Raw genomic sequence first — 135439 nt, 5'->3', positions numbered from 1 at the left:
AGGAGATCGATGTAAAACTAGGATCTTCCACTTCTAGCTTAGCCATGCTATTGTGAAAATAATCCTGACAGCTTTTGCGTTAAACAGCTCCAGGCTTTGGACAGATACAAAAGGCTTATTAAACCCAAGCAAGAACCTATAGCTGGGGCCGCTTTTGCTAGGGGTGGTCAAATGTGGATTATGGATTTATTTTATTTTTTTTCCTGGCAGAGGTAGCATATGATTACTTCCATAAAGCCCAGTGAAAAATGATCTGGGTGCCAGAGCGTATCTTGTTCGCTTTTGTAAGCAGAAAACCAGCTTGGGACTTGGGAACAACGTCCTCTGATAGGGACCTCACAACCTTCCTCAGGATCCCTCCTTAGCAGGAAATGTAGATTATATACCAAAATAAATCAAAAGGCCACAGTTTTCACCGAAATTAGGCTGGATTAGAATACTATACCAGAATACCAATGGGAAAGATCAGATTTGATTTTGGCATCCAGAACCAGACTCTGCAGCAGTAACAAATTTTTGGCTCTCTTTTAGCTTATTTAGCCAGTAGCACTGACTCTGCAGTTGCATTTTTCACTACTGAAAAGTAGTAATTATCCCTTCTTCTTTTATTCGCGTTTGTCACAGCAAATTCCAATCAAGTGCAGAAACTTTTTGCAAGATAAATGTGACGGAGCAAATCTGAAATTCAACATCACTTCTTCCTCCCTTTCAAGGAAGCAGACAAAAAAGAAAAAAAAACTGAAAGAGTAACTTCATTAATAAAAACATCTGTAAGCCCCAAACTCCTCCCCTCTTTATCCTTTACTAAGAAACTTACTCATATAGACTGATAAATATGCCATTTTCCTAACAAAATAACATGAATGAAACAGCTGAGATGTATATTGTTATGTATGTAGAGAGGATAGAAAACAGATAAGCTAGAAATGTAGTATCACATTAAAGAGGAACTATAACTGACATGAGGCCCATTTTTTTTTCTTTTTGGTCAACTTTATAAAACTGTAAACACCAAATAATGCTGATACTACAATAGCTATAGAAGAAATTCAATATTGGCCCTGTCCAAGCCAATTCAAAAACTCATCTAATTACACTAATACCCAAAAAGATCAAACAAGAATCAAATCAAACAAATCAGGGATTTCCAGCAAATAGCTTACCTAACTGTAAATTACAAAAGGTAGCAAAAACCCATGGCTGTCAGACTGCACTACCAGATTTCTGTAAATACAGAGAAAGGTCAAATGGGTTTCATATATCAGGTGTTAAAAGCTATGTTCAAGGAATAATGCAGTTAATGCCTGAGGCCTAATTGTCTGAATACTCTTCAGCTGTCCTATCATAGGTTGCCAGAAAAGCATCTGATAGTATTGAATGGCCCTTATAACAAATCGTAGCAGTTCTCAAAAATATTCTGCTTGGGACTGATATCATTCAAAAGGCTTGCAATACTATATAAAGTGCACTGATATATGAGACGGACACAAATCCTGTCCATTTCAGCTAAAATCATGAGTACTTCAAGGGTGCCTACTTCCTCTCTTTAAAATTTCTCCTTGGAGACATGCACTACCTACACATATTACATCCATGTTACCTTTTACGCTACAAGTAAAATATTGCTATTTGCCCTTCAGGCAAACAGAAGAGCTACAATCAATGTCATAGCCAATACAAGGCGACTGAGAGGAAACAAAATACACTTTCAGATCTCTTCTTTCCAGTTCACCTAGGTGGTCTTCCCCCAACAACATCCTTTACTGATATATTGTACAGATTACACCAATATTTTTCAACCATGTAACATGCTGTTTAAGCATGCTGCGGAATAAATTGCAATGAGATGGATCACAACTAGGATATAATGACAACAGAATATTGAAATTAAGAATACCTGTAGATAAATAACAAATCAAAGAGTAACTGTCATCTGCTTATACGACTTACGTTCTCAGCATATGTTCTATACTCGTTTTCCTTTTTTGCTCCCTTTTTGCCCAGCAACAAAGACTGTCAAGCTCTTAGTCAATGCACACCAATGACTATATTTCTCAGTGAAGTATTCAGGCACACGTTTTCTTCACAGCTACTGCCAGGCGGCCTGCACACTGTGTGTTCCATTTCAACTATTCTACCTGCTGTCTGCAAAATTATGTCTGATGAGATTTTTTTTTTTTTTAAAGAATGATTATTATTGTCCTTTCTCAACTTGTATCGCACCCAGGAGAGTCTTCCTAATGTCTGTAATAGGTACAGGCTTTGGCCAGCAGAGCATTTCTGAAAATCCCCTCCTCGAAGACAGGAGGGCAGCAAAAGCCACCATAACCACATGAAGAAATATCAAAAACATGTAAGCTGTCTGTTACCCAGCTCTTTTCAAAATTAATACCCCACCCAGCAAAATGATCGACAGATGGACCTCTGCCCCCATGTGGAGACGATCACAGAAGCGAGGGCTGCATTTCTAAATAAATCCTTATGCACTATCCACAAAAGCTGTGTAAGGCAAGGCAGAGAACAAAAACAAAGGGGGCCAGAACAGTGATTGCATATTCTTCAAGCAACATATTCTCATTTGTTTTAAAACATTCAAGTCTTCTTTACCTTTGCATTACTAGCTCCAAGATCACTATGGGGAAAAAAAAAAGACAAAAGAATTCAGCTTCCTGATGAACTGGTATTATAAAAATATAAGGTTATGACAGGAAGACAAACATTCCTGCTATTACTTGTTATTCTGCTAACTGTCCCTATTCCATTTTTCTGCCCAAATTAGAATTCACAAATAGTGGAAACTATGCTCCAAACATCATGTTATAGCATTGTAACGCAAGGCTTCCTAAGTGGCAATAATTCACAGGAGTCACCAATGTAAGCTGAGGCTGCTATGAAACTGGTTAGAAAATGTTTCTTTCCCTTCTGACAGGGTGCATGTGCAGAGCGAGCTGAACCATCAAGTCTTCACTGGGAATTCTGCCCACAGAAAAGGCATATATCGCACAAAGGAATAAATAAAACCCCAATTTTCTGTCAAAAAAATGTCAGCAGGAAACTTTCTCTCAACCTTTTTGCACAGACTGCAGCGTTCCACTGTGGGTGAGATTTGGTTGTGTAAACATAGGCGTCTGGTGGCATTTTGGCTGCTTTAGGGCATGTGAAAATGTCTCCAGGAGGCTGACAAACAAGACAGGACCTCCAGGAAATAACGTGCCCTTCTGGGCAAATGCAGGCCAAGTGGGCTGCCCTGGGGCATCCTCAAGAGCACAATATAGGCAACTGGATCCCACCCACAGCGTATGCCTCACCAGCATTAGAGGCTGCATGTTCAGATCCGTTACAATAAATTCAGGGATTTATTTTTTTTTAATGGAAACAATTTGAAAGCAAGGGAGCAAAAAGCATTAGTGAGGCACCAAGAGACCAGAAAAGTCATAAAGAGACGAAGCAGGAAAATAAACAGAGGGAAAGCACGCATCAGAAGGAGACCGTGGAAGCTGGACTGAAGCGTAGAGTCCCAAGATGTCCAGACAGTGATCCTGAGGCAGGAAAACCTACCTGTGAAGCTCTCTTTTGCAGCCATCCACTCTTGCAATTGTCATTCACTTTCTATGTCACCTCGCAAAGTGGAATAGCATCTGAGCGTTACACAGTGGTAACAGGTGGTGATAATCCCATGGATTTCCTTGAAGATATTATGAGAAATGAAGTTTTCACTGCCTGGCCCAAGCTTCTAATGTAAGAATGTGAACAAGAGTACAGGGGACAGCTGGGAAGGGAGTATCTGCTTCTGATTAGAGGGGGGAATGCTGCGCACTCTGCACGAAGGCTCCAGGACCAGCAATCACCCTATACCAGCATCTGCATCTCACTCTAACTCTTAATGATACTGGGCATATACATACTGGGCCCTAATTCCAGTGGGCTTCCCAAGCAGTGGATAGATTTAGAGACAGCTGATAGGTGAAAAGCTCTGCTTTCCAAACATACATTTTGCACACTGTAATGTATGTGTGTTTTAGAGGTGCTGTGCTATTCCTGCACCTGTGAACAAAACAAAACAAACAAAAAAAAGGAAAGAGTTCTGTGTTTACAAAGTCCAAAACACAGTTCTCTTAGGTATTCCTCATAATTTAAAACTGCATCTCTTAATACCAAATTTTCATGCACCAAACCTGCTAGATCAAAATGGTATCTTTAGCTAGACAGCAAACATTCCTCTTCAGATAGTCAGGCACATTAGCACAGTTTTGAGACATGCCTTAAATGCAAGCTTACTGTCATTACTATCCAGTACTTAAACACAAAACAGAAACAGATCAGTAATGACAATTTTTTTTCCCCTTAGCAATATGACTAGTTAGTAAGTCCTGGAAAGAATACATAATGATTCCAACTAGGGAATCAGATTAACTCCATGTTCCTATTTTTTCTGTCCCCTTCTCACTGTTCTTTAATTCACTAAACATAGGTAATTTCTTAACTGACATAGCATCTTTTAATCATTTGTTCAATATTAAACACAGTGCAAAACCTCAAAAAAGGAGTCTGAACTCCAGAACCCTCTTCTTCACTTATTATTTTTATACTGCTGCTCCAACAAAAAAGCAGTGACAAGATTGGGTCCCACTATGCCATGAGATTATATTTGAAAGGATTACAAAATGATTTGTGACTGAAGCTGTGATTAGCTTAGCTCCTAAAAGTATTGTAGTTGTTTAGCTATCATAATTCCCTAAGCTTCTTTGAGTATTTGACCAGTATCTTTCTTCTCCCTTATTCCACAACACATATAAAAAAACTGTTTTATAAAAAAGATATTTCATATTTTGTCAACTGGTATTTAATACATTGGACTTCATTAAATGGTATCACCATATCCACAAATGTAATATATTTGGTCATGGAGGTAAACAAACTAACAAGCAAAATACACCCAACTCTTTGCAACTGTGCCATTAATGGTAATCCTTCTGAAGCCTGAACTAGGAGGTACAAGCTCAGACTGTTGCAACACAATGTGCATTTATGTACAATGCTGCAGCCAGAAAACTAGAGACATTACCAGCTCCGTGTCCTCGTCTCTAGTGCCTTCCATGTGGATACAGAACGCATGTCACTCAGTCCCATTTCAATGTTCCAGTTTACTTTGCTTCTTGCTTTACATATAACATATGTTCAGTTTTTAGAGGTTTTCTGCATATTACATCACTTTTACAAGTGACCTCATGAACTTGCACCACTAATTCAAAAGGATTAGCAACACTTGCTTGACATTGCTTTGATCTTATGTCTATTAAAGGATGGGCTGTTGAACAGAAGTTCATCCTCCTGCAAAAATAATAGAAAATAGTCTATGGTATCTGTTAAAAACATGTGTATCAGCAGGCAATCTCCTGTTACAACAGGGAATTACTTTTGATAACACACAAAACTTTGATCAAACCCTTATACTCTGTTGAAATACATTCACCCCTATTGTCTTATTCAGTTCCAGTGGCTAAGCTAGTTCAGCTTCAGTTACTGCAGCCTGACTCTGATAGATCACAGAATAAAGTAGCTACAGTAAATTATTCAAAGTTCTAGATTATACATGCTTCCAGAGCACTCCCACTGAACTTGAGGATATAAGACACCCAGTAGCTGACAGTTCTCAAACAATATTTTGCACTGAAAATACCTTTGTTTTCTTTAAAAATAAAAATAAAAAATGGATTTTTTGTACTTTTGAAAAGATCACATTTTAATTAAGAGGAAATACAAACAATGCAGCCATTTTTAATTTTTGTATTTCTAATCTGTTACTTTCTAGTGTGGCAAACATTTGTGTTTTTTTTTTTTTTATATATTTTATTTTCTTGTTTAGCTTTGCAAATAGAGAAACATGAGAATGATCAGAGGAGTAGACATGAAAAACAAATAGAAGGGAGTGAGTGCAATCCAAAAACAATGCAAGGTTTTTTTTTTACTGAAAATTGTCTCTGACCTGTCTGACTGTTAAGACACATCTTTGCTGGAGTGCCAGAAGCACAAGGTTCATAAACAAACTGCGGTCATTCCTTTGCTACTCCAGGCTTCAGAGCCATGGGTTATAAAACCAGCTTTTCCAGGGATAAGGACAGCCACTTCAAAATGGTGATGCATCTGCTTCCCTGCTTTCCCAGAAGGACACGTCCCAGATTGTAACAAACTCCTCTATTGCAGGCCACTGCTCTGCAAAGTAGAAATATCAGAGGACAAAATTTAACCCAACTTTCCCAAATTTAGTGTGTGAGCTCCACTCTCTGAAATCCTGAATACAAGGAATAGGTGTGAATTCCTTGTACCTGTTCTAAGTGAAAGTGGCAGTCACTGCAGTGCTGAATGTGGAACTTTTTTCTACCAGTTGTACTGTGGCATACAAATCAGCCTGCAAGAGGCCTGGGAAGTTACAAGACAAACACATGGACCCTGAAGGCTGCAAGCACAAGACAAAAGATCAGTCTTGTCAAGAGTAAGGTGCTATCAGCAATGAAAGAGTTACAAAACGCTACTCATCTCTGGAATTGTGTTACTAACATCCTTCCAGGTTTATGAAGCAATCACAGTAAATCTAATACAGTTCCCTTTAAACAAAAGAAAACAAAAATAAAACAAAAACACCCAACCTACATGGAATTAAAAAAAAAATCCACATTTTCTGCCTTTATTAGTCTTTTTATTTTTCTTTAAACTTTCCCTTCTATTTACCACTTTTATTTCATGGAACTGAACCCACATTTTAAATAACCTTTGTTCACTAGACCCACCCATAAATATGTAGGGTATACATTCTGCACACATGCAATCAAACAATATCCAAGATAATTAGTACCCAAATCATTTTTGCCACACACACATTCAATTATGACTTGCCCAGACTCATACAACCACACTTGAGCAAGAAGTAATGTTGAAACTTGCTTCTCCAAAACATGGGTATAATCAGGTTATGTCTGAGATTATGGTGTAAACTCTGACAGGTATTTATCAAAAAAAGTACCCTTATGATATTACTTTTACAAAAAAGCAGAAATACTGTTTTTTCATTGTTAACAAAATCTTAATTTCTTCATATTCCACAAAAATTTCACCTCAGATTATACTGGAAATCTGAATGAATTCAGAAATAGCTCATTATGGTGGGACCTTTCTTTGAAAAAAAAAGCTTACTTTGTATTGGTAGATGGGTACAGAAAGAATAAAATTTAAAGGCATATATTTATCTCTTGGCATACTTGAAATATATTTAATTTAGAAATCTTCCCAGCCACATCATGGTAAAAGAAATGGCAGAAAACAAGCCTTTGGCCTGAACTGGGACAGATTTTCACAAAGGTTCCATAGTTGTCCTGCCTGGTTTCCCACATAAGTTTATGAAACCTTTAATTCATTACACCTTGTTTACTTGATATAGACAGAAGCATTAATGTCACAAGGAGTGAACTGTAACCCTACAGAGACATAAGCAACAAAGCAACAAGAACATGAAAGTTTGTTTTCACAAGTATGTTGAAAAGGTAAAAAAAAAAAATCATCAACAACAACAAAAATATTACAAAGCACCCACTATGCTTTCCCCAATTGTTCTGTATATCCAGCTCCAGTTTCTTCCTTTTTACCTGGCTGCAGGGAAGCTGGGGTAAAGACCACTTTTTTTCTCATGCGTATACACCTATCGCAACAGACGAGGTCCTCAAGACTTCACTGAAATACAAAAGACAAATATGGTAGTAGAAGGCACACAATTAGAATATTTTCCCTTAAACAATCAGCTCTTTAAAAAGCATGCATCTTTCAGCTACTTGCTGTATTTCATAAAATTTTATAGATAGAAATATAGGTAGGGGTCTGTATGTGTGTGTTAAAATTAACTAAGTGTCACATCAGTCCAAGAATTTGGCACAAAACAATACAACATACTGTTATCCTATAAATCTAACCCAGCTTGGAAATTGGCCAGTGTTGCACCATTTGAAATACAGTTTACATATTGTCACATTTTAAATACATGGGTAACAATATATATCAAAAGCAGATTTTTTTCACATGGGGAAAATAAAATAAAGGAAAAAATAATTATAAAAACATAGCCCAATTTTAAGTTAACGCCAAATCCAAAGAATAATCCCCAGGCAGCCATAAATTCTGTGGTGTCCTCACTCAATTGAAAAGCCACTGCTCCATCTGTGGCTTGGGGAGCAGGGACGGGGGAGGTGGGAGAGTTCTGTTGATCAAATAAACCACAATACTTAATGCATACTTAGTATTACAGAGTTTGAACAGATAATGTGGGCTGCGAATGTTACTTCAGCCCCATGGAATATGGCAATTATATCCATTGTGAAGTGCTTTCTCATCCATTACCCTTAGATCCTGGTGGCAGAAAATATCCAATGCCAAGTAACGCCTGAGAAAATGCAGATCCTTCGTGCCTCTCACTTATCCACTGAAAGCTGACCAAACTAAAGAACATCATTTTTTATATTGAAGCTGATGCTCACCAGATGGCTATTAATTTTAATAATAACAAAGGAAACTATAATGAGAGTATGCCTTGCAATTCTGTTGAGTTCAGTACATAGAAGAAATTTAAAAGTTCACAGCTCCGTGCTATTTACAAAAATAAGCCAGCACAGCACCCTCTCCTACTCTCCTCTCCCACTAATAAAAGACAAAATGCAATTTACAGTGTGGCTGTCCTATCTATTATTAATTCACAAGTGAGTCAATCTCAATTTACTTGTCAGTGCTGAACAACCATTTTTTGGTCAGTAATATCTGTGTCCCTTCAGCTGGGTCAGAGAAACAGATCTTCAGCTAATGAGAAGTCAATATAATTCTCTTGAACTCTGTGCATATGTTTGTTTATACATCACCCACAACAAAAGCTGACAGTTTCATTTTGGAGTTCATTTTCCTGATTTTTCCATCTTTGCATTCGATTTTTACCCTTTTTGCCTGGATGCAATTTCCTTGAAAAACTCTGTAGCAAAAAACTTCCATAGGCTGTACTATACTTCCACTCATCCTAAAGAAACCTCTGATCTGGGAAGTTTGAATATCAGGGAAAGTCTTTTAATGCTGTTAACAAACTTTTTTTTGATGTCAAAAACTAGATTCAGATTATTTACATACTTGATCCTCATAGGAAATTTTCATTTTTGAAAATGGCAGACCTTGTAAGAAATAGTTGAAGAGTTTCTTGATTGACTGTCACCTCCTGAAATTTTTCTGAGTTCTGCAACTTTGCCTTTCTACAGTGAGATGTACCTGTATAATACTATCTGAGAGAAATGTTTGTCTGGAAGATACATGCATCGGAATGTATTGAACTATACCTAGATAAATAATGCCAAGCAAGTTCTATAAATTATCATGCTTCCATGAATTTATTGGAACACAGGTTCACCTATGACAGCACATGATTTACTGCATTTATCTTTCAGGAGGCTAATTGGTAAATTTCAAAGTTACATGCCTGACTAAGCAAGGAAGATGAATTTTGAATTACCTACAAATCCTGGCTGCAGAGCACTCATACCCTTACCCAACAGGAAACAGAAACAGTGCCATGTGATGTATCTGAAATTCTATGCTATTTGAATTTCATACGTTAGATTAACACACTGAAAAATGCCACCACAAATAGCAGCATTGAACAGGCGAGGAAGAATTTATTCAGCCTCATACATATACCTTCAGAGGATACAAAAGTTAAATTACTCAAAAAGTTATTCAATGTAGACTTTTCATTCAGCTCTAGTTAAAATGCAAACAGCCCTTGAAAATTTAGTTTGTTTTTCCACTTCCTGCGTTATGCAACGTACTCAAGTTACACAAGGCTGTTTTTTCAGCTGGATCACAACGTGGTAGCATTTGCAGACCACTGCTGATGTTTCATTAATGATCTCCATAACAAGAAGATCATTGTTTTCTTTTATGTAAATGCTGGCTAAGTTACAATCACATTAAAATTTACTACATTCTTTTTTGGTGGCCCAGTATCAGAGAGGAGGTCATGCTTCCTACCAGTAAGGACACTCGAACAATGTGTAGGCTATTTTGGGTGAGTGCCTGGTGATTAAAAAAGCCACATAGTTAATGAAGTCTGTGGGCAAAAGAGGAAATCTCAGTTGTTCATGTCAAAACAAGAGGAGAACTTGGTTTGTTAGGTGACATTCAAACTACTCGGTATATAAAAAAAGGTTTTGTACATCTGAACACCCAGGCAAGGAGTTGTATCTAATAGCTGAGTCAGAACACACAATTTCAAATTTTAGCTTTGCCACAGACTTCAGAGTATGGCCAGGACAATTCATTATTTCATTCCTCACTTATCAGCCATAGATACTAGAAATAGTATTTTTCATCCTGTTCTGAACTACTGATCTAAACTGTAGCTCACCAGCTAGGTGTAACCTGTAGGTGCAAAACAGTAAAAATCAAACTATGAGCCCAGGCTGTGACTTAAGGACAAGCAGAAGATCACAGTAAATGTAGTAATAACCTCAAATAAAATTGTAATTCATAGAGTAACATTTCTAATTGGAATTCAATGTGTTTTAAGTTCACAGATCACTCAGGAATTATTATTTTTTCCCAAATCAAAGTATTTTATCATAGTAATGACTGCTATATTAAGAAAAGTCCCATTCTACATAGGGTCATACATCAAGTAGAAACGGACAGGAAAACGCTGACTATTCATGTAACACCCAACCACTATCCCAAGTTGAAAACAAGGTTTTCAGAATGAATTTACAGGCTAAGTGTTAACTTTACTGAACAGGAAAATATGCACAAAAATCCACCCATTGCCCTCACATGCAGACCAATACTTAGAAAAGCAGCATTTATGCAAACTGGAAAAACAACCAGCAGATATAATCAATAAAGAATCTGCAATAAGCAAGTAGGATCTTTTTTTTCAAGTAAACCATGATGTTACTAACAAATACTTCCAATAGATATGCCACATTTAATCTTGCTATTGCCTTTGCTAGTTTCCTGAGGCATTAACCATATTAAGAAAGCATTGCCACTGGCTGCAGCCTACACAGGGTCTGCCATGCAAATGGCTCTTTTTAGTTCCTCAAGGTAGGTGGTAGAGAGACATGATGCCTAATCCTCTGCCAGAACATCTCCCTCTGTCATCAATACTTGTGGGTCTACCCCAGCTGTTACTGAAATACAGAAACATTAGACAACTAAAAACAAAGTAATGAACTACGGATCTCAGTACTTGTATTCCAAGTCCCATCGCTTGGCAGAGTCACAAGCAGGCAGACTCAAGTGCTCTTCTGAGCAAACCTAACTATGCTGATTGTCTCTATTCATGCAGCTCTGAAAATGTTAGAAAAACTCAATTTAAAAAGAACAGTTCTTTAGCTGCTCAGCCATTTCATGCTATAGCATTCATGAAATTGTACCAGCCACATTGTGTCAAAGCTTGAAATACGTTATAAGGTATGTCAAAGATAACAGAAAATAGTTTTCTAAGAACCTTGAACCATGTATGGTTACTCGTAACAAACCAAGATGCAAAAGAAGTGTTAACTTTTTTCTACAGAAAAACATCCTGGCTTTTCCCACTTGCAGTCACATTTTCCAAGGTCACTTCTTATCCCAGTAATCCACAGCAGTGCATAGCCACAGCAGTGAGGCTTCGAGCAGGGATCAAGATCTGGCAGGTGTCTCTGGAGGAAGGCTTCCATAAACACTGTGAAAAATATTGGTTCAAGTTGTGAAATCAGCAGGGAATACACCACTCATTTTGCGCTTTTGTTCTTCTGCTTGGAAGGAAAATAGATGAGTGCATCTTTCCAGATTTCTTGGAGAAAGATCTAAACACAAAGAAAGACAGCCAGGAAAGGAAGGGTTGAGAAGTTGATGCGGAACAGCAGCAATAACCTGAAGGGAAAAGGCAAAGAGGGGAAAAAACTAGGGAAACAAATTCTGCATCATACCTAGACCTCTCTAAGAATTTTACTAAAACACTAAAAGGCTCAGTGAAACTGAGAACGCAATAGCAAAATCTTCTAGTGAAACACTGCTGGTATTTGCAAGGACTTTTGCAACAGCAAAAATTCCAATTCCCTCTATTTCACATGCAAAACCACCCCAACTGAGATGAAATGATGAGTTCCTTCTGAGTCTCATTTCCCTTACTCCCCATCTCTGAGATATTCTCGCACCAGTTTACACACAAAACTATGGAAATCTACCTGAAGTTCCACAAAAATTGCTTTTCCATAGTGTTTCTTCTCATAGCCTAGGCTTACTTCAGACTTCTTCACACACAAAGGTGTACATACTTTTACTAAGAGAGCAAGTCACATGTCCCACAGAAATTGTGAATTGCTGCTGCTCTCCCTCCAGGTACAACCACACAAACACTTGAGGCATTTCTGCTACCAGACAGCAAAAGCTATTTAAAAAAATTTAGCAATTTTGGGCAGGTAACACAGCAAGCAGTGGGAAATGGTGCAAATTACCTGAGCCACAAGGAGAGGAAAAGACACTCTTTTACTGTACATCTTTACTTCTACTAACTCCAAAATCAAACACGGAGACAAAAGAATCTTGTCAATAGGTGGCAGACTGGATTAAACTTCATTAAGATGAGTTGGAATGATTGGATGGGTCTTTCACTTAAAATAGTTGTATAAAATCATTAAAGCTGCATTAGAGAGTCAAACAGATTTTCATCTGTTCATCAATAAAGATAGCTGAGCTATGCAGGTTCAGGTGTTTCACTGGATATTTTTGTGGCAAAACTGTGTATGCATACATCTGACATGAGGAGACACCACAGTAGGGACAAGAGAGGGAAAGAAAAAAGAAAAAAAGCAAAGCCAATAAGAAGTCAGAGCAAGCATTTGGTGTGTATACCTGAAAAGAAAGCTTCCACAGAAGGATAGAATGAGAGCTTTTTATACAAACACTACTGAGAAATTCTTGGAATTACACTCAATACTTTTTTTTTTTTTTAATCCTTATTTTTCTGCATTCAGAGAAAAAGAGTTTTGTACCTAACTGATAAACAAGCAAGATCCCATTGAAGATTTCCTTTACATTGTCATCAGTTTCCTCTCTTAAGGAAAATTATTTGTAAAACCCCACACATTTCATCTATTTCTGCTAGAGAGGAATAAAATTCTCTAGCAGTCTGCTGCTTGCACATTCTAGCTAGCTATTCTAGTAACAGCACTGCAGTATCAGAACAATAACACTGATGTGAGGAAAAAGTTCAGCCTCTAATGAGGTGAATTTGTGTTACAGAAAACAAATATGGCCAAATTGGAGTAAAAAGAAAAAAAAAATCTGCTGCTCAGTCACCAGTGCCTAGAGCACTTAGAAACTCAGAAGATGGGGAAAAAAAAAAAAAAGCAAGAGAGAAGCTTAAAAAATAAAGAGGGGAAAAAAAGAACAGCGTGACCTGGCAAAAAAAAAAAAAAAAGCCAAACAAATCAGGAGATGGAAATTTCACAAAAGGAAGTAAAGAGTCATTTAGAGTGTTTCCAGAAGGAAAGGCTGGACAATTAGTTGCACGGAAAAATAGCATGGTTCACTCAGTTTTGTGCCTAGATGATATGATGCATGCAAAAAGGGCTTGATAAGACCTGATATCTTTATAATGCTCTCTGGCAAACTGAAGCTAAATCCAGAAAAGTCTGGAATATGTCCAAAAGAGACCATCTACTTTTCATACATCAACGAGGTGGGAATTACAATTGACCAACCCCCACAATGTTGCTTTGAACAAGCCATCTCCATAGGCACTCCCAGATGTGAAACTCTGTACATCTCTGCTTTAGCTACAGGTTTATTTTTGGGTATGCCAATACTGTAAGCCCACTACTCAGTAGAATGATTTAAGGTTTTCAACGCTGAATAAAGCCCCTGTGACTACCCCTTTCTTGGCATACCTATGTTTTGAAAACCTTCAGACTAGACACAGATGGTACTGCTTATGGATTGATGGCAATGTCAGCACAAAATCATGAATTATTTTCAGGAATGGACATTTATTACTGAAGTCCATGTTCCACAAAAGGAGAATGATACATCACCTGAAAAGAACTTGTTGGAGTGCACGAGTCCATAGAACATTTTCACAGATGTTGCCAACTTGCCAAGGGTCCAGCAGTGTTTCTGTGCTGTGATTTCAGTAGCTCTGTGGCTTGGCCACAAGCCTGGTGACAGGCACAAAAACGATCAGGACAGTATAGGCAGCCTTTCAGTACATATTCATTTACCCCCATGTGAAATATGCATTATCCTCTGATGCACTGTGGGACTACAAAGAATTAGACAACAGGTAGATGCAGTCCCTCTGACAATGTGTGAGCTGCCTCTCCTCCCAGGTCATTTCACATGCAGGTGAGTACATCCACGTTTCTCAGCACCGTGCAGCATTTCCAGTTCTCTGCAGCTCTCTACATCAGTCATTGAGGAACTGCAGTGCTGAGCAAGGAAGATCTAAAAAACCAGTGCCACTGCCAGGGAGTCTAGTGTAAAGAAACACATGAGTCCTTAGTGTCTTTTCTCTGTTTCCCTCCTTACATCGATACCTAGACTTCCATCCTGTTCTGTTGCAGAATCACTACAGAGGCTGGGCAAATCAGATGCAGCCAGCTTGGTTCATGGAGGTCGTAAGTATCTGCAGCTCCTGTTCCATTTGACAGCAGATGGAAGTGTTTGGATTATCAGCAAGTAGGGCAATTAATTGAACCACCTTGTGGTTCAGTTCTCACAGTCATAAAATGGGAGGAATTACTCCTTAAAATGCCAGCAGAATCCTACAACAAAACTGCTGTTATAGTATGATAATTCCTATAGACTACGGTGGTCTGTCATTAAACCAGTTGCTTTATCCCACGTTGTCACCTGATTGACTGCACTTCTGCTTAATGAAACAGAGCAAGGAGCTGGACATCCTCAACACTCTTCCTATTCACACTTCTTCCCATACAGTTGTTTATGCCACCCCTCTGGCTACCTCTTCCTTTTCTCAGAGCTGGGGACACTTGTTCTGCTACACTCGAAAAGAGGTAAGAAAATGAAAAAGGAAGCCATCAGAGAGTATGTGCAATAATAAAGGGGATTTGAATACTATCTTCCCCTGCCTGATAATTACAAGGAAATGGCAGCAGATCTAAATCATGATGGAGGTGGCCCTGCCAGCAAATATGATAGCCCTAGCAGGCCCCATTCAGCAGCTCTTTTGCTGTAAAAATATTATTGCGTTGAAGTGAAATTCCCTGGCCTCACTCCAGTAATAACCAAGGCAGGCTATTGTCGCTCTAGAAGGAAATTTTGTTCAATGTGATGGAAGCAACCACTGCCTACTGGAGAGAAAATTCGGCAGAAATATCTCTTTGTTCTAATATTATGGTCTCAGCCCCCATTTCTCTCCCTGCTGACAAAAAAAAAAAAAAAAAAACAGCAGACAGTGGTTTGAATATATGTTGCCTTGGTCTGGCATACTGCCTATTAAAACAGCTAAACATTTTCTTACAGCCATAAGACCTTCTGGCTTTACTCTGAGTCAGACAAGTTCACCTAAAACAAAGCACGGTGTGCAAGTTAGATCTTCGTCAGAGTACATTTTACTGTTGGAATCTGCTGGGCATTGTAGAAATCCTGACACTAACAGTGTGAGATGAATATAAGTAACTAAAACATTTTGATAATTAAACAGATGAGCTGAAACCTGTACAAATCTGACAAGCAGAAAACCTAACACAACACATTCAGATATTCAAACGCATTTTACACTTATGTACGTCAGCCCTTTGGTGGCCAATACACCGAATAGAAAACATCAATAGTTTGCAGAAACAGAACGCAGACAAAATCTAGCTAGATAGTGCTAACTGCTAGACTCTTACTTCCTGGCTTGTCAGTGACACTGTTACCTTATAAAGCAACACTGGGCAGCAATTAAATAGGGTTGTTATTCACCACTAACTCAGCAAAGGAAAAGAAATGAATGAGCTTTCCCAGGCTGCAGTAGTTCCAGATTGCCTCTCAAAGGGCTGCATCAATTACTGTCACTTATTTGTCAGCAGTATGCCATGATTAATTGGTGAGATCCACATTTTTGCGTGCCTTACGTCACACACGGCTCTGCTCCTCCATCTGTTTTTATTGGTGTTACAGACCAAAACGTTCCACACCATGTACCTTGTCAAAAATATATTAATGTCTCACAATGGACCCAAGCTAAAACAACTTAAAACCCTACAGATTACCTAAATGTGCTGAAAATAAAGATGTAAAGAGAAATGACTGAAAGATTTAGTAGAATTGCAAGTTGAGAAGCAAAAAAGAGCAACAGACTTTAAGCTTTCTTCAGCAAAATGAGAATGTTATGTTGGCAGAATAAGGGAATTTGTTGTCAGGACTAAAATATGTGGAAAAGTTTTTCTCACTAATTCAAAGTAGCACTTTATAAAAACTCCAAGGTATTTACAAAGTAAAATGTTACTTAGCAAGAACAAGTATGTCAAAAAAAAAAGCCTTCAGTTTCAGTTCCTCACATCCTTACTTACCTTGTCAGGATGGTGTTTGAACACCTCTTCTTTATTTTCTAAATGCATCCGAGCTCTCTGGACCCTCACAGAAGTCAGACATGCACTTAAATGCTTGCTTAGAGTCTTGCTGAACACATACCCCTGTATATGTTAGGTAGTAAGTACAAAATCCCCATACATATACTAAAGAGCAGCAGAGCAGGATAAAACAATAAAAAACAAACTTACCATTGTAACTAAGTCTTAATTATCAAAACAATGTTCAACTCTTATGCGGTTGTTTTATGTGTAGAGATGAATGTATTTGAATGTATTTTAAAAACAAAGAACAAAATAAAACCACCACCAACACAACATAATTAAACAAATATTTTCAGTCAAGCCTTGACAGCCTTCAGGATTTTTTACACATCTTATGATACCTGTTATCCTTCTGAGAGCTTCTACTCAGAATTTGTGAACCCGCAACTTCAGGTTTTTTAAAACACTATTTTCTCTCTCCTACCCAGATAAATGGTACAATATCTGAAATCATGTTCAGCCTCTAGACAGCTGGTTTTAGAATCCATCTGCTTAAAACCACAGGACCCATTTCAGAAGATGCCATGAGGAACACTATCACACTTACATGAGAGTTATGCTTGCCCTTACACACTTCCTGCCTTTCTGATCATCTGAAGCACTCAGCAAATACTTACACTACGATCTTCTTACTTTTTTGTTGTTTTGGCTACCAAGACCAGAATCATGAAAATAGTATAGTGGGTAATTAGAAGTGTCTCATAATTACTGGACCAACCACTAGTAATTCTGCATGGATAGCACTTGTCCATGATACAATTAAAAAAGGAAGCTGCTAAGTGCCCACACATTCACATATTTTTACTCTTATATTGACAATGTCAATTGAAAAGCATTATTTTTATTGCAGAGAAACTACATTTTAACATACTTTCTTTTCTCACCCTTAAGTCTCTGCTGTCATCTGTGGACATAAAAATGACCACAGACAAAAAAAAAAAGAAAATAAAAAATAAAATAAAATAAGACAAAAGCCATTTTTGACCAGAGAAAATACAGACAATAGGAACCATATCTACATCAGGCAACAACACTGCATGATAAAATCTTAGTTACCCACAAGACGTAAATTTCCAGAGGCTTTCAATATTTTTGCTACTTTCTCAAAAATAGAAAAAATATTCTGCAACATCATGCAAATGATGCAAATGGAAGCACAGAAGAATAATGTTAAAATAATGGGTATACTCACACCTAAATGCAAATAGTTGTACTTTTGTGATGGCTATACGCCACCTCTGAATAGAGATTATTACAATATTGGTACTGTTGGTTAGAAAGCATGATAGGCCCTGACAATTTCTTACCCGTGCTGTTGTGCAGAACAAAAAAGAAAGGTCTTACTGAGGTCTCACTGCTCCCAGAAGGCAGGTCCCCGATTCTGCGGTGCAGAGGCTGTCCGATGTCTCCCAGGTGCCATCAGCACCTTGGACAGTGTGAGCCAGGGAGAACCAGTGGCAAGTGCCGCTACCCAAAAGCAAAACGCAGACAAAGCAACCCCTGTGGTCTCCCACTCTGACCCCATGGTGGCCTAGGGACATCTCTAATGTTCCCTTTTGCTCAAATTTTCATGGCTCCTACTAGAAACACATTGAAGTTTTCCAGTAGGCCAGAAGTCTGTGCATCCTGAAGACAACAGGATTCCAACAAAATAGTGCAATTGATGCAAGCTGTTTTCAGTGACATCTTGCTAGTATCACTAGCTGCTGTGCTAGTTGCACTGCTGACAGCAACAGTGGTAGAACACTGAAGAGGAAAAACACAGGTCTAGACCAGGCTTTTGTCCTTACCTCCGTTTTATTATAAAATTTTTATGTTCTCCTCCAGAATGCTCTTCAGTACTACACTACCACCTCCTTCTAGGAAACCTATTTCACATATCTAGCTGAAAATTCACTTTCCACAATTAGTGGAAACTTTAGTTCTCCACTTTGACCCCATGTTATTTATTTTCCCTTTCTTATCATTCAACTGTTGTATTTCACAAGATATATGAAGAGGCTATCTAAATTATTTTGTGTTGACCATTATATATTGCCACAATGATACTGATAGGATATTTTTCATTAGCTGAGTTTTTCAGTTTCCAGCTAAACCCTATGAACATACCATATATCTTTATCTTAGTTCTGTATCAAAATTCAAAACTACCCTGGCTTAAAACCCAAAACCACAATGAAAGTGACAGATAATTTGAGTAACTTAGGAAAAACACCAACTGTATGCATAGTGTTTTGAGTATCTGGTCTTGGATTTCCATCTTCATGCACTATTTACTATAGGTTTACATACACTAATGCTCCTGGATGTATTCAGCACAGGAAGTGAACCCTGGCCTCAAGCTTTGAAGCAATTTACTAGTTCTGTATACACAGCAACATTTTGGATAGAACAACATTTTGGATAGAAATTATAGGTAGTATTGGCAAAACGTTATGCTGTAGAAGGCTCTGATCCATTCACTTTATGACCTTAGAAAAAGTTCCCAAAGGTTTGAATAAATCAGTGGTATTTCATATGCCTTGTCATTATCTTTCATTTCATGGTTTCCTGAGACAGTCACATTTGAAGACCAATTGTGTGACAGTAGGGGGATAAGAAATGAGAAAAAAATGTAGAAGATATGGTAGCTATGCCAGTTTGTACAAAAAAAAAAAGGTTTAAAACCAGAACTAAAAAAATCCTGAAATCAGAGGGTATGCAGAACAGTTCTTTCAGGCAAATGCACTAAGAAGACACAGCAAATTGTAGAACATGCATGCCTATTTTTTCCTAGATGATGCAAATCAGTCATAAGATCATTACAAAGATCTGTAGCTTTAAAACCTACATAATATAAATCTATAGTATTTAATACATTTAAAATCCACAAGAGGGCAGAAGAATAGGTGAAGTGGTGAATGTAAAAAAAATATACACAGACAAAAAAAAGAGAAGAGAAGCTAGACAATATCATATCTTGCACAAGACCTTGATGTTCTGAAATACATGTGTTTTTTGTGTGTTTTGTTGTTGTTTGGTTGGGTTTTTGTTGCTGTTGTTTTTGTTTTTCAAAAGAGGAATTGACCGCTTACTAAAGGAAATTAAATTCATAATTGCATTTAGATTCCTGATTGCATTTACTTAGACATATAACCTTGCCATATGGTGAAAATATGAATCCTATTAACCAGGTTCAAACAATTCTTCATTTGTTCTGAAACTGGCCTGCATTGGTTCCACAGATAATCAAAATGACCACAATTCAGTCATTCATATTTGTTCACTGATTTCAGCTGGAAGGTCATTAATTGCTGCCAATGATATAATGACTTTAAAAACACACAGAGGAAGCCAGAATCCTCAACTTGGCGGTGATATGATCAGTTTGTACAACAGCTAGCTCAACTCAAATAAAGCTGCAACAGGAGAGTTTTGTTTCTCACATACAGTATCTCATACCCTTTGCTGACAGGACAGGACAAAATTGTCCTGACTTGGAAACCTAAAACTAATCTTCAAAAGACATTCAAGTATTTGGGGCTACAGCCATAAACAGACTTACTCATAGACATTCTTTTACCCAGCAGAACCTACAGTGCCAAATTAGATGCCAAGATCCATCTTGTAGAACACATGGAAAGTATAAGATAAAATGCAGGAGGGAAGTTGGCTCATGTAGTCGGTATAAAGTCAGTATAAAAATCAGTATAAAGAATGATGAGGCCCTTCATTTCAAAGCAGGTAAACACCTACTTGATTAGGGATTCTCTACTTTAAATCCTCCTCTCCACACTACCCAAGCAACAAAATTATACATGAGAGAAACCTACCCACTGCAACCCCTCTGCTAATGTTAGTATTATCTAGGAGACGAACAATTTATTTTCACTTCTCACCCTTCTCCATTAGTACACAGCTACTTTGGGAATCCTGGCCACAGGGTCAATACAAATTAGATGCATAACTATCCAGGTTGCAAAGGGCACATGCTAAGTTGCCACCCAACTTATAAATTACCTCTACATCATATTTGCACTGGAAAGTACCTTTAATTTTTTGCCACCGATCTTGTACATAGTCTTGTACTGAAAATTGTGATGCAAGGAAATATTAGTAAAATCAGTGTAAGCTGGGCAGGTAAGTACTTTTAAGCATAAAGGTTTCTCACTCTCTGAAGAAGTCTACTCGTACAGAGGGATGCTTCTGTTAGTTCATGGACATGGAAGCCATATCCTGTTCATTATCAGGTTGTTCAATGAACCTTATCAATGAAAGGTCTCCTTAGTACTGTCAGTTTTTTTCTCACAGACAGAAAGCAGAGAAATACAGTTCTCTCTAATATACAGACCAGGTTTTCATCCTTTCACATATAAAGGTAGACCCGATTTGTCTGGTTTTGTCATCATGTAAAGCTTTAGTTGTATTTATAACATCCCCTTCTTACAGTGTGCACATTTTGTTCTGTTTATGCACATTCATGCATACATATAAGAACGTCTTAATTTAAACATGTTGTTTGTGCCTACTTTAAACAGTGAACTCCAAAAAAATATACTTGTGTATGTATTAGCTATAGCCATTTCTTTTTTTTTTTTTTAAATCAGTATAAATCAAATCCCCCCCCAAAAATTAAGAAAGTATGAGATGAGAACAAGAAAACATTTTCAGTTTCTTCAGACTAAAGCTCTCCATGTGTCTGTGAACAGGTTGCCAAAATCTACAGCAATTGTGGATTCACATATGGTAAATCTGAAAAGGAATAAAGACCCAAGGATTCATTTGTAATCTACTTTGCTTGGTTTCTAGAAAATGTTGTTCTTTATGCCCGAGTCTTCTCAAAATGTGTCATGAGGGATTTACCGAGTAGTAAAAGAGGTGGCAAAAAGTCACTTTATCCAGCCCAGATTTGCTTTAGAAAAAGCAAAGACAAATGCCAAAGCCATTTTCAGTGCACTGCATATACACAACTCTAAATTCTTTTAGAGTGAACATCTTCTTAAGTTGCATTTATCCTTCTGAAAATATCTTTTGAACCAAACATCTAAGTATTTATCCTTTATTGATGCAGAACTACAGCTAAAAAGAACCATTTCCTGTGGACTTTAGAGCAGGGCCATATCCTGAGCAGACCTCACTGGACTTTAATTTAGGAAACAGCAAAATTAGCCATAGGAAACTCACAATTACAAAGTTGACTACTGACTGGGCTTTTTTATTTACAGAGGAAGCTACCCACAATTACAAAAGAAGTCTGCTAGGGAAGACATGCTAAGTTTTCTAACGTTTAATGCATTTATTCACCTTACTAGGAACTTACAATGATTAGTACTATGCTCAGGAGTAACAATTTACAGTCTTGACTAATGAATCTTCAATCTGATTATTAATTTTCTATTTCTAGAAAAATATTGTTTTGTAGCATTTAACTGGAAACTAGGTGTTTATTGGCTAAGAGCTGTATTTTGGCTAACTGATGACATTTTAATTTGGATGAAAAGCTATGTGCTTGGGAAAATACTGGCTTATATTTTTAGACTTCTATAAAAAACAAAACCAAAGGCAAAAAACAATGAGCTAACCCTAAAGGATGAAGAAATTACACTAATAAATGAGTCAGAAAGTAGAACCTTGTTCACAATACATTGCAAGCATGCACGTAGCTGGTAGCTACTAGCCTGAAATGTAAGTAGGATGATTCTTTGTAAGACAACTGTAGCTGAAAGTTTAGATAACTTCTACTGTCAGTGAAATAGACAGCAGCAAGCTACCATTTTGGTACAAAAAACAAATGCACTAATTTATATGGGGGAAAGAAACAGCAATTTTCTTTCTGAAACAATGGGCTGTTAACTCTTTAAGTTTAAAAATAAACCATTAGGCCTGCATACCAATCACAGTGACTTCTCCAACTGAGAACAGCTAACTCTTAACCAGCAGGCAGCCCCTTTGCCACCTCTCCAGTGATAAGGTGAATGGCCTGCAGAGTTCTGCAGTGACACAGAAATCCTGCTTTCCACCAACTTATTTGTAGAATCAGGAAAACAAAAAATAAAGTCCAAATAATGAATTTCATAGCTTTTTTCTATTCTAATCCTCATTTGAATTCTGAGGCCATATTCAAATCTTATTTATTTTACTGTTATTACTAACCTGATGAAAAGGTTCAAAGCAAAGAGAAGAAATAAAGAAATCACTGCTTTCCAGCCAGCCTTGCTGCACTGTAAGGGGCTGGACAGAAGAATTAACAGCAGCTTTGTTTTGTAGGTTAGTATAGCTGACCTCCTTTACAGCTCCAAGAAAGAGCTTGTTAATCTTCCTCTGTACTGAAGAGCTAAACTTAGCTTGTCAAACTACACAAATATCCTGGACTTGTGCGAGGAGATGTTTTAGAAAGGGATAACCTCACCTGCTTGGCATAACCCACAACTACCCTCCAGGCAGAAGAAACTATATTGGACCTATTTGAGAAAGACTCTTAGATCACATCACTAAAAGCAACCACAGGTTGCAACCTCAGACATGCAGAGTGAGTTTGGAAAACAAAAATATGGGAAGAGATTTCACAGAAGGGGTTCTTGCATGATTCAAGGCTGCTCAAACTGCACACAGGGGTATGAAAGCACAGGTCTTGGGACTCTTTATCCAAAACATCTGAGCAATTCAACAACTTTTTCTTTAATGTAAAATCAAAACTATAGCAGATTTCCTCTACATAAACTGCTAGTGTCATCTAACAAGACTTAGTTTCTACAAACTAAACTCTGTCTTCAAAACTAGAAGGAAAGCAAGTAGCCCTGGCTAGTAACAGCAAGCTCCAAAAAACAAACAAACAAAAGATGTGTCTCGTCTTTTTGCAAAGATTAGTGAAGTTTTACTTGAATTAATATTTCATCCTCCTTTTACATTTGCTAAATTGAATTTAAATATAAGTTTTCAAACTTAGTTTTATTATTCAAAGGACCTTTTAGAATTTTGTTCTAAGTGATGGAGAAAAAGGAAGAAAAAGTAATAATGCAATCTCTAATCACAATTTTATTCCTCTGCTCAAAGGGTGCCTTTTCTGAATTCCTATTTAATCCCAAATGTTTACTGTTTTTCCAGTTTTGAATTCATCACTTTTATTATTTCATCTCAACAGACTCAATCCCCAGTCCACTTACTATGAAACTGAACAAAGTGCATACAGATGTAGATGATGTAGAGAATAATCCTTCTGAGTTTTATTGAAGTATAAATGACCTGTTACAAAAGACATCATATATATACACATAAAAGCAAATGGACTGCCAAGTTTTGAAATGTCTGTGAAACAAAGATGAGATTTTTTTTAAATAACTTCGATGCTAAATGGATTTATGACCTACCTTGAATTTGGCACATATAATTTGTTAAAGAATATTTTGAAGTGCAAGACATGACACAGATAGAAAATGACCAAAATATTGGTACTAAAGAGTTAATTTGGATAATGCTGCAGTGAAGGTCTCTAATCCAGCAGCAAAACATTACCTGCTGTAGCATACACTTCCAGTTTTGTTTGAACAGCTGTCAAACTGGAAATGAACTTGTGGATTTAAGAGTTTACAGTCTTTTCCTTATAGAAGGATTAAAAAAAAAAAACTTTTATTAATGGTCCCTTTTTTTTTCAGAACGTCCTTCTCAAAGAAAAGCAGAAATGAAATCAAATTTGCTTCAATTATTGTTCAGCAAACAACATGGATGCTTTACCGTATGCTACAAATGGAAGCAGAAAAACGTGAAACAATCATTCAGTTTATTGCCTGCTACATCTACCTGATACTAGTTGCTGCACAAACACACCGAGAGACACTTTTATTTTATGATGTAGTTTACAGCTAAAGTTTATGAATAAAATGATCAATGACGTCCTTAAGTTTAGCGTATTGCTCAACAGCTGAACCATCAGAACTAGACATGTATTTGCTCATACCACAGCCCAATTGTGATAGTGTATTTCTCATGGGATACTAATCTTACATAGAACTGATATCACGTATTACATACTAGTCCTCAGATCTCAAATCAGTTTTGTCTGTTTGCTTTTTTGATATATTTTTTTTCTTAAACTGAAGGAATGGCAAATTAAAAGTAGGAGGTTTTCTGGTTATTTGTAGCCACTGTAAACTCACAGCCCTCAAACACCCGTTTCCTCAGGAGGTTTCTACTACCCTGTCAGTAATTTTCAAGAAGTGTTCCTTTTATTACTATTTTCAGTACAGTAGCTAATCAAAGGGAACTGCAAATGCCTATGTAAACAGAAGAGAGATATATTCGTGTTGGAGAGCTTAGAGCCAAATTAGGAAGAAAGCCATGATGAGAGAGAAAGAGGAAAAGTGAGAAACACATCAGTTTGTCCAAGTGGCAGACAGTCAACAAGCAGATCCTGAAATATAATAGCCATACTCTTTGGAGTTCCTCAGACACCCACTATTCTGGGCCTCATGCTTGTTCCAGAAAGTGAAAAGATCTCAGAATCCATAGCTATATTTACATATCTTCTCAGCTAAACGTAATCTGTTTTATTTTGAAAGACAGATTTCAACTCGTTTCTCGCATGCGCTCAAATGTCTCTGTTGACTCAAAGAGCAACTGCTTTCCATCTATGCTCGTATTTTACAGAACTGAGTTGTTGCTTACCAGGACGTCCTGTTAAGATAATCATTAAGACTGCAATTAAATTCCAGGACTTAAACTTCACTGACTTCAAGGAGCACACACAGAATCAGGCTTCAAAGCACTAGATCTGTGCTCTCCTGTGATCTCACCTTTTCATGCTAGACTGTCTTTTATATATCTGCCCTATATAACAGGTTATGTGTATGTATGCATACCTGTCTGTGACAAACAGTTGTGAAATAACACTGTTTCAAAAACGTAGGTGGCAACTCTTACTAGTTTTCTCTTTATTAAAATTGAAGAATAATGTCCAATTTATTTGGGTTAATTGTTGGAAGGACCTCACAATCTAGTGGACTAACATCAAGATGTTGTTTTTCCTTCAAAAACATTGCATCTGAAATTTCAGTTGTATATAGCAGAAGAGTGGTAGGAATCTGAATTATTTACTTTAATTCCAACAGTTTCAGTTTGTATGTACAGCATATCCCAAGTACATTTCTAAAATATACTGCATAAGCCATTTCTCAAAATCCAGCTCCACTTAGGACACACAAAGACTGATAGCAATGATAACCCTCTCAGCACTAAGTTGACTCTAATTACAACAGATCATTGTACAGTCAGGGCAGGATGAATGACTCCATTAACCAAAATTCAATAGAAATGGTGAAAGTTACACTTTAAAATGAACATACTTCTTGATAATGCACTTCTTGCCCACTCCCGCCACACAATCAGATCAGAGGTTTTTTGTTTAAACTACAAAGCACTTGCCATCACTTTCAAAAGGAGCATCAAAACATATCATCACATACAGTTCCACCAGTAAGTGAAACACGTTATATTTTTGTCCCTGTTCCTCTATCTTTCTGTCTAGATTTTCCTGAGGTGACCAAGTCCAGAACACAAGCAGTGATGGAGATCCGAGATATTTTTTTTGCCTACCTCAGTTGGAGATCAGAGACACAAATGGGTCCTCAACTCTCCCCCCTTCCCCGCACTTGCGACATCGGTGGTCATTTCCTCATGGTTTCTTTCATCACCAGAGGGTGACGACAATTTTTGTGCCATGCACAGCATCTGATCACACTCCTGGTGTAACACAAGACGCAGCTGAAGTTAGAAAGCTCAGAGACGCACGCTACTTGATCATAACAAATAGGGCATGCTGAAAGTGATGCAGTTTATCAGCAAAAGCTCTGCAAATATTAAGACTGCTAGTATAGTCTCTGCTCTTGTTCACATGATATTACAAATCCAGTACCAGCTTACAACAGAATGAGGATGGATGAGTGTGTGATAAAACACACTCAAAGAAAACCAGTTAATAAAATTAAGACTGGCAGTCTGAGATTGAATTTTTAGCAAATAATTTTCCAAGTCAAGTAAACTGTTTATCAGTGACAACTTTTCAGCTGTTACTGTGTATCCTTAAATTACTCCATCTTCTTGATGTGCCACAGTATGCACTAAAGACAAAAAGAAGTTGACAGAATTCATACATGTTCTATGAATACAGCTCTACAACCAAAACTGCCATCATATTCTGAGTTAGTGCAAGCCTAACAGCACTGGCTTCATAGCAAACCATTATCAATATTACACAGCCAAAAGTTCATAGTCTATTAGAGAGAATTACACCTATCCACAGCACTACCAATCACTGTTGGACAGTGGAAGTTAGGATTTGTATTGTATATGTCTCAGATACGGAGCTATTGCAATGCTTCCTGCCTCTTCAGGATGTGAACGGAGAAGAGTCAGCACACCTTTGTCCATTGTGAAAGGTATCTAAACCAGGCACAAGAGATCAATAATCTCAGATTACACTTGCTCAGAAGCCATGGTTTATAAACCAAAATTTAAACCCCAGGCTGGACTACTGGATTTCAACTAGACAGAGTTGAAATCATTCAACACAGTGAACGATCTGTAAGCAGTTGTTACAAGAGACACTTCTGCCCTCTTTTAACTCAAAAGAAAGAAGTAAATAAATAAATAAATTTCAGGTATGGACTCAGAGTTCCTTTACTTTTCCCAGCCCTCATAAAGGAAAAATGTCTTCTCAGTAGATCAAAATGATTTTCCTCAGTTGGAATACTCCTGTAATTTCTTCCCTTAATATTGTGCACATGCTGAAACCACTGGTGAGAGGCAGGAAAGGAGGCAGAGGAAATAGGGTGATGGTGGTGATGGTTTTGGTTTTGTTTTTTTTTTTTTTGAAATAGAGCTTCAGTTGGTGAATCTAACAGCCATAAACAACTTGCAGCACAATAGTTTTATGAGGTAATTTCTTCAGATCGTGAGAATAATTTACATAATTGCAAGTTACAGCATCAGCTCTGCAAAATGTGACTAATAAATTAAAATGTGACTTATAAGTTAAAATAAACTCCAGTTGGAGGTCTTTGAAGAATAATGATATTGGTACATATTTACCCAAATGCAGAACGTTAAACATTGCAATTTAAAACACACACCAGAAACTTATATTCTTATATCATCACAAAATTACTTGCAGAACATACAAAATGCTTTGATTGCCCTATGTCATTACGTTCAAACATAGAAACATTAAATGCCTAGTACACCTTTGTTAACTTATCCTATTTCCTCCTTTTTCTGATTTGTAATTAGAGCTTGCTAGTGTAAACCAAAGGATCTATCAAATCCTTGAAAATCATGCTGACAAAAATAATTATAAATTATAAACATCCTTTGTGTTTGCTAATAATATCATATTAACAATTTGTATCAGCTTTTGGCTGTACATCTGATCAGCATGGAAAGCAAAAGGAACATGAGTTTCCTGCTGTTCCTAACACTAGAGATAGAGTTTTCTCCAAGAAGAGTTAACTGCAATGGAAAAATAAAGAGAACAAATTGAATGCCGTGATCTGCAGAAAATTATACAATATCAGGAAAAAAATCACAGCCTTCTAAAATTGCAGTGACTACATGTTCTTTCACAAATATCTCTAGCTCTTCACGTCAGTCTGCATTGTGCAACTTAACATGGAAAAGTCAGTATTTTAACTAATGGTGGTTATTTTGCCATTGTGGACAATAAAGCAAAACAAACATACAAACACACACACGCACACACACTAAAAGCAAGAATTTCCTTTAGACCAAGGTTTCAGTTTCTCATTTCTCCAAATCACCTGAAAGGAACGTTCTCTATCTTTTCCAAGTGGAAGCTACCAATGGAAATTTTTACTCGAAGGAAAAAGGGTTGTGCTTTTCGTTGTTGTTGTTGTTGTTTATTTGTTTAAGAAAGGTATGGCCAAATAGAAATATATTGTATAATGGTAAGTCTGCATTACATGTAAACTCAATTATATAGTTCACCACTATGAATTCAGATCATATTACCTCCAACTGCATGAAACACAAGATCATGCCTCTGCCTGCAGAAACCTTGCTGGTGGCTCATTAAAACCTAACTGGTCATATATAACTTGAGCCAAGGACTCCTGAAATAAATAGAAAGACATAATTTTGAAGGTTTTTCTCCTGTTGAATACAGTGACAGTTTCCCGATCAATTTTATTATAACTGCTACAAGTGACCTGTTTTCCCTAAGAAAAGGAACCTGTAAACTTGAGTTTACAATTTCCTTGTAAATGGAAAAGACACTTGTAAACCTGTTAGATGTCATGGGGTGTCACAGACTTCCAAAATGAAAGAAAGGAGGTTGAATATGAACAGTCTCATAATAAAACATAATAATTACATTATAAATCCTGTATTTACAGTTGTCCCTATTAGTTGTGGGTCTCCTTTGGGTTCTGAAACACAACGCATGTTCTGCTTATTTTCTATAGAAAAGTTATGAGCTTGGAACACTCTACTATTGGGACCCAGTGTTGGGTCTCAAAACTGAACATGAAGATAGAGATGTCCATGCAGAAGGATGGAATGAAAACTATTAGCAGGGAACGAATGAAGTGTTAATGACTAAATAAAGCAACATTTTCTATTGTAAGCTTCTGCTCTTCTGAGTAGAATATTTATTGTGATACACAGATTTGAGAAGTGAAATAAAGGGTCATGCTGTTTCTTTCAATTGTCCCCACTGCAGTTCAGAAAGGTTGAACTCTTTTCCCGTAAAAACTAGTACTAAGATATCCCAATACAAATTTATTTTATAAAGCACTGGCTAGTCCAAAATGAATATGAATTGTTTACTAATTACACAGCCTTAATATTATATATTAACTTAGCCTTAATATTAATATAACTGCTGATATCTCAGGAATTTCACACGTACTCACCTTCTGAAGTTACATTTTTACTGTCCTTGTAGATAACAATTTCTTAGTTATCTAGCTGTGCTACAAAGACAGCCTTGTGGAAGCTCTTTTTGAGAGTTTTACTATAGTAAACAATTCAATCTGATATCTGGAAGAATTTGATTGTTACTTAGGTATAAAGCAGTATTATTCCCAGTGGTCATTAACAGGATTAAGAAAACGTTAAGTAAGATGAAGAAAACTAGCGCATCTGATTTTGCAGAAAGAAAGACTGGCAACCAGGTGTTCACTGAGAAATCAAATACATGATAACTAGACAACTGTCGCTGCTCAAGACAGTCTGTCAGAATGTCTTTCAGAAACACTTGCCTTCCCAGTCACAATGATGAATACAAACATAGTAGTTACACTAAATTGCTCAAAGTTTTTACTTCTGTTGTGTTTCATGCAACCAGAAGTAGTAAATTTTCCTGAACGCTCACACAGAAATACCTAAGCTGACAGATTTCCAGATTTCCAGTTTCTATACCTATACATTCCAGCATCTCAAGAACCAATTCGAGTTAATCAGTTTCATCTAACGAGAAAGCTATAAAGAAAATGAGACAAAGTCATGTTACAATAAAATGCAGCATTAAGATCTGAATAAAATATGCCGGATACAATCAGAAATCAAACACAATGACAAATTCTGCATGATTTCCAGTTGAAGATTTTTAATGGAGTGTTGAGGCTTACATACAGAAATAAGAGCTGGAGACAAAGTGATTCAGTTTCAGATGTCCAGGATTTCCAGGTAATGCCACCAATATCTCAATTACAACCTTGGAAACTTAGAAAATAAAGTTGATTTAAATCTTTTACTTTTTAATTAGGATAAAATCTTCGTAAAGTTCTCGCATCTTCAAATTTTTATTTTCAAAACTATGTTTTACTGCATGCGAATATATCTTTTTTAGTAAGCTAGTAGGATAAAAACAAAACGTGAGAAAAACAGCATGTGAACACATTAAAGTTGTTTCTCCTGACTATGCTTAGTAGTCAGGTGAGAGGTCTGGAGTTTGTACATGTGCAAGTGGAACACTTTGGAACATGAGATCCATTCTTCTTACACATGCCATAATTAGCTGTCAGTTTCACCATGAACATTTTCCATGTGCACTTTGAGGTAGTCATTTCTTGTAAACTTCTTGTGGCAAAGCTGGCATTCTGCCATCGGTCGATTGGGGTTGTGAGTCAGCTTATGTCGGATCAGCATTTTCTTCAGGCTGAAGGACAGATCACAAACCTAGGCCAGAGAAGACAAGACAAAGACAACAGTGTTCTTAAAACTTACAAGAATGTATAATGCTCTGTATTTTACATCACTGAACCTACAGCCACACGTACCTGCAAGAATAAATTAGCTAGTCTTCAGAAGAATACTCCCTCATAGAACATTTTAAAGACTATTACTCTGCCTGGCATTTTCAATGTTGTATGTTAACAGTGGTACCACAGACACAGGAAAAAGAAATAAAAAAGACCTGATATTCAAAACACTGAGGTGTTCCAGTAACATTTTTTCAAAACCTATTATTCTATCTGGGATGCAACTAAAATTATGACAAAAAACTCACAAGCCTCTATCAACTCAACCTCAAAAGAAAGGCTTCCTTCCTGACCTGCAGAATGAAATCTGCAGGTTCCTAAAAATCATTTCTAAATTGCTCTGTTACGAGGAGGGAGGAGTGAGAAAGAAGGGGTTCTGAAGACTACAACAAATGTTAGAAATGGTTATAGAGGAATACTGATGGTTGCAGTCTTTTCTTGCCTGTCCAAGAAAAAAAGACGTTATTTTTTTAAATGAAGGTTCAATTCCTTTGCTATAACTGGTGTGTGTCCTCCCTTCCTCCTCTGCACTTCAAGCTGTTCAGTCCACTCTACCATATGAATAAACAGATAGGGGGATGAGGGCCTCTGTCATGCTAAAGAAATAATTTATTAAACACATTTCTGTACAGAAGTCAAAATGAAAAGTTAAGAACACGTTCAGTTAGAAGTTAGAATGAAAAGTTAAGAATCTGTAGGCAAGGCATTAAGATCTGTATGTAAGACATCAAGTCATTTGAAATTGTGTAGTTATACTGCTACGTTCAACTTCCATCTAGGTACATATTTTAGGCATGAATTTCCCAGAAAAGTTGTGTTTTTTTTTTTTTTAAAAAAAAAAGACATGCTCCTGATTCAAATGAAATAGCAGCCGTATAATTAGATAAAAGTGAACAGCTACAGGCTTGCAGTCTTAGAATTTCACACTCATTCCAAACAAAAATGTCTCCCATGCAGAGGAAACTTGAGAGAATCCAGCAGAACCTCTCTACTGGAAAATGAAGTTTTAAAGTCACATTGGTATTAAAATGGTAGTGAAATTGCTGGGCGACTACCAACTCCTTTTAAAAGCAAGACAGACAAATAGAACAACTGACTATACAAACTGATAGTCTTGATCTGCAGCATATGTATTTTATGCCAACTAAGGCAAAACCATACAATGACCATAAAAAGGGCAACAGCCACAGGCAAGTTTTGTACCCCAACTAATTTTTCCCCAGACAAGAACACTGTATGTGCCGTTGCAATGGAACATTTTGAATTTATGACATGATGTAACACTGAGAACTTTTGTACAGCTACTGTAACTCTCTACGTTTTTTCCCTAAACATATAATTACCTCTTTCAGCCCCAAGCAACAGTCACTCTTTTGTTATGTGATGGTGAATGTTACTTGCAGCATTCACTGGCTGGGTCTTAATACTGCTTTTGTCAAGCACCATTTTCTATTTCTCTTCTACAAATACACAAAGTGAACTCATATACCTAATCATTATCATCACATTTGCCCACAAGTTTAAACATGTTAAAAGTGTCGTGTATTTGTAAACATACATTTCCTGGAAGTCAGGAAGTCAATCATGGATATACACACGTGCAAGTTGTATGTGTCCCATGCATCTTATACACACCTCAAAATTATAAAAAGCTATGTGATTACTATTACAAATAGAATTCAAGATGTCAAATCCAGCTTCCACTTAGGTAACTTACAATAAATTTAAAACTTACATCAATGACTGCATATTATTTTTAATAAAAAGAGAGGACAGGCTGCTTACAGAAACACTCCATAGCAGAAAGAGAATTTAAACATTGAATAGGATGGAAATGTCACAACATAAGACTGTAAAACAAAAAGAATCAATCTAGGAGCCAGTCAGACTAATATTAACCTTCCTCCAGCTGTTTTCAATATCAAAAGGGACTGAGGAACAGGGCAAACATTACCTAAAACTTTTTCTGATGCATTAGGCCAATCAGCTTTAGAGATTTTTGACCTCATCAATGTCTATAAATATCTGAGGGGAGGGTGTCAAGAGGATGGAGCCAGTCCTTGTGCTGTACTCTTGCAATCTTGTTTTTTGGAGTTTGCTTTGCATTTCAGTTTTACAAGCAAGACCAACATTTTATAGATTTACAGCCATTCCTGCTTATTTGCACTGGAACTCTAATCAATCTGGTCAAAATGATCAGTTTTAACTGAGCAGGGGGGATGATTGACATTTGAAAGTAAGTGTAGGGTCAACTAAAGGCAGTGTGTTGGGAAATACTGTACTGGAAATAAACCAGGATAGGCAGTACCTGACCCTTCTGCCCCCGAAGAATAATCTCTTGTCTCTGAGGCAACTGAAGTTCAACCAGCCTTCCACTAAAAATCAGGCTGGTTTTCAGAGGACAGAAATCAAACATACTAGGAAATACACATTTTATATTTCCACATTTCAGTTATTTCATTTTCCTATGCAAAATATACTAGAAGTTTCACATTAAAATGGGAATATTAAATTATCACTACTATCAGTGGGATGTGAGGGCTTTGATTCATTAAATGTAAGCTCTAAAAATGCTTTTGATGACTGATAATATAAGAAATGGCCACAGAAATAAAGTGTAGCACTTTCATTGAACAGGCTATATGGATTACTTTTACATGTATCATAATTCTGTTTTGTAATGTCTGTTACATATGGCTGAGAGAGGGGAGGGAGGTGAGAGAGGAAGATAAGGTATGAGTTATTTCTCACTCTGGAATAAATTTCTATTTAAAGCAAAAATGTACTCTAAAACAAACTGGTATGTAAGTTTTTATTGGGTGGGGAGAGGTGGGGTGTCAAGTGAAGCCTATTCTTGAGCCCATTAAATATACGTATTTTTTCAATAGCCAAAGCCTTTCTTTCTTCAGTTCTTTGGCACTGAAGGAAGTTCCTGTTTGTAAATGTTAATGGTACTAGTACTAAACACATAAAATTCTGACAGCAGATATCGATACATTATTTAAAAGAAAGAGCTGAATACTTCCTACGACTGCTGCTAATGCCAGGTGGGAAACAAGACCAAAAAAAGCTCAGTTCTCTCAAAGACTTCTGTTTTTCAGTGTGGTTACATATATGATTACATATAGGAATATGCTAATCACTGAATAAAACAGCCTGTTTTTCACCTTCGAAGGATTCTGAGTAGGTGTGAGCATTAGACTTACAGAATTTTGCATTACTTTAATGAGTAAGGATACGCCAGTATTATGCCTTTACCCCTTAAAATATGAAATGGAAATAAGGGGGGAAAATCCAGAAAATACTACCAAATACAATTATAGACATGGCAAGTTGTCATGCAAAGAACTTGGACAGAATTAACCCATCTGCCTCAGAGCAGTTGACTAAGAAGGGACATGGTAGGTGTACAAAAAATAATGTACGGAATAGCTATTAAATCTTTCTGTTAAAGAACCAAAGAGACAGTCATTGAAATTCCATTGCAGTAACCTGACATGCTCTCCCTCCCCAAAACCTCTCTACACAGTTAAGAATTTGTAGAACTTGTTGCCATAAATTACCACTCAAGTCATGATAGATAAAATAATGTGAACAACTATATTTAGCAAGATAAAAAAAGTCTTGTTAAGAAGAATATTTTAGTGTAAAGAGTAATCTTTAGTGCTAGGAAGCCAGGAATAAATGTCTCCCATTGGTAATTTTTTTTTTTTTTTTTTTTTTTTGGAACTGTCCCCTGCTGGTTTTCCTGTAGCTTCTGTAGAAACATCTGGCAACATGCATTGTGCAAGACAGCTCTGGAGGAACAGGCTGCTCTGGGTGATATTTACTATGTCCCTAGCATCATCAGAATTAGAGTCCAGATGAAATGGGAGTAACTATTGAAGAAAAAAAAACCTTTTTCCAATGTTCTCCAAGTACGCATTAAGCAGAAGAGCACTGTAGAGTTTTGGGCAACTTATTATTGTATAAATAGTAAAGGCATCTGCCGTGTATGCTAGAGCCCTGAAAAGTCAATCTCTGTGGTGTGCAACTGCCCAAAGTTTAGTGCTGAAGAGTAATTTCAGCAAAAAACGACAGTAATTTAAAGTATAAAAAAAATCTCCAATAAGTGCAGGTACATAAAAATTCTCAGAGGAGGACTAGGACTAAGCACAGATTACAGCTTTTTCAAGATACGCTGTGATTTGGGAAAACAAAAGTTCTATCCAGTTAGTTGGAACACGAAAGTGCATTTTCGTGCAGTTCCTATATTAAATTAAAAAAAGAAAAAGAAGAAAATATAGCACACACACACACACACACCCTCTGACTGGTCTCAAAAAGTATACTGTGAATCCAAGAACAGTCTTGGATCCTCCATGTGGGAAAAGTTGCTTTTACACTGCAAGCTAACTAACAGTTGATAAACATTACAGCGATCTGAAAGCTGAAAATATCACTGACAATGATTTGTAATTACAGAAATCCTCAAGGTACTATCTATAGCCAGGATGAGATTATCCCAAAAGAATATAACAAATCTCCTGTCTTGCAGACATTAGCAAAACTGCTACTATTGTCTCTGAAATTTTTCATTAAGTGAATTTTATTCTCAATGAAATGTTGCCAGAGTACTTCATTGAAAGCCAGATCAATAAATAGAACCTTGTGACTTTCATGACAAGTGGTTATTCTAATTTTATATTTCATTTCAAAAATTTGTGAACAAATTTACAACTCTTTAGACTGAGCCACCTACTATATAACTGAAAACTAGTGGTTCCCTTGTGACTAATTCAGTAAGAGCTAGAATCACAAAATGAAGCACCTATAATATTCTATGCCCTGTGCTAGTGCCCTCGCTAAATCCTTGAGCAAATACTACAATCCTGTAATTTGATAATTCTGAATGAGATTCTGTCACAATGATTTCTGTGCATTCCACCTCCCCATATACCCTCTCTAAAAGCTGTAAGATACACTACATACAGGATGGGGCATACCAATCAAAAGGTACTTGATGGTGATCTATGAACTGTAATACGATATTCTGCATTTCAGCATTGCAAGCATACACAGCATTCAGGATTTCTTCGTTGTAACAAAAACATACGAACAGATGTTGAAAATATCACATCAGATTTCATTAGACAAAACCCAGAAATTCTGAATTCATATTTGTGCTGTTGAACAACATCAAAAGTATCCAGATTCCATGTAATGAATTTAATAACTTTTCCTATATAAACTAATCTCCAACTATTAACCTGTCATACAATTAAAGGGGAACCAAATAGCATTAATTTGTTACTTGCAACATCCAAATTGCATTAAGAATGGTGAAAATAACTCTTACGGGATCCAAAACCATAAAATAGAAGTGTACACAATACTCTTGGTAACTGCAGAGGGTACATAAAATTGCCTGAATGGTCTCTCATTAGCTAGGCAACCAAAGGTGTAACTTTATGCCACAGCCAACGTGTACAAGGCCATTTCTCATTGAAATTAAGTCTTGCTCCTGCATTTAAGTCAAGAAGACAAAGCGATGGGTCAACTCACATCACACTGAAACGGCTTCTCTCCGGTGTGGGTTCTCATGTGCTCATCTAGGCCTCGTTTTTGACTGAAAGCCTTGTTACACTCAGAACATTGGTACGGCTTTTCCTGTATGAAATGACAACAGCGAGTGAAAGTGAGTGAAAGTGAGTCAACACAGAGCCCAAGTCATTAAAGGAATGGAATTCCATGCTGGATGGTGCAAGTTTTATATTCTCTCTACGGGATTACAGTCAGTGAAAACAACACAAAACGACTTTCAAATGATTAAGTGAAAGCTGGGAAAGCTGTGGCCTGACAGTTTCCACTTCAACACCCACTTATGAATTAATTATCTGTTCCAGTCTTTCAAACCCAGCCATTTTGGAAGTCTGTTTTTCATAACATGAAAGGTACAAAAACATAAAATTCCAATGTATTTTCCTTCATCCTCCACAAAAGCTTAAAGCATAAAGACAAGTAAGATGTCTATAAAAACCTCATGTTTGTTACCAGGTTTCCAAACATGGGAAGAGGGGAGGGGAGGGAGTGGGGGTAAAAGAAAAGCTTGTTGTGGAGAAGAAAAAAATATTTTGAAAAGTGGTGACAGAAGGTTAATCACATATTCATTGTAGAATCTCAAAAGAAGTGCAGATGGCAACTAAGCCATCTGTATTTTTATTAGAACTATTGGTTAGCAGCTACTGTAACACATGATGTTATAGAAGTTACAAGCTCACTGACCTCATATAAATAATTAGAATTATGTACAAAATACCACCTATATAAAGATTTTCTTCTTCAAAGTTCTTCCTTAATAATAGAAACCTACATATAAGGCGTAATTCCTCCTTTATTCCACTAAAGTTACATAAGAACTGCATGGAAAACAACATTTAAATCAATTAATTAAATGTAAACTTTATCATTATGATACTACACATTGTCTCACTAAAGATTTTGAAGCTCCAGAGGCACCTTTTTTCCAGTCAAACAATTACACTACTTTCACTTTCCTAATACTTTTTTTCTGTGCTCCCTAATTATATATTGCTTGCATTCTAAAGATGGGTGTTTTAGACTACAAAGTAAACACTAAGAAATTTTTACTAGGTTAAATTGAAAACAAAGACTAAAAAATCAATAGGCAATAAAAATGCTAACTACATGAATTAACAAATAATAGGCATTAATCTTATAGAGTCTTTTGGGAGATACTGTGTTTTCCAAGGGTAAGTGGGAAGGAGTTACTCAGGTTAGATTTTGAACCTACAAAGTGAAGAAATTCTCTTGTTATTGAATTCCTATTCTGAGTATGGAGGGGACAATCAGGTCTCCATACATTGCTTAATCTTGCCAGGTACTCAGCATCAACTGTACAAGTACTATAACAGACTATCAATCAGTGCTGTTCTGAGTATGTCCCAAGCTCTCTCTTTAGGGCAGCTCTTCACAGAGATCTCAGCTCTTCCTGTTGCAAGTCGTGATAAAGTGCCTTCCCGTGAAGTTTCCTAGAAAAGGCACTATCACTGAAATGACTCAACTTGCTGTGGCTGGAATTCTCTAGCTCACCAAAACCACATCATAAGCCATGCACACAGGGAAAAGTACTTCTTTAGCAATTTCAATTTTAGATATATCATGTAAAGTACATTTCAGCATGATGGAAGACAAATATATCTGCTGACACAACCTGAGTACATGATGCCCAGCTGAGTATCATCAAAAGAGTCAACAGAGGCCACTAATAAACTTTTCTTTCTAAGTCTCTCCTCACATGCTAATCCTCTTTGTGTTTTTTCATCATTATCTTAATTTTGTAATTTCCATAACTCTTCATTATAGACTAAAACATAATAAATTACTTTAAAAAGAACTGAGCTGATCTTGAAGAAGAAAGGAGAAGAAAGAAAAAAGATCATCTACACAAAAAACTTTGTCTTGGGAAATTTTGCTGGACTGACAAAAGACTTCATGAAGCAGGCCCATAATTTTTAAGGAAATGTATGGACAAATCATACGAAAAGCAGGTTTCTGCAACACACCCTTAATTGGTTTTACACTGTGGTCAACATAAACCACATTTTCTGCAAGTTCTCTGAAAACAGCCTTTCTCTGTTTAGGTTGTTCCACAGAAAATGTAAAGTATATGACGTATACATTTTTAAACACCTATGAAAACATCCACTATTGCAGACGGTACCAGGTATATTTGCTTCCTTTTTATCATGTTGTTCTAAAAGTAAATGAAGACTTAACTTGATTATGATTATCTTACTCATTTCAGAGTTAAACAAACTTCAGGAATCCTTAGGTTCCTTTCTGGAAAGAAGGCCATTATGAACTCTGGGAAGCTAAATTCACAAACCTGGGCTGGAATATCTTCCCTGAGGTTATATTCATCTATTAGTATGATTTGTATTATTCTCTACTGCAAAAAAGGGCTTATCTAACTATTCCCTTGACATTTACATTCAAATTCACATATGCAGTGCATGAAACATATCCAAAGCAGTCTTTGATCTAATTTTAGATCGCTTACATCTGTATATTCCACTGATATCAGCAGACACAATTCTGATCTGCATCAGCCCTCCTCTTCATTAAGCTGCCCTTCATTCCCTTTTGTGTCCATTTCAGTTAAAAACTGAAACAAAACAAAAACAAAAAACCAGTGCTGTCCAGAGAAAAACTTGGCCTTAAGTTTCTCTCCAGAGAACATTTTACTGGTTTCAAGGAAGACATCATTCTCATAGACTGGCTTATTCAAAATAAAACATTCTGTACTTCTTCCCCCCCCCCCCCCCCCCCCCCCCCCCCCCTTACCTCACACCAAATTTCCAATGCACAATACTATAATGCTTGGAAAAGGCAGCATTTGTAACATGGAAAAGATGATGCTGGCTTAGCATAAGCACTTTGCTCTACATCTACACAGAAAAAAATAGTTAAATGTAGCAACAAGCCCAAAGGAATGAAAATGCCACCACATAAGGACAATAGGGACAATGATGAGATTAGAAGAAAGTTGGACAAATTTAAAACCTCAAGCAAAGGGAAAAACCTGCTAACTGTCAACAAAACAGGAGGTCATTGGGAAGATCATATGAAGTTTGACTTCAGAGGAGTTAGCAACTGCCAGTACTATAAATCTACCCTCTGTTCAAAAAGCATCTGCCAGACCATGGTTATGGTGGCAGCAAAGCCAAAGGATTACATGTGTTTTCTTTTATTGATGATATAAATGAGAAAGGGAGCAGGAAGAGCGAGAAAGCCAGGATGTAGCTGATACTGAAGTGATTTAGTATTAAATTTTTAAGCATACCAGGTATAAATAGAAATATGTAGATCAGGATTTATAACCTTTCTGCCTCTTAACAAACAAAGGAAAGAATGGCTAAGGACAGCCTCAATGAGACTTGCCATTCCGTAAGGTGGTTCACTATAAAACTGGTACACTAATGTGGACGTCCACATCTCTGATGATTTTCACTTTATGAAATTAAAAAGAGAAATTCAACATTTTAACAACTGTGGAAAGAGTGCCTTCTCTCCAGTGCACACCTTCTCTGCCTTCAGCTACATGAATCATAAATGACTATCTTGGATTCTATGTAAATAGTGCTTTGCATTAGAAAGAAATCAGCACAAGACCAATTCTCAAGGCCATTCAATGCCACCTTTAACAGATTGAAAGAACATGTGCACAGAGTATCCTTCAACCACAGCAGATGGAAATACTTAAATGCAGAATTTTTGAACTGCTAACTGCTGCCGTAGTTGACTGTATCTCCCTTTAAAACAATATAAATATGTTATGTATATTAATTTAGCATTAGCACATGTGGTTGTGTAAATCTGGTAAAACTGATTGCAAGGTAAAAACATGAATGACTTCAGTATGAGCATCTCCAAGTAACCTTCTAAATTTCAATCTGGAACTATCACTCTTGAGTTCATCAGCAGAGACAAGAAAAAACACCATCTATACAGTTTATTTCCAAATAAAATATAGCTCAAGATCAAATAAATGAGAGTTAAGAACAGTTCTGATAACTCTTTCCAAGGTGACAGGAGCAAGTTAAAACTGAACCCATACTGAGGAAACCTCATCCTTTACTTTTTTGATTAATTTGCTACAGCGAACACAGATTTATACTACTCATAGTGAACTTGTTGACTACAGAAATGTTACTCAATAATCCTTTTTAGCACTTAGATTTTAATTGACGTAGAGAGCACACTTAAAATACCAGAGCTATCTAAAGCTATGTCCACTTTTTTAATATCCTCCTGAATTCAGCAGATTTACTTCTGACTTCCATCAGAATTTCACATATTGCTCATTTCTTTTTGTAGATCATGTTCATATATCTAAGCATCCATTGAATTACAAGTATCTTAGGGTAAGATAAACTGACAATGCTAAGTGTCAGATGACTATCAACTTAGTCAATCTAAATTTTCTACGTGCTGAAAACTAAACATTCACAGGGAAGTTCAGAGAAACAAAGAAAAGCATGTTAGATCTCATATTACTTTAACTAATAGCAATACATACAAAATTCAGATCTGTAAAACAGAGAAGTCTAGAGACATACATGACGTATTTAGGAAAAATGAACACTAAGACTGATGGTATTTCATGGTCCTCATACACACAAGAAGCTTCTTGGTAAAACCGGAATAAGATTGAAAAGATCTCAACCTAAGTTCCTTAACAAATAGTGCGTATGGAACTTTTTTGGGTGAGATTTATTCTAAGTAGAGGAAACACAATAACTAAAGAAAAACTATCAGCTTGTATTTTTGATAGCAAAATATTTAAAAATACATACTTGAACAGATTAGCCTTTAGTTAATCCCATTTTTTCTTTTTTTTTTTTTAATTGCTTTAATTGTTATGAAACAAAGAGCTTTCCTTTGCTACAAAAGAGAAAGCCTTATAGCCTTATAAGGCCTATACATGAGGTGTAGATACAGTAACACTACCTGCTTTCAAGACTTCTGTGAAGAATTTGAAAATGTTTGTATTAATCTTTATAAATACTATTTGTTGCTACATGTATTTTCATGATCACCTGAACACAGGGTTAGTTAAAAAAAAAGATTTTTAAAAGTTCAAAAAATTAGCAAGAGTGGAAAAATGTAGCCTAGAATAAACAAACATCATCACCCAGAAAATACTGATGTATAACAGCCACGCTTGCTGACCTCTCAAACAGAATCCCTGGAAATCCAGTAGTTTTGCGACCCTGAACAACACAGAAAAGACATTGGTGTAATCTGCTGTATAAAACAACAGGACAGAGACAGATACTGACCTCAGGGAGCATTTCCTAAAGGGCATCCTAGGCATTGAGGAAAGTTTGACAGCTGTATATTTCACATAAACCCATTTCTTTTCATGTTTTAAACCTTTTGCTAACACTAGTAACGCCTTGTTTTATTCATTACTAATTATTAATGTTGATGTGTCCCTCAAACTACACTCAGGAGCTCTTTGGACAGTTGGACATGCCATTTATCAAAGATGGTGACAAGAACTGGTACCATCCAGTTGATTGTCCCACCTGAAAGTGAACTGAAGACATAGGAAAACAATAACCTGAAAAGCATGGTGTCAGAGGCCTGGAAGGAGAGTCCAACCTGCGACAGCCCACACACTGTAGCCTACACATGCATTGTAGCCAACCCTCAGCCTACCTTGCAGCCTTGGTAACTGCAAACTTCTACCAAAAGTAAAGCATAACAGCAATGTGAATAAGCAGCAGAAGTCCCGAAGAACCTGATGGATCCTTCTGCTTGGTCTGGAACTCCCCCAAGAGATAGTATCAGATCATGCTGAGGGCCAGGCCGAGTGGGTAGTTCTTTATAAGAAGACCTGTTAGACAGCAGCTGTGTTAACAGACCTTTGAGCCTCTGCAAATTCCAGCGTCAATATACACTTTTTTCCACTATTGAACAAGAGTGATGGGTAATTTTGCTATCAATGAAGTGGTGACATGTAATATATCACTCAATTTTATAAAGACCAGCTTTCATCTTAATTGAAGGGCAGGGAATTAAGAAATAGCACAGTACAAAAGACAGTAAAGTGCCTACTGAAGCAAGGGTGGCTTATGTAGCTGACATTTAGTTACATTTCAGCCCTAAAACAAGCATTAAGCTGATTAATGTCAGGAAAAAAACATCACTGACGCTTTCTGCTAGGTCATCGCTACTGGCAACACAACCCCCATTGAGAAGAGAGGTTAAGTCACTTAAGATCACAGATGGTGCGAGTTAATGGAGTCCAGTTTTGTATTTAAGTGTGAAAAATGTGAAAGAACTAACAAGACATTCTCTTAGTAATTGGAGGGGTTTTGGAACTTAAAGCAAGTGGCTCTCCCACAGACAGAGGCCTACTTAAACTATCAGAATTGCATTGAATTACTGAAGTAATGTTGACACAGGAAGACAAAGGCTGATGAAAATTTATAACTCTATAGAATTAGTAGGGCTTTGAATCTGATAATGTTTAAAGCCCAATAAGTAAGAGAAAGTTAGACTGTTAATAAATCACTTTGGAAATACACACTTCCTCAGCTGAAAAGTAAAATCCTTTCAAAAATATTTCCAATGGCTACAGAAGGTACAGAAATCTTCCTGTTGAAACAATAGTGAAATGATTTTGGCAAATTTAAATGGAAAAAGTTACTTTTATTAAAAGTGTTTTTGTTAGAAAAATTCTCTATTACTTCAGTTTTGGGGTTTTCAAAAAAAATCTGATATTCTTGTAAGAACATCTGTAGTGAACATAAAAACATGCATCTTCATTGAAATGTCTGTCAGAAGTAAAAAGGTGCATTTCTTCAAAAGCCCTAGTCATGTGCACTTAGTAGAACTCTACTACACCATTAACTTCTTGCTTTCCAAAGCAGTTCTGCCTATTTGCTACCTTCAATCAATTGTAAAGTTTTCCTTTGTTTGTTTTGTTTTAAACTGCAGAAGTAATTTTTGCCCTAAGATTTAGTGAAGGAAGGTCTATTTAATCAGCCATGATGAGAACTGAACAGATGTTGATCTGCTCTTAGAAGAAGAACAATATCAATACAAATGATATGTTTTTCCTCTACCAGGAAAAGAAGATCATCAGTCAACATCACATAAAAAAGAAGTGTGAAAATATATGTGCAGTGGGATTCAAACCTATATTCTGTATACAAGCAGAGATTTCACATGCGAAGGAAACCACAGCACTGGCAAAGTCATCATCCTCAGGCAGACAGATGTTTGGGAACTCACTCATGTCTCACCAATGGGGAAATATAGAGAAAATCTAATATAGAAAAAAATTCAAAATGCAATCAACACCTCATATATTATTTCATTAGACAGTCTTGTTCACAGAAGACTATTTAGTACCCAAGGCTTTTTTTTTTTTTTTTGGCAATAGCATGGTATGCTGTGTCTAGAACACATGACTTTTTTAAACCTCCTTAAGCCCAAGTATTTCCTAAGAAATACAAAACAAGTGAAATTAACAATCATGAATATTCTTCTTGCATTTTTTTAAATTTTATTTTTACAGTCTTCTGTTTTAAGAGAAGAATAGAGGAGGTTGTGTAAAGTTAAAAATAAGTGCCTTGGAGAGACCATTTAACTCAGGACCAGTACGAGGAGGCTCTGCTTCTTGTACTATCACAGCAGCAAGCACAAACACTGACTCGAAGAGTTGAACTCAACAGGATGCTGTCTAACTTCCTTGCTCATCTTGACTTATACCAATTCCCATAGAATTCATTAGTAAAACTCAAAATTAACTCAAGGTTAGCTAACTGGTGTACATACTGTATTCAAACCTTGAGGGCTTGGTTTAAAAGGATATTTTTACACTGAAGCCACTCACATGACTGCAACTTATGCAGACACATTTATACAAGCTTCAGTCAGATTAATTATCTCGGTCACCACTGACATTAACTATGGGATTTAGGAATTCAAGAGTTGACTTCAGAATCATAGAATCATATATAGAGAATGATTGAGTGAGGTGCTGGACTTGATGATCCTTGTGGGTCACTTCCAACTCAGGATATTCCTTGATTCTAAGTCTTCAGAAGCTACACAGCATGAATTGCAATCTATTGATCAGTTCCATCTAGTGTGTGTGTGTTTGTGTGAGTGAGAGAGAGTACTGGCTAAGCATTACAAGTATACACAAGTAAAGTTAGTTGCAGAATTACAAAACGATATGTTTATCACCTGACTTGCTCTATTATAATCTCCGAACAGTAGGAGCTTTTTTAAATGTAGTTCAGTATCAATGCACTTTTTAAACAGCAGGTACCTATGCATCAAAGAAATGTACAATACATTGTAGTTTCTCTAATTTTGAAGTATTAACCTAGAAATGTATTATTTGAGCTTTACAGCTAGTAGACTTCCACCCATCAGAAATCAGTTTTTTAAACAAGCTATAAAAGTGACATACAACACTTACACCTTCGAAGTATAAATATGAAATATCCTATCCAAGTGATGAAAAAGCATTTGGGAATGGCCTCTACTTTTTCTCTTTTCCATCACTGCCATGTATTCAATTGAAACAATGTAATAAAGCTACATTTTCAGAGTTACTGAAAAAATCAATTTGACATAACAGTAATTCTGGGCACCTATTATTTCCAAACATTAACATGGAGAAAATACTGCAATGCAATTGTTAGCGCTCGAACTATAAAATATTGTATCAAGCACTGAATAAAGCCTTAGGGAATGTATAAATTTTACTTAGGGCACAGGTTGGAAGCATATTTTCTCAAAGCTGATATGGCCTGTAAATTCATTTAATTAATAAGTTCAATGAGTTCCTCATTTACATTTTCTTAGGCTGTAATATTTCTTCTTCTTAAGAATACAGCTAAACAAAACAAACACATCTACTTCTATAAAAGTAAATCAGCACTCAGGTGAAATTTTAATATTAAGTGGTTGGTATTTTCTTCTCCTTCCATTGTCAATAGGGGTTTTGGCTTACCTCCTCTGTTTACTCCAGAGTTTGAGCTGACACCTGTGGCCACCCAGGCTGTACTAAGTTTAGCAGCTGTCAGACCTTAATCAACTTTCTACAATGATTTTTCCAGCAGCCTTCCCTGACCCACAGGATCAGGTTTGGCATTTAATCCCACTGGTAAAATAAATCTAGATTTAATCTCTACAATGACATTTTCCTTGTTGAATGTCATATTATTACGTTTAAGCTACTTTACAATTTTTCTGACCAAAAGACTTTTTTTTCAAGATATCTACAAGAATAGCTCTTGAAGAAGAATGCTATGGATCATGCTAATTTCACATTGCTAGGTTTAGCTGATACAAAAATACCTTCAGAATGTATAAAACTTATTTTTTATTTAGATAATTATTTTTCAGAAGGTATGCAAGAATAAATTTCAAAATAAAAGGATTAAAAAAGGAATAGCCATTATCTGTACAATCTTTTGTCTTGAAAAAAAAAAAAACAACAAAAACTCCCCTAGAGAGAAATTTCAAGTCTGACTTTCCGGTGTTTCTTGCTCTTAAAACTGATAGAAGTAAACATTGGCAAACACGGTCCATTTTTAATTACCTAATCTTTAGTTTAGCCTGTGTTTAAATGGCTTAGGATCACGGAACAAGTTATAGTGAATCAATACCATACTGAGGAGTTTCAAGCTATTACTGCACAAGTATAATCCTTCACTGTAAAAGTTCTTACACAGTACAGTTAGAAAAAAAATCTACTTCAGTCTTCACATGCAAATCAGGTGTTTGCTTTTGAAGCACATCTCCCAGATGTCCTCTCTTACTGCCCTTTGGTGCACGTTTCCAAAACGTTTTGGACTGCATGACCTGGATTCATTTTGGAAAAAAATAAACCAGAAGATGCATACCAGGGAGTGCTATTGTACATTCAGTCCACAGGACCAGACTACACATAACCCACAGTAAAATCCTTGAAACACATACAACACAAACATGAGGTCTTCAGCCACAGCTGTTTCACTGTACGCATCTAGTACTGCACTGTATGACTTATTACCATAGACGTAGCCTCTGATTTCCAAAATGAAGAACTATACCACAACCATTCTGAGAACCTGAGAGATGTTACAGGATGACTGGGTGCACTCCAAAAAAGACTTATATGTCAGTAGCTCAGAATTTTCACTTCAGCTATTTCTCTTAGTTAAAGATCTAAAATGCTCAAAACTGGCAATCCAGGTTATCGTTACAAGGTTGATAGCCTAACATATTTTTATGTAATAAAGTAAGCCATCTTAATCTCTGCAAGCCTTGATGATCACATACACAAAACTTGAGTGAAGGAAGAATATGACTGAATAGGCAAGACTACAGGAGAATTCCCACCTCTTCTCTAGCAGGTATCATATACTCCACAGAGAAAAATGAAAAGGAATGAAAGGAGAAAAAAAAAAGAGAGAGAACACAGGCAGTACATAGCAGAGCTCTGCATTTCAGACTGCACAGTTTTGAACTTTGAACACATCCCTGCATATAGAGAAACCTCAAGGCAGGTATCTTGATATTACAAAACTACTACGTAATGTACATATAAAACAGCTTTTTACTTAAGGGGATTGCTTGTTTGTTTTTTTGTGCTTTGTATATAACATTTTCCTGGATTCTATTTTTTTCCCTTCTCAATACATTACAAATCTCAAAAATCATGCATAAACAACACCAAGCACACGAGAATCGATTATTTAAGTTTTTCAGCATCTCTTATTGAGATCTTGAACGCCAACAGCTGCAGTCCTGACAACCATCAACATACTACAAACATTAAATGAATCTTCATCTTTTTGCCATAACAAGAGTGCTCTTGTAAGTACTGGTCTCTTTACAATTTACCTTTCAGTAATATCTCTTCCTTCTTATTCCTTCCAAGTACCCAACCTCCTTTCACCACACTCTGTTCTCTTTGATTTGTCTGAATCACACCACCTAAAACGCATATTTATTCCTTTGTACCTGTACTAATATTTACTTATCTGAGCAATTAAAGCACAGCTTATTATCCTACAGTACTGTATGGACAACATTTTGCAGAACAGACTCAGCATAGCCATTCCTTCTGACTTTAAAATCTGTGAAAGTTCCTAATAAGCTTTGCTTTTTTCTTATATCGCTTTTGTTAATACTACTAATTAACTTTTTTTCCTCCTACTAGGATTTTAATCTTTTTAGCTATCCGGTTCTATTTACATATTCAATGTGGTGTTGAAGGGTGAAGAAGAGGAAAATTTGGGACAAGCAAGATTATAGCAACAGGCTTAGGTTATCAAAATGAGCTAGTAATATTAACGTTCTCAGTATTAGGCCTTATTACCGCAAAGTGAAAAACATTTATTTGGGGATAAATTAATATAAAATGTCATTTATATGTAAATGAGCTTCTCTGTGAAGCTCATTTAGGAGTAGGAGTAGCATACTCATGTAGGAGTAGCATATAAGCAGCATGACAGCAAAAAGAAGCAAAACCACAGACCAAGGTCTAAAAAAATCATGTTGTGCCTGCATATTTTAAATCACGCAGCACAACTGTAAAGATGTACAGTGCTTAGAAGAACAAAAAGAAAATTGAAATATGAACTGTTCATACCTAGATGATCACTATAGTTCTAGTACATGGAAACACTTATATCACGTTTGTCATGAACTGAGCTGTACAGAAAATACTTTTTTTTCTGTACAGATATTTTTACTAAATACTGTTACAGTAAACTCTGATACATTTTAACTCAGATTTTATTACCATTGTGTAATAAAATGTCTGTCCCTGATTATAAAATCTGCATAAATTAACAACAAATATCCACTCCATAAAAGCTGGTTTCTTGACTCTTCCCTTTTCCCGCTACCTAAATAATAAGCATCAGTTCAATTGTTTTTCTATCATTCATAAGTAGTGCTTTAATAATTTTATTTTTCCTCCTATTCTCATATCAGTAAGTCCTCAATTTGCCTTCCAGTCCAATTTGATGAAAGCATTTTGGAACCAGGTAGCAAATTTCAAAGATTTTTATTTTTTCTGCTTACATATAAGGGTGGCAAAAGTTGATCACATATGGGAATATATGTAAGCAACAAATTATATAAAAGAGGTAGAAATGAGCAGCCAAAAGCAGACAAGAAAAAAGCAATTCATTAAACACAATTAAAATATCTCTACTTTGAAATACTCCTTCCCCCTCCCCCTTTATTTTTGATTGTAAACGTAATACATCTGAGTGCTTTATATTTGCACCATGTGGGTAACTAAGACTGATATATATCAGGGAAAATATAGAATTATCAAGAAATACTGCACAACTTTCCTTCACTGAAGAAGCACTGTATTTCCTAAGACAGTAGGATTTGCACTTCTGCACTAAGTAAGCTCTCTCAGTTAATTTACCATTTTTAAGCACTGAAGATAATGTTTGTAAAGTTCTCTAGCCACACTCACAATCATGCATTTTGGAAGAAATCATCATCAGTTGTAAACCACTATACTCAACGGAGATGCATCATTAAGGGCTCTAACGGCCTATTCTTACGCTTTTTTCCCCTCTATTTTCTTTCTACACAGGATTTTTTGTTGTTTTTACTCAAACTATAAGACAAATCAGGAAAAAATTAAGCTTTGTATTACTACAGAGCAGGTTTTGTTTACTATTCCTCCCATTCACAGCCACATAGAACATAAATAGCAATGAAATTTCTCCTGGTGAAGAAACAGTAATATGGGACAGCAGCAACAGAAAAAATTTTATAGCACTTCTTAAAGTGATTTAGCAGCTGGAAAGAGGCAGAAACAACTAACAACATGGGACTAAGCTGTTCCCAATACAACATCAGGAAGCTTTGCACAAAGTAATGATTACTTCTGAACTAAAGATTGTAGTACATGAGCTACCACTTCATATAGGACCTCCAGCTAATGCCCTCAAGGCCTGGGTAAAATGGCTAGAAAACTAAACAAACAGCTTTGATCTTATCTTTATTTGCTCAAAAAGCTATTCTGTGTGCAGGTTTGCCTATGGGGACCACTAACTTCACATTCACCCTCCCCATATCCTAACGAAGAACTTGCTCGGTTTGGCCTCCAGGATGCCTTAACCTCCATAGGCAGTAACATCTCCCAAGGAATTACCAGCAAAGGCTAGGATTTACTTCTTAACTTTTTGTTTGTTTTCTTATGGCGGAAGGGGTGTTCAAAGGCAGTTAGCATACAGAATGCTAGACCTGTCCAACTTCACCTGGAGATCACCCTTTACTAAGGGAATTCACAGTTGGCTGTTTGAAGGCAGCTCTCCATCTCTTTGCTAGAAAGGAAAGAAAGGCTGAGTGGGGCTGAGATTTCGCCTTTGTCCTCTAGTAAATGTCAATGAAGTGACAAGCCTCGTCCCTAAAACAGGAAACCTTTATGATAAATTAGGCTTGAGGTTAAAGAATAATCTCAGAAACATCTGCAATTTGTCTTTTATTTTTCCTTCAGTTAAATCACCAAGTTCTTTCCAGTTTAATGTTTGTCATGCATGAGTAAAGTACAGCCTCTAAAAGCTCACAGTGACTGAATTTTAAGGAGACAGTAAGAATCAAAACACTGAATATTGAAGTTCAAAGCATGGTGAAGCCTCGTTACTATTGTTTTCTCAGGAAACAAATCACAAATATTCATTTGTACCTATAAACTATCACAGGTTACAGGAAGAAAATTCATACTACTATTATTTTAGCATAAAACACAGAATACAGAAAATAGAAGGTCACTAAGGGAGTCAGAATTTAACAGTTAATGACTTAATTCTTTGCTTTTTATTTGGATAAGTATAAAATATCTCAGTTGGTATACCCTAATCTCTGTGTAAACAGGAGGTATTCACATTTCCCCACATGTGATTCATTTGACAATTCAAAAGTATCCATTAAAGCAACTAAGCTACACTTACCCTTGTGTGGGTGCGAATATGCATCTTCAATCCATCGTTCTTGCTGAAAGCTTTATCACAGTAAGGACACTGGTAAGGACGCTCACCTGAAAACAAGAAAAGCATAAGAATCCAGAAATATGTCCTCAGTTCACGATGGTCTTGCAGCATGGTTATTTGACAAAATGAGGTACTTTTTTTCTGTTGTCTTCACACTCAATTCAAACAAAAAGAGATCTAAGAATCTGGAAAATTACCAAAAAAAAAAAAGGTCCATGAGGGCACATTGCAGGACTAGTTCAAAGAATGACTTTTCACTGCTCAGTTTTGTCCTAGCAAGACACGAATATTCAGGGAGAGCCTTAAAACAAAACAAAAAATGACACATACAAAAAAAAAAGAAATAAACAGAAATAGAAGAAAAAACCTACTGCCTTTGCCCAAACAACATTCTGCACAAGGTCACTTTTATGGTTGGGCATTGACTGCTTCCAAATAATACTTTTATTTCATATCTGGTCATTACTGAATAGGCTTGAGAGGTGGGTGCATACAAACCTCATGAAGTTCAACAAGGCCAAGTGCAAGGTCCTGCATGTGGGCTGGGGCAATCCCACACAAACACAGGCTGGGCGCAGAATGGATTGAGAGCAGCTCTGAGGAAAAGACCTGGTTGGTCAATGCCAAGAAACTCAACATGAGCTGGCAATGCGCACTTGCAGCCCAAAAAGCCAACCGTATCCTGGGCTGCATCAAAAGAACCATGGCCAACAGTTCAAGGGAGATGATTCTCTCCCTCTGCTCTCATGAAACCCTACCTAGAGCACTGCAGTCAGCTCTGGGGCCCACAGCATGAGAAAGACGTGGACCTGTTGGGGCAAGCCCAGACCACAATGATGATCAAAGGTCTGGAATACCTCTCCTGTGAAGACAGGCTGAAGGAGTTGGGGTTGTTCATCCTGGAGAAGAGAAGGGTCCAGGGAGACCTTACAGTGACCTTCCAGTACCCAAAGGGGGCATACAAGAAAGATGGGGAGAGACTCTTCATCAGGGAGTGTAGTGGTAGGACAAGGGGAAATGGTTTTAAACTAAAAGAGGATAGGTTTAGATTAGATATTCAGAAGAAATTATTGACTCTAAGGGTGGTGAGGCATTGGAACAGGTTGCCCAGAAAAGTTGTGGATGCCCTCATCCTTGGGGTTGTTCAAGGTCAGATTAGATGGGGCTTCGATCAACCTGGTGTAGCGGAATGCTCATGTCAGAAGGGGTGGAATTAGATGACCTTTAATGTCCCTTCCAACCCAACCCAATCTATGATTCCATTACAGTCCTCTGGGGGTTAGAATCCAGTTTAAACATAGAACTCACTCTTTTTTAATGCTACATCTGAACTGCATTAAAAGCTACTTAATATTTTTCTATGACAGTTTCAAACATTTTTCTGTCACAATTTGTAATTGAAATGAAAACAGAAGGCTCTTAGCATCTCCCTTGCAGCATCCCATATCTTAAATGTATTTAGTTTAACACTTCATTAAACTGGTGTCATTTAGCATTGATTTCACTGATTTTACCAAGCCCAATGTAATATAAATAAAAAACTATTCGGATTCACACAATTAAAACTAGTTTGATAATTTGCAATAAGTGCTCAGGCTTTGTAATTCCCCAAGGGTGTTTCAATTTTGAACTCTTTAGGTTATGTACTGGTATCTCCCTCTATCATCCCCTCTTCTCTATATACAAAGCTTTAAGGGCAAATAGCAGGATGTTTCAAATACAAAAACACAATTTAACAAATCAAGTTACCATAACTATTTTTCTACTAACAAATTAAAATTTGTTATCCAAAAATCATAATGCTGAAGGTATAACAAGCCTGTATAAAACACAGATGAAATAAAGCTCCATCTGACATGTCGATGCACAGAGAACCTTTGCATATACAGAGAGAATTGGCATAGTTCAAGTATCTTATGAACACTTATAAACACACACACTCAATCCCAGAAAAAAAAAAAAGGTAAGATCAACTACATTTCACAATTAAAAAATAATAGTCTTTCACTGATAAGCCAACAATCTTAGTTTAAGAGAGTGGCAGCAACAGAGATTAACATTTAAAGCTCCACAGTCCCTTCTGACAGGGATATTAATCTTGACTTGGAGAATTTTATTGTTTTTCTTCATCTTTTCTCTGCATGAAGTGTTCCTACATGATTACTCAGAGTGAAGATACAGGATGTTTTCCTTCTTGTGAACAAGGTGTCAAAGGTTCACAAAAGGTATGTAATGAAGAGAGCTTACAGAAATAGCTCTTCCAAAGGTTCAGTTGCAAATACAGTAAGGCTGATCAACTGATAGCCAATGTTGTACATAAAATCTCCATATAGTCACAGGGTGTGCAGAGGTTTGAGGACAGTTGAGATTAGAAGATGAAGTAAGGGGATACAAAATCTCTTCAGTAGAATATTCTATTCTTTTCTCTTTTCTTACTGTTTAGACAACTCAATGACAGCAACTCAGTAGTAAAGTATTTGCAAAATTTAAATATTTTTCCCTTTGTACTCTGCCATCTCTCAGTAAGCACAATTATGTGAATTTGTCTTTTTTCTTTTTCTTTCTTCCCACCCCCCCCCCCCCCCCCCCTTTTATGGTAACAATTACCATGTCATAGCTGTGTTTTCACTGAATAGTTTGAAATACGACACTCTCTCTCATGACCCTTTATGTCTTTAATCCACACATTTGTCCTTCAAGCACTCCAGCAGTTGTCAGTGCTCAAATATTTAATTAATTCAGCAGACATTTTTATGTTTTAAGGCTTTTGAATGATGTAGAAGTTAAAGCTTTCAGCAGCTTGTAAGCAGATGAGTGTTGACAGGCAGGAGTTGTACCTTTCCTCCCTCTCTCTGCCCATACCCAAGTCTCTCTAAAAAGAAAGTATTTTGCTTCCAAGGGATGGTTTTGAGTTTGTCTGAAACTCAGTAAACAGATAAACAGAGTTCTTCAGAAATTAACCATGGAGATCATGATACCTGATGAGTACAGTCTTAAGAGCTTTCGGTAGATGCCAGTAGATGGCAACAGTATGACTTCATACCAATATGTTATACCTGAAAAAGACCAGCTTCAAGCAGCTCCACAGATGAAATCATCTAAGAAGGGGGTGCACCTAAGGTGAAGTTACTGCTGCTAAAAGGTATTGATTAACAGTTATACTATTTGCACTAGTATATACTATATTTTACTATTCTTACTATATTTTTGTAATATACACATATATATTTTTACCTGTAAATATGTATAAAATATAGAAACATCTTCATGTTTGGAAGCAATAATAAATCCTTACCAGGGATATCATACTGAAGTATACCATTGCACCACTTTTTGAATATTATGTCTTTTTACTGGAGTCAATAGGAAGGACATTTTCAAGATTAGTGTTATTTCAACAAGATTTTATTTTACTTATTAAAAAATATGGGTAATGTGGAGAAAGAAGTCTTAACTCACAAATACAGGACTAAGCCTTGTTTCTGACTCTTCATATTTGGAAAATATCTGAAAAAAAGGTTTACCTTCTATGCTATTGTTCACAACTCTGCCATAAAACCTCAGCTGAGACTATGATCTGCAGTCTTCACTAAGACATTTAACCACTACTTTACTACAACATCAAAATCCAGTAGACGTATTAAATGCAGCTTGTCCGATCAACATGTCCTAATAAACGTTTTTATTACCCTCAAGTTACAGCTGACTGTCACGTCCCTGCTGTCCAAGAACAAACTGCTCAACACATTAATGGCACTTCTGCACAAATAACCCCAAATAAATAATCCTTAGATAAATTGCAATGGATTTAATGTAATTCAAAGTCTAGACATTCTACTTCCAGATTTTGTATGACTAAAAACAAAGCTTTTAACATAATAAAAATAAATGTAACCCTAATGCAAGGATTATGAAAAACAATTCCATGATGGAAAACCATATGGGATTTTGATCTGAAAAGATGTCATGATAGAATTGGTATCCTTTTTTTTCTCAAGTGTATACATCTCTAGCTTGAGATCTAATACTTACTGGACCTTAATAGAGCATAAAATGCTAATTTTAAAGACCAGATTCTTCCATTCCAATTCAACCTGAGATGGACACTTTCCTAAGAGACATTTGTAATCAAAGATGCTATAAGGCAATACTTACAGTGAGTTGAGCACCCAGATTTCCCAAACTCAGACACCTCTGGGAGCAAAGCAATTAAGAAACAAAACCAAACACTCATTATTAGTTTTCAGTAGCTAAAGCTATACATTTATTAAAGACTTTAAGACACAATAGTTCAAATTAGTCCTATATGTTGCCATTTCCACAATATAGTTTGCATTCCCCGTAGTTAATTTAGCCACAAAAAAGCTAATTATAAAATCAGGTGGAAACGTGATGGAAGAAAAAAAAGTTATTACTTTGAAACAATAACCTTGACTAAGACCAACAAATACGTATTTTACAGGTGATAAACACCTTCTTATCAAATGAGAAAAGGTTACTGTATTTCACAGAGATGCAATGGAGAAGTAGCCCTAATTTGAAGAGAGTTTAACAAAGGTCAGAAGAGACCAATGAATGAGACAGAGGCACAGAGAAGGTAGTCAACAGCATGCAAAAGTATGCATTTAATGAACCGTTACATTCAGTTCTGGAAGCAGTCTCATAGAGCTCTTTCAAATCTTATATGGCCATTCTATTTCATTCTGTTTAATTTTGAGTCATATTTATTGTCCCCATGCCGATATGGCTTGCTTGGTCACTTGTATGAAATTCTCAATTGTTTACACTTCCCTTCCTGTACACACTTTCTCGCTTTCTGGCTTTATTGGAACTGTTGTATTGAGGGATAAAGAATTTGCATTAGACAGTGAAATTATCAAATTTTTTTTTTTTTTTTTTTTAAAAACACTAATACTTCTTTGCTGGATTAGTTGGGGTATTCAGCACCACTGGTCTAGGTCAACATTCACTAACATTAGAAAAAGACTGCACTGAACATCAGACCATGTGTACTGTATGAAACTTAAAAGCAATTGTTTTCTTTAAAAAGTTAACAGATAATTATGGCAATATCATTGTCCCTCAGAATCTTTCCCAGGTCATTTATAAACTTCTAAATATTGCTTTTTTTTTCAGACGTTGAACTGTAAGGATTAGAAGACAATTTATAAAAAATAATCTCTGTATAATTTTAAAAAGTCTGTGTTTAGAACACTTATGCTAAAGTATAACCCTGTTTAAACACCTAACTTAAGATTGGGGCAGGGAAGAGAGGAAGAAGGGTGAATCCACCATCACACAGCTCTGGTGGAATGAAGACAGCTCACCTGGGGAGGAATTTGGAGGCAAAGGGGCCATCTGGATCACACATGCAACACTCCATGCCAGGTGATCAACAGGGCAGCCCCAAAAAGGAATTGCAAGAGTGCTTTTTTAGTCAGGGATAATCTAGGGTGATGACAGCATTCAACAGCAAGTAAGGATGGGCAAAAGGTTAACGGATATAACAAAATTATAATCTGTGACATATGCTTTGGAACATTATCTGTTCACATAGAGCACTTGACAACTTTACACATCTATCCTCAGCCGCTGGTGCTCTGTATATGGAGTTCCCATCAAAGAAAAGGAATTTTGTGTCCTTAACTGTATAGAGGTTCAGTTAAATGTATTATACAAATATGTACATGCACAGAGACAAAGAAACCTAAAATACACAGAACTGAATGTCTTCCAAATGAAATTAACTTCTTTAGGAATTAAGACTAAGTTATATACCAACTCAAGGAACCAAGTGACTTTGACAGAACTTGAAGCAGAAAATGCCAGAAAACTAGTTATTGAAAGAAGATTAAATATCTACACTTTAAGAAAATATTCAGTAAATTTAATCGCCTTTGTGCTGCACAGCATGTCAAATTGACCTCTGAGAATACAAACACTTCCTCAGAGTAATAAATTTCCTCTTGTAGAGAGGTGGCTGTTTTCTAGATACAGAGCAGAATTTTCAAAAGTATTTAATACCCTTAAGCATTAAGGTCTTTTAATGCTTAAGTTCTCTTAAGAAATTTTTATAATTTTAACCAGAGATACTAGGAATGGAAAATAACAGTGCAGTAATGAAGAAGTTTGGCTGACTGCAGCAGCTAGCTGTTTTCTTTACAAGCCAAACCACTAATCTGGACTATACAATAAACACAGTGATCCAGCCTACACAAAACTCTGGCCTGCCTGACTTTCAGCCATTAAACTTAGCACTCAGAATAAGCCTTTTAGAAGTACGAAAGCACCTACACAGGCATAGCTTTCTCATGCCAAGAACTAAATAACTTCACGATTTGAAAGATAAAATACTTGCGGATGTCAGCTGAGACGAGACCCAGAAACGCCAAATACACCTGTAATTCTACACTCAAAGTCAACCAGATAAAGAAGGGGATAGGATTCTCTGATTGGTATGAGAATAGTCCTGTGCAAACTACAGTTATTGCCTGAGAGAAACAGAAATCAGTATTCAGGTATGGGTCAGTTAGAGATATTTCTTCACATTCTTCATTTTAAATGACATTCAAACTTGGCAGACTCTGAAGACAAGATCAAATATTTCTGTATTTTTCTTCTCTGATGATTAATAACACTAAAGCCTGTGTACTTCTGAATGCTTCCTAACCAAGATCCAATACTTGTGCACTTCGTAGACACAAGGGAGAACTAGAATTTCTTTTATGTGATTCAACCAAATGCATTTTCCAGTCACTAGCTATGGTCACGTTTAATAAGGAGAAAACAACAACAAACTTAATGCTATTCTTTTTCAAATAAAACCACATTGCTTTAACAAATGTTGTCTTTCAATACTCTAAGTACTTTTTATTCTTTGAGACAGAGAAGCAATGTTTTCAAAGTCGGGAAAATTTCTTTAGAAGTTTTGGTTTTACTCAGAATTCAGATTAGCAGTAGTTAGACCTACAGTCAAAATATTTGTCTGGCCTATCGTGATTATCATATAATTGAGGTTTTAGCTATTCGTAACGGAACAAATCATAAAGACTAGTAAAGAACCCTACCAAATACAAAGGTTATTATCTTTACTCCTAACTATACCTATATTACCTGCAGAGGTAATACAGTCTTACCAGTTGCATATTGGTATTAAGAATTTTAGTCACAAATAAAAACTCCACAGGCTTAATTTAAAAAATAAAGCAATTTGATTCTTTGCATCTGTCAGTGGAATTAAGCAATTTGCCTTCCCTATGAATGGAGCATTAACATCTATGACTTAAGGTCAACCAAATCTTTTAAAGTATGTATATTAATCAGTTATGTGGTGTAATTTATCTAAAGATGTCAATAGCATTCAAATAATCTATCCATTATAAGAACATTTCTCCATTCATGGGAGCAGACAACAAGAAGCTGACAGTTGCATGAAACTTTACAGGTACTTTTAAAGATTTAACTGTTGTCTGGAGATAAATACGACAATGATGTATAAACTGAAAGGCTTAAAAATGCAGAATCCTCACCTTTGAGGTCTTCTGCAAGCTCCTTTTTAAATTCAGTAGATAAAAGAGTGATCATCTATAAGTTATCAAATAGAAACAACCTATCTGTAGACATTTGCAAGCTGTTCTCTGACTAAATACAGATACATTTTTTCATACTTCAGTGTGATATGAGAGGAAATTCCTCAAAGCTTCCCTTTTATCTCTTTTTATGTAATATAAATTACTTAGAGGCAATAAGTATATAGAGAGGTTATATATATATATATATAATATGAAGGAAAAGATAATTTCCTAGAATGATTATTTGTCTACATATCTTATGTACACTAATGAACAGTCATCTGCATAGCTACTACAATTTTGGAGGCATACATCACACGCCAATACGCAGGAATCACTTGAATTCATTACTTCCTTTGACTATTTTGAAGTATTTTAGTTTCGTAGATGATTGAGCTATTGTTAATAAGCAAAGATTTTGATTTTTAACTTCATGATTAATATTTGGTTTGGTTAGGAATTTCGACATGAGTGCAAAATTTGGAACTAGGTTTTTATACAGTTGTACTTTAAATATGGTTTTAAATATGCTCAAATGCCTAATTAATCAAATTGCAGAAGTGTGACTACAATGGCAAAGTCAGGACTATTATATCAAGCTCTCAATGCAGAGGAAGAGACACATCTCAAGAAGGCAATCAGCACCTAAAATTATAGGGGACAAGTATGATAAAATGTTTTCATGAGCTTATAAAACAGTATTATTTGTTGAAATAGAAACTGAAAAACGTAAGCCTAGCTATGTTGACACAAATGATATGGAAGCTGATGGTTTGAATGATTTTTGTTTGTTTGTTTAATGTAATTTCACAGTGTCATCCTTAGTTCATGGTTATGGAAGTAAATTTCTAAAGAACATTCTCAACTCTTCCTTAAAAAAGAAAGCTTCTTTTTCACATAACAGAGAACATAACATGAAAGAATGTCACATGAATAACGGCTGTAAAATGGCGTAGAATAAAAACATGAATCCTTTCAGAAAATATTTAAGACGTGAAGTTATAGTTATTTTACTGTCTTTTTATCAGGAGATTGACTAAATGTGACAGACACAAAACAAAGTTACATGTCCTTGAGTTTTAATCTATGTCTGTATGCACAAGCATTTTCTGAAAGACATGTATGAGCATCAGTGGTACCTCACCAATCCCTGTGTAATGGAGTAGGAAAAAGATCGCATGGAAAGGACAGAGTTACATTTAAAACAGACTCAATTTTTGCAAAAATAAATGAATGTGCAAATATGAACTACTTCACCCCAACATTCATTGTTCCACAACTTGATGTGCTACATACCGAAGATGGAAGGATTAGGATACAACTAATTGGGAAAGAAACAAGACCAGTATCAGGCAGATAAAAAACATGTATACATATTACATAGGCACAAATAATTATATATGTACACACATACAAATGTACACACAAGACATCAATTAACAGTTTTAAATACCTATGCATAAGGCAACTGCAAAGCTGCACAAACCACAGCCAGTAACTGTTAACACTGAAAGCTGCTTGAAACTTTAGGCAAGTAATTAACCTCTTGGCCCACAGTCTTCAATCCCAAGGAGCAGTCCACTGAACTTCTTTTACAATTTATGAACAAGCCAAGGAATTTATATCGCAGTCAGAGGATTCTTTTGCTGAATTAACCCCAGCTCCCTCTGACCTTAAGAAGTCATAAACCAACAGGATACAGCAGAGGGAGAATGTGCTATAGTGTTTCAGCTGACCTACAGAGAGCTGTCTCTGTCATTCTAAGGCTAGAACCCCAGATGATGAATTACAGAGCAATATACTAGGTTCAGATGCAAACATCAACCCCTTCCCTCTTATACATGCACATGCAGACATGTTCACTCACCCCAAACCAGATCAGTTTCTGCAAAAGGCCAAGTATTGTTAGGGCTCATTTACAGAGTCTTATTCTAAGATAAAAGAGGGAATAAAACTGCTTATTGAAGAAGCATGCATACATCTGTGAGTAGCAGTATTTAAGAACATGTGCTGCATATTGAATAAAAGCTTCTCTTTTTGTATACGAATTATTAAGCATATGAAAATTACAGTCCAAAGCAGAATGAATAGGACACACAAGAATCTTAGCTTTTATAAAGGACATAAAAAAAAGGAAGATAAAAATCAATGCACAATTCTTTGCAAAAGTACACTGCCTGGCCTTATTTTGTAAACACAGAGCAAATCCTCTTATACAAAGTAGCTAATAAAGGCTAGCCAACCACATGCACAGCAAATACACTAACACAAACATCTGCACCGGGACCTGAAACCTAATCTCTTAAAACATGAAGTTCCTTTTAATATTTATGCTTATGGTGTACCATTTAGATGCACTGAAAATTTGGTCGCAGCTGAAGGCTTATTCAAAAGATGAATCATCTCTTGCAAATGGGCAGTTGGTTGGTTGGTTCACTTCTAGCTCAGAATTAAAAGTGATACTTTAAAGTCTGACCAAAAAAAAAAAAGAGGCCACATTTTTTTAACTGATTAATTCAAAACCACTGAATTTATTTGATATCAAGAGCACAAAGTATTCAACACTGCAACATTTCAAAACCAAACATCCATCACTAAATAAAGCAAGTTTGTGGCTCCACTCTCTTTGATGAACTCAAGATTTCTCAGAAAACGCTTGAAAAGTTTTCAAGGATTTTCACAATACAGTGAACTTTAAAAGGCATCAAATGAGCACTCAGCTTTTTTGTACTGTTTCCAAATAACATGGATTCCCTTCATCAACTACCCTTACTTTCTCTTGAAATGATGCAAGCTAACCCTCAGAAAGCTGTGCTTCACTCAGGCCCATTCTTAATCAGGCCCACTGAACACTGCACAGCTTTTCCACACTGAACAGCAGTTTCCTCTGGTGGTTGGTCTGCACGTGTTATGATCTTGGACAACTTAGCTGAAGTCTGTAGTCACAGCACAAGTCAAAACCATCCCTCCTGAAGTGCAACGTAAATCTAACTAGGCATTTTCTCACTAAACCTAGTATAAGGTATTGCACCATGTAACTTAGCAATTTTTTTTAACCACCAAGAAGTCAAAACACATGAAAATGTGTATCGGTTGATTCTGAGTGGTGAAGGATGCAAATCACAAATCCCTCCATCAAAAATGTCATTGACATCACCATAGCAACTGGAAGGATCAGAGTTTATCACAGACCATTATAAATGAATTTAACAAGACATTCTTCCTGAATTTGTAACTCTCTTTAAAAGGAGTACTTCAAGATTTTTTTGATAACGAAGCCTTGAAAATTTCCTTCTACAGTGAGATTCTTTCATAAGCTGTTTTCACAGTGCACATTCTGTTACCTCCAACCTGTACCATCTCCTGGCCAGGCACCTTCTCCAGCCCTATTTAATTTACAAATGTACTGGAAAACTTCCGTGCCTTTCTACTTGAAGTAAATTCAAAATGCCATTGTACTGTTTCTTGCATAATAATGGCTAAAAATGTTGTAAGTCTCTGCCCTCAAGGTTAGAGGTCTCTCTGGTGTGTGGTTTCACAAAACTCACCTCATTCGCCTTTCCTAATTTGGGGAAAACCAGCTTGAGAGAGCTGAAACATTAAATGCAACTGGTAGCAGCACATGTGTGAAAAGCATTTTCACTCAGACAGCTATAAAACCTTGTCCCAAAAGCCATCTGCACTATCAGCTTGAAAAACTAAGGCCTCTCTACACTGTGCAAATTGATGTAGTTTCAGAAAAAGGCCCGTGAAATAAAAAAAAAAAGCACCCCACTACTAAAGGCAATAAAGCAGAATTGCCTGCAAAACACATTGGAATGTGAATCCAGAGATTTTACTGAAGAAGTAGAGTAACATTTTGATGTTCCCTTAAGCATTGGATAATCTATAACAATCTTAGTTTTCATCGGAGTCTCATATGCAAAAATAGAAGATTGAAGAATAACATAGTATCTTCACGGGATGGTAAGGTGAAGGTAAAGAAATATCCATAAACAAAATAATCTTCTGAAAAAAGTTACCACATTAGAAATTTAGGCAGTCATAGACCCAGAAGTCTGTACTGATGTGCTGAGTGACTAACAACACTATCAAATTGCTTCCTTTGTACTCCCATCTATGCGTTTCTTTAAAGTACAGCCCAGGTCAGAAATAGGTTGGTCCTTCCAACAGGCACACTTCCCCAAGGGTTCTCTCAGTCTTCATACCACATGCTCCATGAGTGGGATTTTTGTTTGTTTTTTCCCTTCCTCTGCATCTTGAGGAAGTGACAAAAGAAGAGCAAATTTCATCTTAGGGGACAGAAGACTGAAGAGAAAGACATAGCACGTGAGATTGTGCAGGAAGGACTTTGAAAGGGTTGAGAAGATAGAGATGTAGGTGGAGAAAGAACAAGAATAAAGAGGAGGAATGGACAGAAGAGAACCGTTGTATTGTGATTCTGTGTCTTAGCAGGTTGGACCTTCAGTGTCTTTTGTGCCTATGATCACGGTATATGCTAACTACGTGTGCAGAACACTTATTCACAAGCTTATATGCACAATTTAAACATCTGCTATGAGAAGAAAAGATTCCAAACATGGAATTTAGCAAAGAAGAAGAGCTAAAGTTTAGCCATTTATCCTGACAATAGGACTGTGAAATTTGCTATTAGCTGGGGCAGTCAAATCTAAAATTGTAAAATATATCAAACTAGTTAAGACCCGTAATCTCAACAGGCGGTTCTAATAGACTGAAGTGATGGAACACTTGCCAAACATAGTGGAAAACCAAATGATTAGAAACCCCAATTCTGTCATCTCCCTACAAACCAAATTCGCTTATGTGGAGTGAATGGAACATCACAGGAAGACTATTTGTAAACCGATGCTTTGGCTGCCAAAAGCAAATCGATACCGTTTTATGTTGGAAACAAATCATCACAAAGAAACCCCCTTCAGTTACCTGCCATTTATTTGAAAAGAAAACACAAGCTCAGAAAACGAAACCTATATAAATGACAACATGACTAACTTATTCTCAATGTTTTTACAGAAGCACATCGGTAACGAAAGGTAAGGAAAAAGTAGTGCAATCAGGGTGGCAATATAAAGTCAGTTACATAACTCAGACCTAGAAGTACTATGAGAACAGCAGAATGATTTGGATGTTGCAACAGAAAATACATTTTGAATTAAAATGTACCCAAGGTAGAACATTCTAATTAGGGTAATGTGTAGGCCATGATAAGGTCAGAAGTTACAATGACATGAGATTAGAGTTTAAAAACACCTCAGAAACCAGACTTGAATGAACTCACAGTGTATGTTCATGTAAATACTCATATATACTGTATATACATATATACATATATATATTCATACATAATTACAGTTCAAAATAGAATCTGGTTTTATACATTAAGCAGGTAAAACATCTGAAAAGTGTGTTAGGCCTACCTGTAAATTCATACTTCTTTTTGTAGCTAGACAGAGCATTTGTACACAAATTTACAGATACCTTGACATACAATTAGATTTTTTTTCCTGATGATTATAATAAATATAACTGTACCTGTATGGCTTCGAATATGAACTCTCAGTGTTCCATTGCTTGCAAACTTCTGTCCACAATATGGGCAAATTTTCTCCTTTTCTCCTGTGTGAGTCTGCAAGGGACAAGGAAAGACAAGAATGAAAGTTATAAAGAAATGTTATAACTATTCCTTATAACTTATAACTTCCTTATAACTGTGAATACTCTTGTAGTGGAGTATTTTGGATTACTTCATTTACAATTGTTAATTTAAATGGGATAGGAAAAAAAATAAGTTAAATGATATGTCCAGCTAACAATCTGGATTTCTAGATTTGCACACGACTCTTTTCAGATAGGGAAATTATTTTATTTATTTATTTTTTTTTTAATAAAAGACATTGAATGTTCTTCATTCTGTAAAGTTCTTCATTAGATTATAAAAACCTTATCTCACATGATACATATCTTGCAGCAGCTGAAGGAAGAATAAATATCATTTCAATACTGGATGGACTTACATAATTTTCATTCCCCTACATCAGCGATATGAATGTTAAATCCATCTTGATTAGGATAGGGTTCTTTAGAAAACACATATATCTAACAGCAGTATTGGGGGATACCAGACAGACAGCTGGTATTCATTCCTAACTGCTAATGCTTTCCTGCATATTTTGGATACCACCAATAACACTAGAATCACGGAATCATCTAGGTTGGAAGAGACCTCCAAGATCACCTAGTCCAACCTCTGACCTAACACTAACAAGTCCTCCACTAAACCATATCACTAAGCTCTACATCTAAATGTCTTTTAAAGACCCCCAGGGAAGGTGACTCAACCACCTCCCTGGGCAGCCCATTCCAGTGCCTAACAACCCTTTCGGTAAAGAAGTTCTTCCTAATATCCAACCTAAACCTCCCCTGGCGCAACTACTGTATTAAGCACTTTAGGGTATTAAGCATCAACACAGCTTTATATTGAAAAGTCAGCAATGCAGAAGAATCTAGGCATTTTGTGTTTAGCCATAATCTTAAGGATACACAAGGAGTAAATATGAAATAATTTATTCTACTCACTTTTTTATGACTTTTCAGGACTGAGGGTGTCACAAAAGCTTTGTCACAGAGATCACACTTGTATTTCTTATGTCCATCATGTACAACTTGAATATGAACATTTAAGGTGTCCTTTCTTTTGAAAGTAGCATCACAGTGATCACACTTGAAGGTCCTCTCACCTTATAAAGAAGAAAACAAGATTTAAAGATACCAGCTTTTTAGGGATATACACTAATTTTTATTGTTTCATAAAAATGAATAAAAGCAGCAAATATAATTGAAGAGCTGGGTTCTGAGAACAGAAAGAGAAGGAATACCATATCAGATAAAAATGTCATTGGGAAATTAAGAAAGCAGAAGGTAGTTGTGGCAATAACATAGTCAGAAATGTAAGATTAAACTCTATAGCCAAAGGCAAAATGGCTACCTGTGAAAAGAAGCACAGGTTTTATCAGTACCTCCAGTGACAGACTCTCCTTATGGTAACAAACAAGATGTAATAGGCTTCATCTTTTGAAACTTAAATGGTAAGAGATCTTCCTGAATTTAAAAGACTTCTCTAAAAAAGACATACATGCTTCGAGTAAGCTCTCATTCACATCAATAAAAAGAAACTCATATGACAAAGATGAAATAAATTTTAAGTGCTGTAGCTACTGTTCAAACTATAGTAATATGGTTAAAGGTTATGACAGAGACATAATTAATATTACTAATAGTTTCAAAATTCAACTAAAGATCTCAGAGAGAGGAAGAAACATATTGTGAAAATTCACATTTGTGTTTTTAGAAAAGAAACAAGATAAGTGATCCTGCAGAGAAATCATTACAAGAACCTTCTTTTTATTGCTACTGTAAATGCAGAAGAGAATGTTCTCTTTTTATTTGTTAACTTCTTGATTAAGATTATATCTTAATAAATATCTGCAACATAGCACTCATTCAGAAATCAGTGGTGCTTAAGGTTACCTCCAGAACCACAGTCTAAACTGGAAATCAGGTGCCTATACCTGAAAAAAAGTTTTCCTAGCAACAAGTGCATTACAAAAGAAGACCAACATAATTTCACAACTATCATCCACTTCTTATTTTTCAGGACAAAGGGCTAAGCTGCAACCTCCTGTTACATTTGAGTAAGACACAGTCTTTACATGCAAAAGCTAGTTTTTCCAGTAGCAATGATATACATATAGAGGTAACATATTTCCTTGATATGGCTCAACAAAAGGTTAAAATAATCCCAGTCTTGGTGCAAGTCCAAAGGCCAATATGAATGGAAATTGATTTCAGTATGCTGCATATTAAAGCCCATTTGATGCTACATGCCAAGGCATTGGAAAATGTTTTTTCTTGATAAGTGAGTGCACATTAGTATTACACATATAAGTAACATATATGTAATACATATACAGGGCTCCATTTTAGAACCATTTCTCTTCAGTGTTTTCATAAACTATTTGGATGAAGGAATTGAAGGTTTTTTGAGCAAGTTCATGGACGATACCAAATTGGGTGGAGCTGTTGACTCCATCGAGGGTGGTAGGGCCTTGCAGAAAGATCTGAACAAATTAGAGAGCTGGGAAATCACCAACAATACGAAGTTTAACCAGAGCAAGTGCCAGGTCCTGTACCTGGGAAGGGGCAACCCTCATTATACATACAGACTGGGGGACAAGAGGATGGAGAACAGCCCTGCAGAAAGGGATCTGGGGGTTTTGATCGACAGCAAGCTGGACATGAGCCAGCAGTGTGCCTTGTGGACAGGAGGGCCAAACATATCCTGAGGTGCATCAAGAATGGCATTGCTAGTCGGTAAAGGGAAGTGCTTGTCCTGCTCTACTCTGCATTGGTGCAGCCTCACCTTGAGTACTGTGCGCAGTTCTGGGCACCACAGTATAAGAGAGACACAAAACTGTTAGAGAGTGTCCAAAGGAGGGCAACAAAGATGGTGAAGGGCCTAGTGGGGAATACATACGAGGAGCAGCTGAAGTCACTTGGATTGTTCAGCCTGGAGGAGACTGAGGGGAGACCTCATTGCGGTCTAAAACTTCCTCATAAGGGGGAGCTGAGATTCAGGCACTGAGCTCTGCTCTCTGGTGACCATCGATAGGACCTGAGGGAACAGCTTGAAGGTGTGACAGAGGAGGGTCAGGCTGGATATCAGGAAAAGGTTTTTAAACAAGAGGGTGGTTGGGCACTAGGACAGGCTCCCCAAGGAAGCAGTCATGGCACCAAGCCTGCCGGAGTTCAAGAAGCATTTAGACAATTGTCTCAGACACATGATCCATTTTATTTTATTTTTTTTTTTTGGTGGTCTTCTGGGACCCAGGAGTTGAAGTCAATGATCCTCACGGGTCCCTTCCAACTCGGATATTCTATGATTCTATGACAAGTGAAGCTTATAAACAGTGGTGCCACAAGTACCCACAGACATTTCAAAGCCCAGATAAGCTGCTTCCCTCCTCCATAAATCAACCACAGTTGTCTTCTTCCCAAACCCCAAACTGCTCATTCTTTTTTCAGTTTGGAAACAAAGGCAGTTTTGTCTTGGATAACGCAAGAAATGCTAAAAGGTACAAGAGTATATGTTGTCTTACCCTAAAAATACTTCCAGTCTAGCTATTCAGAAAAAATGTCAAGATCAACAAGGATATATGCCTTTATGTGGAGGATTAACACTTGTACTGCTTCTAACTGCCTCGTGAATCTCTTCTGTTCTCATCTTGGGAACATGAGACCACACTGCTAACAAAGCGAGTCATCTTGGGAACACAGGACTGCCCTGCTAACCAAGTGAAGTCATTGCTATTTTTACTAAGTAGCATGCAATTTTCTATCATTTCAACAAAGGGAAAATATTTAAGTAACTTCTGTTGAAATTTACTTCTCATAAGAACTTATACGCTTATTGAATTTATTTAGTTGCCTATATGTTTCCTTGTCTCTCTTTTAATAACTTAGCTCCTGAAAAAAAATTGGAAAAAAAGGAAGCAATACCAAACCATTTGAACAAATTACCATGTCTTCTAAAGTAAAAAATATTTGTATGATGTCCATACACTTATATGATATCATCATGATTTATGACAAGATTTGATATTTGTTGAGTCTCAGGAGGATTCATCATTTTTATTTTACAGTTCTGTTTGTAAACTTTCCTGTAATTTTCAGTACTGCACTTCTATTATGATCCGAGAAGATGACTTTCAAACAACAAAAAAAGATACAGTATTAAAAGATCAACCATTTTTCAAATAAAAGTCCTCCAAAGCCAGGCAGTCAGAACTAACTCATCTCTCCTGTGTACACACTATAATAATCTTCCACTATACACAGCTCTAATGTCAGCCAAGTCCTGGTGTCAGTTTGGCAAAATTTTTCAACAAACAAAATGATGGGAAGCCTAAAAATAGTGGTTTTTTTGTTGGTGGTGTTTTTTTTTTTTTTTTTCAAACGTTATACTAGATAAAGGCAAATAATCATTGTTTCTCCTCAACTTCCTTTTTTAATCACAAACTGTATACCTCACTACAGAAGAGCCATCAGAACGCTATCCCCACTCACAGTTGGCTCGCTGAGCAGTCTTTGGCCATTTTTCTTCTCTTTTTCAAACCATAAACAAAGATACATGAAAACTTCATAAAGAACACTAGCTGCAAAGAGTTTCAAAAGGTTCCTAAGTGGCATAAAGTAAAAGTATAAATCACTCGCAACAAGACATGAGCATCAAAATTCCCTGAGCAGCTTTGAAAATCATCTCATGGAAAACTGCAGCAAAAAACAGAGCTACACAATTTATTTCATGATATCTCATGTTGTGATAAACAGAGAGATTTCATACAGTAAATGTAAGAGCATGCTCGTTGCTAAAGAATTGTCACTGCCAAAAACCAAACTCTTTCCACTGCCTTTGGTAGATAAAAGTATTATTAAAGATAGAAAATAATTTTGAATATCTATGTATAAGAAATGAACAAAGTTATTTTCTTTCTGCATTTTCAGTCAATAGGTTTGCACTATGCTAGATTAAGATGTTACAAAATAAAACATGAACAAAAAATACACATATTCTCTTCAGACTTAGGCACTCTAGAAAGTGGAAACAAACAACAAAGTACATCATTGACTTCTTGAAACCACTGAAGGAAGAAAACTTTTAAGGAGTGCTTAACATGAAACTATGGTATCAGTACCTGTAAATGCCTCCAAATATGGAAGCAGAGTCCTGAGGGTACTGAAAGAACTGGCGGAGGAGCTGGCCGAGCCGCTTACCATCATTTATTGGCAGTCCTGGCTATCGGGGGAGGTCCCAGTTGACTGGCGGCTAGCCAATGTGACGCCCATCTATAAGAAGGGCCGCAGGGCAGACCCGGGGAACTATAGGCCTGTCAGTTTGACCTCAGTGCCAGGAAAGCTCATGGAGCAGATTATCTTGAGGGTCATCACGCGGCACTTGCAGGGCAAGCAGGCGATCAGGCCCAGTCAGCATGGGTTTATGAAAGGCAGGTCCTGCTTGACGAACCTGATCTCCTTCTATGACCAAGTGACACTCTTGGTGGATGAGGGAAAGGCTGTGGATGTGGTTTACCTTGACCTCAGTAAGGCTTTTGACACAGTTCCCCACAACATTCTCCTCAAGAAACTGGCTGTTCGGGGCTTGGACTGGCGTACGCTTCGCTGGGTTAGAAACTGGCTGGATAGCCGGGCTCAGAGAGTTGTGGTGAATGGAGTCAAATCTGGTTGGAGGCCGGTCACTAGTGGTGTCCCCCAGGGCTCGGTACTGGGGCCGGTCCTCTTTAATATCTTTATCGATGATCTGGATGAGGGCGTCCAGTGCACCCTCAGTAAGTTTGCAGATGACACCAAGCTAAGTGCGTGTGTCGATCTGCTCGAGGGCAGGAAGGCTCTGCAGGAGGATCTGGATAGGCTGGAGCGATGGGCTGAGGTCAACTGTATGAAGTTCAACAAGGCCAAGTGCCGGGTCCTGCACCTGGGGCGCAACAACCCCAAGCAGAGCTACAGGCTGGGAGATGAGTGGCTGGAAAGCTGCCTGGCCGAGAGGGACCTGGGAGTATTGGTTGATAGTCGGCTGAATATGAGCCAGCAGTGTGCCCAGGTGGCCAAGAAGGCCAACAGCATCCTGGCCTGCATAAGAAGCAGTGTGGCCAGCAGGTCTAGGGAAGTGATTGTGCCCCTGTACTCGGCTCTGGTGAGGCCGCACCTCGAGTACTGTGTTCAGTTTTGGGCCCCTCGCTACAGAAAGGACATGGACGTGCTCGAGCGAGTCCAGAGAAGGGCGACCAAGCTGGTGAGGGGTCTGGAGAACAAGTCTTACGAGGAGCGGCTGAGGGAGCTGGGCTTGTTCAGCCTGGAGAAGAGGAGGCTCAGGGGCGACCTTATCGCTCTCTACAGTTACCTTAAAGGAGGCTGTAAAGAGGTGGGGGTTGGTCTGTTCTCCCACGTGCCTGGTGACAGGACGAGGGGGAATGGGCGAAAGTTGCGACAGGGGAGTTTTAGGTTGGATGTTAGGAAGTACTTCTTTACCGAAAGGGTTATTAAGCATTGAATGGGCTGCCCAGGGAGGTGGTGGAGTCACCATCCCTGGAGGTCTTTAAAAGACGTTTAGATGTAGAGCTTAGCGATATGGTTTAGTGGAGTACTTAGTGTTAGGTCGGAGGTTGGACTCGATGATCTTGAGGTCTCTTCCAACCTAGAAATCTGTGATACTGTGTGATACTGTGACATAATATATCCTACAGCGTTTTCCCTCAGAAGTACACATCATAATGTGAATGTCTTTCCTTGGACTGTTCTTTTCTACTTCACTAATGCGCCCTCTTTATGACAAAAAAAAAAAGAAAAAAGAAAAACAGGGCTACTTGTGCTTTACTTGAGAAGTGCAATCTTCAATATCCACTTCCACCAAGCCCTGTAAAATGAACTAATTATTATTTCTCTTACTATCAAATGTTCTGCACATAGATTTTTACACTAGAAAACAAATACATAAAAAGGATGATGTCTTTCTCAACAGATAAGCTCCCCTTCATGGGTGCCTCCACAGTTCCAGAAAACCAAATGACCCAATAAACTGCTTTGAGTTACTCGTTCCTGTCAGCCAGATCTCTTATGGCCTCATGAACCAGTATATTTGATCTTGAGTTTGGAAAATTATATGCGTGATGTCTTGCATGTCTCACAAATTTCAAGACAGGTATGCCTGAAAAATGAGCTTTATGAAATACGCTTTTTTTTCTAGTAAATTAAGTTTGTAAAATAACTTTTAAGGCCTTCCATATCATTCTTCAGCATGCCTCCTTCTAAAACAATGGGATACTGAATTTAAAAGGAATGTATCGTGCAGGCTCAACTTCGTTTTTTCCTAGAGATTTCAAGCTTCACAAACAATTTTTTCTTTCCTACAGCACAGATCAGTAAAGCCAGCCAAACACATCTAGAGATGGTTTTGTTTCTCTCCTTTCTAAAGAAAGGTATGTTTCAGTGCTACGAGAGGCACTATTATCCAAATGTACCTGGACAATGCCTATAAATCTGCTTTATTTCACACCAACATAACCTGTCAATTTCAGAGTTATGTCATCAGGGGAAGAGTTCTATATTTCTTCACCTGGAACACAAACTCTTAGACTAGCTGACCTATTTGTTTTAATCACAGCCTTGAACTGAACTGCTTATTCTTCAGTTCATCCTAGTAATAACTTCCACTTTTTATTTTGCTTATTGGTCTATCAACATTTCTTTTATAAAAGGATGATAGAGATGCAGTATGACCATAAAGGTTTTGGCCCATGTTCTGCTGCATTAAGGACTACTTGTTAAGAAGGTCTGTTGTTTTTTGTTGTTGTTTTCATTTTTTTCCCCAAAAAACAAGAAGAGACAATCTTCCCTGTGATAAATAAAAATACCAAACATTACTATTTTAATGTTTTGACTTATTTTGGAGACAGTTTTACCTAATAAGGCAGAAGAAGTTACTAACTTTAAAAACCTTTGCCCCTCAACAAGACTGCTGTTGCACCAAGGAGGACTGACTAGTTCACAGGCTGAAATACTTGTATTTGCTTAAATGGTGGTGGTTCAGGAACACCTAAAGCCACAAATCATGTCCGATTCAAAGACCTCAAATTTCCTGAGCTCCCACACTCCTGGGGGTGGGGGTAGTGACGGGTGAAACGTGTTTTTATAGGGACTTTTACCTTTTACCAGTGCGGAAAATTCTGGACACTGTAAAATACTGCTTTTGGATATCCTGCAAACCTATCCACCTAGTCCACCTATCACTGCACAGAACATTGGAATACATATTTTACTGAACATTTTTGAACTCTCTCCTCCCCCCACAACATTTTTAATGTTTTACATTGGATAAAGATTTTACAAAATTCAGTGCTTTGTGAAATTGTGGTAGATTTAGAAGATAATTGTAAAAGAAGAAGCCAAACACTTCAGCCTAATAATTCATCTACCATAAACACTGTTATACTGGATTAAGAAAGGAAAGTCTACCTTTTAAATTATACCAATCTAAATACTCCTCATACCAAAGCACTGCCACCTAAGCTACGATAATTTTAGATTATGAATATTTTTCTAAAATCTAAACTGCTGACAATCACATGGTTGAGTGGCAGCTTAGGGCTCTGTAAACATTAGATGGAGAAAACTCCATAGAAAATAAATCTTTACATAGTCATTTAAAAAACAGTACAGACTGCCAAGAACACATTACTCATGAGGGAAAACAGCCATGGAATTCTTCTGGGCTGCTAGTTATATGCTACTGGCAGGAAACATTACCTTATAGTGAAGCCTGGACTGGCACAGAAGAGACAATCTCAGTCTCAAACTCTGAAATGGATTACCTACAAAAGCTGAGCAAGCCACCTACTTATCTTTGCTTCCATTTCTCCTTTCTTAAAATGTAAGTACTGCTATCACATTTAGCGCAGAAAGAAATCTCATCATCAGATCTCAAAGCATGGACAAATTTTCTACAGTGCATTTGGATTTGCATATAAGTGCATTCAAAGGCAAGGTTTGAATTTGGCCCTGTATTTTCGAACTCCCAGGGGACAGAGTTCAATTTTAAGACTAATTTAACATAGCAAGCTGTATATTAGAGGAAGGTGCATACATCTGTTTTTCTCAGTCAAATATGAGAAGTGAGGAAGTTCTTTTTCCTCTCTGAATTAGTACTTACTGTTATGGATTAGCAGATGCCTTTGTAGAGAGAATGGGGTTCGGAACAAAGCTTTGCATTCCTCACATTGGAATGGTCTCTCTTCAGAATGGGTCTGCAGATGAAAGACATGTTAGAGGCTCAGGGAAATCAATTAGCTGTCATTACAGTAATTATAGCTAATTTTCCAGACTGGATTCAGGAGGGGATATAATAACAATTTGAAGTATCAGGGGACAAGGAATTAAAACAATCATTCTGCCATCATCTTGAATCCTAAAAGTCAGCATAGCAGCTACTGAATTAATGTACCAACCCGGTCCTCAGAAGTGTTATATGAGGCAAGCATGTAAATAGAAACAAAAATACAGAATAACCAGGAGGAAAACTACAAGATCAGTTTCATTTCTTCATCAGCACTAACACTGGCCTTACATACTCACTAATACAAATAAAAACCTTAAAATTAAAGAGGTGTGCACAAAATCCTGTATTTTTTTTCAGTTAATGTTAACATTAAAACAAATCTGATTATCCCAAGATAGCAGTCTAAAATTTGGCAAAGAAAATTTCTCAAATCATGAGACTACTCTTGCATATCCTTGTTTGAACTTCATATTCTAAAAGAAACAAAAAGCACACAGAAGCATCAGAACTAAGATTTTTGTTTGTTGTAATAAAAATTCACCATAGCTGAGAAACGGTCTCAATAGCCTTCAAAAGGAGAAAAATAGAAACAGCCCTCAAAGCCACAAATAAAATAAAAGGCTAAGTTTGGATGAATCTCACAAACTGCAGAGTTGCAGAAGCATGTTTCTTTTCTTGAGCTTGGGAAACATCCAGCTTCATCCTACTGTTGTAAATTTCTCTTTTCCTCTCCACATTTCCTAGCGATATTGAGTGCTATCCCACTATAGATAGTAAACTAATCTATACAATTTTTCTACCCAATTTCCTACTATTTTTTGTAAAGGAAAGTACATTTTTAAAGCATCAGTGTCTGAAAATGGTATTAGCTTGCAAAAACCTTAAATGGAAGCTGGAGTGCCAAGGGGAAAAAGGGATGGACAGTAAATGTTCAGTAGTATGTACAAAAATAGGAGAATTAATTAATTTTGTAGGGTAAGGGTAAATACTAGCATGGTACATGTGCATCTGATCCATTTCTGCTTTTGGCAGAAAAATTCCTAATACCATATGACATTTATAGCTATCCCTTAAAATGGGGAGGGAAAGAAGGACTATGGGGAGCCAGTGTAGTAACTTACATGTAAATTCACAGCCTCAAAACAAGACTGATTTTTAACACAAATGTCCTCTCACATAAATAACAGTGCCGAAACATTAGAGTACTTGCAATGTTATAAAGAGGTTTTGGACTCAAAGTGAATTCTTGGACCCCAAGCCTACGTCACTTAAAGCAAAAATGCAAGTGGAGCACTATCAAACACATGGAATATATTACAAGTTATATAAAATCTGCTGAATCCAGCTGCTAGAGGTTTACATCACAGTTTGCATTAGCTGACACCCTGCTTGGCAGTCTCAGCAGTTAGGCCAAGGATTGACAGGACATGAAGAGACTGAACTACCCTCTCACCTCAATAGGTGGTTCCTCCAGAACAGGGTTGAGACATATTGACGAGACACTGTGGGGAAGCTCGCAGTGCTGCTGTCTGTGCTGTACCTGTTCTGTGGATAAATAGAAGGGTTCAGTCTCTAAGGCTGTCAATCTGGCACCTTTCACGAGCGCAAATTTCATGTCATTTACTTTAAAAATGCCCTGTTTTAGAACACTTGAGTGATAGTTCTGAAGAGCACAGTCACTTGCATATAATTCCTTCTTAGCATCCTCTTGCCACTTCTAGGCTTTGACCAAAATACAAGAATTCACCTACATTTCTGAATTTCACTACAAATGTCTAACTAGTCATACCCACATGCAAGGGTACATAGATATCCCATCTCATCTGCCCCATCTGTGAAAAGCCCAGAAACAAGCTATGTGTGTTACAAAAAGCCATGAAAATCTTAATGAGCAAAGGTATCCCTGCAAACAAGCACATTAGTTCTAATACTGTCCTCCTATGATCTACTAATAGGTTCCAGAAAAGAGAGAGCTTCCATTCAGTCAGAGAAGGGGCAGAAAATGTCAGCTGTCAAGGCACATGCTCTTTGAGATGCATGTGTCAACACCACTGTCAAACCTCTTCACTTAGTTATGCAAGCTTGGGATCAACTATGAGCAGCACATTTATACTACAGGAACTCCAAATCCCGAAAGTAGGCCAGTATATTTGTCAAGCTTACATTAAATATTAAAAAATAGCTAACAAGTTTACTAAAAGCTGCTAGAAGAGACGGTATATACTAAATAGCCATACAATCTGCTATATAATAGGATACATGTACATATCTGGTAGCAGGTACACAGTGCACACATAAATAAGGCTTTGTTGTTTAGCTATATATAAGTACACGGCAGTACAAAGCAATAGACTACGCTCATACAATTAAATAACTGATTTTATTTTTGGATAGGGGTCCCAGCAGCATCTTGCAAAATGCACTAGACTGCTCTGGATTTACATACGGAAAAATGGACTGCAGTTGCTCTCATGAGAGAGATTTCTATAATTGCCTTCCATTCAAATAAGATGAAACATCCAGTATGGAAGTCTGCAGCATTAGAATTCAAAAAAAAGAAGGCAGTCAAACTAAACAATGTGAGTTGCAGTCTCATTTTACAACCTGAATTAGAGCAGAATATAAGCAGTACATATTGCTAACATTGCAATTAGTTTCAGTGACCTGATGTTCTACCACTAAATAGAAGCTTTAGACAGTTTTCTAAACTATCCATAGCTTTTTCTGTCATTCAGTAGCAAGCTAAGCCTTGAAATGCATTAAATGTTTGGATGCAGTACTGCAATGCTTTATAATCACAGTCCAATGAGAAAGAGTCTGTCTAGACTAAAAAAATACCATTACTTTATTTTGTGCTACTTCTTCAGCAGACATTCCCAGCAGGCTGGAGAACGGAAAATAAAGCACAAACCCAAAACGGATGTTTTTACTGTTGTCTCCTCTAGAGGAGATCCAAATTGCTGAATGAACCTTTCCACTGTTAAAATGCCAGTAGGACCATAAACAACAGTACAAAACCAAAAACTCCTACTATATTATATACATTTCCCTCTACTTGCATATTCACTATGTAGAAAAACACAATTTATGATTCTATTTGATTACAAAAATTAAACACATTTCTTTAAATTGTTTTCCATGTTTATATCCCCTTAAATACTTTAAAATAGAGTAAACAATTCCTTTCTAACTTCCTTATTTTCTGTTGGATACCACTGATTACAGTATTTTGAAAGGTACAGAAATTATAGATGCTGGATTAGGCTCATTTGGATACAGTGTGGACACTGGCATCTGTCATCAGAAACTGTACAAAATGAAGTCATCATTCCACAAAAAGCCTGCACCTCCAACCCTTTAAGGTTTGCAGATGGCCATTTTCAGAAGAATTCAGTGCACTTTTTGGACAGTCATATAATCAAAGCAACTAAGGATAGGCTTTTAAGGAATATCTCATGGCAGCCTTTCCTACAACAGCATCTGTGGAAGTTCAAACCCAGCCCAAGGCTACCCATTCCCAGCAGAGAAGATGAGGGAATACAATTGTTTTAAATCATTATGCTCCCCAGGACCAAATATCCCTGGATTAACCATAAACCCTTTAAAATCCCATGTCTGGTGACCTACTTCTGCTCACTGTCATTTCCTCATATTTTATTCTCTGAACTCATCCTCTATACATAGCAAAGTAGCAGATGGAGCGAAAACTTTGCATTGTCCTGTATAGAAGTAACCTGCATTACATGGCACAGAATATTCACGTTCATCCAGTCTGTCCTGAATGAAAAGTGACTACTTTTATCTGTAACACAATACTGTGCTCGTCTCTTAATTTCAGGTATTATTCTGTTCCTCTTATCTGCTTATCTTAACATACCTTCCCACTGTTATGCCTGCACAACTACTTTTGAATATGCAATGTTAGTGGCATTTTCCACTGCAATAACACAACTTTAATCCTTACACTTTGTCACAAAAAATGGAACCATATTCTTCCCATGACCACTCAGTGATTTAGTCTGAGCTTTTTCAAGACATTTGAGCTCTTTCCACGCTGCATAACACTATCTCCAAGCAAGTGACAAAGCAAGCTTGCACATGCACCTACGCAGAGTAGCGTAGTGCTTGTGTGCAGCAGCAGTACATCAGAGTGATACCACAAAAAGACTAATGGTTCCTGCCTCTCAGATCTGTACCTACAAGGGTGTAACGAGTGCTAAGTTAGGGTTCACATCCCAGTGCTCCACTAAGCAGAGTAGATGTGCTCATAGCAAAACCACTGTGTATCTTCCAGTGAAATGTGAGGAACTAATCTCCTTCTGTACCTTTGAAATGACCATTCACTTACATCCGAGAAATATTTTAAAGCATCTGTTGTGAGAGCCAAATGTCATTTTTATTCTGATACTTCCAAAAAAAAAAACAAAAAAAAAACCACAGATCAAGTAGCCTCCATAAAGGAGTAATTCAAAAAAGCACTTATAATTTCAATTATAACTGAGGTCAATTTTTCTTGCTTCAGAAGAAAATGAAACCTAGAGTATGGTCTTAAGGGAGTACACACCTGAAGACTCATTAAAAACCTGAGAAGAACAAATACACAGAAGTATGAGAAATAAAAGTTTACATTTCCACTCTTACTGGTTCATCATTTCTGTGACCAAGCAACAGAACTCTCGTTCTCTTCCCTCTGTAGTAGTACAACCCTGCCTAAATAATGGCACTTAAAACTATTTTGTCATCACAAACTAACGTATACTTGGTTTACACTTTACAATTTGTTTTGTGTATACATATTCATATTTCCCTCTATTATCTACTACCTCTCCTTGTTTACCTTTGTTAAAGATATGTTACTTACTGGACTGAAGATTTTAGGGACAGCTAAGGCCAAATCTAGGCACCTTGTTCTGCTAATCAGTATCTTTAAAACTTCTATACTCAGTAGAAACATAGGTGTCTCAGAAAAGCAGCTCAGGAAATCTACATCAAGTCCTGTCCCTCAGTCTTATCCCTTCATTTAGCAAGTGAAATTAGAAACCTAAATGTAGGTGGGTGAATATGCACAAGTGTTTGGGTAAACTTTATGTAAAGACACAAATAAGTTTTTCTCATTATAGGACAGGATCAATTTACAGCCAGTACTATGTGCAAACAGGTTCAGAAAATAAGTATTCCAACACGCTTTAAAGAATTCTGTCAAAATTAGGTACTTGCTAACACTAAATTTTAATGTTTCTCCTATTATGTGGAGTCTCTAATCCCTGACAGACACAAGAACCAATTCTGTGACATTCTTTTATGCAATCCTTGCTTATGTTAGTGGTGCTGCTGTTTTGAACACTGAAAGTGGGTCAAAGTGTTTGCTCATTATTCATACTTAACCCAAAGTCCACTCACAGCCAAAATTCCCTATCAGGAATCAGCTGCAAATTAACCTAGGGAAACACATAAAAACTATTCATTTAAGATACAGAAGTATCTGTCCAGACAGTTTTCCATATGTTTTCTTAGAATATATCCAATTTGTGAGATTCTGCCCCATTAAAGTCTAAAACACAAGATGTAACCACAACATATATGGGAGTGAATCTTGTCTTTCAGCAGATTTCTGCTTGTTTTCTGTTTTAGACAGTCATCACCATTTTACCCTATGAGAAGCATTATTATTACTCTAATATGATTTATTGCTGAAAGTGCAAGAGATAGTGCAAAGATCCTGTGCCAAATTCCCAGATGGCATATAACATGAGCCAAACTGCAAAAGACTTGTAAGTGTGGGTGTATCAGCTTCATCAAAAGGGGGAAAGAAAAGGGGAAAGTAGAAAAATAAAATAAAATAGTGCCAAATATTGGGCACAAAAATAGAGATTTTCTTCTGTCTTGTAATTCTGATACAGCCATTGTGGATACAGCTTTGCCATTAAAAATGTAAACCCAGGTTAAAATTAATGTCAGGCATTATGAAAATTAGGTCAAGCAGATTTGAGCTTAAATCAACGGAAGCAGAGCATCCCTTCAGGAGCCTATTTCTCAGGTAATGTTTCTTCTGATGTTGTTTTAATGTGGGAACACTACTCACTGCAAATCCAGTATAGCTTGGAAAGCATCTACTGCTAAGTCTAACAACTAGGAATGACTGCAACAGGACTACAGTTTTATTCAAATGTGGTATTTTAAAAAATAAAATTGAAGACATTTTAGAGCAGTTTAAAATTTAACTTGTTAAAAAAATAATAAAACAAAAACAGAACAAAAAAACAAAAGTCAAAATGGGAATTTATTTGATGCTTTTATTCAAGCGTGATTTCCTTCTTATTTCACTTATTTTGTTCTAATTACAATTATTATCTTGAGATTTTGCTTATAACAACAATCACTAAAAAATACATTTTCCAATACTTTAATCCCATGTTTATAAGCATGCCAGAGCTTAATGTTCAACCATTTAAAGAAAAAAATATCTGTAAATCTGAGGCTGGCAGACCTGTAAACAACAACAGCAGAGTGCTTTACCTTCTTGTGATTCTTGTAAACATTTCTGTGGGCAAATCCCTTTCCACAAAGCTTGCATTTATAAGGTTTATCTTCACTGTGTATTATTTTGTGTGCAGTCACTTGATCAAGTCGTTTGAAGGACTTATTGCAAACCTCGCAGGTGTAGGGGCGTTTTTCTGTAGAAAATGAGTGGGGGACATTTAATCTCCTGTTTTATACAGGGGGAGAAGATGAAAGGCAGAGACAGTCATCTCCTCAGAGAGATTTTTGCAATTAAGTCAACCCAATTAAGATTAAACCAATTAGAAAGACAACTAATGCCCTTTATGTTAGACAGTTATGTCACTTCACAAAAGATGAGCCATGGTGTATCTCAAGAAATTGGCACATTCTTTGCAATAATCATTGCTAACACTAAATTCTGATTAATTAGCTTAAATCAAAAGAGAATGACTTCAAAGAGGAAAACCCTGTTTCCAGATTACAAATGTGAAAGAGGGCATGACAGTTTAAATGTTTTAAAACTTAATTAACAATATACATATTAGCTTTCAAAACCAAAAATTTCTATGAAAAAGGCCTTTATGCTTTGACTGGTGACTGCAACATTAATGCTCATCCAAAAATGTCAAAAGCAAGCTAAGAGCCTCTGAGATATAGATTATGTTACAAGAAATGAGCTTTTGGTGTGGACTGATACCAAGAAAATAGTTCAATTACAAGCCTGTGCAGCTGTAAAAACCTGCATTTTTAAAATGTTAACGTGTTTGACAGAACAACATTTGTGTTTCCATTGTGTTGGTTGATGTTTCTAATCACTGGTGAAAGATAAAATCATTAGATTGCAGTGATCAGAAATCCTGGCAGAGCCAATTTGCGTTCTACTGCAAAGCCTATGGACAGGCAACTCCCTGCTCACAGCGACCTGTTCTGGCAGAAAACAGGCACAATGAAACTTTTGTGTGTGGGCTACAAAATGGTGTGGGGTATGAGCTGTTTTCCTCTGACTGAGAACCCTGTGCATATATGAGCCCACTAAATATATATAAATAAATATACATGAATGTTTCCCCTTTTATCACAGATCTCTGCCTGACGGCATACCTCAGCTCCCATCCTCTTCTTTTCAACATAAAATGCCACTCCCTAGTTCTTCACCTCCTCTATAAGCCAAGCAACAATCTTTTGCCCTATCCCAGCTAACTGACATCATCTAGCCAACTAGCATGAGAAAATAGCTTGACAAAGCAGCAACAGGTGTAAGAATACTGCATTACACTTGGATTTTTGAAAGGCTTAGAAACGATAACTTAGATGGTTTCCTTGCAATCTAAGACCTGCTTGAACAGCCAAGAGCAACACAGAATTAATTTGTTAAGCCTTCTATAAGAAAGCAATTCAGGTAAAACTGAATATAAACTAAATATGTAACACATTATATATAGGTTTGTGTCATTTTGTATGTTACCTGAATGAGTTATCATATGGCGTTTTAGCTGGTTAGCTGAAATAAATTTCTTGTCACATTCCTGACACTCAAAGGTCTCATGAACCTGCAAAATGAGCATTTAATGATAATTAAATACCTGACTCAAACAAGATCATACATCTTACATATACAGAAATTCTCTAACAGACCATAACTATTTCTTAGCCATCAACTACACTAATACCTACAGATATTGTGATATCCCCTTTGCTAGTCCCCCAATGAACAACAGTATCTCTCATAAATAGTATTCATACTCATGTTTAAAAAATCACTAGAACTTTATTCAGAAACAAAGGCTATGCAAAATCATAATAACCAATCCATTTAAAATATGATTACTATGAAAGCTTAAAAATCAGATGCAGAATATCTTTTGAGAACATTTCCTTCTAGTAAAACAGCCATAAGTAAAAATAACAACACAAAAACTACTTCATAACTACTGTAATAATTTCAAAATACAAATACCATCAAACTCTATTAGGATTTATCTCTACTCGTAGAAAGAGAATCTGATTAACTACAGGTGTGGTTTTAAAATAATTGTGCTCCAACAAACCACTTAGGGACACATTTATTTAGAATTTAGCAGGTCTTAGTTTCATTCAGTTCAGTACATTTCCACTTCCAGACATAGCACCTACACATAAGGCATGCATGAAGGATATATGAATACATGGCTAACAACCAGGTACCCTTTTTGTTGGCAATATCTACCATCAGCTAAAGAACATGGGAAAAAACAAATTTTTTAAAAAAAGTCAAAGTCAGAGTAATTATATTGGTAATTATACTGATAAAAGAAATGATTTCACCATTTTTGTTATTTAATCTGGTGAACAGAGGCAACTCATGCAGCACAAGTACTTTTTACAATGGCACACCCTGTCCAGGTTACCATTCACCTTCCCCTGTGTTACACTTGCTTTCAGCAGCCTCACCTTAACGTGGTCACAGCACAACTAAACATACTTTTTAGCCTTTTGGAACTACAGCCTTCGACAGCAGAACTTCCTCACAGAGATCACATTTCATGAAACATTTTTGGGGAGCTCTACAAACTTTCTGTAGGAGAATCTAGCAGCTAAAAATAACAAATATTAAAGGTTCAGTGCAACACTCTAATGAAAAACATTTGTGGACAGCACAGTAAAAAAGATCAACTAAGACCTACACTTAAGACAAAAGAAAAAAAATAAAAAGAGATTCTCTGTAAGAATACTGCTTCACCATGTTTTTATTCTGCTGCTTTTCATTCTGCTACTCCCAAACTAACTTTAGTTTACTAAAGCATTTACCTTGCTCTAAAGAGTGATTATGTCATTTCCTGCACTCTCTATAAGTTTGCATACTCTGGACAGTGATGCTTAACCAAATACTTAGCCAGAACCAGGTGTTAAGCACAAAGATCATTCATTTGAAATATCCTGTTTACCCAGCTGCATTTCAGGTTAATTTCTCTTATACACACAAACAATCTACTACTCTACCCTTTCCAAAGTGATCTGGATTTTGACTTAGATTGCTAAATGAAGTTTATGTGTAAGCTCTGCAATCAAGTAATATCAGAATCCCCCTGCCACAGTTCTTTGAAATAACTTGAAAGGTATTCTTAAGTCTAATATTTAACACATCAGAATCCAAGGTTGTGCTTTACCTCTATACAACTGTCTGATTTCAATTTATGGTCATTGTTTATTAAACAGTCTCACTGAGTACATTTGTGTTCAGACAGACTTGAGTGTGCACACTTTAAAAAGCTATTGAGATCAAATGCATACTCTATAGCTGGTAAGCTGGTACTCTAATCAATTCTTCAGAAAAGAATCAGACAGACTTGTGTGTATGTGCATTAAACAGCCGTAGCTATCAAACATTAATCCATTGCTGGCACTCTTCAATCAGTTAGAAAACTACAAAATCACATAGTAAAACGGTGCTAACATATAGCATATATTTTTATTAACAAAAATATTCAAACAAATTTTCATTTTAAGAAAACTTGTCAAGTAATATGCTTTATGAGTACACTATGCAAATTCATTCATTCAATTCAGTAATATCACAGATGTGATTGTGCAATGATTTATTAATATAATAACATTACTCTTTTTAGGGGGCTCTAACAGCTATCACCATAAACCTCTATTACATTACAGTCAGAACATACTTAAAATTGTTGCACGGGGCTTTGAAGAGCCACATCTTCATAAAACAAGTTAGTAAGTGCTATATAAGCTAGCAAACATCTGAGCTATGTTAATGTATTACTCAGATAAATATATGCCTTCACGACCAGGACTGCTCATCTTAAAATTTTCATGAGGTCTACTGAAAAACAAAAGGTCATTCAAAAGAGCCCTAAGGGCAAAACTGCAGTAAAACTTGGAAGATAAAAGTCACCCATGTTAAACACTTCCAAAAGCTAACTTGAATTTTAATCTACCCCTCCAAGAATTGGATGAGACTCTGTGTCAGAAGAAAGTGCTTTGAAGAATGCAAGGATACCAGAACATGGCATTCAACTGAATTTACTCCACGATCTGACAATTTTTAAATGATATTTGACATTTGGTTTTCACTACATTTCCGCAGTTTTCACAGCAATCATGACAAACAAAGATTGCACAGTAAAACAAAATGCTGGCTGACGTTGAAGTGCAGAAAAAATGCAGAGACACATGGACCTGCTAGGTGAAAAAAGGCAGGAAAAAGAAATTAGAAAACATTTAAGAGAGATTCTCCTCAGCATGATTTTGCATGAAGTCCCCCTCTATAAGGCAGAAAGGACCGTAAATTAAGAAGGTATCAAATGTTCTTCATAAAATCTCTTCAAACAGATCAGTAGGTTCCTCCTCAGTTCTGTCATTTTCCCTCTGGCAGATCACACAGCAGCATGTCTCTTAATGGAATCTTACAGATTCTTCTAAGAAGTCTGCTGAAAAATCCAGAAACGCAACAACCCAACAAGTCTTACCAGAGAAGTAATCCTGCATTTCATACAGGCATTTGTTTTACAACACTTCCATTACCCAGTGTTCTGTTAGCTCCTGTACTGCATTTGCTGAGTTGTGGTTGCTGGTATTTTTTTACTTTATTTTTCATTACCATATAATGTAGCAGCCCAACTAGAATAACTACGAGGTAGAAGAAGGCTGTCACTTTACAATTGGAGGACAAGACAAAGAAAACAGGTGAATATAGATAGATGGGAGAATAAAAAGATACTGATCACTACTACAACAAGCAACAACACCATAACTGTTGTTGAAGATTTGTAAGCATTGTGCAAGATGAGGGCTGTATTGGCATATGTAATTTGGGAATATAGATATAAATATATTTGGAATATAAAGTAAAAAATGTGGATGACACTATTCTGGGTAGGACCGTAATCCCTAACGAATACGAAAACAGAATGCAAAATGACTTCCACACAGTAAATGAAGTTCAAAAACCACTCAATATGTAGGATGGAGAAATCAAAGAAACGAATAGGACCACTACAGAGAATAATAATGAATTCCAAACAAAATATGAATAATGAATTTGATTCTGCTGTTAAAAAGCACAGTCCCCAAATCACTCTCCTCTACTTGGGACTATTAAGGTCTCAACTAGGCATCGTGGCTCTGCTTGTTTGGGCAGCTGACTTTAGCAAGCATACAGGTGAAAAGGAAAAAAATCGACAGGAAAAAAATGCCTACAAAAAATTAAACAGTTTGGGAAAACAGGTGCATGAAGAAAGGTTAAGATAATTGTGTTTATACAGTCAAGAAAAGACAAAGGATGTTCATAACAATTTTGCAGTGTGCTCATCTGCAACAAAGAAGATGGTGATGAATTTTTCTTGGCATTCTCTGGCATAAGACAAAGAATAATTAACTCAATTTGCAGTACAGAAGTAGATTTAAGTAAGACATAAAAAAACAACACTAGACTAATGAGCACATTTCAAAATCAGAATACAAAAAGATACCTATGGAGGTCATAGAATTTTCTTCAGGGGAACTCTTTAGGAGTTGAGACGGTGCATACCTAGATGATTTAGGTACATGCTTACTCCCCTCTACCAAATAGGAATGAAACGGGTATGAAAATCTCCTGGGGTCTCTTTCAGCCCAACATTTCCTTGAATGTATTTTGATAAAGAAAAAAAGTGAAGTCACCAAAAACTAGCACAGCACAAGCAACAGTCTGGAAAACAAGAGGCTTTGATTAAGGGACAGAAGATGATGACAATGAACTTTAATTGTGAATGGCAAAGAAAGGGCTTATCTTTAGACACTTAAGACAAACAACTGGAAAATGCACACATAAAATAAGTGTAAATCAACAATGATGTGAAATATAGCAATCTAAATAACTGTGTCTTCACACAGTAAACAGATCTCAACCTCCCCTGTAGTCATCATCTTTACCTTCTTTCTCTGTCAGAACTCTCTGCCAGTTGTTCAGGCTTATTTTCTGTTTTACTTTACCTATTTCCTAGTTTTATTTCTTTATGTTGACAGGAAATGAGTGAAAAAAAAAAATCTGTTTCCTCCCTGTTATACGTATTATTTTCTTACTGGTTTTCTTGCTTAACTATCTTTGGTGATGTTGCTGGTGGATTTCCCCCACTTTGTACAAAAGCAAAGTAGTTCAAATAATAGGAGGCATGAGTCTTACAAGCAATTTCTTTCACTACCTGATGGAGATGTGTGAATCTGGAATATCTATTTTCTATATGTCTTAAAACAGGAGCCAATCAAGAAGAGGAAAGAAACTTTTATGCAGAAAATCTTCATAGTGATTCTTAAGATGAGTAAGCACACAACTGGCCAACTATCAATGCTATTTGAAAAGCTTATTAGCTTGTATCAAAGTGTCTACACTATGAAGAAACAAGTTTTCATAAAATGGACATGCTAAACCATGATATTTTACATTTTCAGGGACAATCGATAAGGTGCACTGACATGTAAAATCTGTAATAACATGTGGCATGGCATACCACAGTTCGGTCTGAGGAGGAACAAATTACAGCCCCGTTAGCCAAGAAATGGAGGGTGTATTAACACAAGCCAAGGGGTTGGGGTGGAACGGGGAGAAAAGAGGGGCCCCATCATTTCCTTTGCAACAACATATTTTAATTGATATCATCTATATCCTCAAAGGATTCAGGTTATAACCAGGGCATTATTAAAGACTTACAGTTAATCTGATAAACAGTACAATGTAGCTTTTTGTAAAAACAGGATCTCCTGGGTTTTAGTGATTTATCAAATTAATCTTGCAGGGACTTCCTTTGGGTATAATGGATTCAGAATCTCATATTCATAGTCCATCTGTATTTCTGTATGAACCCCTTATTTCCAATAGATGCTTTTAGAAGTGTTAACCCTTCCTGTTCTAGTAATAAATTATATACTAAACAAAAAAGCATTATAAATTTACTTTTTGAGGAAGCACTTTTTTTTTCTACCACAGAACTAAATTACAAGTAACAATCTTACTGTTATGTCAACAAGGTAATAAGAAAGATTGACTGCATTTTGTCCAAAAATCAAAGACTCATGGACCTATTTTAAGGCCTATGTGCCATCTTAGTTAGGTTACATACTTTCATATTTATAGTGTTTAAGAATGCTAAGGAACAGCATGCATCTTTGACTTAATATTGGAAAGCACAAATGAAACAAGCACAAACGTTTCTTGTACTTGGTAAAGGATCCACTACAACGTTAGAAAGATTTTTAGTGCAACCAATTGTGATTACAAAAATAAATACCCAAAACAAAACAAATTGTTTTTGTAATTATGGCAGAGATTAGTCAAAGGTTTGCATTACAGCACCTTTCAAGTCACTTAGGCACCACAGTCTTACATCTTAGTGAAATCAAAGCCTGCTGTGGGTTAGCCTTCATCTCACTGACCTTTCGATGCTCTTGGAGATTTGTTGCTGAGGAACATTTCTTATTGCACACTGAACACATCAGCTTCTTCCTAGAATTTCCTGAAACAAAAACAAAATACCACCAACAGCTTAAAAAGGAAGTGCTAAGAAAGAACCTAAATATTTCTACTGAGTTTGTGACTTTTCATAGGTCATTTCATTGACATAAGATTTTTACATTTGTATCCCATCTTGAAAGTATTCAGTATCAGGAGTCCTCTGTGGGTGTCCAACAAGACAGTTACTAATGGAATATAAAGCAAGAAAACTAGAACAATATAGAAAAAAACTTGATATAGATATTATCACACATTAACCAATCAAATATGAAGAGCACAATTCACAGCTAAGAATAATTCATCTTATAACTGAACAGCTGAATTCTTCCAGAAGTCAATTCAACTAATATCTTCAAAAAATATATACTATAGCTTTAACAGAAATACTCCTGAAAGAGGTTATTGCAGCAATGACAAAAAAGATCCCAAACAACCATTTCCCATTTTTCTCTATTCAGAAAGTATTAAGCATTCTACTAACATAGCCTTAATGGTCTTTAACTGAACAAGATAGGCAATGTGTATTAGCACCAGATCACAAATTCAAATCTAGTCTATAATGTAAATTACAAACCAAGCTACAGGTCCGTTACCAGATATATTTTCCTACCTTTTTCACAGTTGCTTTAAGAAGTGGCAAAGCATTTATTTGGATTTCTCTGTTATTTGTCATTTGAAATTCATTTTAATAGCCCACAAAACTATCACAAGGCAAAGCTACCACAAACCTAATTTTTTGTTTATAGTTACATGCCTATGCAAGATATTTCATAGCTTATGTAAAAAATGTTCACATTACATTGAACACTAAACAGAATGGAATCCGAACCAAAGAGAGGCAAGCACTGTTTATTCAAATACAAACAAATTATGGATCCTGAACAAACCTATTGATGGTTTCCAGCTCAATTTTTCACTCTCAGCATTGTATATCTTTCCTGTTCCTGCTGTCCTAAAGAATTAATATGATGTTGATTCTGATTATTTGTTTTTCCAGATTATTACTTGGGAGTAATCTTCAAGAAGAAAAAATTAATCCTGGCCTTACTTTTGTCTTCCGTTCCAAAATACTAAACTTAAATAATTATAATGACAATCCCTCTCCTCTTTTATCTATTTTAGTACTAAAACGGTGATCTGTAAGATCACAAGTGCTACTCTAGACTACACGTTAAAGCATACACATAGACAAAACAGTCAAAGATGGCTAACAGAGCTGGTCTTGAGAGCCCTCACCTAACAGATGCCTCAAGAAGGTGCCCTCATACCTTCTGTGCATGAAGTAAAACGAGGCAACCACACCTGCTGTCTGTGGCTGCAAATCAGTCTGCACTAAATTCTCACTTACAAACATAATTGAAAGGAAACCACTGAGTGGTTCCTGAGACTTCTAAAGGAGAAATCACTCAGGATACTGAGAGTTGCCCTGAACAACAGATCTGTTCTTCCTAGGTTCACTTAAGAACTCATGCCATGCTTTACTGCATCTTGTTAGTTGGCACATGATATGAGCAGATAATTTACTGCTTTGGTTTACTAACATGAGAGGTAAATTGGGTCTTTTGACTAATTGCAATCGTAACACATGTTCCTAATTGGTATTTTTCCATCCATTGATGCCAAGATTGTGTGCACAAATGCAAGCACTGCAATTCCAGAAAGAACGTTTCATACTGCTTTAGTAACAGTAATTTCTCCTGCAAAAGTATCATCTTTCAAATGAGACTGATAACAAGACTTATTTACTATTTATATCGTTAAAATAAAATTACTTTTTATAAATTGAATGAAACTATATACATAACATTTTGCTAAAACGTGTTGAAATGACTTGTAATCAAAAATGACCTATGGGGGCCGTAACTAGAAACACTAGCATTTCTTAGCCCTTTGGGACTAGCAAAATGTGTCTTAGTCTTCAGTGTTTCCATTCTGTTGATGATTGATCAGGACAAAACTAAAGCAACTAAGCTAGAAAATAAAGGCAGCGTATCTCATGTTGATACACCATAGCCTGCTGTTAATGGAGGAATTTGTAAAGAATGTTATTCATTTGTAGACCATTTTATTGCCCACAGTTTTATTTCCAATGAACATTTTGTACAAAGAAATAAAAGAATCTAATAGCAGGCTTTAAGATAATATAGGATTTCTAAGACTTTGAATGTAAAATTAGTACACCCAGCTTAGGTCATACTATCATAATGGATCAGAGAACTGAAAGATGATAATGAAGAAAGCTGCCCACGTGTAGTGAGCAGAATGTGAAAGCATAATACAAGGTACATTTTTCACTACAGTGTACCCTGTCAATCAGTTCAATACTTAAATTTGTAGCAATACGTAAGTACTTCATCTCACATCTGTATTTGCTATTATAAAACTTATGGTAAGTATTGACATGTACTGATATACATATAAATACAGGAATAAACTTAGTACCTTAACTTACAAGAGCATTAACAAGAGCCTTCCAGAGGAGAGGAAGCTGATAGTGAATACCTATGCCTCTGCTCATAACTTTGCATAATGGACTACACATGTAGCAATCCCTTCTACTTTTCCTTGCCTCCAGGTACTGCAAGGCACGAAGGAACTGAAAAAGTGTCCCTCAACATTAGTAGGTTATTTTCCTTCCTGCACTGACACCAGTTGTAATTTCTATGACTTCCAAGTGACAAAACAAAAGCTCTGCTCATTATTCAGGCAGAACAAAAATATCCTTCAGGCATCTACCCTTAGTCATGCCTTGAGTGATCATACAAGAGAGTAATTGTGGAATTTGTATACCTATATATAACTGACCAAAGTTGAGCCTAAATATAACAACGTTCATGGCTGGGAAAAAAATAATCTTACTGATACCAAAAAAAGAGAGAGAATCTTTTATAAAAATTGTTATGGAAGGGTTTCTGTATGCTGTAAGAGTTTGGCAGAAGAAAGATCATGTAATGAAAATCTCACAAAGCATCTCAGTGTTCTCATCAACTAAAGACTGTTTCCTTTGCACTCTGGTATTCTGCTGTCCCCACACATACTGATCTGCCATTGACATTGAGAGGGGACATGCAGAGAGAGCAGAATGACATAACTGAGATCTGCATTGTGGACCTGAGAGAAGCATTTTGCCCTTTCATGAAAACAGAGTGAAGTTTGATTGAAAACTATTGATTCACAGTGCACAGATATAAAAACTCCAGGGCCTAAAGGGACTAGTGGATTGTCTGATCTGGCTTCCTGCACAACAGAGACTATAGAATTTCCTGCAATACCCTCATCAAGCCTAATCGTTTGTGAAGCATGTCTTCCAGAAAGACATCCCATTGTGTCCCGAAAATACCAAAAGATCAAGAACTCACCACTTCCTGCAGCCGTTTGTGCCAGTGGTTGATTTTCCTCACTACCGAATTGTTTTGCTTTATCTCTTATTTGCCTAGTTTAAACTTCCCCAGATTCCTATTGCATTTTTTGCAAAAGACTAATGATTCATCTGCTATACAGTAATTTCTCCCTAGGGGAGAAGGAATACTTACCCTTGCAATTAGTTACTACTTAATTTTCTTTTTGGTACAAATGAATCCATTAAAAAAGAAACCAAAAGACAGTGTTTACTCTGATTTGCATATGTAAGGCTAGGAACATGTTAGAGGTGTTGGTTTTTGTTTGTTTGTTGCTTTTTTCCCCAAAACATTAAACTGTTTCTTACCACTGTGAACATTTTCTTTATGTTTTTTCAGGGCATCCTTACTCTTGAACCTCTTCCCACAACCATCTGCCTTGCATATGAATCTGGCATCCCCTCTGCATGCCTCCTTGTGCTGTTCGTAACTATATGGGATAACCAGCAAAAAAAAAAAACACATGAAGCAGTATCTGCAGAAACCAGACACACAGCAAGTACTCTGAGCTTAACACATGCTGCACTGCAGAGTTCCAAGGCCACCTCATGCATTACTTACAGCAAATAAGAATGAAAGCATTTGACTTCTTTCACTGTTAGGATTCACATACACTAACAAGCTTGAAAGATAACATGCAAAGGGAGGCCAGCAATGATACGACAGCAGTCCAGTAACTCAGACACAAAACCTCGATTCTGAGCTGAAGGAAGTATTGCAAACAGAGCACTGAAAACTTCTTGAAGAGTCTCCTGGGTTGATGTTCTCTGTGCACTGAAGTACGCTAAAGAAAAACAAAAAAATAAAAATAAAAAAATAAGTGGAACATTCTACAATTTACAGAATTGCAGTAGCTAGAAACTACAAACTACTTGCAGATCAAACTACAAATGCTTAAGTATGTGAGTAATCTATTTAATATGTGAAGTTTCCTGGAATTTAGTGGGACTCAGATGCATAAACAGCAAGAGTTCAGGTCATACTGCTGTATCCTCAGATTAATTTTACTTTGCACGATGCAAAGATTTACTTAACTAGCCATACTACACAAATTCAACTCCCACTACAGACTAGAAGGAGCAAGTCTATGTTCAATAGAAAATATTTAATTACCTCCACCAAATATTTCTCTGCTATATATTTCCATGAAAGGACATAAAGCTCATAAATAACTGCCAGTTTAAGATACATTAACATTATTCAGACATAAGAAACATCAGCAGTTCTTTACAAGAGCAGTATTAATCCCATTGTATGCAATATGAGTCTCCTCCTGATATGAAACAGTTAGATTAAATGTACTATCTATAATTAGATACTTGGGCAACCAGTGTACTACCTACAATAAAAAGCAATATATCTACTTAGTTGCAAGCAAATTTATATATAAATACCAAAAGAAAAAAGGGTTATATATTTGTACAAAAGTATAATGTGAGATATACGACTTCAGTGACAAAACTGCATATTTACACTACCCAAGAACAGAGTAAAAAAGATCACTTTTAAGTCTCTTAAAAGTGCACTTTTAAGTCTCCCATCTGCTACAGGTTCTTTTGTTGTTATTGGTTGGTTTTTTTTTTTGCCATACAAATATTTAATTAAACCAACATAAAGCACTGCTTTTCCTTTCTCTGTCCTTCCAGATATCATTTGCTTTTTCTAAATCTTAGTCTAATTCTGTAATGACACCTCCAGTTAAAAAGCTGTATCTCCTAAACTGCTAGAGTCCACTGATGGAGACCATGGGCTTTGCACCAACCAGTAGCTTTAATCTGACCTACAGTATGTAATTTTGGAAGATTAAAAATTAGTGACACTTTCTTATTTAAATTGAAGTCTCCAACAAATACAAGAAAGTAATATGAAAGGAGTCAGGATAGAAATAGGTAGAAAAAATTAAAGCTTAAATTGTGATTAAGCCAACAGAAATAAATGATTGAATGAAATGATCCCTGAAAAATACTCTTTTTTCTACTCACTGTCTTTGTAGAGCTTGTTTAACAGGGAATTTCTTTCCACAGTTTCGGCACTTAAATTCCTTTTCCTCACTGGGTTTTTGGTGCAACGTCTGGAGATGTTCAGCTAGAATCTCCTGGCTTGCAAAACTGGATTCACAGTTTGGACATGCATGGTCCTCTTTACAGGTGAGGGTATCTGCATGGTTGGAAGAGAAAACAGAAAAGCAATAGTTTTCAGGGAATATTTTGGTTACTTTAAGGGACACTCTCTGCCAAAAACAGATTATGCAGAATGGCATCATGAAATTCACAAGAGATATTGTCTCTCAATGTGTATTTTGCACACACATATGCCTGTGAAATCTTGTTCTCTTCAACAGAGGTTTACAAACTTCATATTACACAATAAAGATATAACACCAGTTCATTCTCCTGCTGTTATGCAGGTTCTGAAATGCTATCAGGGGCAGAGACTAGAATCCCTCTAGACTGCTCAGATAAAGTGCAGACATACTTCTCTGAATTAGTGATTCTAGATTCACTTTGAACAGGGATGTGAGACAGAAATCTATTATAAGCAAATACTGTTTAAAGCAAAGAGGAAGACTTCAGATAAGCTACCTTTCTCATCCAGATAATGGTCTTATATCTTCTCTCACAGGTGTGGAAAAAGTAATTTTTCTAAGAAATTACTGAATTTTACTGCCATCTCAGTAGTGGTTACAGATGCACTGCTATTTCTCCTTCCAAATAGACAGTCTATCTTGACAGGATTATAATCAACATTACTGAAAATACATACAAAGCATTAGGTGTGCCTTAGGCTGTTAGTCTAAGCATGTTACACAGGTTGTTTCTACTATCCATAAACATGCTGAGAATTCAACAGGCAGCTCAGGTCACCTACCCCTTCTTAGACGTCTTACCTCAGGATCAGCTGAACTCCTTTATGGAAAGGTTTATTTCTCTAAGTTTATTACACAGGGAACCTCTCTCTCTTGCTTAGATTGTAAACCTACCTTTTATAAGGCTATAGTCGTGTGAGATGAACTCTTTTAGTTCAAAAAATTGATCATAACTTGTCATGAAATCTGTGTTCACCCTTTCACTCCTCTCAGTAACTCAGAGGACTGGCTTCCCCATATTAGGCAAATAATCCCAACCCAACCCAAAATAAGATAAAAATCATACAAGAGATCAGAGTAAACCTGGGGAGCCTTCCAGTTCCCCAGTCCCATACAGTTAGTGTTGTCTTTCTTCCTCATTACTTCCAGGGGACAAATGGATTGAGAGTAACCTTGAGGAGACAACATGGGAGAACCGGTAGATGAAAACTTGTTCATAAGCCAGCAGTGTGTGCTTACAGCTCAGAAAGTCAATTGTATCCTGAGCTGCATTAAAAGAAGTGTGGCCTACAGGTCAGAGGAGCACGTCTTCTTTGAAGAAAGGCTAAGAAAGCTGGGGCTGTTTAGGTTGGAGAAGAGAAGGCTCTGGGGAGACCTCATTGCAGCCTTTCGATACTTAAATAAGGCTTATAAGGAACATGGAAAAGGCTTTTTACAAGGGTAAGTAAGCGATAGGACAAGGGGAACAATTTTAAACTGAAAGAGGACAGGTTTAGATTAGATATAAGGAAGAAATTCTTGACTATGAGGGTGGTGAGGCACTGGAACAGGTTGCTCAAAGAAGTTGTGGATGCTCCATTCCTGGAAACGTTGCCATGTTTTTGCCAGGTTGGGCTTTGGGCAACCTGATCTAGTGAAAGATGTCCCTGCCCATGGAAGGGGGCTTGCACTAGATGATCTTTAAGGGTCCCTTCCAAACCAAACTATTCTGCGATCTTATGATTCTACTTTTAAGCACTCAAGTTATACTATTTGCCACATATTGTTCACCTGCATTCTTTTCACCAGCTGGTTGCACTTCTTTATTGCTGCCGGTGTCTTCATCTTCCTGGATAACAGTTACTTCTTCCTCTTCCTCCTCCTCTTCTTCCATGTCACTGTCCAAGTAACCAATCAGAAGTTCTGTGTCTGTTTCAATATCATCCACGGCCAGATAGAAAATATTTTCCCCTTCCTGTTGTAAACCATAAGTAGAAGCAATGAATAACTGTCAAAAGTAAAATTTAGAGACAAGTCTGGGACCCTGATACTAGCCCTGAACTATAGAAGGGCTAGCTCCATTCCCCAGGAGGCACAAAGCTGGAAGAGCCTTTCTTAGATTTCTTTCCCAGTGTGGCTGCATGGATAAAGTGCCTTTGTATTCTGGAGTCCCATCTCACCTAGGAGGCTCTTCCAATTTGCACTGTAGCCTAGACCAAAGTAAAGGTGTTAAAGTCCTCTTCTCTTGCCACACTCTGCCTGACAAGAACTTCAGAGTTTGAAAATGCAACATTCGATTATTAGAAAAACGATGAAATTTAAATAACCAATAAACTTTAGCTCTGTCATCTATTGGCTGCATGAGTTATAATCCAGCTTTCAGTAACAGGTTTTTGTACTGATTATTAATGTTTTTTGGATTCCCAGCTCTCTTCATCAACAGACTTTCAACACTGGTCAGTTATCCTCACTATTAAGTTAGCAGGCACATCTATTAAAAGCACTTTAAGCCACTTGATCAAAACTCTCTGCTAGTTTAAATCACAGAATGCCAAGGATCCAGCCCAGATTCTGCATGAGATCAAACTATGTAATAACAAGGTCCAAAACCTTCTCCACAATGACTAAAAAGTTTCCAAATAGATACATAAGCTAACAATTTTGGCCTTTGACAATGTTAAATTAAAGTTACCAAGGCAGGTCAGAGTAGAAGCTGTAACAAAAACAGCTGTCTCCCTCCTAAGCTGCTATATGGAGCTGCTTTTTTTGCTCTATTTGAACAAATTGCTTTGGTTGCTCCCCAAGACACCAAAAGGAGACGCATGTTTATGTAATAAAGACTTCCAAGTTGTATCATAAATCTTAAAGCTTATCTGATTAACATCCAGGGAAGTTAATTGAAGCTTCTTTACAGTACTTCTAGCCATATATTTAGTACCAAGCTTCATAGCACAAGGACAAGATAATGATTTTTAATTTTTGTAATATACTAAGATTAATTTAAACTGTCAACAGGGATTTAGTATTTCTCTTGTTTAGAAGGTCTGTTATATATTACAGAAATTATTGTCACACAACAGTGAAGCCTATTTAATCCAACTGACTTGTAGCTGCTGCTTCCTTCTAGGACACACCACTTTTCTTTTTATTCCTAATCTCACCAACAGCATTTGAAACCAAAACTAATTAGGTATTTTTTCAAGACAGATTTTGCAGCCCAGATATCTATCAGCATGCCACCCTAACTTTTGTGTATGTACATCTAGGAGTTGTTGGTTTTTTTATGCTTCTGTCAAGAGTTTCAGAGTACTTTAATTTACTGCAGTCTAAACTCAAAGCATCTCCTGCAACTCTGATGTGAGGAAAGGTGGTAAATCTTTCTATATTCAGTCTCCACTTAGGATAAAATGACTGGGGTAAACCCCCAACGCATCAGGGGTTCAGGACAAACATAAAAAGCAAGATAACCTTATAAATGCATGCAGAAGCCCACATCTATTGCTGGCTTACAAAATAAAAATAAAAATAAAAAAATAAAAATGCATGTATCCCATGTAAAAATTTTACTAATTAAAGAACCAAATGGTGCACCTTTCAATTAGATCACACATGACATATCTAGCACCACAAGATGGTATAATCTGGGAGTGCAAAAATCAGAACTAAGGATTCTCATTACCTAGACCAAGTGCGTGAATCCCAACAACCAAGCTCTTCACAGTACTGTTGCATTCTCACCTCCGCACCTCCCCATTGTGCATCTGGGATGTATTTTAGGGCTATTCATGTCAAAAGGCGTCCTCCTGATTCTGTCCCATTTGTGTACTTTTGGTCAATAATAACAATAATGGAAGAAGTACTAATGACTTTCAATGCCTGAGTAATTTGGATTGCATTCATACTGAAAAGAAAAGAGTTTTAAAACCAACCCAGCGTAACATACAACTCAAGCTCGTTCCTCCTCCAAAGCTAATTTGTTCGGGTTTTCCAGCTATGCTAATTGTCTGGTATTCTTAGTGCTAATTAAAACAGATATACCTCCACTGTAGTATCTCCTCAGGCTGCAATGGGAGTTCTCCAGAAACCACAAACAAAGGAATTTAAATCTCTCCCTCCCCACCAGCAGCACCTGCATGAAGTGCATTTATCTACATGCACACATACACAGACATGGTGAAAGTAGTAAAACATCTTTCAAATAATTTTAATGACCCTCACATTTACTAACACGTGTGCTTCGTAACAGAGGAGGCTGGCAAGGAACATGGGCCAACAAACACTGACAGCCCCATCCTACTGTTTCATCCAAAGCAGATCATGATCACTCATGAAAGCTGAAAATACAGGAGGAGGAGGAGGAAGCAAATAGTCTTGTACTGCCTGAGTGAGAATGGAGCCTCTCCTTTCTCCGGGGCTTGATCAGCTGGCTCCAACCCAAACCTTCATTATCTTTACCAAGTTCCCCCATGTGCCCACAACCACTGCTCTTAAAGCATCATTAGCTGGCTTCTCTCCACACCTAATTTCCTGGCAGCAAGGAAGCTCTTCAGCCTACCTGTTCTGCCAGTTCTCCTTTGGTAGCTCTCCAAACAACCATGCTCCCTTTTCCTTGATCATTGCCTGCAGCTCCAAGGTTTCCCGCTTGCCAGAGTACTAGACAAGGTCTGTGAGGGTAGAAACTCCACGCCAGGAAATGTGTGGAGGTGATTCCTTAGGGAGGGTGGCAGGGGAAGGCAAAGTCACAAGCCCGGACATAGGAAAGTTCAAAAACAGCATGCCGTGCCAGGAAAGACACAATCAGAACAACATCTGCACAAGTAGGGACACCTAGAGAGGCTTGGCCAGCACCATAGCTTCTCAAGATCTCCAACAGACAGGAGAATCCACAACCTCTCTAGGCAAACTGTGCCAGTAAGAAAGAAAAAAAAAAAAAAAACAACGTGTTTCCTGAAGGTTGGAGGAAACCTTATGTGTTTCAGTTTCTGCCCACTGCCTTTGTCCTGTCATGGGGCAACACTGAAGAGTCTGGCTCCATCTTCCTCGCACCCTCCCTTCAGGTATTTGCACACATAGATGAGATCCCCCTGAGCCTCCAGTCCCTTCATCACCTTTGTAGCCCTTCACTGGACTCTCTCCAGGAGCAAGGTGTCTCTCAGAGCAACAGGCCCAGAACTGGACGCGACTCCAGATGTAGCCTCACCAGCGCTGAGTATATGGAAAGGATCATCTCACTTCAGCAACAGTACCTGAACAGCGATAGTGTGTACTCAAGACCAGATAAACGCCTATCACTCTGGAATCAAAACGTTGTTGTTGTTGGAAAAAGAAAAAATTCAAGAATCAAGCAGACTTTTGAATTCTCCCCACTGAGCATACGGGAAGCCAACAACTACGTTCATTTTACTTCTTACATTGCATAACAAATTAATCATTCCTCTGTAATACTCAAAGTGAATTTCAGGCGCTCACAAAACAGTTTGTCCTTGCTTTCCTTGCATCTTCTCTCCCTCTTGCCTTTGGATAGTCTGGTTTTACTACATTTATTATAGTGCTGTCTCTCACATACTAATAGTCCTCTGTCACACTTGTGAAATATGATTTTAAACCACTCTACCACTTCACAGTAAATATCCTTCTTCGCATTAGTTTTGCTAATCATTATTCTAGCTCACGGTTTTCTGAGCTACAGCAGACCATCTCAGTGCCTGCTTGCTAATGAAATAATATTTGAATTTAAAGCTCTAGCTGGCTGCGATTCTGTTTATAAAACAGTTTTCACGTTAACAACAACAGGACCTTTTTTGCATAGTAATCTCCAGCAGGGAGTGTTTAATAAAATTACAACTGACAAACAGATAAGTGCATACATTCTGGATAGAAGAATATTGAAAATATAATACTCTACCACTCTAAAAAATGAAAAAACAAAACTGCAGAATTTTTGACAGGAACCATTTCCCTTTGATTATGATAATTACAATGCATTTTTACTCCATATAACAAGTCATGTCTATAAGTAAATAGATAAGAATAGCCCAGGGCAAAATAGATTAGAATTCATATAGTTTCTGTTAATGCAAAAGTTGTAATCCTAAAGCTACTTTAAACATAACAGAGGATTAACTCATTCAATTACTACTTGAAATAAGTTAGAGAACCCTGCAGCAATTCAACTGCAAAATGCTGAGAAAAACAAATGGTACATATGCTGCTAACCTCCAACCTCTCCGTTCTTTTCCAGCAGTCACACATTGGCACTACTTACACAACAGTTGTTAAAAATACTTGCTGTGTGTTCCAAGTCAAAGAACACACAGACATCACAGCTCCACCCTTGAGCTGTGACAGAACTCAGAGACCAGCATGCACCCCACAATACCACCAAAAGCTCTTACCAGAACTATGGTTTTAGTAAGAAAGCATTGCATTACAGGAAAGAAAAAAAAAGGAAAAAAAAATTCAAATAATTCCCAGGCCCTCTATGTTGTCTTTTCACCACAGGAAGCATTTTGTGCAGGGTCTAAATGTGATCATTGTATACAATTAACCTATAATGAGCTAATCATATTTTCCAGTCAACCCCAGGATGTGGTTTACTGAGGCACATGCATCCACTTCATTTTCCTTTAAACTAAATACCAAGCACTAGGCAGCAAACAGTGAGCTGATCACTTCATTTTTGACATGAGATTACAATGGTTATCACCACTGGAGTGAAACAATCAGATTAGAAAGCGTTCTCACAGTCAACCAAAAATCTCCTGTTGGAGTATTTGGAAACTGGGAAGAAAAATAGTGAGAAACAGAAATAGTGGAAATTAGCAACAGTGAGAAAAAAATTAAGGAATCATTTGGCTTCCATTCACCTTTTTTTTTTCCTAGTTCATACAAAGTCTCTTAGAAAATTTTAAAAGGGAAACTGTGAAGCACACGACCTTTATTTTCCACGTTTTACAGGCTAGTATCATAAACATTGGTCATATATTTTTAATCATTGTTAACTTGCAAGATTCAGTAGTAAAACTTTACCTTAAAGAGTAAGCAGAAAAACAGAGAGAGAGAAATCAAATGCTTGTTTAAAAATTCCAGACAAGCTCATAAGAAGTCTTCGCAAAATAAAAGTGGCTAGAAAAATTTTGTGTTTCGTAAGGGTAATTATAATGTGCTTGTTAGAACACAGTCTCTAGCCATCTCTAAGTATTCTATTTACTCTTCTGAGTTAGTTTTCTAAAACTATGCAGACATATTCTACTTAATTATATAATGCATGATCATTCAGTTGGTTTAAGATTAGGATTTTTTTTGACATAATGATCTGTATTTTGAATTCTTTTCATCTTTTAATTATCTTAGGTATTTGTTCAGCAATGCAACTTATGTTTTTTTGCAGCCACAAAATTACAATGAAGCTAAAGCAACTTTATACGTGTAACTTACAACTTTTTCCTTTTTGTAAAACATAATTTCATCATCCTTGTGGCAAGCAGGCAACTCACAATTCAAATTAAAGGATACTATTACTGGAAATACTCCAGTAACATTTTGCCCACTGATTTCATAAAGCAAAATATTACTGAAACAAGTAGCCTTAAATCTGCCTATCATAAAGACAAGGAATGTGGAAGCAAAATTCTGAAGGATTTGTGGGCTTTTTTTTTTTTTGCCTGAAGGAATAGCAGAGCTTTGGGATTTTCACCTCCATCTACTAAAGTGAAACCAAACCCTGAAAAGAAATATGTGCGTTTTTAGCTTTATTCAATACAAGTAATACCTATTCATGTTATGTGTAATTAAATACATATGTGTACATATACACACAATTTCAAGGTCACCCACAGAGAATGCACAAGTTATATTGTCAGCTGATTATCGATGGTACTTTAAAAATAATGAGATAATTTAGTAAATTTTTGTTTGCGTTCATAAATTTGCCTCCGTGATGCTTTTCATCACTGCGTACATACTGATATTTATTCTTTTTCCCCCTCTCAACTTTTCCATATGTTTTCCTGTGGAAGTTTTATAGGACTTTAATACTTCTGGCTCATTTTTTCTTTTTAAGTCATCTTGTGTAACTCCAGTATGATCCTTTAAAAAGACATGCAAAAAGCACCAAACACATACTAAATGAGATATAGCATTATGCAATCCAACATAATAGTCTGTTTTTACTTCTTTATTTAAAGAATCATTTTCACTAGCAAAAACCCACTGGTATGCATTGGATGTGACATTCTATTAAGACTTCTGTTCAGAAATTCAGGTCATTTTACTGAGTGTTTTATTTAAAAAGTAATAACAAACATTACTTGTTCACACTGCTCCCTCTTGTGAACCTTACTTTGCATTTGCCAACATTGACTGTAACTTGTTATCACACTGCCTGTTCACTCATGATAACATATATTTGACTAATGCCTAAGACTGACGACCATGGATGGGGAGGACCTTGCAAATTTAGTTCTATAAGCAGGACGACAAATCATTTGAAAGATCTTCATCTGTCAAGCTTTGATATAACAGAAAGACAAAGGCTGAAGGAAAAATATACCAAAATAGTTGCACAGGCAATGGTCATACTAAGTTAACCATTGACTTGTCACAGACGTCATGGAAAAGCACAATGAAACAGTCATTTGGTCAAGGCTGACAAGTTTTTGCTGCACGGATGAACAGTGAACACTCTTTTCTGTGTTACTCTAAATTAAACTGTAGCCTGGATGTAAAGATCTGAAGAGATCACAAAAAGATGACAGAATAGAGGCCAACAGGATAAGCTGATGATAAAGCTGTCCACACTGACCTAAGACAGGAACAGCAACAAGGTCCAAAGAAACAACACCAGCAGCAAGATTGCAGTCACGTTCATCCATCAATATTTGATGGAACACCAGAGACTGGTGAAGATTTTTATTTGGAGAGAAACTGGTTGGTCTGGAAGACAGAAGTAGATCTCTGGTTTCTACGGAGATCATTCTTGAATTTTCATTTGCACGAGATCACCTGGAATAAAGCAGCAGATGTACACCATAGACTGGCATTCAGTAAAACTAGAGCTTTGGAAAGTAGGAGGCCAAATCAAGTGAAGGCAGACAGATAACCAGTCAGATGTGCCAACACAATGCCACTGCTAATAAGTAGCATTCAACTACTGTGATAAAGGAACAAATGCTAGGCAGAACAGATGTAGTACAACAGTAGAATGGAAGTCACAGAAAGGCACACAACTGGGACATGAAGAGGGAGGCCAAAATGAGGTATACAAGGGTATTTGGAAGCAGTGGACAGTGCTTGCTTAAAATCCTAATAAGCAAACAGCTCCTCTGGCGAATATGAGATTTAAGGAGCCAACAAGTCATCAACAAAGAAATTGAAATTACCAGTGTTGACAGCCATCAGTGTGCACCTTCCCCAGAACTACACGCTGGATCTTCACTAACTTTTTTTTTTTTCACGTAAATATTTCTCTTCTCAGCAAAGAGAAGCAAGCATTGTTTAAACCCTGTTTCTCAGAGAGAAACATCTTAAAATATTTTTGTTTGACCTCAAAATAAACTGTTTTTAATTTTTTTTTCAAGGATCTGAAGGAAAGTCCAAGGAAAAAAGTCATTTCAATATGAAAAAGCAGAGTAATAATTTTAAGAAATGCTGACTAGCATTTATCCTTTTACTATCTTCTGAATGTTTCCCCTTCATAGCATTAATAAATAAATAAATGCAGATTTGGATTACATTAACAAATAACTTGCGTTAACCTGAAACAGCTTTTTTTGGCAAATGCGTATTTTGAGAAAAAAATAACACAGCTATGTAATTCTTGCATATATGCGACTAGAAATTATTTTACTGAGCTGTTGAAAAAATATGCAAGTAGTTCATTTTTTTCATAATCTCTAAAAGGACAATATCTATAACTAGAAAAATACGTCTGTCTTTGCTACCGTTCTGCAAAGTCACAGAATGCTTCCAAAAATGATAGATTAAACAAACTAAGACTCCTCAGGTTGAGAAAAGAGCTGTCAAATAAGAAGGAACGGATATAATAGGGTTCTATAAAATCAAGAATGACATAGAATACTGAACAAAGTGACTATTCACTGTCACACAAGGACTAAGGGGAATCAAGTGAAATTAAGAAGTTGCTAAAAGAAAAACAGAAGCATGTTTCACATAATATGTAATTAAAACAGTGGAACTTATTACCACAGAATGCTGCAAATGACAAATATAAAAATGTAAAAATGAGTTGGATAAATTCAGATCTGCAGCCAAGATTAGAAAAAGAAAAATCTTTTTTTATTAACTTATCCTCAAGCACTGTATGATCATCCTACCAGATAATTAGATCCTTCAATTCTCTGTTTTCTACAGGAATAATTTAAGCACCATGCTTGCTTTCAAACTTGTCACACTGTTCTATTAAATTTTAAACTAACTACAAAGTAAAATCATGACTCTACTTTCCTAAATCCACACCTGAGTTCAGCATGAAACACAACTAGTCCTCTAAACCACTAATCTCGATTCAGTCAAGTATATACCTACATAGTTAATATTTTAAAATCCTACCATGACAAAAAACTGTATTCAGGCAAAAGCTTAATTTGACTAAGGCTCTAGTGAGAAATTTAAACTTCTGTTAGCGTAGTGAATGAAAAACTGGAAGTCATTTTTTCTTCTAAATGTAAACTGTTTTACTACAAACCAGGAGAAAGAAATAGTTTGTGTAAGTTACTCAGTGCAAGTCCATCTCAGTAAATTAATACAGATCTTTCAAAGAATACCAGGTCCTAACTAATGACAGCCTTTTCAATCTTTCAATCTTGTATTTATGGTACCATATTTAAGCATGACTGCTCACTTCTAAAAAAAAAAAAGTAGGAAAACGAAAGCAGCATGGCTACTATGTTTCTCAGATCTTACAATTTTATTGCAAGAGACAAAGATTAAATAGGAGATCAAATTTACAAATTAGTCACAGGAAGCAAATGGTAGGAATCCACCAAATCTACCTGGATGGCTGCCAGATTCTTTTGTTCTTGTGACGGAGCCTCGTGGACAAAACGCAGCCAGTTAGAATGGCGTGGATTGCTTGCATCCAGGATATAAAGGACTTCACCTTTACCGCCACGAACCTGAAACAAAAAAAATCAACACAAAAAAAAAATCAACACAAAATTAAAAACTTACCATCTAGCATATCTACTGAACATATACTAACATGTAAAACATTAATGTGTGCTGGTGTCAGCAAGATGATCTTGCATTCGACAGGTACTCACAGCTGTGCTGCACATTCATATTTTTCTATGTAAGTGCATTCATCCACCTCAAAATATGTAAGCAACTCAAATCCAGCAATTGGGGTCAGTTTCCTTTGTTGAGTTCCCAGTCTCTTTTCTTAGCCTTTCCTCTACTAAACAAACCTCTCTGCTTTATGACTGACTCCTGGGTCTCACTCATCTGACAGTATGATCACTTTGCTCATGTTCTTTCCTCCCACTTTGTTTTGTTAAGTCCACCTCTGCTTACTATCTTGCCAGAAACTGACAATCTGAGAGGTCCTCTCCCATTCAAATCCTATCATCCCTTCTCCAGATTTCCTTTCAGAGTTCTTCTCCTTTACATGTTTTAATGCCAGCATTTTACTCCTCCAGTATATCTAATTCTTCTCATACTTCCCCGTCTTTTGTCATTCAGCCTGTCACCGATCACTTTCCTACAAATTAAGGTTATAGACTTAGCTGCCTCCAAGTCCTGGACAAGCTTGAGAAGTGGGCTCACAAGAACCTAATGAGGTTCAATAAGCCTAAGTGCAATGTGCTGCACCTGGGTCGGGGCAACACCAGACATGAGCACAGACTGGGAGAAAAACTCATTGAGAGCAGCCCTGCGGAGAAGGACTTGTGGGTTCTGGTGGACAACAAGCTCAGCATGAGCCAGCAGTGCACGTTTGCAGCCCAGAAGGCCAACTGCATCCTGGGCTTCATCAACAGAGGCATGGCCAGCAGGTCAAGGGAGGGAATTGTCCCTCCTCTGCCCAACTTGGAGCACTGCATTTAGGTCTGGGCCCCCAGCACAAGAACGATGTGGATCTGTTAGAGCTCGTCCAGAGGAGGGCCACTAAGATGACCAGAGAGCTGGAGCACCTCTGCTGTGAAGAAAGGCTGACAGAGCTGGGGCTGTTCAGCCTGGAGAAGAGAAGGCTCTGGGAGACCTCATTGCAGCCTTTCAGTACTTAAAGGGGGCTTATATAAAAAGATGGAGAACAACTTTTTACACAGGCCAATAGTGATAGGACAATGGGGAACTTTGAACTAAAAGGGGAGATCTAGATTAGATGTTATGAAGAAATTCTTCACTTAGAGGGTGATGAGGCACTGGAACAAGTTGCCCAGAGAGGTTGTGGATGCCCCATCCCTGGAAGTGTTCAAGGCCAAGTTGGATGGGACTTGGGCAACCTGATCTAGTGGGTGGCAGGGGACTTGGGACTAGATGACCTTTAAGGTCCCTTCCAACCCAAGCCATTCTATGACTCTACGATCTTCTAGACTGCCTTGTCCTTTGCTCATTATGTTCTTTCTCTAGCAGATCCTATCCACCTTTTTCTGCCAAATCCTAAATCCAACTCTTTCTACCTAGTCTCATGTCTCCAGAGAAATCTCAATCTTAACTGCAAACAATTACAAACAGAGTATGTCTAAATCTGAACGCAACTTTTGTTTGTTTGCAGCTTCCCTTTTCTGTAAAATTACCAATTGTTCAAGCAACTTACAAGCCCAAACTTGAATTATCAATTCTGTCTCCATTCCTATCCCACTGTTCCATCACTAAATGTTCTTTATCCTTGTTTATCACCAAACGCAACTTTTCTTCTTCCAAATTCCAAATCCAGCAAATATGGTTTCACTATTGTTAACTTTGCTTTTAACATATCTGTCCCACACCAATCCTAAACGTCCCACAAACTTATAAAGCACGTTTTGAAAACTATATTCCTTGTTTCCCTTTCAAGTCTTGGAAGTTTGAGAGGTTTTTTTGGTGTTTCTCCCACACCCCCAGCACTTTCTGAGAACTATCTTCAGAACAAGGATCAATGTAATTGCATCGATCTATCCCGTATATCTTGTTTTACAGCTCACTTGTGTCCTTCATATATACCTATCCAAAGGACATATAAATATGTAGCCTCAGTGAACAGTTGGTCAGTTTTAAATTATGCTTAGCTGAAACTGTGTCAGAATAGGAGATGATTTCAGTAACAACAAATTAACATACTACATAGGTGAAGGGCTGTAAATTGTTTAGCCTGGGAAACAAACATGCTCAGGTTTTGCTCACTAAGTGAAGAAGACACTTTAAAGAACGGCCCTGCAGAACTGAAGGCAGATGTGTGACAGCTTTAACTAACAAGTCATCCCATTGTTTCCACTCCAGAACTTCAGTAGTAGCAGAACCCACCTCCCCAAATAATATTTACTGATAGTTTTAACACCAGATCAAGCAAATTTTCCCTGCTAGCCACCGTTTTAAAGAAAGAATTGCACATATATGTCATCTTAACAGAGGCTTTTGGGTATCATTATAGATCCATAGAATTTTTATGACTGTGACAAAATTCCAGCTTCTGTTGACAACATGAAAATAATAGTTAAAATTAGGTTACTATTTCTAAGTCATTCTTTGCCCTTAAAAGAAAAAGAAATACTGCTGAAACAACATAGCTGCCACTTTGCCAGTGGCTTGCTGGTTTTGTTTTAAATAGCATGCCATTTAAATCTTATATCAAAGATAGAGAGCCATGAAAAAAGGTCATAGAGTCACACAAATTCCATATGACTTATTTATATAAGGAACATATTTTCATCTGTCAACAAGAAGTGTCCAGAGTAGGTATTTTCTAAGAGCTGGGGATTTCAGCTATGCAAGATCAAAATTAGATTGTTGTCATGGCTTTGTATTTAAATTGCCCACATTCTTGCTGTATTTATTTCTAATGGATGCAGTATCATATTCCTTCAGTATGACTGATTAAATTAACTAAACTTTAAAGATACCATTAGAAACAAAAACTGTATTCCATTACCATGAGAGCTGGTGACAGCATGTTGTTCTCAGATTAAAACAAACAAAAAAAAAACTGCTGTAGTTCTCCAAACAAGTAAGTCTTCGAAATGTATTACTATTCTTCCAAAGACACTTATCTTAAGAGGGACGTATCATGAAAAGGTGCCAATATTTTGAACTTTAAAAGTTGTTTTACTTTCAAACACACAGATTAACCAGAGTAAAAAGTGTCAAACCTACATATTTAAATGCACCTGCAAATAATATTATATAACACTAAGCACTGGAACACTTTACACAGAGAGGCAGTGGAGTCTCCATCCTTGGAAAGAGATACTCCAGAGCCACCTAGACATGGTCCTGGACAACCAGAGCTACGTAGCCCTTCCTGAGCAAGGGGGTTGGACCAGATAAACTCCAGAGGTGTCTTCCAGCCTCAGCCATTCTGTGATTCTTTGACAACTCCGTTGAGAAATAATACCTGCTCATTGCTGGAACTGTTGTTTCCACCAGGAACTTGAGCAGAATGACTGTAAATCATAAATGCAAATCCCAACTTCATGCAAAAAGACATGTTAGTGATGCATTTACCTCCTGAACAGCTCTCCTTCCCACCAAAGCCTTACAGAAGTGCTGCATTGATTACGCTGCAATAATCACCCAGTTCTAAATAACCACAGAGCAGAACCTCACATTAAAGAATCACAGAATCATCTAGGTTGGAAGAGACCTCCAAGATCACCCAGTCCAACCTCTGACCTGACACTAACAAGTCCTCCACTAAACCATATCACTAAGTTCAACATCTAAACGTCTTTTAAAGACCTCCAGGGATGGAGACTCAACCACTTCCCTGGGAAGACCGTTCCAATGCCTAAAACAACCCTTTCGGTAAAGAAGTTCTTCCTAACGTCATTCCTAACATCTAAACCTGGCGCAACTTTAGCCCATTCCCCCTCGTCCTGTCACCAGGCACGTGGGAGAACAGACCAACCCCCACCTCTCTACAGCCTCCTTTAAGGTACCTGGAGAGAGCGATAAGGTCTCCCCTGAGCCTCCTCTTCTCCAGGCTGAACAACCCCAGCTCCCTCAGCCGCTCCTCATAAGACTTGTTCTCCAGGCCCCTCACCAGCTTCGTCGCCCTTCTCTGGACTCGCTCGAGCACCTCCATGTCTTTCTTGTAGCGAGGGGCCCAAAACCGAATGAAAACAGTACTCGAGGTGCGGCCTCACCAGAGCCGAGTACAGGGGGACAATCACTTCCCTAGCCCTGCTGGCCACACGGTTTCTGATACAAGCCAGGATGCTGTTGGCCTTCCTGGCCACCTGAGCACACTGCTGGCTCATATTCAGCCAACTAGCAACCAGTACTCCCAGGTCCTTCTCTGCCAGGCACATTGTCTGAGTGAAAATAGTTTACAATGAAGATTAACATCTGTGAGCAATTAAAGTCAAGTTAATGGCTTCGTGATTTAGCTAAACCTACCCAAAAACTGGGTTAGAGAGGCCCACCATGCAAATCCTATAAAGGTTTCCATCATATCTTGACTTGGATTAGAAGCGGAATCAAGATCCTATTATAAAAAACATACATTACCTCCCTTTTCATCCATTTTTCTTCTTCATTTGTTTGATCCTTAAATTATGTAACGATAATTTATACTCACTTCAGTGATACACAATCATCTCAGTTGTGCTTTCTTATTCTCTGTCAATTTGCGAAGAAATATCAAACACAAAGCAAAGACTTAACACATAAGGAAACTATTGGTATAAGAATACAATAAATTCCTTGAAAACTTGCTACACTTCCTGTTGCTTTTTTCCACCTCATAAAGAAATAATGCTGCATTAAATACACAGATGTGAGGAAGAAGACAAGAAAAACAGTCAAAATACCGTACTTAACGTGGACTAGAAGTTTACCATTCTTTTTTCACTGGTTGGGTGAATGGGTGAGTTTCCTAGATGTGTCTTTGAGTACCATGGCAAGGAATTTCAAACTTTATCAATATCCTCTTTTTAAAAAAAATAAAAAATAAAAACAACAAACAAGAGCTAGTCTGTTTGCTTTGCAAATATATTCCTCAAACTGAAAAGAGTACCTAAATACCACCCAAGTTGAACTATTAACGAACTGAAATGAAGTTTGGAATATGTCCCAAAGGATGCTCTCTCCAGTAACAGCCTGCTCAGTCATACTTCTGCCTTGTGTTGTGATTAGCAAACAAGAAAATCAGCTTAATTAGAAGATACATCAACAAATACAATCAAACATGCTTTCACATGGCTCTACCTGTAAATCTGTTTAGACCTCCAAGAAAACAGGATCAAAGATGGCTGTCACTAAGATAGATGTTGTACTATAAGCCAACGTGATTCTACTAGCCACAGCAACAAGTAATTTTCCCTCCTACATCCCCAATCGGTGACACTGGAAAACATGAGGAACATATTGTGTAGCTTCAGTATCTTCCCCCAGCCCTGGCAGTTGCGCTAGCTACAACAGCAAGAGAAGAAAAACGGAAGACAGTGTCAACCTGCTTACATGCTCCTCAAGAAACTTAAAGATATTACTACTAATTTAGCTCTTTACCCTACAGAACTAGGACTCAGCAAGTAGCTTTCTGGAGCATGACAAGCAAACTCCCACATTGAATAAGCTAAGGTTTCTTAACCTTCTTTATCTCACAGAACCCTCTTTTACAAGGATTCACACACACAGCCTTACCACTTACTCCACGTGAGACCTGGAAAGGTAAACAGGATTCATTCTGCCACAAAAACTCCAGTCTGCTCCCCGGGAACTCCTTTCCAGTCACTGAACCACTCCAAGAATCTTCAGGACAACCTGCCTACCACAACTATTGATGGCAGAAAATTGTTGGAAAATGGAGGATATCTTTCCGAGGGAGGAAGTAGAAAAATGCTTTTGTATACCACAAACTGAAGTAGAAAATGCTTTAAGGAAGCTTTTCTTAAAGTACCTGCAAGCAATTTACTGCATTTTCCCCATACATCTGAATATTTTTAGTCTTTCATAAATAGTTAGAAAACATTTAAAATAGAAGCAAAACATTTTTACAGGACTGAGGCTCCCTGAAAATTCAGTGAAGTAGGATCAATCCTACAATACTAGTGAACATATTTGTTTTTAAAAATCGTGACATTTGAACCTGCCACCTGTCTACATGACTAATTCCATGTTTTAATGTTATTTTCCCAGTTTCTATACAGATAGCTTTAACTCAAATTTTCAATTAATAAAAAATACCCAGTTAGCTTGAGATGCATTCCTCAGGATCCTCAAGCTACAGTGGTCAATCCAGAAATGATTTTAAAACTATTTTAATGAGGCCTGAACTCAAGCCCAGAAGTTTTTTTAATTGGTTTTCTAAGACTACCAAACTACAAATGCTCTTAAGTCTCGTGAGACCACCCCTGAATAATACAGGATTCAGTCATCTTCATAGATCAACAAAGACGTACAAGGATTATATGATGTGCCTATTGTCAACAAGAGAAATCAGTGAAAGAGCTAGGAATAGACCTCAAAAGCCTAGTCACCAATAGATGATATCACACTTCGTTGTTGTTGTTTTTGTATTTAAACAGGACATGGGACCTTATCCCTACTTCCTCTAAATTAAGGGGCATATCCACAGAAGTTGAGGTTTCCCGCTGTAGTTCAGAAGACCTTCCTGGCCTAGCACCTATCTGGTTCTGAGGCACTTCTGGCCACCATGACCAAGATGTTCCTGTAGCTTCTGTAACCAATGGAGGTAAGTTGGAGTTTCTATTTATTTACTTAGGGAGTGATGTCACCAGACACACAGTGTCGTGATTTTGGCTGAGACACAGTTAATTTTCTTTGTAGAGGCTCACACAATGCTGTGTTTTGGATTTTTTTTATGAAAATAGTGGTGATAACACACCAACGTTTTCAGTTGTTGCAGAACAGTGCTTACACAGAGCCAAGGACTTTTCAGCTTCTCATGCTGCCCTGCCAGCAAGGAGGTTGAGGGTGCACAGGGAGCTGAGAGGGAACAGAGCTAGGACAAATGGCCCAGGCTGACCAAAGGGATGTCCCATGCCATATGACACCATGCTCAGCAATAAAAGCTGGGGGAAACAAGGAGGAAGGAGGGGACGTTGGGAGTAATGGCATTTGTCTTCCCAAGAAACCGGTACTCATGATGAGCCCTGTTTTCCTGTCAGTGGCTGAACACCTCTCTGCTGATGGGAAAGGGTGAATGAATTCTTGGTTTTGCTTTGCTTACGTACATGGCTTCTGCTTTACCTAGTGAACTGTCTTTATCTCAACCCGTGAGTTCTTGCACTTTTACCTTTCCAATTCTCTCCTTCAGCCCACCTAGGGAGAGTGAGTGAGCAGCTGGGTGGCATTCAGCTGCCTGCCAGAGCCAAACCACAACACATAGTCACCTTTAATTTCCCAGGCCAAATAATTAAGTGGCAATTCACTTCATATTTAAGCATAGATGGATTTTGGCATGAATCTAGAATGAGGTTCAAATTCATGCGTGGTAATCCGTGGCAAGATATCTTTCCATTTTACTACAACACCCTTAATATTTGGTCACCCACTACCTAAATCATATATACATATACAAAGCACACACTAAAAATTATCTTCTTGAGAATTAACACACAAGGTGTCACTGAACTAAGTCAAATATTCCTGGGCTACATCAAGCATGACTGCTAGCCAGTCAAGGGAAATCATTGTCCCGCTCTGCTTTGTGCTGGTGCGGCCACACCACAGTATAAAAAGGGCACAAAACTATTAGAGAACGACCAAAGGAGGGCTACAAAGACTGTGAAGGGTCTGGAGATCTGAAGATGTGTGAGGAGCAGCTGAGGTTCCTTGGTTTGTTCAGCCCAGAGCAGAGCAGGCCGAGGGGAGGCCTCATGGCGGCCTGCAGCTCCCTCACGAGGGGAGCGGAGGGGCAGGCGCTGAGCTCTGCTCTCTGGGGACAGCGACAGGACCCAAGGGAACGGCATGGGGCTGGGACAGGGGAGGGTCGGGCTGGGTGTTAGGGAAAGGTTCTGCACCCAGAGGGTGGTCAGGCACTGGGACAGGCTCCCCAGGGATGTGGTCACAGCACCGAGCCTGCCAGAGTTCAAGAAGTCTTTGGACAATGCTCTCGGACATAATTTGATTTTGGAGTGGTCCTGTCCAGACCCAGGAGTTGGACTCAATGATCCTCTTTGTGGGTCCCTTCCAACTCGAGTTATTCAATGATTATATAAAATATCTTCACAGGAAGATGAAATACCTGACATTCACTGCTACTGCATAGGGGGGTTTTACCTCAATATCAACCAGGACATCACTAAATATGCCACAATAAAAAATTTCATATTATTATACAAGCATTAGGAAAAAAGAGCCCCTAATCATTTGATAAGTTACCAGATGGAATCCTACAGATTTCTAAATAACACCTCAGATGCTTGCAATGCCCATCCACATGATGCACTCCATCTTTTTATGCTGCAATTATCTCCAAATTTTTGAAAAACATTCAAGGTGCCATGTATACTACTAAAAAATGTTCACAACTGCAAATGCAAACATTTTACCATGCACACCTGGCAAGAGAAGAAGAAAAAAGTCACTGAAAATAAGCAGATGGTCATCTTTGCTGCAGGCAGTAAACACACTGCCTGCTTTCTATAAACCATTTTCTAAACATTTATAAATTTAAAAATCTATGTTCGTTCAAACAACCATGTAAAGAAAAGTTCTCTTTTCTACATTCTATTTTTTTTATTAACATGAAAACATGATTTTTATTGTTAATGATAAACATCTAGATGCAATACTCCTGAGTTTCAGACCCCTCCCCAACACAGAGTCTGTTGAATGAGCAACTGTAAACCTTTGATTTCTTCAGAACTATGCGATTTGCAGGCAAACTGGTAGCACAGTGCTATATTTAATTTAAAACACAAACCCTAATGTTCTCAGAACTGTATTAACAAAATCACTGGACCCAATAAATTCTTTTCGGTTCCATGTTTTCCCAAAGACCAAATGAAAACATAACATAGAATCACAGAATCATTTAGGTTAGAAAAGACCTCTAAGATCATCAGGTCCAATCATTAACCCATCACTGCCAAGTCTACCACTAAACCATGTCCCTAAACACATGCACATTTCTGTCTCAATGTGACGTCTTAAAGATGCCAACTCACAATGTTGGTCTTACAGAAATAGGAAGAGCTTCTTCAAAATAGACCACATTACAGACCACTAGTCTATGCAACTAGAAATTCATGTGGAGAGCTTCCCTGCAGAAAACTGTTCCACAAAGTTGAAGCTAAGAACACAGGCATCACATACAGAGAAGAAAACACTAATGTTCATTTTTACTTGACCTATTGAAAAGCTTCTATTATTTAGCCTTCTTTCTGAAGGTGACCTCCCTGAATATGCTTTTTTTTTTTTTTTGACTGCAGTCAGACTGTGAGCTCAGGCCTGACTGTGCCTTCATCCAATAGTCATCATATTAATTATTTTTAATATATTTGGTACAGCTGACTACACACAAATTTGGCTGGTTTCTATGACTGCCTCCCACAGTCTCTGGAATAACCATTTACTTGGACTGTTTTACTTTTTACTTTCTGCATTCCTAGTCTCAATTTTCAACTTAAGACTACTCTCAGCATGATTTAAATTATATTATAAAGCTCATGTTCAGATCAACTTCAGTAAACATGAACAACTTAGGTTCAAACATTCAGGAAGTCATAAAATTTGGTATGCAGGAATCTTTTCAAGGCTCTCAAAACTAGGTTACAATAAGATATTATGAAAAGGTTTTAGAACAGCTCATAAAAATCTTATTTTCTGGTTTGCTGTCGAAGGGGTCATATTAGTGTCATCAATAAATACATGCATTTCCCTTTTATTTTCTGTCATATAGAAACAGATAAATCTCATTTAATCATCAGCAATGAGGAAATCTGGAAAATCATATGGCTTTCTAACCAACCTAAATTAAAGGCCTTCTAACAACTATAATCCACTCACCATCCCTTCTAAAAACCTTGTTCTAGCTCAAGTATTTTATTAATTTAAAGTATCTTGCAGAAACATCATGAAAAGGCAAGTAAGACAGGGCATATTAACATGTACTGTATTTGGCAAACATTCATAACAAAAGTACATGGTATTATTTTGTTTTCAGCTGAGAACAAACAAGATGAAAACAGCTGCTCTGAGTACATAACCAAAGGACTCAGGGGAAAGAACTATCTACACCATCTTTTTGGAAATAGGTATTTTGGGCACATCTCCAAATTAAAAAAGACAACAACAATAAAACAGACAAAAAATAGGGTGATTCTAGGGGAAAGGGAAAAATAAAGGCATAGGGATTCACAGACTTGAGTTAATACTCATCAAGGAGTATTTTTCCACTCTATCACTGGATAGAAATTGAGTTTGGGTTTCGCAAGATGGGCTTTTAGCATTTTCACACATTGTTCCACTGTGTAGAATGTATTTATAGCTCTAAGACCATATCAGTACCATGCTCTTCTTAGAAGAAGCTCAGCAATGTTAATGGTAAAGGGTTATTTTTTCCAAATAAATATTTATTTTGCAATAAATGTATGTATAGTGCTTTAATACAGATGACAAACCTATGTGTTTTTTGTACAGTGCCACACAACAGAAAAATACACCACAGAAATCTGAGAAACTTGAAAATGAGTCCCTTTTTCAGAGTAGAAGAGGACTAAATTTGCTTTCAATGGAAATTGCTTGGGTGAAAAAGAAAGACATGAATTCTATTCAAAGAACTAGAGCAGAAATCACAGATTACAAAGATGGAACAGAAGCACCGAAAAGCAGGTGCTTAGAACAAGTTTGAAATGTTATTTCAAGTATTTTTCAGTCAAAGTGTGAAGTCCTCAGCTGGTAAACCCAGACAGAATTTTGCTACAGGCAAACACAGCTATGACACAAGTGTTAAGGACCTCATTACAAGATTTAGTGTGTTTTAGAAGCGCCCCGAAACCCCCTGTACTTTCATCTACCCATAGCACCAGGTTTTTATTTTGCTAAAGATCTCGTAACTACACATTGAATTACAAATGTTAGTAAAATACAAAAATTTCACTTACCTTACCATTGCCAAATACTAGCACAGGCACCACAGCAGCGAATGCTTTGTGTGACCTGACATGTTGGCAAACATAAACCAGAATCTCAGTAATTTACAATCCCATATGCAAATTACTTTCATCATTTTTAATTCTCACAATTTTCAACAGTTTTCCATAGTGCTGTTACATTTTTGTTTCATATTTCATTGATTAGAAATTATCATTTGTTATTTCTTGATCCTTTCAGAGAAGTAATTTCCCTATCAATATCCCTACACAAAAAGTGTACTCTAATATCATCAGTAAGTGCAACATCTAGCTACAGTATCTTTAAGCCTTAACTAAAAAAAAAAAAATGTTACAATGAGAACATAATCCTGGGAGCACTTTTTGCTAGGTGTGATGTCCTCACTGGAGACTACTCACTTCCCACATAAGCCTGCAGTCTGTGTCCTCATCCAGTTCCTGAGGCATTCGCTTCTCCCCTGCAAAGGGGCCAAATTTTTCACCCTAAGGAATGAATATAAAAGAAAATGAATCAGTAGGGGATATATTAAAAAAAAAAGTGAATTCCAAACTCCAGCAGAGGTCTCAATTTTAGTTTCAAGTGGAAAAGGACAGTTTTATTTTGGAAGCCCACTATCAGCCAAAAAGGTGCACATCCTTGTGGGTTCAACTTCAAGCTCATTCGCATTCTTTTTATGGATTAAAGAATCTCTTAAAACCATACCTTCCCTGTACATGCTAATTTTCCATTTAGCATAAAGCATTTTTCTTGATTTTAAATAAGGGTCATATTTACAAGTCAAATTTCTTACATTTCTTATAAGATTCTCAGGAAGCATCTTGCAATATGCATCCCAATAAGTCCGAAGTATTTGGCAAGCACAAAGTTTACATTAGATTTATTTGCAGGATTATTTGCAACACTACTTTTTGAAGTGCCACAAATCAAAACACTAAATAACTTTGAGGTTTTGAACATACAGAGGGACTTGTTTAAAAAATGAGGGAATATGCACGTGTCTATGAATTAATTCAAGCCTTCAAAAAAAATTAAAATATTATGCCACCTGCTAGTCGTAATACACATCGTGAAAACATCCATTGCTATGTTCTTCCAAAAGTGTTTTTTTTTTCCCCTCCCTTTATAGATTTCATGCCAGCAGCAGGGTAAATACTTCAACTAGGACTTCCACCTGGCATAGGCCTAACTGTTTCTCCCCTTGTTCTTATTTGCATTGATAAACCATATAAATTGGAATGCAGAACACAATGTTCCTTTATGCAATATTAAGATAAAAAAAAGCTGTTATATACTTTAAGGCATTACAGGTTATAATTATACAATAAAAAGCAACTTTGGTGTTTCTTTAAAAATACAACATTATGGCTAATGAAAGGATCGATCTTGTCTACAAGTCCCTTCCCCCAGACACATTCCATGATCCCAGGAACAGCCTGCTACGTGTTTTTCCTTCTTCTTCCTTGCTTACAGGTACAGTGGCAAGGAAAAGGTGGAATAGAAAACTTACAGGATGATCCCTCAACCAAGTAAATAAATTAAATATATATATATTTTAAATGAAACTTGAGGAGGTAACAAACAACAGAAAAGAAAATTGACATTGCATAATAACAAGGCAACAGACTAGAGGAGTAAAATATTAAAATGTGCTCAACAAATATTCCATTCAAAGGACCAAGAGAATAAGGAGGTAAAAAGACAAGAACACCAGACAATGACCAGAGCCCAAAGCACCAATGGAGATAGAGATATAGGCAGCGAGAGTAAAAATTCACTTCACTTCTCACTGATCTCCATACCAACTTTCATCGTTTTAAAAGTGAGGAAGATGGTGGCAGAGGAATTCTGTTCTGGAGATGTATGGTCCTTTCTAGCCTCAGCAAACATAAGGTAGGCACTTTCGGGAGACCTCTCACACCAAGCTGAACAGGCTTTTCCCATCCACTTACAAAGCGCCACATAGTTTTGGTGCAACAAGAAACTAGCTCACTACAGCTGCTGGGCTCTGAGGGAGGACATGGTTGTAACTGCAGAACCCCCTATCACATAGCAACCCCCTATCAGTCATAGCAAGGATCAAGATGAAAGAAGCTTGTTTGACTGTAACCTAGATTAGTTCTATAGAAAGGAAAAGAAAAAAATCTCCGTAAGTTTAACAGAGAAATAATTAAAAGACCTAATGAATAAGGAACCTGAAACAGCCAGTCTCCTACACTCACTTCAGCAGCAGAACAACACTAACATTACTAGTGGGCAAAATAGATGAATTTATTCCTTAACTACTTTGAAGGTTTCCACAACCCTCACCTCAGTAATACATTCATCCTCACAATCCAAAGGATGCCTACATACCATACGAAGTACCTACAGGATTAATTTTACCCACCACTTAACAACACATCACCTCTGGGGTGAAACACAACAACAGTTTAATAGGGCATACTGACTCAAAACAAGAAATACCACGTCATTCCTAGCTCAACTACTCCAAACGAATAAACCTCTCCTGCAATATGCTTAAGCCCTCGTAGAAGTTCAAAACAATAGAGAAAGTAAAAGGCAAGATGCCCACCAGTAATATAAAGTGAATGTAACATGAACTGGAGGTGATTCAAACTACTAAGCACTTTTTATAGCTTCTCAAATTTGGACAAAAAGCAGAAACTAGACACGGCAAAATCTGGTGTCTTGCAATACAAAAGCCTGTGGAGATTATTAATTCAGCCTTTAAGATGATTTTTTTTCACATGTATGCATATATTTATTAGTCCCAGCTAATAAATATGCTGTCGTATACCAATATACAAATCAAAAACATAGTAAGACTTCCTCTCCAATCAAAAAAGCTCAGGTTTATAGCACAGTCTGAAGTCAACCATAGAAATGATTGAAAGATATGAAAGGCACGTTATTCAAATGTCAAAAAGCTGCTTCCAACAGCTGTTTTCAAAAAAGCAGCAGTGCTTAAACGTGTTCCAGACTCAGCAGAACACTGGAAAAGGTAGTAGCTCTCTCTCAAGACTATACCAAGGGTCTTAAGATTCTGGTGTTGTAGCCACTGCTAAGCTGTTGGAGAAAAATTTACAAGAGAATCACAGCTTTTGTTAAGGTAACGAAACAAAAAGTTTCCGCCTTTTATGACTACAGACAAAAGATTGAAAACATGGCATAAAGCCTGAAGGAACAAAAGAAGATGGTAAGTAACAGCAGGTCAAAATGTATTATTACCAAAACTTTGGTTTTAATACTATAGTTTTCCAAGGCCTACCTCATGATTACTTAACATCTGGAGAGTTGCTACTGCAATTTCTGATTATAAGATCATTTGAAATGCATTTGACTTCCAGTTAAGACAACTACAGTTGTGTGATAACATAAAGAAAATGATGCGGTATTTGCTATTCAGGGACACAGATATTATTTCACAATTAGTGCCATATTCAACACCTCCTCCCAGTCCCAGAGCTCCAAGGTATTACTTAACAATTTGTCAGCTATTAGCTACTCTGTATTATAAACATAAAGTGTAGTAATGCTGCCTCACTACTGGAAAGGAAGAAACATTGAGAGCACTTCAGATTTTTCTTTCCATGGGAAAAGAGTAACACACAGTCTGGTTATATCCAATGCATCATTTGTGTTGTTTACACATCTGCTGTTCTGTGAGCAGCTATGGCCACACACTGTGCTTAGGTCTTCAACCGTTTTTAGGAATACCTGTTCCAAGCAGTGCCTGGTTTCCAAAGGACAACTCAGAAGCTGGTTTCCTCATCCTACTGAGGAGGAAAGTCTGCCCGTCTGTCAGGCATAGACTTTTGATCAGGGCTTCGCATACCACAACTGTTGGTGCTACCAGCACAGAGGATTCAATGCCAAACAAAAACCAAGTCTCTAACAGACACTGTCATGACACACTCCTAAAACATAGACAGATCTTACTGTAACTGCCTCCACCTTTTCCTTCCATGTTCCACATATAACACACACCCCACTTGCAACATTTCAGTTTTGTTAGGATGTCCTGTATGAGGAGCTCACACTGGCAGAGCTATACAGGCACAGCTCTGACAGCATATACCTTGCCTGTATAAAAAGAGAATTCAAAAGTAACATGGAGTAGTTCTGTTAAGAAAAAGCTCTATTTCCCCTGGCATATAGATCTAATGGTTCAACGTACAACAGTGTAAAGGAAGGGGACTCAGACCTTCAGCATTGACATTAACAGACAGGTTACAATTTCAGTGAGTTTCACTGTAAAGTTAATTCTATTTCAGAGTCCAGGGATTGATATATGATAGCAGCCTACAATTTTCCTTCATGTGTGAATTCTCAAAGGTTTCAAATGAATGTTCAGAACCTCAGTGAAAACAATAATAATAAGCTAACTAATAAAAAGCTTGGACTCTCTGCCCCCTGTTAACCCTCTTGAACAGCTTAAAGATTTGGCACCCCTACATCAAGGTGCCTAAGCCCTGTGAACAAAACCACTGAAAAATTAGGCAGCTCTGCCAACCCTGTGAGAAGCAGAACCTGGAAAAAGATGGAAAGCAAAACATATATAACTGGAAGTGCATGCTACTGCAGGGTTTGTAACTTTAGGTATGCCTCTAGCGGTTGGAAGAAGTTGTTTGAGCAAGCCACCTGAGCAGTTTTAACTGCGGTTTCAAACAATCAAGAATTTTTCACCGCAGTCAGGCGGCATCACGGGGCAGGGCCCGTTCGGGAGATGAGAGATGTGCAGCTAGATCAGCTGGACCGCACCCCCACCGGGCCCGGATTTCTGCCCTGGATCGAGGACCTGCACCGCCCACCCTACCGAGCCGTAGGGCCAGGGGCGCGCCAAACAAACCCAGAGGAGCGCAATAAAGTGGGGACAAAGTGCGACAACAGCAGGGGGAACCCCCGCAGGGCGCCCCGCTCCCCTTCCGCGGGCCGGGCGGAGGCAACGACGGGCTCGGCTCGCTCGGGGCGGGCGGAAGCGGAGCAGGGCTGAGCGCGGCACGGCCCCGCCGCGATACGTGGCAGGGCTCCCCGCCGGGCCGGGCCGGGCCGGCGATCACCCACCTTTCTCACTCTGCGGGCCGTGTAGAGCCCCATCCCGTCCTGTACTTGGGACGACTTCAGGGCAAACCTATCCGGCACGTACATGCCCAGCATTTTGCACCGGGCCGGGCCGCCGCCGGCTAGCGGGGAGGAGGAGGAGGAGGAGGGCTCCCGGGGACTTCCATCGCACCGGGGGAGGGGGCAGGACGAGGGGCTGGGTGCGGGGCTCGCCCGGCTCCCGAAGACGGCGAGGGGAGGAGCCGGCACCGGCACCCGCCGGGCCGGGCGGCAGAAGGGGGCGCGCTCACCCGCGGGGCAGCGGCCGTTGCGGACCGTTAGTGGCGGGTGGGGACCGCTGGAGACCATCGGGGGCTTCGCGCTGTCGAGGGGCCGAAGGGGAGGAAGCGAGTTCCTCAGCCGGGGTTAGCCTTGGTGTTCTTCCAGAGACATTAACAGATGTATAGAGAGTCGAAGTAGTTAAAGTTTCTAGTCGCCACCAACGCATAAGAGAAATGTTGTGGTGGTAGCAGTAGGAGGGAATGAAAAAATGCACAGAATTTTCATTTCGAGATGGCAGTAAACATCAGTACAAAAGTATGTGGCCTTCTGGATCAAGTGGGTTTCTGCAGTAGCAAAACTTGTCAGACCATAGACAGTAGGGAAAAGTGGAAAAAAGGAGAAACAGGGCCAGCCATATACAAGAGTCCCTTTGGCTACTTCCTGGTTTCCCTATGTACATGCACAACTCTGCCATTTTGTGCTTAGTATATACAGAGCATCATATAGTAGATATATGGCTTTAAAAAAAACCATCACCTTTGTTATGTGTACCCTCATCCACACATCTATATACACAGATGCGTACAGTGATGTATGATATGATGTCATTCAGTACATGAGCAACTGCTCTTGTAAAGTAGAGGAGGTCCCAACTTTGACAACAGGAAGGGAAACTCAAACAACATGGCCCCAAATGACTTTGGGAATTAAAACAGCAATCAGGCACACAACTTTAAAATCTAGACTTTCTAAATTAACAGCATCCAGGGCATCAAAAAAAAAAACTACATCAATGAAAATAAGAACTCTAATACCTCAAAAACAATTGTAGTGGACAAGAGGAAATAAGTTATCTAGGCCTACTATTTCAGTTTTAAGAGTAATAACAAAACTTAACTAAGCTTGAGATCCAGTCCCAAAGCTTCCATATGCATTACTGAACATACTTAATATTTTTTCTAGAATATCTTCTTAAGTTGAGGCCGATCTTAGTACATGTAAGATTAAGATGCTAGCATCATTTTCCTTGTCTCTGACCTTTTTCAAGGGCCCTGAGTATTTTAAAATTAATTTGCACTCTATGAAGTCCTCAGTATTTCTCTTATCAAAAGAGAGCTTGAAAGCACTTCATATTTCAGCTTCTTCAGAAATACTACAGTATAGTTTGCAATGCATTTACTTCGTTTACATTTAAGCTCTTGAAGTAGGTATGACTATTCTTATTTAGAAACTTCGCCCATAATTATTCTAATATGAAACACAGCTAGTTATATCTCCTTCAGTTTAAGCAAAATAGGATAGATCGGGCAAAGCAGACACCAGTCTCTCATAGTGTGATGGATGTTGTCAGATTAATTGGATATTCACAACTGCCCAGACACCAATAGATTCTTCTAAATTAAATTAGTCAGCCATTTTGACCATAAGGTGTTATAAGTAGTTTAATGTGGTGTTAGTTTTGCCCTTTCTGGTTCATACAAGGGGCACTGCACGGGATAGAGTCAGCCTTCTCAAGCATAAAACTGACAATGCTAATCAAGCAGACACGTTAACAGCTCTTTTATTTTGTCCTATCTGCAGCTGCAAGGAGAGTGACATCTCAGAGATCCAAATGAATCAGATCAGACAGAACAAAGATGAAAGGCATCATATCGTGCTGAACGTATGCTGACTGTTAGTCAATGTCTAGAGTGGAACATGCAGAACATGCAAGTTTCAGTATTACTGCTTTGTATTTGGTGCATACAGCCTGCCGTCATTCTGTTATGAACATACTTCAGCTGAGGATGCGGATGCAGCATACAACAGCAAAAGGAGTTTTCTTGCTGGCATAGCAAAGTCATCTCCAAAGTGACCAACTGAACAAGTGAACACATGTAGCTGTTAAAACAGCTGTACAGCTGTAACAGCTGTTAAAACAGCTACATGTACAGCAGGGTTTACTGGCATAACTGGCAGCAGCTTGGGAGTATGATATGACCACCATGTGATATGACTACACTGACAGAACTTCTCAGTGCTATGTCTCAGACTCAAGAACCATGATGCCCTAGTAGAAAGACATGAAGAAATACCTCCAAGGCCCCTCCGCACAAACAGCTGCCAGATGGCATGGAACAGATAGTTATCTACCATCTCAGTAAAGGCTCTAATGAGCAAAGTATGGGGAAAAAAATGTCAGTCAATTGCCCAGGCTTATTTTTTTTTTTTTAGAAACTGAGAAGTATGCCTTTGTGTGTACCTCCCAAAACCTCATATCAACAGTTTAAGTCTGCGTACAGCAATCTGCATTGACCTATTGATTTCTTCTGAAAGACACCAAATATTTGCTGCACTAAGTATGTCAGTGTTGTCTACACTATAGTTATAAATCACCACACCCAATGATTTGCTATCTTCAAGTTTCCAACTCTTGCATAAACATATATCAAGGCAATTCTTTGCTGTTTTCAAATATATATATTTTTGGCATTTGCACTAAAACAGGTGCAATTGGGGGTGACAATCAATCCAGGAATGTTTGGGCTCAGGGACACAATCAATTTCATTGCCAAGGCTATTCAGTGCTGCCTAGGTGGCTTAACTGTGCTAATGGGTGGCACTCATGTTCTAGAACAATGCCTGAGAAAATTGGTTTGTGTGCACAACTCAGACAAGAGTCACGTGCAGAAACCACACTCACCCAGAGAAAACAGAAGTGATTTGTGCAGAATTCCTTAGCCATTATTAATGACAATACCATTATTGCTCAAGGAAGTTGATCTACCACAGCTGGGCTAGACAGCAGTAGATGATGTTCCAAGAATAGAAAGAAAGCAGCTTTGATATGTACACAAGATGAAGTTATTTGTTCATATAATAAGAATAAGCATACTCAGTAGGGTCCCATGAGACTTCAAATACCAGTTCTCTCTTTAGCCAGAGTCCTGGGAAAAGGACAATGAAGAGATTCCAGTGGAGATTAGAGTTTGAATATAAAACACACAGGTTTTTACCTAGTATTGTGAACTGGAATTAATCCAGTGTATTTAAAAAGCACTGCTGAAGTGACGGCACAAAATTATATAGAAGTTATTAAAAATATGACTTTCTTTCAGAGTGAAACCCTAATGCCACTCAGGTGTAGGCAAGCTCAGTGAGTCCCTTCCTTGCAATCTCAATGTTCCCCCAGGAACAAGCATGAAAGTGGATGAACTTCACACATTTTTGGTTCCACTGTACGTAACATTTGATTGTAATCTTCAGAAGTACCCTGGCATGTACTGAGTGTATTCCATATTTTAGATACATAAAGCACATTTCAATTAACCCAGCTAAGAAGTTTAAAGATAGGAAGAGGACATACTTAGCAGCAGCCACTGAACAAGATTTGATTGGATGGTTTGGGGTGTTCACTACCCCCCACACAACTGCTTTATTTGATTCATTAGTTTTAATTCATGTACACAGTTATGTTTTCTTTCCCGGTATTATTAACATAACCATTTTTGTTTTGCATTTTTAAACTAGCTCTGAACACTTCGGTTGCTATTTACAAAATATAATTGCAAAAAATATGGAAAGAAATACGAGGGGACAGCTGGGTTTCATTTTTATTGGCCTAATTCTTTTAAGAAGAATGCTTTGATAGTTTTAGTATTCATTTCAACTGAATAAGACCAATGAATTGTTGGGGACCAAAAAAATCTGAGGAATATACCTCAATTAAAAACAATCCATTTTGAAGTAATGTATTGAAAAATAGGAGGCATTTTTATTCTAACCTGCACCTTATAAGAGTGAGTAATGAAGCACAAAGTTATATAAAAGGCATAATACTCAATTTGAACTGTTATAAACATAATAAAGAAAGGCTAATTCTTGTAAGTTTAAATTACAGAATCACAGAATCACCTAGGTTGGAAGAGACCTCCAAGATCACCCAGTCCAACCTCTGACCTGACACTAACAAGTCCTCCACTAAACCATATCACTAAGTTCTACATCTAAACGTCTTTTAAAGACCTCCAGGGATGGAGACTCAGCCACTTCCCTGGGCAGCCCTAAGAACCCTTTCGGTAAAGAAGTTCTTCCTAACATCATTCCTAACATCTAAACCTCCCCTGGCGCAACTTTAGCCCATTCCCCCTCGTCCTGTCACCAGGCACATGGGAGAACAGACCAACCCCCACCTTGCTACAGCCTCCTTAAAGATACCTGGAGAGAGCAATAAGGTCACCCCTGAGCCTCCTCTTCTCCAGGCTGAACAACCCCAGCTCCCTCAGCCGCTCCTCATGAGACTTGTTCTCCAGGCCCCTCACCAGCTTCGTCACCCTTCTCTGGACTCGCTTGAGCACCTCCATGTCCTTCTTATAGCGAGGGGCCCAAAAATTCCGTCATTTGTTATCTTAGTTCTTAAATAAAGGTACCTTTACAATTTATGTAGTAGGTCATATACTTCGAGTTGAGCAAATATGAAACGTCCTTCATACATTGTGCTTCCCCATTGCTCTACTTTTTAGTTCCTGAATTGCTTGTCCATTCATCAAGTCAATTATGATTAGGTTAACATAGTGCTATAAAGCTTCATATGGCCTATTCTAGGGCATATCCACAGCCTACACAGTGCTGAACATTTGAAAAAGCACACCTTTCACCACAGACCCACCCAACTCCACCCCCAAATGCAAACAGTGAGCTACAACTCATCTGCAGTCTAGCACAGAGAGATACCAAACATGTCGAGCCACTGCTTCTATGTTACTCTGTAGTTACATGTTCAGAACTACATTCAGCATCAAGGAAAAACACTGGGACATCCAACAACCTCCAGATTTGAAGCCTGATAGTGCAGGAACCACTTGCGTAAGCTCCCTGTAATGTATTTTTATGAGAAAGCTCTTCCACAATCATGGAAGCTGCTACATCCCAAATTAAATTCCATGGAAGGAATCCATGTGTTGTGACAAACAAAATAATTGCAGGAGTTACTTGTCTGAAGTTTTAATACTTGTTGCAACATCATCCCAGAAGCATAGTACCATATTCCCCCCACCCAAGGAACAGCTAATTAAGGGTCATGCTTAAGAAGTTAACATGTCACATTCTTAGAAGAAAAAGATTTAAAGCCAAAGCAATGTTCAAGATTCCAGAAGTAAACATGCCAGCCCCTGAAGTGTCCCACAGCTTAGAGAAAAAAATCTGTTCTCCAGAAGAAGGGATGGCTCTTAATTGCTAGTCCTTTGTTTAGATGGATGGTATGGTATCATCCTTAAAAGTATTTACGGACTTCACATTTCTTCCCTCCCCTCCTCCTGCCCCTCTAGCAGCTGGACTGAAATCAGAAAGGCAAATGTTCTTTTATCCTTTTAATAGTTCCTTGCATCCTTAAGTATTAGAGTATTAGCTGTTGCAGCATCCACAGCAATTAGGTTCTGGCAGCTGACAGATCCTAGAAGGGGTGTTATTCGTGATAGTGGTTCTCCATTCCCAGTCTTTACATTCACTATTGCACAATATATTTCTTTACTGAAGGTTAATCACATTTGCAGCAGCTGTTTTGAAAGCTTCCCTCCTGGATCTATGCATCTCTTTTCTAACCTCCTCCACTTGCCTCCAACGTGGTTAGAACAGAAGCAACACTTTAAAAGCAACCTTGGGCTACCTTGGGTGGTAGCCCATTAGGAGAACACTTGCAATACTGTCAGCCTGCCTTTATTCGTGTATATCTGCACTTTTCCAGTGTGCAAATAGCGTTTAGCTTTGACCAGGTATGCAAGGGTTGTAGTCAGATATCCCTGGAATTTGTCAAGCCACTTTCTCTGACTAGGTACAAGGTCATTAACTTTGTGTAGGTTCATTGTTCTCTTTTTCCATCACAGACTTCCCGAACTTTCTACACTACAGTATCCAGACCAGGATGGAAAAATGGCTTTGCCCTTTTTTTTTTACACAAGTTCTCAGGAAGCAAAGCTTCCAGCTTCTGTAATGACTATTTGAGGGGAAGATGGGAAAAAATAGTATACAGACTCTCAGGTTTCTTGTTCTTGCGAGTTACAGTTATACTGAGTTCAGCCTAAAAGAAAAAAAATGACTACCCCCTTATCCAAAGAAACCAAATATACATGGCTATTTTGAACCAGTAACAGTGATTTTGATATACAACATTAACAAACAATGTGAAGCCATACTGCTTTAGTCCACACAACATACCAGTGCATGCAAATATGACAACTTTATCGTTTCTGAAAATAAAATCCAAGTATTAGATTAAAAAAATTAAATTTTGATAATTTTATCAAATAAAATGTTTAAAAACAAACAGCAAGTTAACTACCAGAGCTTAGCAAGAGCTGTGTATGCCTTTAAAGTCCCCCCTTCCTTAGGGACAACAGCACCCTTACTACTAGTAATCGCCAGGCATGATGGCTATAAGTACCTGGAATAAATTGTATTGACATGAGTCAACTTAAACCATGTTACACTACCAGTTAAAAAACTCAGTCTCTTAGAAGGCAATCTACTTCCCTAAACAACTAAGCATGCCTTTTGTAAATATGACAAGCCCCATCTATTCAGTCTCAGCTTCTTTCCCCACTTCTGACAGTATTTGTTTTGTCTGCATTTCCTGGTTTCTGAAAAACCCAAGTTATTCTTTCCCTAATGTACTTGGATTTGCTGAGGAAGATTCCTTTCGAAGCTATTTTTAAGGACTGCTCTTTTTTTGTGGCTTTTTTTCTACAAAAATTCTTTAAGAGCTGTTTGAAGTCAATAAACATTTCAACCTAAAAATTATTTCCCCACCAGATCTTTCTTCCAATCAATGCCAAGTTTTGTTTTTTTTTTTTCCCCTGTAAACCAATACAGACTTCTTGTGTTGCAATACTCAATATAATTGAAAGCATTAAATGGCAAGACTGATTTTCCAACTTATGTCTGTCTTTGCATATAAGACAGTTACTGACAAAGCTTTCTCAGATACTTGAAGTCCTAGAAGTCAGGGCCAGGATTTCAGTATTAAGAACTTGCTCCTTATTCTTTGAAGGTATTTAAATACATACATGTGTTTGCAGTTCCATTCCCAAGCTGACCGCATATTAAGTGTTTGCTCCTATTGTTTCAGAGGTTTTTAAACTAGGGTTTAAAAAAATCTTAAGGCAAGATTTTAAGTGAGTCAGTGCTGGATTAAGCTAATAATTCAGGTTATTTAGTGATATTCAAAGTAATAACCATTTAATTGATCCACTTCATATAGATGTTGCTAAGAAAAGCATACTATAATTGGACTATAGCAATATTTTCCTGCTCTCTCATGCGACAGGTTTATGTAAGCAGTATAGGAAAGAAGTTTAAAGAGCTAGTAGGGAATAGCTGAAAGTTCTCTGAGCATCAGTAACTAATTTTCAAAATAGTATATATCACATGGGTCTGCCCTAAGCCCTACAGTATTTGCATTTATGCTGACAAATGATCTGAAAGATCAGGTTGCATTTCAATACTGAGAAGATAGCTAAAACTCACCAGCACCAGGAATAGGGAATGATACAATTGCACAGGTAGCATCTCTTTAGAAAGATCTGGAAGCAGTAGTGGGTCTTACACTAAACTTAATCAAAGTTATCCTGCTGTTGTGAATGTCTCAAATATACTCCTGTTTATACACTCCAGAATGAACAACCACAACGTAAAATAATCTTCAGTATGTGTTAAGCCTCAGCTGGAGAACAGAGCTGCCTCATTTTGAGGCACCGTGTTTCTAGAAAGGGGACTACCAGACAAAGCACCTGCATGTTTTGGTCAAGTAAAATCATGGCAAACACGTCTAATTTCTTTCTATAGCAGTTAGAGGTCTTATAAGCAAAGGAGTAAAAAAGTCCAGATGCAGTAGACATTGATCAGAAGTCCAGTAGATACTGCCTCAGAAAACAGAGTGAAGATTTTCAGTTCTCTGGACAAAACACCTGAATTTTTCTGGATATACAACAAAAACCTTCAAATGCATTTAAAACTACTTTAAAGGAAGTTAGAAATCGCATCCTTAAATATCGTAAAAGCATCTTCCTCAGCTCAGTAGTATACTATTTCAACTCAGGGGTGACTTCCTATACTCATCTCACCCACCATGGTTTTGCTGTCAGACTCTTCAGGATCAGATCTCTAATGATAAGTGACTTTCCAGATCCAGCTTCTCCTGGGCAGACTACTTCCTTCAATGCTAACCATTCACATACATGTCCTATTGTATAAAGGTCTCACCTTCTCAGACCCCATTTCCCATTATACCTTGCATTGAGTTGATCATATGCTCTTTCTGGAAGCATTAAGTCTTAAACTTACATAATTCCTCTCCTACTTACAACCTAATCTTGAGGGATCTTAATCTAATACAAACGTAGCCATCAATTGATTCCTGCTCTATGCAACTATTTTCATTTACAAAAAAATTAGGCTCCCTTTCAGTACCTGCTGTATGCACATAATTTAACTCATATTTGGTAGTTCAACCACACTATAAATTCTTTGTAAAACTTCCAAAAATCTTTAACACAGTAAGGTATTTTTCCACTATTCCTGAACAAAATGCAGAAGCTGGAACACTTGGGTTTTCCCATAGCAGGAAGACAGCTAACTATACTGTACTATGAGCATACAGTGGTTTGTTAATATTTTTATAGCAGACATAACTGCTTTCATTAGTGACCTCTACCTTTCATGCCTGCCATGTGAATATTCATGTTGGATATTCAGACTTTCACTTCAACCTGAATCTTTAATACTCTGCTATGCAGGGTGACAGAAGTGCTACACAGAATATTTTTAAATCCTTTGAGAACAGTCACATACACACAATTTCTCAGAAGTTCCTGCTATCAATCTCAAATCAATTTATATATACTATAGTTAAGAACATTTTACTGTTCCTTAGAGCACTCGCTGAAGTAGGAGCCAGTAACTTTAGAATATGCAAAAACTATTCTAAGCCCATCTTAGGAGACTGAAAGCAAGTAAAGCACTATCTGCTTGTTCTCCACTGAAATTATCTCCTTAGTTGGTGGCATATTCCCCCAGGAAACACTTACTACTCAGTGCTGTAACGAATCATCTGGAAGGAGGCAAAGATCTTGCTGCTTTAAGTGCAGGCATAGGTGACAGGGATGTGAGTTCTTCACTGTAGGTCTTTGCCACACTCCATCCAGGTATATGTTGTATTCTGAAAGAAGAGACAGAAGCCAGTACCACACACAAAAGTTTAAAATAAATCTGAGTTCTCCACCTACAGGCCTTAACAGATCCAGCTGCCCAGATTCACCAATACCGATGGTCATGAGCTGCTTTATTGGCCTTAAGAACCAGCATATGCTTTCTTTTTGGAGGAGGAGGGAAGAATCTGGCACCTCATGCATTTATGCTTGGAATGAACAGAGCCTAACGAAAAAAAACATTTGTCAGGAATTAGTTTTTCTTTACACTATGATATTTGAAAATACATTCCTGTTCTCCGTTATATTTTATCTGACACCATGGGTACTTGGTAATTCCATCCAAAACTTCCAGAATTCAAGGTCAAGTCAGCTGAGAATATAGGATCAGAGAAACAGACCTGCATGCCAGCTGTTGATCTGTGCTGTATATGCTTGAAAAAAGAAATAGTCCAGAGGCTTTACATCAACCCAATGCTCACTGGAATTAACAACACTTGTTCATCTTCATGCATCTTAAGTACTAGATGGTATGTTGACAATATTTTAAAACAAGTGTTATAACACAGAGGAATGCATTTCAGTAACAGCCATTCTGATTTATGACCACCCACTCAATAGCATCAATTTCTGTAAAATTAATTCGTGTTCTTATATCCTCTACCAAGCTTTGTAAGTAACACTTGTTTTTAAATAGCTATGATCTAAAAATTTCACTGTACATCAAATATTTTTTGATGCTGTGATGTGTACATTTCTAGCTACAGCACTTTTGGGGGCATTGCATTTCTTGCTAGCATTATTTAGCTAGGATGATGTGACATATAAGATGGAAATACACTGTTGTTGAAACTGTATGCCCAAATCAAGAGACTGACACCCCTATGGATACAGTCACAATATCAAATAAAATTACAAATGGTCCTATTGTTATTAGAAAGAACATTTACACAAGATCATCTTCCACAATACTTAGTAGGATAATCTGCTTAACCATAGAAGTCTTATTTCCAAGTCTGTATTATACAAGATGTCAGGCTAGACCTTCAGGACAATCCTTTCCTACTCTAAAAGATGTAACAAGCAGCAATCACGTGTACAACTCCACCTCAAATGATTTTCAGATACTGTTGCCGAGGTCTACAAGGATCAACTGTAAAATGGCTAACGTAGATTAGAAAACAAGCAAAAGAAATGACAGTAAAGAAATCCAGTAGTTATTTCAAAGATTAAGTTGTATTATTACAAATATTTTATGTGGCTTAACATTGTATAGTGAAGTTACTCAATCTTGAAAGGAATAGAAGGATTTAAGGCAATATCATAGGTTTTATTTTATTTTTTTTTAATTTTCAGAACTAGGACAGATAAGAAATATTTCTGTCTTCCTTAGAAGCAATGGCAGAATGAACCAAACAAATTAACTCTTGCAGACAGTCTTCTGTCTAAACTTTATGGGTCTACTTGGCTTCACAAAGTTGATGTCTGGAAACAACAGATTAATTGGTGAAAAGGATCTCACGTGGCACCTCTCAGGAACTACTCTTGGTCTTCAGCAAGAACCTGACAAAGCTTGATAGAACCCTGTAAACCCATATGTTGGGACACAAGTAGATCCCAAGCACAGATGAAAAACTGCTCACTGACTTTTAAAGGAGTTCTGTAACTACCTAAAATTGGTAGAGAAGTACCAACTCAAAAAATGATGTCTATACATATAGAAATTAATTTAGTAAGAGGACAAGTGTACTTTGACAGTATGCTTTTCAAAGAATAGTAATAGCTATAAAAATAACTTTGAAAGATGTCTGCCACTGTATGTTGCTTCCATACTGAAGTATTCACCCTGGGTTAACAAGGGCAACAAATCCTACAGTTCAGGCCAAGGCTGTAGCTGTTTCTGTTTTACTATGTGTGAAGTCTGCCTATAGAAGTGCTTTCTCTTAGCTCAAGTGTGTAGTCCTCTCTGACACTTCAGAGAAAATGGCACCCCTCTGGGTCAGGCTGCAGAGGGTTTGGGTTTGATATTGTTTGTGGGACACCGTTCTGTTTATCACACAATAGGGTTTCTGTGTCAGTTTTATTGTGTTAAATCACACTGCTTTTTTAAAATCTATGTTTTAAGTTATAGCCTGTCAGGCACCCTAAGGCATCTAGACACCGGGTGCCCCATAAATTTTAAATTATTACTGTTAAGTATTGCTGTAAATGAGTTAGTCATCTTTTCTCCTAAAGCAGCAAGGAAATGGACTGAAATGCAATGGACAATGCAGCTGCATCTTATTTGAAAGCATGTTTTTCAAGAGGTACAAGACATTAATATGCCCTTTCTGAAACTATATGAAAGTTTGTACAAACTATAATAATAATTCATCACAGAAAAGCTGAATGAAACCCTGTCTGCACTCCAGAAGTAACCATAGTTAGCCATTTTACAACATGGCTGTGGCCAACTTACATGCTGGATGTGCTTCATTGTCCTGTTTACATGGATAAAAACAACCTGCAGCATCATGGTATACAGCACAACTAACCTGGTTCTGCCCAACCTGTGTCTAAGTGAGGTTATTCTTAAGGCACAAAGAGTCTAAACAAGAAGTGGGAGAGAATGAAGCACAGTGGATGCAAGGCACTCAGTATGCAGCTGCTGCTATGGTACTGCCTGTTGAAGCAGTGGATTTTTGAAGCCACCCATCCCACTTATGTAGGCACAGGCACACATTTGAACAGAGCTCCCAGCAAAGAGCTGCAGGAGCAGAATCTCCATTTCTCTCCTTATGCTTTCTTCAAAAGGAACTATTTTCCTCTTTGGAGTCATTCAATTTTGTCATTTGTGCAAGAGCTTTTGACTGTGCATTGCTTCCATTTGGTCAACAAGCTACAGTAAAACTTACTGGATAGATACACAGGACAGCAATTCTGATAAAACACCACCAAATAAGAATAGCAGTGGTTTATTTTCATCTGACCTCAAGGGTTTTGACCTCATGTGTTTTGCATCTTTATGGACTTGAAGGCAATAAGCATACCTTATTTCTAATGAAATTTTGAAGTTTGAGGACTGTAATAACTAACCTTAAACCATGATAAAAACTATTGGAAAAATAGAAAAACCCAAAAGGCTGGAAGCGAAACATTTATAGACACAGATGAAATCCCTGCAATGGACAAATACTTCAACTCTTAATAGTCTATGCTTGGCTGAATGCAATTAATCTAACTCATGCTTTCAAGTTGGCTTTTGAAAATTTATTATTGATAGATATTGTTATAACAGATTAACATCACATAATAACCCCCTTATGCAAGAACCAGATGGTTATTTGATCCGATATATCCCTTTGATGAAGCCTGTTAGCAAGTGAGAATTAAAAAGGTTCTATAAATTAATGAAAATAAATCTGAAGTACTTTCTGCGTAAGAAATCTACTAGTTTGAAGAGTTTAGAACGAAGAGCTATGATTACGGTATCATCCCACAGGATTTTTGTTCTCTATCTCAGTTTACAGTATTTGTATAATGGGACAAAGCAAACAACACTCTAGGCATCATAAATCAAGACATTTATCTTTTTCAAACTCAGTATAATGAGTGCTACAGCAGCTCAGCATCAGTAGGAACTAGAGGTGGCTTGGGCTAAACTCACTGGCAGCTCAGACTCCAGGCATATTTTCATGACATAGACTACACACTCACAGTTCTGTTCCCTCTCTGCTCCTTACTTCCTTCCCACCAAAAAAGATAAAGAAAACATCAAGTGAGCAGAAATCACATTGAAATTGAGAGAAGGAACATTAATTCCCTCCAGTTATTTATTGTGACTGGCCTGAGTAACTTTCAAACTTGCACTTGCTCGCTCAGCCATCACAGAGCATGTACCACTGGCCTCGTCCAAAGGACAAACATTTGGACTGCATTAAGCTTCCAGGGGGTATGTGTGCAAAGATCCAGTATGAAATTGCTATTAAAGAGGCTGCATGTTTGGTACTTCTGTGGTTTGTCAGAAAGGTCATTGTTTAAGATGTTTTCATTTAAAGAAAATGTGTCTGTTCTTGTTGTTTGGCTGTTTCTTTCATGTATGTTCCTTCTCCTCAATACCAAGGTTTGTCACCACGTTGCAAAATATCTTGCTGTTAGTGTAGTTGTCATGAAACTGGCTAGATGTTACAGATTTGTATAACTTTTCATTATACTAGTGGTTAATTTACAGATGGGTATATTTCCACCATGACATCTGAAATCATCAGGAAGCTTGGGACTGGAATAGGATAAAGCAGCCACTTTCACTGTGCAGAGAAGTGTGGGAGCTGCATTACTCAAATTTAGGAATATTTGCTGTAATTCTCAACAATCTCTCAAACTACTACCCATCAGTTCTTATTAATCTGACCTAAGCACTTAAACTGAGCAGAGCTATATTTGTGCGGGTCTACTACAACAGCACCAAATTTGACCAAAACAATGCATCCCATGCAGAACACATACCAAATATTGAGCTCCCACACTTCATCATGTATGTATCTGTTTATCTGTTAAGTAGCAGAAATCAGCAGCCTAGACAACAAAAACAACCCAGGACTCCACAGGAAATCTATAGAGAAACATAAAACCATTTTTAAAAGGTAGCCAGAAAGCATAAACAGACGAGTCAACAGTAGCTAAATATTTATATTGCACTTCTCACATTTATTACAACACATTCTTTTTCCAGAAGAGAGAAAGTCTCTATGGGGGGGCTAGGACAGATGGCATCCAATTTATTCATTTCTCTTTGTGTATTATTTTTTTGAAAGAAGTCAGCTGAACCAGGTGGGTCCCTCTGCTGGGTGAAGAGCACAGCACCTACACTCCAGAGCTACTTGGTATGCTTAAGGTGAGGCAGAAGCAAACAGCAAGGAGACAGGAGCATCCAGTGCAGGCCTGGGAGATGGTTGAGAGCTGCAGGAGAAGCTAGAAACAAGACCCAGCAGCAACAGAAAACATTTGCTAGGGACCAGAGTGAAGTCAGTCTGCTTTGGACTCCTAAAGCCACAGGAGTGACTGAAACCAAGACTGAAGACAAGGACAAAAGTTGGCAGCAGGAGATTGGTTTTATAAATCCTTCCCCATGTCTAGTCTGTCTTTTTGTTCTTGTCTCTACTGAAAGAGGTTTGTCTGATGCAGTCTTTGTTCAAAGAAAACCTGAGGTTTGAATTTAAAAGGTCATTGAGAGAAGATGTCCTGACAGAACTACCTCAAAGCTCTGGTCAGGGCTTTTTATTTTTTGTTGTTAGTGATACAACTACTTTGGTGTTTCATTTAATCATGAAAACAAGTACCCAGCTACTGTGTGCAGCATGTTAGTAGTGGCATTGTCAAGCTGTTCATCATAGAGAAGGGAGAGTACATGATGATTTCATATACTACATACAAGGTTACAATTTGAGCAAAGAAACAGCAATTATCTCAGAAACAGTTCCCTCACACTTGGATGTTTGGATGTAAAGTCAGCATGAGGCTCTAGTAAGTATTTCATAGCTTTTCAGTCTTTCCTCACTTCTCCCACCCTTCACCCAAACTAGGAGCTGCTGATTAAAACCTCCAGGCACAGCTCCCTGCTGGGAATGCTAGACTGAGTTATTATACAATCAGCTTTCATGCCAACATGAACAAGGCTGGAGGAAAGGGATCAAACACCCCAAAGACTTTGGGGATTTGGAAAGAGGGCTTTGACCGTCAATACCAACTGCAATCCTGTACAACTGAACACAATCCAGAAACAGTTGTTGCTTGCTTGCTTTAACCTAGTGCTGAAACCAAAGCAGCAAGTGCTGCATTTTCTGTTGTTCAGGTCACTTCCACCCTCTCTGGAGAGGGCAAGAGCCATGTAACCCAGCACTCAGCAGCCACCAGTCACAGAGGATATGGAACCACTGCATTGTCTGTACACTGCCACATCATCTGCCTGCTAACTGTGTTGCACCAGCCATTGGCACCATGCTGTCCTCCCCAGCAGCCAGCTACACAGTTTGAACACATGAGGATAGAAGAACATAAGGAAGCCATTAGGGGTTAGGAGCAATCTCCCAGTATTACTCAGAAAGGGAGCTGAGGAAACATAATGGAATTGCTCATGAGCAACTGTCCATCTAGTCAACATCTGCAGGCAGCTTGCATCTGCTCCTGCTCTCAAGGTAGGCTATTCCAGCTCTCTAGCACAGCACAATACATACACTAGCTTAGTGTACCTGCCCATTAGTTTTAAACGCATCAACCATTAAAGAAAAATCTTTTGTTCTGTGAAATAATAGCTATAAAGACACAGTGTTCAGGAAAAGAACAAGAG

At 37.5% G+C, this 135439-nt stretch overlaps 1 protein-coding gene across 5 annotated transcripts; it reads right to left on the bottom strand.

Annotated features, from left to right (window-relative positions):
- Positions 1-22817: 22817 nt before the first annotated feature.
- PRDM5 (PR/SET domain 5) lies at positions 22818-134212 on the bottom strand. 5 transcript variants are annotated; one of them, XM_080591631.1, is made up of 18 exons: positions 133600-134212; positions 128995-129125; positions 115012-115095; positions 103390-103512; positions 94169-94352; positions 92295-92469; positions 91004-91096; positions 90621-90742; positions 86836-86915; positions 80894-80978; positions 79444-79601; positions 74381-74467; positions 72802-72895; positions 64599-64759; positions 63555-63648; positions 50392-50477; positions 36434-36538; positions 22818-30806 (listed from the first exon to the last, which is right to left on the bottom strand). In XM_080591631.1, the coding sequence occupies exons 3-18, from the start codon at positions 115057-115059 to the stop codon at positions 30642-30644; spliced, it is 1860 nt and encodes a 619-aa protein (XP_080447757.1). In that variant the 5' UTR covers positions 115060-115095; positions 128995-129125; positions 133600-134212; the 3' UTR covers positions 22818-30641. The 5 variants fall into 5 exon arrangements, with proteins under 5 accessions (XP_080447757.1, XP_080447753.1, XP_080447754.1 ...); XM_080591627.1 differs by lacking the exons at positions 128995-129125; positions 133600-134212 and adding an exon at positions 119678-120402 and having other exon boundaries at positions 22819-30806; XM_080591630.1 differs by lacking the exons at positions 22818-30806; positions 128995-129125; positions 133600-134212 and adding exons at positions 38952-39056; positions 119678-120419 and having other exon boundaries at positions 36438-36538.
- Positions 134213-135439: the final 1227 nt, after the last annotated feature.

Source organism: Anser brachyrhynchus, assembly GCF_964034855.1.
Source record: "Anser brachyrhynchus genome assembly, chromosome: 4".
Classification (NCBI taxonomy): domain Eukaryota; kingdom Metazoa; phylum Chordata; class Aves; order Anseriformes; family Anatidae; genus Anser; species Anser brachyrhynchus.
This window is presented reverse-complemented; position numbering and strand designations above follow the sequence as displayed.

Coding starts and splice junctions, on each gene's coding strand:
- PRDM5 (XM_080591627.1), bottom strand. CDS start 120,022: ATGGTCTCCAGCGGTCCCCACCCGCCACTAACGGTCCGCAACGGCCGC. Junction 72,896..74,380: donor TGGAGGAACCACCTATTGAG/GTGAGAGGGTAG, acceptor TTTCATCTGCAG/ACCCATTCTGAAGAGAGACC. Junction 36,539..50,391: donor ATATTCGCACCCACACAAGG/GTAAGTGTAGCT, acceptor CATTTCATACAG/GAAAAGCCGTACCAATGTTC.